General features: G+C 42.3%; 3 protein-coding genes across 5 annotated transcripts in view; all 3 read left to right on the top strand.

Annotated features, from left to right (window-relative positions):
- Positions 1-24,796: 24,796 nt before the first annotated feature.
- On the top strand, positions 24,797-61,511 carry LOC122543150 (AP-3 complex subunit mu-2). The gene is made up of 8 exons (XM_043681522.2): positions 24,797-25,125; positions 38,986-39,157; positions 41,472-41,609; positions 43,826-43,911; positions 45,885-46,018; positions 51,150-51,357; positions 56,998-57,142; positions 59,425-61,511. The coding sequence occupies exons 1-8, from the start codon at positions 24,853-24,855 to the stop codon at positions 59,523-59,525; spliced, it is 1,257 nt and encodes a 418-aa protein (XP_043537457.1). The 5' UTR covers positions 24,797-24,852; the 3' UTR covers positions 59,526-61,511.
- Positions 61,512-65,713: 4,202 nt separating this feature from the next.
- LOC122543151 (deoxycytidine kinase 2-like) lies at positions 65,714-96,287 on the top strand. Of its 3 annotated transcripts, none has more exons than XR_006309935.2 (8): positions 65,714-66,516; positions 71,604-71,638; positions 73,419-73,538; positions 79,337-79,530; positions 83,867-84,014; positions 91,096-91,211; positions 92,803-92,889; positions 93,885-93,990. XR_006309935.2 is itself a non-coding variant. In XM_043681523.2 (8 exons), exons 1-8 carry the CDS (start codon positions 66,231-66,233, stop codon positions 95,851-95,853), a joined length of 1,038 nt encoding a protein of 345 aa, XP_043537458.1. In that variant the 5' UTR covers positions 65,726-66,230; the 3' UTR covers positions 95,854-96,287. The 3 variants fall into 3 exon arrangements, 2 of the variants coding, with proteins under 2 accessions (XP_043537458.1, XP_043537462.1); XM_043681523.2 differs by lacking the exon at positions 92,803-92,889 and adding an exon at positions 95,815-96,287 and having other exon boundaries at positions 65,726-66,516; positions 93,885-93,984; XM_043681527.2 differs by lacking the exons at positions 71,604-71,638; positions 92,803-92,889 and adding an exon at positions 95,815-96,287 and having other exon boundaries at positions 65,740-66,516; positions 73,423-73,538; positions 93,885-93,984.
- Positions 96,288-140,220: 43,933 nt separating this feature from the next.
- LOC122543146 (methylcytosine dioxygenase tet3) overlaps positions 140,221-144,179 on the top strand; it is a 371,083-nt gene continuing 367,124 nt past the window's right edge. The window contains exon 1 of the mRNA XM_043681513.2: positions 140,221-140,481. The gene's annotated coding sequence lies outside the window, so the exon portion shown is untranslated. The remainder of the gene's footprint in view (positions 140,482-144,179) is intronic.

The raw sequence follows: 144,179 nt of genomic DNA, 5'->3' as shown, positions 1-144,179 counted from the left end.
CACCATGACAAAATTCACTGGCATAAATAGAACCTAAAGAAAGAAACCAGTTGCTGCCAATGGAGATCTGATTGGCTGGCAGCTCACAGACACATGATTTCCAACTGAGTGGGACAAAATTGTTTGGGAGGCCTGACCACGGCCAGTTATGTGCCTGAGTGCACTTATATAGCTTCATGCCTCCTAGTAACAGTGCTGCTGAGAAGCCAGTCAACTGATAATATATAAAACACCTTTATATAAGATATATATAAAGCCCAAATGCACTTTGGCCTGCATTTCATGAATCTCACTGGTGGTTGGGAAACCAACCTGGAATTATGTGGACCACTAATTCCTGTCCACCTCGATGAAAGACATCAGGTAACACACCCTGTGGGAAGCCAATTTGCTATTTGCAGGAACTTGTCAATTGGAAGATGGCAGATCTGGAAACAGAGGCTATGAACTGCAGGTTCGTCCTAGTAATCTATTTAAAGGCACACCTGGCAAGAAACTGTGGAAATTGCACCAGAAGTCACTTTTTAGATGTTGAAGAACGTGTGGAAGAAATTAAAATCAAGTGAATTATACCACTAATTAAGAGCTTCAGTTAAACGTGGATTGCTCATTTGCTATTCTGAAACACTCAAGATCTTTGCCAGGAATGAAAATGCTTTGGATTGCAACTGACCCGTTCCCGAGACAGATTACACGTGTTAAGGGAAATCTTCCAAATCAGTCCTTTAAATCTCTTTGATTTGCCACAGATGTGAAAGTGGAAGCAGGAACTGGGCTGGGCCCGAGACCAGGGTTTGATAATGATTCCTGCAAAGCTGTCTCTAAGTTGTAAGTGTCCTCATGCCTGTTGGTATGAAAATGTGGCCTCCCAGACTGAACCAGTAAACATTCATCTGCATTATTCTCACACAATCTGAACATTTAATGACAAGTATCCTTTTCTGTTCATGAATGCTTCAGCTGTCCAGATGGTGCTTTTATAGGTGGATGGGGCAATGACTTAATCCTTCTCTCCATGGGAATCTGGTCAATGCTGCAAAGCATCTGATTCTTTCTGCTTGACTTGCATTGTCACATGTAAAACAGGTACAATGACAGGCACACCTAAACATGGCATCCATGAATAGCTTATTGCAGTCATGTGCTGCAGACTGGATGATCGCACAAAGCCTCCATTTACATATTAAATGATTTGGAGTTGAGGAAACTCAACTTTTAAGGTCATCAGTGTCAGTTGGCCACCTGCACAATTGGAAACTAGTACACGTGTCCAAGTGATGTGACTGCCTTCCTTAATAGATACAGAATTGGAGACTTATCATTCTGGGCATCTGCAGATAACAGTCTAGCTCTGTGCTCTCATTTGGCGGGGTAGAACATCATCTAGCCCATCATTATTCAAGTGGCTTCCCAACATCGTGGCCTCCTCCTTCTCCTCTTCCACGTCTCTTCCTTACAAATTCCTTTATCATTGGTTCACAATACAAATAGTAGAGGACTCAATATTTCTGACAGCACTTCCTCTTTGCCCCCTTCCCTGGAGAGATGCCCTGATGTAGATATAGGTTGTGAAAACCAAAATTTTCAATATGAGCTAAGTCTCATAGTTTCTACAGCAGACTTTTATGTTAAAGTAATCCATAGTCCCTCTTGCAGTGTTTATCTCCACCTTTCAAACAGTGCATGAGAAAATGGACCATCCGCCAACCTTTTTTTCCCATGCATCCATTACGTTATGGCTTGGGAAATGTTATTTTCCAGTCAACTGGTTTTGAAAACAATCTTGTAAATCACATTTGTAAAATTGGAATGTGAATTGTAGAATTTATGGCCAATCCCCGGCAGATTGGCGTGATGATGTCAAGTTTGCAAATCAACGTCATGCTTCTGGATTTCAGGCAGACACAAGACGATGGCAGTACTCCTTTATAAACATGAAATTTTAACAACTAATGCAGTCCCCTCATCTGTTATCTTATCAAAACTCAATCAGTTGTTAAACAGATTTATCACAAATAAAGCAACAATGTCTTTCCTGAAAGAGTCCACAGCTTTTCAGGGACTGTCAATGTTTGTAAAATCTTTGCCACAACCAAGGTTAAACTGACTGGTTTGTGGTTGAATGATTTATTCTTACAGCTTTTATGTTTACAATTCTGTAGTCTTTTGGGATTACCCAGTGCCCATTAAAAAGCATTGGGAGATAATGGCCAGTACCTCTGCAATTTGCATCCTTGATCCTCCCAATTATGTATTTATAAGCATAAAGAAGTCTTCAGGATTTTTTTAGTTATTACACATTAATTTTTTGCCCTTAGTTCAGTTTTCACTTTGCCTCTCTACTTTCCATGTCATATGAATTAATAATCTGTCATATGCCAATTTTTCTGCTTCAGCCTACTCTCCTGTCTTTGATCATCAGCTTGTAAGTACAAATTAGTGTTGCTGTGTGGATCTCTTCTAACTTCATTGCAATGCAGGGAAGAGCAGCTTCAACGAGCTCCAGAAAGTCAACTATTATCTTCGCCATCAAATGTGCTTATTGATGGTTATCAGACAAACATCTCAATTCCAGTGTCTTTTATAATCTGTGAGCAACATACTCACCTTATTGATACAGGTACGAAAGGACATTGAAATACTTCAATCTAGATTGTAGTACAGGTACAAAATCCTTTATCCAAAATGCTCGGGACCAATTGTTTTTCGGAATTCTGAATTTTTTGGTTTTCAGAATGTGATAGTTTCATGGTGAAATTTTCAAAAAATCTTACCAGAGAAGCTGACTTCTAACTAAGAATGTGCTTGGCCAACCACCCCCCCCCCCCCAACATGTTGCATCTGAATGATACACACCGAATGGATGTTGATTTGGGGTGTTCACAGAGAAAGCCCAGGCCTGTTGGTGCTTGGCCACGCCCCCCGACATGTCACATCTGACTGACATACATGGGTCGACTTGGGTTAACTGTTTGCTCGCCAAACAACTTTGTTAATGAGAAAAAAACTTCACAAAAAAAATCCTTCCGATTTTGGAGCTTTTTGGATGTTTTTGGATGGTCGGATAAAGGATCTTGTACCTGTATAGTATGATGCTGAAACTCTGTGTGTGTGTGTGTGTGTGCGCGCATGTATATGTGTGTGTTTATGTGTGCATGCATGTATGTGTGTCTGTGCGTGTGTGTATCTGTGTCTATGTGTGCGCCTGTGTGTGTATGTCTATGTGTGTGTGCTCACGTGTGTGTGTCTGTGTATGTGTGTGTGCACACCCATGTGTGTGTGTATGTGTGTGTGTGTGTGCATGTGCATGTGTGTGTCTGTGTGCGTGTGTGCTGTCATTACCTTTCTGAAACTGACAGGAACTTTTGAATCAGCAGAAGCATGGAAATCCAGAAGCTGCAAGGCAAAAGTGAGGACTGCGGATGCTGGAAACCAGAGTTTAGATCAGAGCGATGCTGGAAAAGCACAGCAGGTCTGGCAGCATCCGAGGAGCAGGAAAATCAACGTTTCTGGCAAAAGCTATTGCCCGAAACGTCGATTTTCCTGCTCCTTGGATGCTGCCTGACCTGCTGTGCTTTTCCAGCACCACTCTGATCTAAACATCCAGAAAGCTGCAGTCAATGCTTCCCTACAGGATACATCAAAACAGACCCCCAGATGCAAATGGACATGACCAAACCATGAAATCGTGTTCCTTTTTTATCTTCACATCCAGAAGTACTCTTGTATCCAACTGAATGGCTTTTCCACGACCAAATCACTGTGAATTATTTTCTTTTCATGCCATTAGTTTTATTTTAAGAATCTGTGAAAAGGCCAGACCTGATTGCGTGAGATTAACTCGTTTTTTTGCTGGAGTTTTGGCAAAACAGCCTTATTGTCAGTAACAGACTAATTGTATCATCATGGAAAAAGTCCACACATCTTTTGGAATCTAATATTTTTTCTTTACTTTGTAATATGATATTTGGCTTGTACATGAATCCCAGTCCAAATCATTCATTTTGCTCTCATCATCAGTGAGAAGTTCAGTTTATTTTATTTCCTGTTTTCTTGTCTCTTTGAATACTTCAATCCAATGAGGTGCTTACCCAAGCTAATTTCCCCACTGTGATTGGACACCTAGAAAGCTCAATGACTTAATATTTTCCCAAATACTTATGTTTCTCAGGAATGTATGGTCTATACACAATAATTAGCCTTAATAAATGTCTGATAGATACTTCAAGACCACAATATCCATGCTCAGTTTATTTATGTTATGGGAACTAACATAATCATTGCTGCATCGAGTAAAATGCCCATTTGGAAGCATGAGTTCAACTCATCTGCAGTTACTAGTGTGGAAATATGGCTGTCCACAAGCATTGTTCCATTGGATTTGCTACTTTTCCAGCAGGAATAGGTGAAAATTTCAACACAAGCAAAAGTTAGGGTAATCTGAATTTAATTTACTCCAATTGCACTGCATCAGCAAAAATAAAAATATAAGGCGAACTTATGGCAGGAATTTGCAAATAATTGGGAGGTTTGAGGCATAGTCATACACTCCTGTCTCTGACCACTGACTGAATTTGAGGTAGTTAATCTAAGGGGTGTGACTGCCTCCTGAAACACACTGTCCAGGTACATTTCCTCCTTCCTTGATGTGTCACAGTGTTCGTAACTCAGACCACAAAGCGATGAGGGCATTACTGGCTTAGCCACCATTTATTAGCCATACCCAATTGCCTGGAGGGCAGTTAAGAGTCAACCACATTGTCAAGGGTCTTGAGTGACATGTTGTCCAGACCAGATAAGGGTGGCAATTTCCTTCCCAAAAGGACATCGATGAACCAATTGGGTTTTTCCCAATAATCGACACAAGTTTCATGGTCATGATCAGACTCCAGATTATTTTAATAGAATTTAAAGTCCACCACCTGCCATGATGGGATTCTAACTCAGATCCCCAGAATATTACCTGGGTCTCTGGATTAACAGTCCAGTGATAATACTAGGGCATCACCTCCCCAGGTGGGGGAATCATGGGTGAATTAAATCTTTGTGTTGATTGGATGTAGTGATGACAAAGAATTCATAGATTGCATTCGGGATAGTTTCTGAAGCAATATGTCATGGAGACAACTAGGGAGCAAGCAACCTTGAATCTGGTAATGGCAATAAGGCGGTTTAATGAATGACATCAGTGTAAATGATTCCCAAGGAAGTAGTGATCATAACATGATCAAATTTATTATTCAATTCAAGAATGAGAAACTTGGGTCAGAAATGACTGTGTTTAACTTTAATAAAGGGAATTACAATAATAGATTTAGCTAAAGTGAATTGGGCAGATAGATTACCAGGAATGACAGTAGTTGAAAAGTGTGGCGCTGGAAAACCACAGCAGGTCAGGCAGCATCTGAGGAGCAGGAGAGTGAATGTTTCGGGCATATGCCCTTCAGCAGGAATGTGGAGGGGGGGCGGGGGGGGGGGCGGGGAGACAAGGGGGCTGAGAGATAAATGGCGGGGAGTTGGGGGTGGAGCTGAGGGGAAGGTAGCTGGGATGGAGATAGGTAGATGCGGGTGATGGGCTGTTGCTAGTGACAGGTTGGAGGGGAGGGTGGAGTGGATGAATGGAAAGGAAGATGGACATGTAGGACAGTTCAAAAGGGTGGTGACAAGTTGGAGAGTTGGATTTAGGATGAGGTGGGGGAGGGGGAATAAGGAAACTGGTAAAGTCAATGTTGATGCCACGTGTTTGAAGTGTTCCAAGGCGGAAGATGAGGCGTTCTTCCTCCAGGCGTCGGGTGGCATGGATTTGGTGGCGGAGGAAGCCCAGGACTTGCATGTCCTTGGCAGAGTGGGAGGGGGAGTTGGAGTGGTCGGCCACAGGGTGGTGGGGTTGTTTGGTGCATGTGTCCCAGAGATGTTCCCTAAAAAGTTCTGTGAGTTGGCATTCTGTCTCCCCAATATAGAGGAAACCACAAGCAATGGACACAGCAGATGAGGTGTTTGATTGTGCTGAAAAGTCTCTGCAAGATGTGAAAAAAATTCTTTGTGGCCTTGGATGGAGGTGGAGGGGAGTTGAGGGCACAGGTTTTACACCTCTTGCATTGGCAAGGGAAGGTGCTGGGAGTGGAGGGTGGGTTGGTGGGGGAGGGGGCATGAACCTAACGAGGGACTCATGGAGGGAATGGTGTCTGTGGAACGCTGGTGGTGGCGTCTGGTTGTAGGTTGCAGAAATGGCAGAAAATAATGCGCTGTATCCAGAGATTAGTGGGATGGAAGGTGAAGACCGAAGGTGGGGGAGGGAGGGTTTGACCCCTGTTGCGGTTGGAGGGGTGGGGTTCAAATGCAGAGGTGCGGGAAGTGGAGGACATGCACTGGAGGGTATTGTTGATCATGTGGGAGACTGTAGTCCCTGAAACTCGAGACCATCTGGGATTGGAATTGGTCCTCCTGGGTGTAGATACAGCGGAGGCAGAGTAATTGAGAGTAAGGTATCGCATTTTCACGGGGGGGGGCGGGGTTGGGAGGAGCTGTAGTCCAGGTAGCTGTGGGAGTCGGTGGGTTTGGAATAGATATCTGTGTTGAGTCAGTCACCAGAGATGGAGACAGAGCGGTCCATATAAAGGAGGGAGGTATCCGAGATGATCCAGGTAAACTTAAGTTCAAGGTGGAAGGTTTTCATGAAGTTGATGAACTGTTCAGCCTTCTCATGGGAGCACGAGGTGGTGCTAATACAGTTATTGATGTAGCGAAGGAAAAGGTGGGAAAAATGGTGCCAGTGTAATGACAGGAAGCAAGCAATGGCAGGCACTGAAGGAGGTAATTCATACCTCTCAGCAAAAAAGACATCCCAATAAGGAGGAAACATTCTAAGAGAGGGCTAAACCAAACATGGCAAACCAAAGAGATTTGGAAAGTATTAAGTTGTAAGAAAAAGCATATAGGGAGGCCAATGTCAGTGATAGCTTCAAAGACGAAAATAAAATCAGAATCCATAAAAGGAAGACTAAAAAGGAAATAAAGTCAGAGAAAATAAACTACAAAGGCAAATGAAATGAGGAAGATAAAAATTGACATGTAAACATGTAAAAGGGAAGCAAGAGGTCAAAAGGACGACTGGCCCCTGAGAAAATGCATTTGGAGGGATGGTTTTGGGAACAAGAAAATGGCAGAAGAGTTAAATAGATATTTTGCGTCAGTCTTTACAGTGAAAGAAAATGGGGGATGGATTTAGTATTATTACCATCACTCAAGGATTAGAAATAGACAAACTAATGGGGCTAAAGGCTGATAAGTTCCCGGCCATACTGGCTTGCCTTCACAGATCCTAAAATAGACAGATATTGGATGTATTGGCTAGAATTTTCCAAAAATCGCTAGATTCTGGAGAAATACCAAAGGATTGGAAAACTATTAATTTGATATCACTGTTTAAAATGAGATGGAGGCAAAAAATGAGTTACTGTAGGCCAATTAGCTAAACAGCTCTTTTTGGAAAAAATATTGGAATCAACTATGGAGGAAGTGTTATGGGCTAGGCCAGACCACTCAAAACATTCTTAAGCAGGCAGCCAAGACCATAACTTTGCAATTTATTTTGGTAAGTGTACAGTGAAAATTCCCCAGAGAAAGTTAGCTGGATTGACTACCAGGTTTTAAAACAGACAAAAATGTATTCACAAAATTACATAATGAACACAAAGAACAGAATAAAGAGCCCCTACAGAACTCAGTCCATCAAAACTAGACTTAATTATACTGTTCCAAATCTACATAACAGTCCCAATAAACAAATCCCCTTAAACACAGTAAAAATGAAACCAAGTCTTACAGGTCAAAGTCAGAAGGGCAGTAGGAGAGAGAGTCTCACAGCCTGTTTCCACACAGCCCAGAGCTGAACTCCCTCACTAGTCCTAGACTGAACTGCTGAACTTAACTTCAGTTTCCAGGACTGGCCACTCGCCTTTCATTGTACAGGTCACTTCTAAACATAAAAGCTTTGGCCTAAAGTCTCATCTGTTTATGTATGAACAAAAAGGCCTTTCATCTCTGGACCAAACCCAGCTTTTTCGGAGCCTGGCCTGTTTATGACCCCTCTGAAAAAACACAAGGACACAGTATCCTTGAGAAAAGGAACAACTTTTAGAGAAAATGGACCCGCTTTGAGATAGGAAGTAATAGCAGAACATTTGGAAAATCATACTCTATTCAAACAGAGTCAGCATGGCCTCATGAGAGGGAAATGGTATTTGACTACTTTATTAGAGTTTTTCAAGGAAATCTCAACCAGAATGGAGAGAGGGGAACCAGTAGATGTGTTGTATTTGACTTTGTGAGAAGGTACCTCACAAAGGTTAAGTCAATAAGAGCTCATGGTGTTGAAGGTAATGCATTGACACAGATAGAAAATTGGCTCATGTGCAGGAAATAGCAAATGGGGATAAAGAGTTCTTTTTCAGGTTGGTGATTTGTAACCAATGGACTTCCACAGGGATCGGTGCTGGGACCGCTACTGATTATAATATATTTCAATGACTCAGAGGAAGTAAGTGAATATGCTAGAGCCAAGATAGAAAGGCAGGTTGTGAAAGGGATACAAACAATTTACAGTGTGATGTTGATAGGTGATGTGAGTTGGTAAATGGAGCAGAATGTGGAAAAATGTGGACTTGTACATTTTGTAAGGGAGAACAAGAATGGTGAAATAAAGAAAAAAACGCAGAAAGCTGCAATACAAAAAGACTTGGGGATGTTTGTGCATGAAACACAGACAGCTGGCACACAGGTGTGGGCAGGTAATCTGGACGGCTAATGGAATATTGGCCCTGATTTCAAGGGAGTTGGAGCAGAAGAGTAGGGAAGTGTAACTGCCACTGGACAATGGCTGGGTGAGAGTATATGTGTAGCACTGTAAGCAGATTTGGTCCTTTTATTTAAAGAAAGATATTTTTTCATTTGAGACAATTCAGAGAAGATTCACTCAGAATACCCCTGGTATGGAAGGACTGTCAGATGAGCAAAGGCTAAACAGGTTGGGATTCTACTCATTTGAAGCTTGAAGAATGAGTGGTGATCACATTGAAACATATAAGATTTTTCAAGTGCTGGACAGAGTAAATGCTGAGAGGATGTTTCCCCTCATGGAAGGGTCTCAGACCAGAGAACGTAGTCTCAGAATTAAGTGGCACCAATTTAAAACCGAGGCGAGGAGGAATGTCTTCTCTCTGAGGGTTGTGAGTGTAAGGAATGCTTTGCAATACAGATGTGTGTATATTTAAGGGAGTCGACATTTCAGGTTGGGACCTCTCATTCAGTCCTGATGAAAGGTTCCGACCTGAAACATCGACTCCCCCTCTCCTCTGATGTTGCTTGACTTGGTGTGCTCTCTCCAGCTCAACTCTTTATCCACTCTGACTCTCCAGCACCTGCAGTTCTCATTATCTGCAAGTGTGCGTATATTTAAGGCTAAGGTAGATATATTCTTGATAAGTAGGGAAATCAAAGGTTATGGTGAAAGCGTAGGAATGTGGACATGTACAATGTCAGATCAGCTGTGGTCCAATTGAATGGTGGAGCAGATTCAAGGAGCCAAAGGGCCTACTCTTGTTCCTACGTCTTATGGTCTTATGGAACCGATGTCTGATTATTGGCTGTCCCTCGATTTGAAGGCGAAATCTTCTCACAGTCAAGAGAGTCTGCCAATGATTGTGAGACTGAACAGGCCAATTCTCACCCCACAGATCTCTGAACACATGCGGCCGAATGTCCCATGAGGCAGAGGGTTTCAGGGTACAGGGGTTCTTCCTTTTCTTTCCTCTGCTGTGTTATGGACCAGGCCAGACCCCCTCAAAACATTTCCAGGTAGCCCAAGTCCTAACTTTTGCGAGTTGTTTTAAGCAAGTATACAGTGGATATCCCAGGAGCAATGCAGGTGCCCCAACCACTTGGTTTTAAACAAAACCGAATTTATTTACAGACTATTGAATGAAACACGAACAAAAGAGAACCGAATTTGGAATAATAACCCATCTGAAAATGCAATTGACTCTATCGCAACTTAATGATGCTGTTCCAAACACTTGCCACATCCCCAAAAACACCCCTTTGGAAAAAAAGGTATAAATTAAACCCAGCTTATTACAGGAGAGATGCCACAGAGAGAGATCTGCATGGAAGATCTGGGTTCCTAGCTAAAACTTGACCAGCAGCTGCAATCAAAGTAACTTGCTAAAACCAAACCAAACCAAACTGAACTGGGAGAACTGGCCACTTCCTTTTCATTGTACAAGTGTTTTAAAGAAACACTTAAAAGCTTTTTCAAATAGATATTTCTAGACATATCAGAACCTCTGCCTTTACAAGCCCCCTGAAAAAAAAGGACAACATTGCCTTGTTAAAGGAGTCACATTATCAGAGCAGTCACTGATCTGCCTTGACGTTCAGGCATTTGGACTCAAAAGTGCAATGTTGCTTGATGGACAGGATGTCGCTAATTTGTATAGTTACTAGCAAGTTGCTCCCTAAGCAAAAGTAGGTATCGCAACTGCTGGAGATTCGAGTCCAGATTAGAGTGGTGCTGGAAAAGCACAGCAGGTCAGGCAGCATCCGAGGAGCAGGAAAATCGACGTTTCAGGCAAAAGCCCTTCATCAGGAATGAGGCTGGGAACCTTGGGGGTGGAGACATAAATAGGAGGGGGTGGGGCTGGGGGAAAGGCAGCTGAAAGTGCAATAGGTGGATGGAGTTGGGGGTGAAAGTGATAGGTCGGAGAGGAGGGTAGAGCGGACAGGTGGGAAGGAAGATTGACAAATGGGACAGGTCATGAGGATGGTGCTGCACTGAAAGGTTGGATCTGGGGTAAGGTGGGGGGAGGGGAAATGAGGAAACTGGTGAAGTCCACATTCATGCCTTGGAGTTGAAGGGTCCCGAGGCGGAAGATGAGGCGTTCTTCCTCCAGGCATCGGATGGTAAGGGAGTGGCGATGGAGGAGTCCCAGGACCTGCATGTCCTCGGCAGAGTGGGAACAAGAGTTGAAATGTTCGGCCACAGAGCGGTGGGGTTGGTTGGTGCGAGTATCCCGGAGATGTTCTCTGTTGTTTCCTGTCATTCATGCTGTGCTTCAAGGAAAGGTTCAAAGTACCTGTGAAGGTGTTTTTGCTCCTCCTCTAGAAACACTGGCCATTTGAAAGTTAGGTTAAAGAAACTTGGTGGTGGAGACATATTCAACTACATGGACACAGAGTTCAGGTCATTGAAATTGATTTCACCAGGATTTTACCTAAATACATGCTTCAAGAAAAAGTGTTTGACAGTATTCCAACTGAATCCAAAGGATGAGGGAGAGGTATTGCGAAAGGAATTTCAGTTGCACTCTTACTTGTTGCTAATACACTGTCCAGGTCTTCCTGAAGCACAGGAGTGGAGTCATGACAATTGTGTGACTTTTATTGACTTATTGAGGTCTTTGTTATCAAACATCCTCTGCCGTAGTTGAGTCAAGGTTCAACTGGAATAGCTGACTCTTTCTTGGATCTTCTCATCAATGGAGTTGCCAAGCAATGATAAATGCTCAACATACTCTTCACCAGCTGACCCATTGTCTCAGCCTGCTCCTGTTCCACTGAACTCATCTCTGCATATCTTGACACTGTCCTGTTCCCCTTCATCGAGGAACTCCCCACCTACGTTTGGGACACCACCCACGCCCTTCACCTCCTCCAAGACTTTTGTTTCTTCGACCCCCTATGCCTTATTTGCGATATGAATATCCAGTCTCTGTACTATATCTATCTGCCATGACGAAGGCCTCCAAGCCCTCCATTTCTCCCTCTCCTGCCGTCCTAACCAGTACTCTTCCACTGACTCTCTCATCCGCCTGGTTGAACTGGTCCTCACCCTTAACCCAATCCTCCCATTTCCTCCAAACCAAATGGGTAGCCATGGGCACCCACATGGGCCCCAGCTATGCCTGCCTCTTCGTCGAATACAAGGAACAGTCCATCTTCCGCAGCTACACCTGCACCATCACCCACCTTTTTCTCTGCTACACCGATGACTGTATCGGCATCATCTCATGCTCTCACGAGGAGGTTAAACAGTTCAGCAACTTCACTAACACCTTTCACCCTGACCTCAAATTCAACTGGACCATCTCGGACACCTCCCTCCCTTCCTGGACCTCTCCATCTCCATCACTGGTGACCAATTAACCACGGACATCTACTACAAAACCACTTATTTCCACAGCTACCTGGACAACACCTTCTCCCACCCTGCCTCCAGTAAACACGTTATCCCTTATTCCCAATTCCTCAACCTCCTCCTCATCTGTACCGAGCATGACCAATTGTACCATAGAAAATCCCAGACGGCCTCCTTCTTCAAAGATCACAATTGCCCCTCCCACACAGTCAATGATGCCCTCCAGCACATCTCCTCATTTCCCGCATCTCCGCTCTAGAACCCTACCCCTCCCAACGCAACAAGGACAGAACCCTCCTGGTCCTCACCTTCCACCCCACCAACCTCCGTATATGTGGCATCATCCTCCATCACTTCTGCCACCTACAAACAGACCCCACCACCAGGGATATATTTCCCTCCACACCTCTATCAGTGTTTTGGAGAGACCATTCCCTCCGCGAGTCCCTTCTCAGATCCAAGCCTCCCCACCAGCCCTCATGCCACTCCTAGTACCTTCCCCTGCCACCGCAGAAAATGCAAAACCTGCACTCACAATCCCCCCTCACCTCCATCCAAGGCTCCAAGAATCCTTCCACATCCGACAGAAATTTACCTGTACCTCCATAAACGTTATCTTCTGCATCCATTGCACCCGATGTGGTCTCCTCTACATTGGGGAGACAGGATGCCTACTTGTGGGTCATTTCAGAGAACATCTCTGGGATACCCGCACCAACCAACCCCATCACCCCGTGGCTGATCACTTCAACTCCCCCTCCCACACCACCAAGGACATGCAGGTCCTGGGCCTCCTCCATCGCCAAACCCAAACTACCTGATGCCTGAAGGAAGAACACCTCATATTCTGCCTTGGGACCCTGCAAACACATGGTATTAGTGTGGATTTCACCAGTTTCCTCATTTCCCCTCCTCCCACCTTACCCTCGTCCCAAGCCTCCAACTTGGCACTGCCCTCTCGATCTGTCCATCATCTTTCCCATCTATCCGCTCCACCCTCCTCTCCGACAGGATGCTGTTTCACCTGCTGTGCTTTTCCAGCCCCACGCTCTTGACTCTGATCTCCAGCAGTCCTCACTTTTCTCCTTGTTGCGCTCAACATATATTCTCTCATACATAGGAAGTGGAGTATTTGGTAGAGAAGGTGTGGACTGATCTGTCACTTTTTTTGCAATACGAAGGATTGGTTCAGTCTCTAGTTCACAGAACTTCACAGAGATCAAAGTTGGTTTGCAAATCTGCTTCAGAGTGGCAACAACACAGACTATCTACGGGCTGGTAGATCATGAATAATGAGGGTTGTCACTTTAATTTTGACACAGAAGTGATTGAGGTTAACGAGATGTCCATCAAGGTGGTATTTAACATTCACACCAGCAAACAGTTGATCCTAGATGAGGTGAACATTTTGTAATCAGTATGTATATTTTGAAATGAAGCAGTGTGTTTTTAACCCTTGAGTTTGTGGACACTTTGAAACACATCAGCAAGCTTTTTGTGAGTTTGATTAAAGACGATGATTTGTTCCCATGTTTATGCTCAAATCTAGTACGTCACTCGTGCTGAAAACAAAAAGTGCTAGAAATCGGAGGAAGCATCCATGGAGAGAGAGCAAATTAACGTTCGATTCCGCATGACTCTTCATCAGAGCTGCTTTACCAGTTATACTTTGTCAATTGTGTAATTGGCTTGCTATTAAAAACACACAGTGCAGGCCTGAGATCAATGAGGGTTTCACTCCAAAACTGCCGTCTTGGTAAAACAACAGCCAAAATTATATAAAGTAGCATTATTGCAGGATTCTCTGAAAAAGGTGGGCTCTTTACTTGCCATGCAATAGTCTTCACATTGTGAGGAGGTTGTTTTTCTGTATTGCTGAATTTGAAAAGGATCAGGCTTGGAGATTGGACAAGATTGCTGTCTCCAGATCTCGCGGTATTGTGTGAGTGTGATTCTGAAAACAGTTGGCAAGTAAAGGAGTTCTTAACCGAACTCTGAGAACCTAATTTTGTTTGTATTTCACATTTAATATTGAACATATTATTTACTGTTTGAATTTTAAATTTTATGCAGGGTCATGCAAGTTCTCTCCACGGGATAGTGGCTTAAGTTAGTAAATTAAGGAAAACAGCTGAAACATGCACAGAGTCCCTCGGAAGGCAAAGGGACAGAGAGGCATAAAGAACAAAGGATGTGTAAAGATCATGTGTTGTGGAGGGAAGGGTGGGGAGCAATCGGACATGAGATGAGTGAAACACAGACAAATGGTTTGGAGACGACAGTGGGGTAAATGGCAGCACTGAGATTTCCAGGAGAGTGCTGTGGGATACAGAGGAATAGGGGGAGGAGTGCTGGGTAAGTTATTGAGGGATAGTTGGCACAGTGGGAACTCAGGGATGACAGAAAGAAAAAGAGAAACTAGAGAGAGTAGGACCCCTTCAAACTCAACAAGGTCGTCTTTGTGTGGAACGTCAGGATGTGGGAGAGATATTAAATGAATATTTCGCGTCAGTTTTTACTGTGGAGAAAGAAATGAAGGCTAGAAAACTCAGGGAAATAAATAGAGTCATAGAGTTACAGAGTTGTGCAGCATGGAAATAGATCCTTTGGTCCATGCCGACCAAATACCCTGAATTAATCTCGTTACATTTACCAGCACTTGACCCCTACCCCTCTAAACCCTTCCTATTCATATACCCATCCAGATGCCTTTTAAATGTTGTAATTGTACCAGCCTTCGTCACTTCCTCTGGCAGCTTGTCCCATACATGCACCGCCCTTTACATGAAAAAGTTGCCCTTTGCGTCCCTTTTAAATCTTTCCCATCTTAGTTCTGGACTCTACCACCCCAGGGAAAAGACTTTGTCTATTTAACCAATCCATGCCCCTCATGATTTTATAAACCTCGATAAAGTCACCCCTCAATCTCTGATTCTCCAAGGAATACAGCTCCACCGTATTCATCCTTTCCCTTTAGCTCAAACCCTCCAACTCTGGCAACATCCTTGTAAATCTTTCCTGAATCTTTTCAAATTTCATAATATCCTTCCTATAGGAGGAAGACCAGAATCGCATACAATATTCCAAAAGTAGCCTAAATAATGTCCAGTGCAGCCGCAACATGACCTCCCAACTCCTATACTCAATGCTCTGACCAATAAAGGAAAGCATCCCAGATGTCTTCTTCACTATCCTATCTACCTGCACTCCAAGGTCTCTTTGTTCAGCAACACTCCCCAGGACCTTACCATTAAGTGAATAAGTCCTGCTCTGATTTGCCTTTCCAAAATGCAGCACCTCACATTTATCTAAACTAAACTCCATCTGCCACTCCTCAGCCCATTGGCCCATCTGATCAAGATCCCATTGTACTCTGAGGTAACCTTCTTCGCTGTCCACTACACCTCCAATTTTGGTGTCATCTGCAAACTTATGAACTATATCTCCTTTGTTCAAATCCAACTCATTTACCGTATATACTTGAATAACAGTCAATCTCATGTGCAAGTTGGCCCCCTATTTTTGGCCAAATAATCTGGAGTTTTCCACATATCTTGTGTAAACGTCGACCCTCGTTCTTCACAGATAACAGATCAACATTTATGAGTCAGTGTGCCTGCCGTCACGTCCCACTCCAGCTTTCCAGTCTGCCGGTTGTTTCACTCTTGCAGTTCACTAGCTGTTGTGTTCTGATCTGGGTTTTCAGAATTACCATAATTTTTATTTTCCTTTAATCATTTAGAGATCAGTTGGGCTTCTGCTAATGATACGGTATGAATTCTGACAGGCATGAATTTCAGCCCCTCAAAAATAGTATCCATGTAATAGTTGACCCCAGAAATTTAACCTTAAAAAGTAGTCAAAAAATGCAACTATTACTCAAGTATATATGATATAGAAATGATGAAATGCAGTGGACCCAGCACCAATCCTTGTGGCACACCACTGGTCACAGGCCTCCAGTCTGAAAACCAATCCTTCACCACTACTCTCTGTCTTCCATCTTTGAGCCAGTTCAGTATCCAAATGGCTAGTTCTCCCTGTATTTCATGTGAATTAACCTTGCTAAACAGTGTCACATGAGGAATCTTGTCGAATGCCTTACTGAAGTCCATGTCGATCATGTCCACAGCTCTGCCCTCATCAATCCTCTTTGTTACTTCTTCAAAAACTCAATCAAGTTAGTGAGACATGATTTCCCACGCACAAAGCTATGTTGACTATCCCTAATCAGTTCTTGCCTTTCCAAATGCATCTAAATCCTGTCCCTTGGGATTCTCTCCAACAACTTGCCCACCACCGATGTCAGGCTCACCGGTCTATAGTTCCCTGGCTTTTCCTTACCACCTTTCTTAAATAGTGGCACCAAGTTAACCAACCTCCAGTCTTCCAGCACCTTACCCGTGACTATCGAAGATACAAATATTTCAGTGAGGGGTCCAGCAACCACTTCGCTACCTTCCCATGGAGTTCTAGAGTACACCTGATCAGGTTCTGGGGATTTATCCACTTTTATGCATTTCAAGACATCCAGCACTTCCTCCTCTGTAATATGGATATTTTTCAATATATCACCATCTATTTCCCTACAGTCTATATCTCCTGCATCCTTCTCCTCAGTAAACACTTTTGCAAAATACTCATTTAATATATCCCCCATCTCCTGCAGTTCCTCACAAAGGCTGCCTTGCTGATCTTTGAGGGGTCCTATTCTCTCCCTAGTTACCTTTTTGTCCTTAATGTATTTATAAAATCCCTTTGGATTCTCCTTAACTCTATTTGTCAAAGGTATCTCATGTCCCCTTTTTGCTCTCCCAAATTTCCTCTTAAGTATACTCCTACTGCCTTTATACTCTTCCAAGGATTTACTCAATCTATCCTGTCTATACCTGACATGTGCTTCCTTCTTTTTCTTGACCACAACCTCAATTTCTCTAGTCATTCAATGTGCCGTACACCTACTAGCCTTACCTTTCACCCTAACAGGAGCATACTGTCTCTGGATTCTCGATATCTCACTTTTGAAGGCTTCCCATTTTCCAGCCATCCCTTTACCTGTGAACATATGCACCTAATCAACTTTTGTAAGTTCTTGCCTAATACAGTCAAAGTTGGCCTTCATTCAATTTAGAACTATAACTCTTAGATCTGGTCTATCCTTTTCCATCACTATTTTAAAACTAATAGAACTATGGTCACTGGCCCCAATGTGCTCCCCCACTGACACCTCAGTCACTTGCCCTGCCTTATTTCCCAAGAGTAGGTCAAGTTTTGCACCTTCTCTATTAGGTACGTCCACATACTGAATCAGAAGATATTCATATACACACTTAGCAAATTCGTCTCCCTTAACACTATGGTAGTCCCAGTCTATGTCAGGCAAGTTAAAATCCCCTATGATAACCACCCTATTATTCTTACAGATAACTTAGATCTCCTTACAAATTTGTTTCTCAATTTCCCGCTGACAACTGCACAGTATCGTACAATCTCAACAATCCCTTTCTTATTTCTCAGTTCCACCCAAATAACTTCCCTGGACAAAATCCCAGGAATATTCTCCCTCAGTACAGCTGTAATGTTATCCTTTATCAAAAATGCCACACTCCCTGCTGTCTTGTTCCCCCTTCTATCCTTGCCGGTCGCATGTGTATCCTGGAACATTAAGTTGCCAGTCTTGTCCATCCCTGAGTCATGTTTCTGTACTTGCTATGATATCCCAGTCCCATGTTCCGAGCCATACCCTGAGTTCATCTGCCTTCCCTGTTTGGCTTCTTGCATTGAAATAAATGCAGTTTAATTGATCAATCCTACCTCGTTCTCTGCTTTGTCCCTGCCTGCCCTGACTGTTTGACTTGCTCCTTTTCCCAAATGTACCAGTCTCAGACTGATCTCTGTCCTCACTATGTCCCTGAGTCCCGTCCCCCCACCTAAACTAGTTTAAATCCTCCCGAGCAGCTCTCGGAAATCTCCCTGCCAATATATTCGGCCCTTTCCAATTCAGGTACAATCCATCTTTCTTATACAGGTCATTTTTACTCCAGAAGAGATTCCAATGATGACAAAATATGGACTCTTCTCCCCTGCATGAGCTCCTCAGCCACGTGTTCATCTGCTCTATCTTCCTATTCCTACCCTTACTACCTCGTGGCACCAGGAGTAATCAAGGAAGGACCTCATTTAAATTACTACCTAACTTCCCATATTCCCCCTTCATTATCTCATCCTTTTCCCTTCCTATGAGATTAGTTCCAATGTGTACAACGATCTCCTGCTGGTCCCACTCCCCTTTGAGAATATTCTGAACTCTCTCCAAGACATCCTTGATCCTGGCAGTAGAGAGGCAACACACAATTATGATTTCATATTGTCAGCTGCAGAAATGTCTGTGTCTCTGACTAGAAAGTCCCCTATCACAATTGATTGTCTTGAACCTGACGTTACCTGACTACATTAGAGCCAGTCTCAGAACCAGAAACTTGGCTGATCGTGCTACATTCCTGTGAGAGTCCATCACCCCTTACATTTTCCAAAACAGCATACTTGTTTGAGGTGGGGATAGCCACAGCAGACTCCTGCACTATCTATCTCCATCTCCTATCTGTCCTGGTGGTAATCCATCTACCTGACTTAATCTGCGTTTTTTCTCCCTTTGTTTTACTGCCATGCATCACACCCTCTAATTCCTGTAAATTCCTCATTTCCTCTACTTGCCGCTCCAATTAATCCATGTGATCTGATTGGATTCGCAACCAAACACTTACTGCAGACATAATCATCAGTAACGTAAAAATTCTCCGTCATCTCTCATATCTGACAGGAATAGTGCACTACTCTCTTAAAGGCCATCTTTGCACCTTAACAATCTTAAAAACAGTACAATCTTACTGCTCTAAAAAACATTGCTCCAGGCTAACTTACTACCTGTGCTTTATATTTTTAAATTTTATTGAAGAGACAGATCTCAATATAACATATAACCAAAACGAACCCACTCTACTTACTCTTAAAAAAGACAGTTATTGATGTTTTGAAAATAGTTTACATAACAGAAGAGGAATTGCTGGCAGTCTTAGAAAACATTAAGGTGGATAAATCTCTAGGACCTGACCAAGTGTATTTTAGGATGTTGTGGAAACTCAGGGCCCAGAGCAGATACATTTGTATTATCTATAACCACGGAGGAATGAAAGGTGGCTAATGTTGTGCCTTTATTGAAGCAAACTAATAAGGAGAGCTGGGAACTGTAGGCCTGTGAGTCTGACATCGCTAGTGGGTGTGTTGTTGGATGTGATCCTGAAAGATAGGATTTACATGCATTTGGAGAGGCAAAGAACGATTAGGAATAGTCAGTATTGTTTCATATGAGGGAAACCATGTCTCACAAACTTGTTTGTTTTTTTTTGAAGAATTAACCACAAAGATTGATGAGGTCAGAGCAGTAGATGCTGTTTACTTGGACTTTTGTGAAGCCTTTGGTAAGATTCCGCATGGTAGACTAATTCGTAAAATTAGATCGCATGGGATTGAGGGTGAGCTTGCCAATTACAAAATTAGTTTTACGGTCGGAGACAAAGGGTGATGGTGGAGGGGTGTTTTTTGGACTGGATGCCAGTGATCAGCGATGTTCCATATGAATCAGTAGTATGGGTCCACTTTTGTTGGTCTTTTATATAAATGATTCGGATGAGAATATGGGAACCATGATTAGTAAATTTGTGAATGACACCAAAATTGCTGGTAAAGTGGACAGCAAAGAAGGTTATCTAAGATAACAGAGATCTTGATCAATTGGGTCAAAGGGCCGAGGAGTGACAGATGGTGTTTAATTTGCATGTATGTGAAATATTGCATTTTGATAAAACAAACAAGGGCAGGACTTAAATGATTGTTGGTAGGCCCCTGGCTAGTGTTATAGAACAGAGAGACCATGGGGTTCAGATACATGATTCTTTGAAATATGCATCACAGGTAGACAGAATGGTTATGAAGTTGTTTAGTACACTGGGGACTGCACAGTGGCTCAGTGGTTAGCACCGCTGCCTCTCAGCACCAGGGTCGCAGGTTCGATTCCAGCCTCAGGCAACTGATGTGTGGAGTTTGCACATTCTCCCCGTGTCTGTGAGGGTTTCCTCCGGGTGCTCCGCTTTCTTCCCACAATCCAATCCAAAAATGTGCAGCTTAGGTGAATTGGCTGTGCTAAATTATCCATAGTGCTCAGGTATGTGTAGATTAGGTGCATTAATCAGGGGTAAATACAGGGAATGGGTCTGGGTGGGTTACTCTTCGGAGGGTCAATGTGGACCTGTTGGGGCAAAGAGCCTGTTTCCACACTGAAGGGATTCTATGGTAATGATGATTGGCCTCACTGTTCAGACCTTTGAGTATATGAGTTAGGATGTCATGCTGAGGTTATGTAGGACTTGATGAGGCCTCTGTGGAGTACTGTGTCCGTTCTGGCCGCCCTGTTTCGGGAGGGATATTACTGAACTGGAGCGGTTCAGAAAAGGTTTACCAGGATATTGCCAGGAATGGAGGGTTTGAGTTATAAAAATAGGCTGGGAATCTGTTAATTGAAGCATAGGAGGTTGAGCGATGATCTTATCGAGGTTTATAAAATCATGAGGGCATGGTAAGGTGAATAGCAAATGTCTTTTCCCTAAGGTGCAGGAGTTCAAAACTAGGGGACCACTTTTTAAGGTGAGAGGAGAAACGTTTAAAAAGGACAAGAGGGGCAACATTTTGACACAGAGTGGTGGGTGTGTGGAATGAACCTCCAGAGGATGTAGTGGATGAGCGTATCGTTACAACATTTAAAAGACATTTGGATAAGTGTATGATTAGGAAACAATTAGAGGGATATGGGCCAGGAGCAGGCAGGTGGGACTAATTTAGTTTGGAAACATGGTCAGTGTGAACTAGTTGGACCAAAGGGTCTGTTTTCATGCTTATGACTCCATGACGCAGTGAGACACCCACTAACCTGGCAGGTCTGAAGCTTGAGCAGGCTTACTTGTATAAAATTTCATAGTCAATTTGCAAGGGAGTCTGTGGAGTTTGACTATCAAATCCAAATGATACTTTATGTTTTACTGATGCCTGAACAACTGCCCAGTTCCAGCCATTACTGTACTTTGGCAGGTGTACCAGCTGGAAGGTGAGCACCAGAATCAATGTCCTGCAACCCTTACCCCCGTTAGAGATTTGCTGGATAGTTGCACCTACTATGCCCACTTCACACACCAGTGCATGAACATTCTGGGTTGGCAAGGGTCTTTGGCTGTGGCAGTGTCTGGTTGTTGCATTTCCGATGGAATGATGACTATAACAAACAATGGTGCCTCTTCCTTGATCTCAAAGGTGTACACTGCCAGAAGGCAGTAAAGCTTTCGATCAAACAGGAATTTTTAATCAATCTGTTCAGAGAAATCCCGACATTCTGTACTGCAAGACCCTCTGCCCATTTCAAATAGTTCTGGATTGAGTATATTCCTTTTAAAGAGTGAACAATTAATTTGTTTCAGCCGTACCAATCCTGAATAATGTTTCTTTTTGCCGAGCAGTCGAAATCGTTGCGGGCTGTGTGATCAACAAGAGGAAAGCCTATTTTTCCATTCTCTGGAACTTTGAGGTCAGGAAAACTGCTGGAAAGACTTGGCAGGCCAGTTGATATCTCTCCAAAGAGTTCACGTTCTATGTGAACATGACGCTCGATGAGAACTGGAGAAATCAGCTGAGAGGAAATCTCAACCTTTAAATTTGTTTCCCTTCGCAGATGCTGCCTGGATTGTTGGATCCTCCCTGCCATGTTTTGCTTACCTTTCAGATTTTCAGCATTGATTGGATTAGATTCCCTACAGTATGGAAACAGGCCCTTTGGCCCAACAGGTCCACACCAATCCTTCAAAGAAAACCCACTTGGACTCATTCCCCTACATTTACCCCTGACTAATGCACCTAACACTATGGGCAATTTAACATGGCCAATTCATCTGACCTGCACATCTTTGGACTGTGGGAGGAAACCGGAGCAAACCCATGCAGACACGGGGAGAATGTGCAAACTCCACACAGTCACCCGATGTGGGAATCAAACCCAGGTCCTGGGTGCTGTGAGGCAGCAGTACTAACCACTGAGCCACCATGCCATCCCAATTAGCTTTGGTGCTGTCAAGTTTGGAGGTTTTCTGTGACAAGACAAGTCACGACACAACTGGTCCTTTTCAGGGGGCGGAACAAGTTGACATGAGTGACAGAGGAAATTGATTTGCAAAAAAGAAAGAAATTCCAACCACTTCATTTTACAGCATTGGGGGATGTGTGTGTGGGGGGGGGTGCACGTTGGTAAGGGAAGCAAAGCACGTCCTCTTTACCTGGTTACCAAGTCACTGGAGAACGTGGAAAAAATTGTGTGTTGTGTTTATTTTCTATCTTGGTACGACCAGTCTTGGATTGTGAACGCATCTCCCATTGTTTCATTACATTGAATGAAATAGGGAAAGGTGCTAGAGTAACGGCTTCATCGTGGATGGGTGGTGGTTCTCAGGAAGGAGAAAGTGAGGACTGCAGAGATTAGAGTCGAGAGTTTGGGCACTGGAAAAGCACAGCAGGTGCAGGCAGGATCCAAGGAGCAGGAAAATTGACATTTCGGGCAAAAGCCAGTGGTTCTCAGGAAGGCTGTTCTCAGGTGGCTCAGTGGTTAGTACTGCTATCCCACAGTGCAGAGGATCTGGGTTTGATTCCTGCCTCAGGTGACTGTCTGTATGGAGTTTGCACATTCTCCCCATGTCTGCGTAGGTTTCCTCCCACAGTCCAAACATGTATAGGCCAGGTGAATTGGTCGTGCTAAATTGCCAATTTTACAATCCCACCGACTCCCACAGCTACCTAGATTACACCTCTTCCCACCCACCTCCTGCAAAAATGCCATCCCATATTCCCAATTCCTTCGCTTTCGCTGTATCTGCTCCCAGGAGGACCAGTTCCACCACAGAACACACTAGACGGCCTCCTTCTTTCGAGACTGCAACTTCCCTTCCCACGTGATTGAAGGTGCCTTCCAACACATCTCATCCACATCCCGCACCTCAAACCCCCCCCTCCAACCATAACAAGGACAGGACTCCCCCGGTCGTCACTTTCCAACCTACCAACCTTCGCATAAACTGCATCATCTGCTGACAATTCTGCCACTTCCAAACGGACCCCACCACTAGAGATGTATTTCCCTCCCCACCCCTTTCCACGTTCCACGTTCCCTCCATGACGACCTGGTCAGGTCCACGCCCCCTAACAACCTCCCATCCTGACACCCTCCTCTGCCACTGCAGGAATTGCAAAACCTGCACCATCACCTCCTCCCTCACCTCCATCCAAGGCCCCAAAGGAGCCTTCCACATGCATCAAAGTTTCACTTGCACATCCACCAATGTCATTTATTGTATCCGTTGCTCCCGATGCGGTCTCCTCTACATTGGGGAGACTGGATGCCTCCTCGCAGAGCGCTTTTGGGAACATCTCCGGGACACTCGCACCAATCAACCACATTGCCCAGCGGCCCAACATTTTAACTCCCCCTCCCACTCTGCCGAGGACATGCAGGCTCTGGGCCTCCTCCACTGCTGCTCCCTCACCACCCGCGCCTGGAGGAAGAACACCCCATTTTCCGCCTCGGAACACTTCAACCCCTTGGCATCAATGTGGACTTCACCAGTTTCCTCATTTCCCCTCCCCCCCACCTTACCTCAGTTCCAACCTTCCAGCTCAGCACCGTCCTCATGACCTGTCCTACCTGCCAATCTCCCTTCCCACCTGTCCGCTCCACCCTCTCGTCTGACCTATCACCTCCATCCCCACCCTCATTCACCTATTGTACTCTTTGCTACCTTCTCCGCAGCCCCACCCGCCCCAAATTATCTCTCCCTGCCTCTATTCCTGATGAAAGGCTTTTCCCCGAAATGTTGATTTTCCTGCTTCTTGGATGCTGCCTGATGTGCTGTGCTTTTCCAGCACCACTCTAATCTAAACCTGCTAAATTGCCCATTGTTAAAAATCACACAACACCAGGTAATAGTCCAACAGATTTAATTGAAAGAACTCGCTTTCGGAGCGCTGCTCCTTCATCAAGTAGTGTTCGGTGCATTCGTCAGGAGTAAATACAGGGGAATGGGTCTGGGTGGGTTACTCTTCGGAGGGTCAGTGTGGACTTGTTGGACCGAAGGGCCTGTTTCCATCCTGTAGGGAATCTAATCAAAACAGGATCTTGTATTCCACAGCCATCTGATAAAGGAGCAGCGCTCCGAAAAAAGCTTAGTGCTCCCAAATGAACCTGTTGGACTATAACCTGATGTTGTGTGATTTTTAACTTGGTCCACCCCAGTCCAACACCGGCTCCTCCACAGCAATCCCCTCGTGTGACCACTGACCATTGAATGGGAGCACAGAAGCTTGTCCAATCGCTGACAAGTGAGAGTGCACTCGTCATCCTCCAATCACTGGCCGTCGAGTTGAAGAAAGGGGCGGTGTTAGTGGGGGATTGGCCAATGAGACGGCAGGAGATCCCGGAAGCGATTGGAGAGGCGGAAGTTGGGGACTCAGCGGTGCAGAGCTGGCTGCAGACTGAACTGAACCACTCGCACCGGGTAACCTCGGCCGGAATTATGATCCACAGCTTGTTCCTCATCAACTCCTCTGGGGACATCTTCCTGGAGAAGCACTGGAAGAGTGTGGTGAGCCGGTCGGTTTGCGATTACTTCTTCGAGGCGCAAGAGAAGGCGAGCGAGTCGGAGAATGTGCCCCCCGTCATCCCGACTCCGCATCATTTCTTAATCAGCGTCTACCGGGATCGCATCTTCTTCGTGGCTGTGATCCAGAGTGAGGTGCCGCCGCTGTTTGTCATCGAGTTTCTCCATCGGGTGGTTGACACGTTTCAGGTCAGTGGGAAGTTATTAAACCATGTCCTTCTTTCGGGGAACACGAGCGGCATGCATGGGTTAAATAGACAAGGTCTTTTCCTTTGGGTGGGTCCAGAACTAGAGGGTATAGGTTGAGGGTGAGAGGGGAAAGATATAAAAGAGACCTAAGGGACAACTTTTTCACGCAGAGGGTGGTACGTGTATGGAATGAGCTGCCAGAGGATGTGGTGGAGGCTGGTACAATTGCAACATTTAAAAGGCATCTGGATGGGTATATGAATAGGAAGGGTTGAAGGGATATGGGCCGGGTGCTGGCAGTTGGGACTAGATTGGGTTGGGATATCTGGTCGGCAAGGACGGGTTGGACCGAAGGGTCTGTTTCCGTGTTGTACATCTGTGACTCTATGATCCTAACAACTGGGAGGTATTCAACCAAAGATCATGAGTGCATATCAAGTGTGAGGCAAATCATTCACCATAAAAATCAATTTCTAATGAGATTCTAAACGAGAAGCTGGCATTTCATTGTAAAAATCACAAAACAGCTATGTGGTGCTCCTGAACTCCTTCTTACCTTTTACTTTTCTGACTTTAGTATTGCTGGCCAAAGCTGACCAAAATCCTGTATGCAGCAACGTGAAGTTCTGGTTCATTGGTTCATTCTTACGACTCTTAACGTGGGCCTGTTCATGAGTTTCTTCAATCCCCCAGGGACGAGAGATATCAGACTAAGCCCATCATACAATTAGCTTGCATTGTGATATTAACCATAAGCTCCCAAAATAAAGCCTATTTATTCCCTTTTTCATACAATTATGAAAGGCATTGGCTTTTTGTTTTTTCGTGTTCCTGTGAATCTTATGAACATGTACAGAAGTTTCAACTTCTGATTTCAATTGGTGACCTGTCCATGAGAAAATATCCCATTCAAGCTGTGTCAAAATGATTGTTTGCTTGCAGCATTTTGATTACTGTTGCAGCTCTTTCAATCTGCTGAAGAACAACACTTAAGATTTTATTGGACCAATTTTACTGTTGAATTTGTGTATGAGTTATTCAGTGAATAAGTGCTGGGAAAAATAATTTGTCTGAGGTCCCTATACAAGATTATTTCTCCCATTTATGGCTATAAATCTTCACATATTGACTTTTCTATGAGAGGTACAATTGGATGACACTCTTGAATCAGCTGTGGTATAGAAGTCTGACCCAGAAGGTTAGCTTTGCAAACAAGGACAGAGTGTAACAGAGCAAAATTAGTGGATAATACAACAAAGAACATTACAGCACAGGAACAGTCCCTCTGGCTCCAGGTCCGTGCTGCCTTATTTTGCCCTTTCGTACGAAAACTATCTTCTCTTACAGGATCCGTATCCCTCCCTATTCACGTATTAGTCCAGGTGCTTTTAGAATACTGCTGTTGTATCTGCTTCTACCACCAACTCTGGTGTGTTTCAGGCACTCCCCACCCTTTTTGTGGAAAATGTGGTTCTCACATCTCTTTTTAAACTTCCCCTTAAATTAAGTGGGTAAGCAGACTGCGTTGAGGATAAAAAATTACAGCTGGATATTCATAGGTGAGGAGAATGGGCCAGCATCTGACAGATGGAGTTTGATGTGAATAAGGGTGAGGTTGTCAGAGTCATTGAGTCAGATAGCATGGAAACAAGCTCTTCAGTTCAACTCATCTGTGCTGACCAGGTTTCCCACACTAAACTCAACCCATTGTCTGTTTGTCTAATTTCTCTCTAAACCTTCCCTATCTGCCCAAATGTCTTTTACAGGTTGTAACTGTACCTGCATCCAGCACTTCCTCTGGCAATTCATTCCACATACAACCCACTCTGTGTGAAAATGTCCGTATTGCTCAAAAATACGAGGGTAAATTGTGATTTAAATGGGAAGCAGATTCCAAGTGCATTGGTGCAGTTCGACCTGGATAGTTTTGAGCGTGAATCACAAAGTGGCAATGCGGTTAGGACATATAACAAGAAAGACAAATGAACTCCTTGGCATTTATTGCAAAAGGACTAGATTATAAAAGTAAAGTAGTGTTGTTATAATTATGTAAGCTGTTGGTGAGACCACATCTGGAGTTTTGTGTCCATTTTGAAAGGATGTGGTTGCATGCGGGACAGTTCAGAGGAGGTTCATCTGATTAATTCCAGGGGTGAAAGGGCTATTGTAGGAGGTGCAGTTTGGCTTGGGCTTCTACTCATTGGAGTTCAGAAAGAATGAGAAGGGATCTGACCGAGGTTTGTAAAATGCTAAACAGTTTGATAAAGTGGACATTGAACAGATGTTTCCCCCTTGTGGGACAGTCTCAAACAAGAGGTCACAGATATAGAGTGAGATGAGGTAGTTTCAAAACTCAGATGAGGACAAAGTACTTTTCAAGACAATTGTCAACTGAGGGGATTGTACATTTCCTGGTTATACATTTCTTTTCTTTAGAATCTCTTCAGTAAAAAAAATCTTCTGGTTTTGAGAATGTGTATTGGGTATGAGCAGGTCGGAAAGAGTTTTGTGAAATGAGGTTCAGCTGAGCATGACTCAGAACAGATAAGAACATACAATTAACTGTGGGGTGCTGGAGGCAAGGATAATGAGTTAACAATGTGGAAAAGCAGTCATTATGTATTGCCATTTCATAATATTGGAAGCATACAGTATGTAAGGTCAGTTTAACAAGGGGAAAGGTATCATTATGTGAAGCCAGTTAACAAGGTTAAGAACATTGATTATATTACAGGAGAAGGCTTAATCTCTACTATTAACATTCGCTGATTGTAACAGTCACCCAATTAATATGTATGTTGCCTTATCTGGATGCTGTTTTCTTTGTTTTTCCTTTGTTTTTCTGCACTAGCCCAGAGTCAGTCCTCACCTAAGGAGATTCTCATCTCCTGGTTATTTTTTTTTCTCTGAGGAGATTCTAAATCTCCTGTTTTATATTTTTTTCCTCTCCTGGTTATATATCTTTTCTTTAAAAAATACAAACAAACAACACAGAAACTCCCAAAAAAACAAATATCTTCCCTAAACAAAGGGGGTGGGGGAGCAAAAAGACAAAGAGACTCTCCCCCTCTTCAACAGCAGGAACACACTGACTGTAGCACCAGCCAGCACAGAGTCAGTGCCCTAAACTGAGGAGATTCTAAACCTCCTGTCTATTTTATTATTTGTTTGGTTATTTTTTTCCCCTTTTTAAAATCTCCTGCATATTTTCTAACCCCCCTCCCCCCCATATTGTGTGTGTACAGGTGTCTCCTGGTTATACTGGTCAGCCAAGGATTTCTTGATTGGTCCAGGTTAACAGCCCCAATCAAACACTTTGCCGTTGACGAGGTCAACTTGATTCCAATCCCTTCAATTGGCAAAAGAGAACGCTGCAAACAAGTTGACAGAATGCTACAGTCACTGCAAGTTCCTGGTTTTTCTTATATCAGAAGAGGCAAAAGAAAAATCTATAGAAGCACATTATGGTCTCAAATGCTCCCCGAATGATTAAGGAGTAGAGTACAAAACCATCTGTCTTGTTAAGTTCAAGACAATGGCTGATTCTATTTCACTATAGATCTCACAGCTACGGCACAAATAGGAATCTTGACATCTTTAATTATTGTCAAGTGCATGACCCAGTCTGTGACACACAGGCCTGAGTTGCTTCAGTGGGTTAACATAAGAGTCATTGTGTCCTGCTATGATCTGGTTCATCATGTGTTGACTTCTGCAAACACGTACACGATCATGTGCTACAATTCATGCTTCCAGATGAAGTAGGGAAGCTAAATTTAGGAGTTGATTTCTCTCCTTCTTTCTCATTACCTCACATTTTAAAACAACTGTGTGAAGTATCTTACCGCACTGAAACTTTCTTAACACAGCAAATCCACAACATTGCTTGCTTATGTTCAGTGAAAGACTACTTTGTGAAAACCAAAACAGACAAATATGATCAGTCAAGCAAGAGTCCAGTCAAAAGTCTGAACTTATCCAGTAATTATAGCATACGTCAGCTGAAATAATAACAGTACTTTACTGAAGAAACTCTGTTGTTAACGAGCCGCAAATAGAATTTACGTGGACAATACCTTTTGCAGTTTGATGGCCAGGTTGAAAAACAAAGTGATGCATTGAGTGGAATGGAACAATGTTAATGGCTGGTATCGGTTTTGTACTGCTACCAGAGTTCGAAAGAAGACAGTTGTCAGAGTGCTCCAGCTCTACTGTGGCCATGTTAATGGAGTTCCCGTTGGAATTTCATCGGTTTGAAGTAGAGTCAATTATTTGAGTCTGCATTTTCACAGCTTGTGTTTTCTAACCACTGTATATGCACATGTCCATTCACCAAATCTATTTGGGGAAGAGACTGTCATCAGATCATTGCCCCATTCCTGCCCCAAGATAATTGTAAGTTATTTATCCCACCTGTTGCTATTCCCCTGACTAAATCTCAAACTCCAAATTTGAGGAATGAACAAATTTTTATGGCATGGTGAGATAGTGATAGTTCTTCTTCAAGAGATATCGAGATGGTCCTTGTTCTGCTATCTACAAAAACAGCTCAGCTCAGTCACACTCCTGCCTTTTCCACATAGCCATAAAAATTGTTTCTACTCTGGTGACTCATTGCCCTTTTCACAACCACAATTGAATATATCTCTACCATATGCTTAGGCAGTGCATTTCAAGTACTAATCAGTCACTGTCTTTTTTTAATAGGTAAGTGAAACATCTTTTCTCAGCTTGCTGTTGGTACTTTGTCAGTTAGATTGATATTTCTGTCACCAGGCAATTGATCCTTCCACTAAAAGGATCAGTTCTTCTTTGGTGGCTTCCTGTAGACCCTGTCATGATTTTGAACATCTTTCAAAATTTCCAAAGATGATAACCTCAGCTTCTCCAGTCTACCCACAAAATTCCTAATCCCTGGATCCTCTACTTTAAATCTTTTCTGCATTCTTTTTAAAATGCAGTGTTTAGAATTGGACACAATCCTTCCATTGAGGCCAAATCAGTGTTTCATAAAGGTTCATCCTAACTTCCTGACTCCTGTAGTCTGCTTCTGTACATGGGGAAACTCAGAATCCCACCTTTCGAAATTACTTTTTATATCTTTTCTGTTACCTTCACCAATTCTGTGCACCCATCACACTTGGCTTCTCTGTTCCTGAACTCTCCTAAGAATTGCAATTTTTTCATAACTACTCTCTTTGTTCTTCTGAATATATCAAGCAATTGAAATTGCATGAAGATTATAAAAGAGGGATTCCTTATTCCCTTGGCAATTGATCTTTATGAACTTTGATGGATTAGGGTAACTAACAGGAATAAAATGTTGACTATGCACATTAGCCTGATGCTGCAGATTTATGAGAATATTGTTGGAGAGCTTCACTCCTGATTTATAACCAGTCAGTTAACAAGTTCAGACACACTCATGCTCCCTTTCTCACACACTACCTGACACGCACACATGCGCGCACACACACTACCTGACACAAGCACACGTATATAAATCTATGGGGTGAATTTGCATTTGCAGATACATTCTATTTTGTTCAAAAAACACACGGTCTGTAGGCAGTCAGTCCATGTGGCTTTTCATCAATTCCTACTTTGGAAATAAAGCCAGTCTGACGCCAGGTTGAGACACAAACAGACTCAAAACAAGGATTACACCTCTTCCCACCCTACCTCTACCTGGTTTTGTGTGATTTTTGACTGTGTCCACTGCAGTGCAACACTGGCACTTCCACCTCCTCTGTTATCATGACACCTCCCAGATATAATAAACCATCACCCTTGCAAAAATGCCATCCCGTATTCTCAATTCCTCCGCCTCCGCCGTATCTGCTCCCAGGAGGAGCGGTTCCACCATAGAACACACCAGATGGCCTCCTTCTTTAGAGACCGCAATTTCCCTTCCCACGTGGTTAAAGATGCCCTCCAACGCATCTCATCCACATCCCGCACCTCCGCCCTCACACCCCACCCCTCCAACCGCAACAAGGACAGAACGCCCCTGGTGCTCACCTTCCACCCTACCAACCTTCGCATAAACCAAATCATCCGCCGACATTTCCGCCACCTCCAAACAGACCCCACCACCAGGGATATATTTCCATCCCCACCCCTCTCCGCCTTCCGCAAAGACCGTTCCCTCCGTGACTACCTGGTCAGGTCCACGCCCCCCTACGCCCCACCCTCCCATCCTGGCACTTTCCCCTGCCAACGCAGGAACTGTAAAACCTGTGCCCACACCTCCTCCCTCACCTCCATCCAAGGCCCTAAAGGAGCCTTCCACATCCATCAAAGTTTTACCTGCACATCCACTAATATCATCTATTGTATCCGTTGCTCCCGATGCGGTCTCCTCTACATTGGGGAGACTGGGCGCCTCCTAGCAGAGCGCTTTAGGGAACATCTCAGAGACACCCGCATCAATCAACCAAATCGCCCCGTGGCTCAACATTTCAACTCCCCCTCCCACTCTGCTGAGGATATGGAGGTTCTGGGCCTCCTCCACCGCCGCTCCCTCACCACCAGACGCCTGGAGGAAGAACGCCTCATCTTCCGCCTCGGAACACTTCAACCCCAGGGCATCAATGTGGATTTCAACAGTTTCCTCATTTCCCCTTCCCCCCCACCTCATCCTAGTTTCTAACCTACAGCAACTCGACTTGTCCGGACTTGTCCGACCTGCCCAGCTCCTTTTCCACCTATCCACTCCACCCTCTCTTCCCTGACCTATCACCTTCATCTCCTTCCCCACTGACCTATTGTACTCTATGCTACTCTCTCCCCACCCCCACCCTCCTCTAGCTTACCTCTCCATGCTTCAGGCTCTCTGCCTTTATTCCTGATGAAGGGCTTTTGCCCGAAACGTCGATTTTGCCTGTCCTCGGATGCTGCCTGAATTGCTGTGCTCTTCCAGCACCACTAATCCACAATCTGGTTTCCAGCATCTGCAGTCATTGTTTTTACCTCAAAACAAGGCCTCAGACCTAAAATGCATTGTTTGACCTGAGGTGTCACAGTTTATTCTGATAAAACCTGATGTTATCTTGGGGCAGTAAATTGAAAGAAATTCTGGGATTTACGTACTAATCCATCAAAACCTGCACCTCTGTTCTAACTGATTGATGGCCATATAGGTTTGTTCAATACATTTGCATCAGTTGTATGATCCTTTGATCTTTTACTATAAATTCTGCGTCTGATGTATTCTCACTCACTAGCCATCTGAGGAAGGAGGGGGACTTTGAAAGCTTGTGGTTTCAACTAATCCTGTTGGCCTATAAGGTGGTTTTGTGTGATTTTTGACTGTGTCCACTGCAGTGCAACACTGGCACTTCCACCTCCTCTGTTATCTTGACACCTCCCAGATATAATAAGCCATCACCCTTGAACTTGATTCCAACTCCCAGCTTCTTTCCATCTCCCCTCTCTCCTCTTTTCTCTAATTTTGCTCTCTCTCATTTCTTTCTTTACTTCATTTCTCTTTCTATTGCTCTTCCTTTTTGGAGGTGGGTTTGCTCGCTGAGCTGGAAGGTTCATTTCTAGACGTTTCACCACCCTACTGGGTAACATCTTCAGTGGGCCTCCAGGCGAAGCACTGTACATGATTCCTGCTTTCTATTTATAAGTTTGGGTTTCTTTGGGTTAGTGATGTCATTTCCTGTGGTGACATTATTTCCTGCTCCTTTTCTTAGGGGGTGGTGGATGGGATCGAACTTGATGTGTTTGGTGCTAGAGTTCCGGTTAGAATGCCATGCTTCTAGGAATTCCCGTGCGTGTCTCTGTTTGGCTTGTCCTAGGATAGATGTGTTGTCCCAGTCGAAGTGGTGCCCTTCTTTATCTATATGTAAGGATACTAGTGAGAGAGGGTCATGTCATTTTGTGGCTAGTTGGTGTTCATGTAACCTGGTGGCTAGTTTTCTGCCTGTTTGTCCAATGTAGTGTTTGTTACAGTCCTTGCACAGTATTTTGTAAATGACATTAGTTTTGCTTGTTGTCTAAAGGGTCTTTCAAGTTCATTAGCTGCTGTTTTAGTGTGTTGGTGGGTTTGTGGGCTACCATGATGCCAAGAGGTCTGAGTAGTCTGGCAGTCATTTCTGACATGTCTTTGTAGGGGAGAATGGCTAGGGTTTCTGGACAAGTTTTGTCTACTTGTTTGGGTTTGTTGCTGTGAAATTGGTGGACTATGTTCATTGGGTATCCATTATTTTTGAATACCCGGTATAGATGATTTTCCTCTGCTGTGCGTAGTTCCTGTGCTGCAGTGTGTGTTGGCTCGTTGAAATGATGTTCTGATGCAGCTTCGATGGTGGGTGTTGGGGATGATGGCATCTGTAGTTCAATATTTGCTCTGTATGTGTTGTTTTCCTGTAGACGCAGGTTTGAAGTTGACCATTGGCTGTTCGCTCTACTGTGATATTTGGGAATGGCAGTTAGTTGTCGTCTTCCTCCTTTTAGTGAATTTTATGCCAGTAAGGGTATTATTATTAACGGTCTTGAAGGTTTCCTCTAATTTGCTTCGTTTTGTGATGACAAAGGTGTCATCCACATGGCAGACCCAAAGCTTGAGTTGGGTGGTTGGCAGAGCGGTTTGTTCGAGTCTCTGCATTACTACCTCTGCTAAGAATCCTGATATCAGGGATCCCGTGGGTATTCCGTAGGTTTGTTGTTGAAGGTGAAGTGTGTGGTAAGGCATAGGTCCACTAGCTTGACATTACTGTCCTTGCTGATGAAGTTAGTGGTGTTTGGTGCATGTGTCTTTGGGTCTTCTAATAGTGTAGTCAGTATTTTCTTGTCCAGGCTAATGTTGATTGATGTAAACAGGGCTGTTACATCAAAGGAGACCATTATTTCATCCTCTTCTGTCTTAGTGTCTTTAGTATTCAGAAATTCTTGGGTGGAGTGGCGTGAGTCTTCTACTAAGTGTTTTAGTCTTTGGTGTAGCTCTTTGGCTAATCTGGAGGTTCCAGGTAGTGCGACTATGGGTCTGAGGGGGGCTCCTGGTTTGTGAATTTTGGGTAGTCAGTGGAAGTGTGGTGTGTTGGCTTCATCTGGTTTCATTTTTTGGAAGTTAGTCTTATTTATTTCTCCAGATTTCTGAAGTTTTTTTGAGTAAGGCTGTGATTTGGTCCTCAAGTTGTGGGTCTGAGCTATTGCCACTTGTGGGTAAGTGTTGGTATCTGTAAGTAGTGTGTTTGCTTTTTCAACGTCATCTCTTCGATTTGAATGACTGTCAGGTGTCCTTTGTGTGCAGGTAGGATAACAATGTCTTTACCTTTTTTTTTGTTTCTTCTTTCTTTCTCAGTCTTCTCTCTCTCATTCTTCTCTTTGCTCCCTCACTCGTCTTTCTCCTTCTCTCCTCCTTTCTCCCTCCCTCCCTCCACTCTTCTTTCTCCCTCCACCTCCCTTCTCTCTGAGGCTTCTTAGTATTTATCAGTTTCATCTCTGTTGCAATACCCTTTCCTGGTTCTCGAGCCATCTGAGGCTTCCTGCTTGTAAATCCTGGCTTTCTGCTCTTTTGCTTTTTCTCTTGCCCAATCGACCCAATCCCTTCCCAGTCGACCGAGGACACCACTCCCTGCACGAAGGGGCCCAAAGTACACTTTCCCTGTCCATTACCAATTCAGTTGGAGGCTCTTCACATTTATCACTTCACACTTCTCAATAGTAAATTGCACCTTCCATGTGTCTACTTCTATGCATTACCCTATCCAGGTTCTCTTTAAGAGTATCACTGTTCACCTTCTACATTTTTTGGCTTCTTCACATTCTGAAATTGTGCTCTTATAATTGAGTTGAGATCATTATTTTTAGTCAAAATAGAGTCAGCCACAAACAAATCCCTGGAAAACCTCACTTCATACCATCCTGAAAAATACAGCTCCCCCATCTCCCCTGCCCTTTCCCTGTAGCCTTGCAATTTGTTCATTCCAGTGTACAGACTACCAGTTCTACTGAGATGTATCCTACCACCTTAACTAAGACAGAATAAAACCTGATCTGGACAGTGAACGTGATCCTCCATCATTTAAATATTCATGTTAACAGATGCTGCATAGCTCATGTTGTAGGTGATCCTTGCAACAGTTTGTGTTGCTTTGCAAGAAATAATTATTATTCTGTCCAATTGCAGTTGGCTGTAATCAGTTGATTTGACCATGAAATGCTTCTTTTTTTTGTAAGAGTAGATCGTTACGAATGGATCGAGATTTGCAATGGTTGATCCCTGTTCAGAATGAATGAATGACTGACTTTGTGTAATATCTGTTGTCTGTTTTTGTTTGGACCTCGCCAACTACTGAACCATATTATTTGACAAGATTATCCAGCTCAGCAGCTAGCTGTGTTCATAAATCAATATGATGAGGCACAAAACTAACTGTGTAGTTTTCTGCACTTGTGATGAACGGTGACCATACAGAGACAGTGAACAGTTCCCAAGATAACTATTGAGCACTCCTTGTCACAAATGGACAAGAGAAAAGATCCATTGATAAACAGAGCACATGAAATCAAATTCTTAAGAAAGCACAGCAGAATCTTTGTCAGATCCCATGATCACCTGTCAAGTCATGTGGTAGGTCTGATACTGCCCTCAGGTAGCAAATTGCATAACTATCGGCTTATGCTTGTTGGTTAGCCCTACTTGTGTCATATGCTCCTTCAAAATCATCAAAGGTAAGAAAAAGTGACCTTGATACTGTGGTTGCCAGCCATCTTAAGGGATGGAAACAGAGTGCATACAAGCCCAGTAGTTTCAAAACACTTTGGAACTGAAAATATGGTCCTGGTGTTCTGCCTTTATAGACTAATGAACTTGCCTATTGATATCTAAAAAAAGGATAGAGTACTCTAGTAAGAGTGTCTGAAATGTTAAACATGTCGAATTAGTTGCGGGCAGCAAGAAGATTCTTTGAGCACCTTTTGGACTATCTTACACTCTAGACCACATGAAAAGTCTCCCAAGAATTGCAGAAAATTAAGGGGCAAACATGACAGAGGAACTTAAAATAGTCACCATCAATGGAGAAGAAGTACTGGAAGACCAGTCCCTTGGATCTGATGACTCGCATCCTTGCACTTTTTTTTTTTAAAAAAAAAGGAGGGAGTACAGACTGTGGACGGCTTGGTTGTCACCTTCTAAAGTTTTTTAAATTGTGTGTAGGTCCTTGAAGACTGAAGAAGTGCAAATGTAATGCTTTTGGATTTCCTTTAAAATATTTGATCACATGTCTTATGCTGCGCAACAGAGTTCATTGTTGGGAGAAATATATTACCATGGCAAAGGATTGTTTCAGTGGCAGAAAACAGTCAGGATAAAAAAGTCATTTCAAGATTTGGTAATCTGAAACAAATGGGGTGACCCTGGGGGTGGGCCCTGAACTATTTCTTGTCTTTTATTCATGATTTAAATGAAAAGACTAAGTGTGCTAACAAATTTGCTAACAATACAAAATGGAGCTTTGACTTTGACTTTTTAGGAGAGACTGGGAATTTTTTCACTGGTTGAGGGGTGGCTTTACAAATGTTTATAAAACCATGAGCATAGATAATGTGAATAGCAGGTGTTCTTTCCTGAGGATGGGCAGTTTTAAAACAAGGGGGCATATTTTTAAGGTAAGAGGAGAAAAACTTCAAGAAGACATGAGACTTTTTTTAATACAGGGAATGTTCATATCTGAAATGAACTTCCAGAAGAAGTGGTGGATGTGTGTACAATTACAGCGTTTAAAAGACATGTGCATGAATACATGAACAAGAAATGTTCAGAGGGATATGGGCTAAGCGCCAGCACGTAGGACTAATTTAGTTTGGGATTATGTTCAGCACGGACTGGTTGGACCGAAGGGTCTGTTTCTGTGCTGTATGACTGTAGTTAGGAATGCAAATTGCATGGAGGATGGATTGTGTCTGCAAATGAATTTAAAGAGGTTAAGTGACTCGTCAAAATTTAGCATATACAGTAAAACATAAGGGAAATGTGAAGCTGTCCACTTTGGAAGGAAGAACAAAAGAGAAAAATAATTTGCGGTACGTGGGATCTGAGTGTCCTTGTATTTGAATTAAAGTTAGCATAGAGTTCCAGCAAGTAATTAGTAAGGTAAATGTAATGTTGCATCAGCATAAAATTAGGGAAGTCTTGTATCACTATAGAGGGCATTGGTAACACCACCTGCATTAGGTTTTGCAGTCTGTCTCATGACAGTGTGCTGGCCTTGTGACACAGTGGGTTACATCCCTGTTTCCAAGCCAGAGTCTTGTCTCACCTGAGGACTTGGTGGCCACAAAGTGCATACATTATGCAGCTAAACTCGTTGAATATTAACTTGCAAATCTTTCGAGCATAAACCAATGGCAGGGCATGAAAGCAGGAGAGACTCTTGGTCAGATGGAAAGAAAATTGAATCCGTGATCATTCAAGGAAAACCTCAGAACATAGAAAGCAGGAGTAGTCTATTCAGCCCTTGCTGAACTCTACCGTGGCTGATCTTCCAACTTGGAACCTTGTTCTTGCTTTCCCTCTGTACCCTTTGATTCCTTTAGCCCTAAAAAGTATGTGTCCTTCCACCTTGAAAACATTCAATATTTTGTTCTCAATCACTTCTGCTGGAGAGAGTGCGTGTTTCACAGCGGTTTCAACTTGCTGAGTAAATTATAACAGTGGCGCCACTGTATGTGCATTGGAGGCGGTTTAGACAAGGTTGAGCAGGTTGATTCTTGGGATAGGTTTAGAATTTCGGAGTTTAGAAGAATGCAGCTGATACTTTTGGCACGAGGCTCTAAGGGGACTTGACAGTGTAGGTGCTGGGAAGATGTCTCCTTATGGCAGAGGGTGACCATTTCAATGTGAGGGGTCCCCCCATTTTAAGTAGATGAGGATTTTTGTTTCCTCTGGGTTGTTCATCTTTGGAATTCTCTATCTTGAATGTTAAGCGGGAGGGGATTTGAGGAAAGATCTTTCTTTTTTTGCTCACAGGCTGGGGAGGGTTTGGAGTACCCTTTTTGGAAAGATTGTCGAAACAGATAACCTCTCTACCTTATAGAAATTATGTAGATGAGCACTTCAAGTGTCATAACATCCAAAGCTGTGGACCTCGTCCATGGAAATGGGACTAATGCAGGTGGTTGGTTATTTTTCGCAGGATAGACTCGTTGGGCCAAAGGGTCTCTTCTGTACTATTTGATTCCATGGTTCTTGGCTGTTAGCTTGTGGACTTATGGCATGATAAGGCATTGTTTGATTAACTGTTGTGAATAATGGCATACAGATAAGGATGCAAAATTATCACTTCGAGTGCTCCCTTGCTCATTCCACACAGATGGTCCTTCCTTAATGTTTGGGAGAGGCCATTCAATATAAATGAAATATGGGATCTTAACAAATATGTTGAGACACATGATCATGGACCTATTATAAATTCCCAGAATTCTAGGGTCTTGGCTGCATTGAAGACAGTGAATCACAAAAAGATATAGAATACGCCTTAGGCGATCATATCCCACAATTCAGAAAGCCAAGTTTCACAAGGTGTATCAATCTGAGAATGCTGGAGCATTTTTTTTATTGGCTATTTCAATGTATTAAATTCAATGGTCAATGAATGGTGTCCACAGCATTATTAAACCCAATATTTGAAAAAAATAAACAATTGAAGATGAGGTAACTATTAAGTTATCTCCAATCATTAGTTTTAAAATTATTAAAACTCGGTCCATTTTCATTAATTTCCCTGCCTCTGATTTAGATCAGAGCTAAAAGTAATTCGTAATGAATTGTTGGAATATTTTATGAAATCTCACATGTCTTAACTATTGCCAATATTGATGATGTTTGTTGATCTGCTTTCTATCTAGGATTATTTTGGAACCTGTTCAGAGGTGGCAATCAAAGACAATGTTGTGGTTGTATATGAGGTGTTGGAAGAGATGTTGGACAATGGCTTCCCATTGGCAACTGAGTCTAATATTTTAAAGGAGCTGATCAGACCCCCTACCATTCTCCGTACTGTTGTGAATACCATTACTGGTATGTATTGTGGCACATAGCAAGAGAAACTACAAAAATAATAGGAATTTATCATGTTTATGAGAGAGTCTTCATGTACCCTAGGCACAACTTACAAATGAGGAGAAACCAGCCATCTAATTTCTACTCCTTTAAAGCTGATAAGGTCCATTTCTCTCAAATACGTGTCATAGAGATCTACAGTACAGAAAGAGGCCGTTCAGCCCATCATGTCTGCACTAGCATAAAACAAGAACCTATTCTAACATTTTCCAACATTTGGGCTTGACATCACAGGTGCACGTCTCAATCTTTCTGAAATGTTGTGAGGGCTTCTACTCCTACCATCCCGACAGGCAGGGAATTCCAAATTCCCAACACGCTCTGGGTGAAAAAACTTTTTCACCATCCCCTCTCAACCTTCAGGCTCTTGATCAATGATCCCTCCATCGAGGAGAAAAGTGTTTTCCTCTCCACCCTATCTATATCCCTCATAATTTTATATATCAACATTTAAAGGCATCTGGATTGGTACACGAATAGGAAGGGTTTAGAAGGCTATGGGGCAAATGCTGACCAATGAGTCTAGATTAATTTAGGAAATTTGGTCAGCATGAATGATTTGGACCGAAGGGTTTGTTTCCAAGCTGCACAGCTCTTTGACTCAATTGTGTCCCTTCTCACTCTGATCTGCTCCAAGGGGAACAAACACCCCAGTTTGTCTGATCTGTCTTCAGAACTAAAACTCACCAGCCCAGGTAACATCCTGGTTAATCTCCTCTGGACCCTCTCCAGTGCTATTCCTCCTACAGTGTGAATCGCAGAACTGCATTCACTGCTCCAGCCATGGTCTAACTAATGTTTTATGTGGTTTTAGTATAAACCCCCTGTTCTTAATCTCTAAATCTTGGCTAATAAAAGAAAGTATATCATATGCTTTTGTAGCCACTGCATCAACCTATCCTGATCCCTTCAGGGACTGGTACACTTGCATGCCAAGGTCCTTCTGATCCTTAGTGCTTCCCAGATTCCAGTCATTCATCATGTATTCCCTTGTCTTGGTTTGTCCTGCATCACCTCACATTTATTCAGATTGACTTCTGTTTGTTTCCAATCAGCACATTGAATAGCCTGACTCTAGCCTCTTGTAATCTGAGGCTATCCTGCTCACTATTTGCTTCCCACCAATTTTTGTATCATCTGCCAACTCACTGACCAACCTTCCAACATTCATTTATTTACAACTCAAATAGCAAGTGCCCCAACACCGAACCCTGCTGGACATTACTTCCATTACTCCCCTCTATCATCACCATGAGCTTCCTGCCACAAATTAGATTGTCGATCCAATAAGCCAGATTTCCTTGGATCCCATCGACTCTTGCTATAAGTCCCTTATGCAGGACCTGATCAAAAACCTTGCTGAATTCCAAATTGATGACATCAAAAGCATCACTCTCATCCACACACCTGGTCACCTCTTCAAAACATTGAATCAAAAAGTCCAATCACTTATATCGTCAGTGTTATACAGCATGGAAACAGGCCCTTCGGCCCAACACATTCATGTTGACCAGGTTTCCTTGTCCTGATTGCCTGCAGGCATGAAATGTAAGTTGGATATTGAAGATCTACTTGATATGTTATACTGCTTCAGTATCACTGCAGTGAGGCACCTTCCCTTTTATGTATAGTAGCAGTGAAATACAGAGGCATCATGGCTTATTCTTGATACTTCCACAATATTTCATTTGTCCATTTGCATGATTAAGCTGCACTACTTATTTGGCAACACATTTTAAAATATTACTGCTTCTGATTGCATGACCAATGATATTTTACATTAGCAATAGGTACAGTTGGTGCTGTTTCATGATACTCTGCAGAGTAGATGCTTTATGCTGGATTTCCAGTATTGCAGTTGTCTGCCAAGGTGCAGCTCAATCCATGTGCTATGTCTTGGCAGCAGGACATTAATCGCTTGCAAGCAAAATATTGCATTCACAGAAAGATGTAGGTTTGTAAGGAGTACTCATGAAGTATTTTGAAAGAATTCCTGAGTAAAATGTTCACAGCTGGCAGCTTTTGATCATGTAAAAATATTAAAACATGCATTGAATTTTAGGATTTGCTGAATCTTTTTTGAATGTAATTTTCTCTGGCAGTTTTTGTTGAGATACTCTTTGAATCATAACATTCAATTCAAAATGTTTAATTGAATATTTTATTGAGCAGTAGCTTTTCAATTTTTAATTTGTCTTGACTCATGAATTTTCCTGAGAGATGTAGCTTTTTCATTTTGTACTTGCATTCTTCATGTTTGTGCTATTTGTAGGTAGTACCAATGTTGGGGACCATCTCCCCACAGGACAGCTGTCTGTGGTACCCTGGCGCCGTACAGGAGTGAGATATGCTAACAATGAAGCCTACTTTGATGTGGTGGAAGAGATTGATGCTATCATTGACAAATCAGGTACACATGACGTTGTAGCATTCTTTGTTATTGATGAACATTGTTACGATATGGAACAGCTCAACCAAACCAAATTCTCTAGATCTGTCTTCATACGACATAAAACTAAACCATCAAAGATTCCCAACTGGCAATCCGATGGTTCCAAGCCAGACTTTGCGATAATAAAGTCCAGATTTTGAATAAGTAAATTTAAAACTCCCAGTTTTGGATCTTAAACAAAAGACTTTACTAAGATTATTGTGCATTTAATAAATAGTTGAGAGCAAACTTAAAAACACTAAGCTGATTATTGTCTGTACTTAAAACATGTGTTTTCGGTCCCCACTTACACCAAGGACAGGCAAACACAGTTCAGGGATAGATAAAATAAAATCACAAACTAACTATGTAAATGACTTTCATGCTGCATTGGTCACAGGCATAAATGTGGACTCCTTGACTGCTTTTCCTAACATGTGGTCCATTCACTCTGGCAAAGACAACAATACGTAACTCATCTCTCCACTCTTTTTGGGTTTCTGGAAGCTAGTGGAGAGGTGTCAAAGCTTCATGCTATCCCAGAAGCAGCCAAAAATCATCTCTGAGAAAGCATAGTTTAAAACAAACCTTTAATTCTGGTTCCGCCCTGATGGACTCTTCCCGGGCCCTTAATTACCATTCAACAGCTGCCGTCTGCTTGAACACAGGATCCCTTCCAGACTTGCTGGAACTGATTCCCAGGGTCCCTACATGCATTGGAATCTCTTTAACTAAGAATCAGACTGCAGTTAGCCACCAGGCCTGGCCTCCTGAAAAAACAACAAAATTTGTTTGGTCTTTTCTTTTTCTGTTACCACAAGCTGTCTGAAAGTGGTTCATTTCTGGCTTGCACTTCAAAATTGATACAAGAATAATAACAAAAATAATGAAAAATCAGCGAGGGTTCTCATAAGACCCATTGTGTCTTGTTGCCTGAGAACTTAACATAGTTGACATTGAATGTAAACCATAATTTTCTATCCTGGCTGACTTGTGAGCTCAGCATCTATGTTTGAAATGTCCATCCAAATGTAGTATAAATAGACACGGACCTATCCTGTTTTACCTAAAACTACCATTGCTATCACTAAAACTGCCCCCAGGAAGTATGTAATGGAGCTGTAATTCAATCTTAATGCTCATATAATACCGATGAGCTGATTAAGCTTAGGCACACCTTGATTCATTCGTAGTCCTGTTAAATGTTGCAAGCTGCCCATCATTGTTTGATATAGTTAAATGTGATTGCTTAACCTCTGTTAATGCTCCTATTTTAGTAGTTCTTGTCTTGACTGTTTGCTTTATTTGTAACCTCATCCCCATATTTGTTGGTAAATATTATTAGCCACTTGACCTGAATGTTAATGTTGACTACTTGACTGCTGTGCTAGACTGGACAGAAAGTGTATGCAGCCTCACCTCTTTCCAAACAAGTTACTGAGGCCCATTATTGCATGCAGCCTGTGAATTGTAACTATGGTGCAGACATGAGATTGACTTCAGACTCTCATCCAGTCAGCTGACTTCAAAGTAACGATCAATAGAGGATATATTGCTTCTGCTGTTACTAAGGTCAGAAGTGTAGAAACATACTATTTTCTTTCCTTGAGCTCTTGCTACATTGATAGAATCAGCACGATGCACCATCTATCCTTAGGCTGGTTCATTGAAAGAACTATTCAAGTTAACCCACTTCTCTGCTTTTGCACCAGGGCCCTGAAATATTTACTTTATAAATATTTTCCCTTTCGAAAGTTAGTTTTGAATCTAATGACATCACCCTTTCTGCTTGAGAATTAGAGTTGAATATCGCCCATTATGTATCACTATCTACAGTTAGCTGTGCAATAGTATTCAGAAAATCAGCTGTTGTGTTATGCTGTGTTTGTAAACTTTGTAGTGGTAAACCTCTGACACACTTGATACCCATTGCTCATACCCCCTCAGAAGTGCAAGGCTAATTGGAGAAGTGTTCAGATAAGGCATTTGGTCCATATGTGCTCCAGAATCAAAGGTGCGGTTTCTGACAAATCATATCTTTTTTTGATTAAAATAAAAATACCTCCATTGGATGGTTCAGATTTCTCTGAAATTATTTGAATTCTAAGCAAATATGTAATTGTTCATGCATGTAGTTCTGATTGCATTTTTTTTTGTCTGAATGGTTATTAATGCTGATGTTACACTTGCTGTAGGTTCAACAGTATTTGCTGAAATACAGGGTGTCATTGATGCTTGTGTGAAACTGACTGGAATGCCGGATCTCACCCTCTCCTTCACGGTAAGATTTGCTGCGTAGTGCTTGAGCAATTTCAAATATCACTGAGAAATCATTTTCTACAAAATGAGTATACGAGGCCATTTTTTTTAGCCTGTGGGTGAATTGGTCAGCTGAAAGCCAACATCTAAGATGATGGGGACTTCTGGAGGTGGCTAGGATTGGTGATCCTGTTAGCACTTTTGACTGAAGATGGTTGTTAAGACTTTCTTCAGACTTCTTCATTGATTCGTTTTGACTCTGCCATTATTTAGGATGTGATGTTCATAGAGTCGTTTAGTTGGCTGTCACCATTCATGACAGGAAGTGACAGGACCAAAGAGCTTTCCTCTGTTAGCATGCATGGAGTACAGTAGTGTTGCTTCATTGGCTTGCTCGTCATTTCAGGTACCCCTTATGCTAACATGCTCTTCCACATTTTTTCATGAAATCAGGGTTGGTCACTTGACTTGGTGACCATGATGGAATGGGGGTTAGGAGAACGATGTTACAAATCTTCGTGGAACACCGAGTTGCTGAAATGGTCTTTATCGCCTCATGGATGCCTAGTTTTTGAGGTGCTCGATTCGGGTTCTCCAACAATCCCATTTAGAATAGTGTTCATGCCACGCAAAACAATGAAGAACTTAACACAGTTTGTGTGAATTGTTTTCACACTTTGTAGTGGTCACTACTCTTGATATTACCACAGAACTGTGAAAGGCAGATTGGCAAAGTTGAGGCCAGGTAGGTTTTTCTGCTGTGGGTTCTTTAGTCATCTACTACAAGTCTATACTGGATTCTGCCAGCTCACTCAGTAGCAGTCCTACTGAGCTGCTATTGGGGATTGACATTGAAGTACCGACCTAAATAAAATTCTGTGTGCTGTTTAACACAATGTTCCTTTAATCATTCAGGGAATGTGGCCTGGTCACTATTTGTTGCACATCCATAATTGACCTTTCAAAGGTGATGGGGTGTTGCCATTTTGAACTATTGTGATTCATTTGGTGTAAATACTCACATAATAGGGAGGGAGTCCCCAGGATTTAAACCAATGACAGTGATGGAATACAGACATACTTTGAGGTCTTGGAGGAGGAAATTACAAATGATGGTGTTGCCATAATAGATCTGCTGTCGTCACCCTTGTAGATGGTAGTAATTATGGATTTAGAAGATGGTGTCTAAGGATCTTGGGAGAATTTGGGCTGTGCATTTTGTACGTACTGAGTGTCGATGGTGGAGGGAGTGGATGTTTGTGGAGGTGATACCAATCAAGTGGCCTGCTTCGGTGTCAAGCTCCTTGAGTGGTGTTGGAGCTTCATTCATCCGGGCATACGGGGGACATGACCTTGCACTATTCGACTTGTGCCTTGTTGATGGTGGACAGGCTTTGGGGAGGTGAGTTACTTGCTGTAGAAGTTCTCACCTTTGACTTGCTCCTGTAATCATGTTATTTAAATAGTGAGTTCAGTTCAATTTCTGGCCAATGCTCTCCCCCAACCCCTGCCATGTTGGTCATGGATGGCGCTCCCATCGAATGTCAAAAGATGATAATCATTGCTGAGCACTTGTGTGGCGCAAATGTTTACCGAAACCTGGATATTGTCCAGACTTTTCTGCTGAGTCATCAATGACTTAGGCCAGGAGAAAGCAATCAGCAAATGGTTCCTTGCCTCCATTTTATATAATGCCACGAATCCAGGTGGGTGCTCATACACAGAGAGAGTTTCTATTGTCTGGAATTCACTATTGAAATGGACAATTGAGGTAAATGATGAAGTGCTTCGAGACTAGTGTGACCATAGAAATGAGTAACTTTCAGTCAAGGTTTGCTCTGTAAACTAAGAGGAAGGGTTGTGGAATTAAACTGTTGATGAGTTTGGGCTCCTGACAAAAGAGGCGCTGTGCTCCTAACAAATTGGGGCTGATCATTGATGTAATGTTCTTAAAAGATCTGTGAGAAATCATATTATCTCTTGCAATGTTTGCAGAATCCTCGACTCTTGGATGATGTCAGCTTCCATCCTTGTGTACGTTTCAAGCGTTGGGAGTCAGAACGAATTCTTTCCTTCATACCACCTGATGGCAATTTTCGTCTCCTATCTTATCACGTCAGTTCCCAAAAGTAAGTAACACTTCTTTGGGTCAAAGAGTATTTGGAAGAATTATGAATATTTAATTCCCTTTCGAGATTTTTCTTTCATTTGGAGACCAATGTCTCAGCTGTGAATAGCCGAACAAGTCTAGTATTCACCTGTAGGTGAACGGATATTCAGACCTTAATTTTCAGATCTCTATTTCATTTTTAATTTTGCACTGAAAGATTTACATGCCAAATGGATGTGTAGTTTTGTAACTAATGCAGTTTTTATTTTGTTACTTGGATGTATTTTGCTGTAGCTGTCATTTAAATGCCTTGTAGTAGTAAAAACAATTTGCTGCTTTAATATTCTTTTTCCACTTGCAATAAAGGCCAATATTTAATTGCCTTCCAAATCACTTGCTGCACCTGCACACTTGCTGTTTGGTGAATCGTGTACCTATTGTTTCTCTGGTTAGTTGTATTCTGTTTCTCATGCTTTATTTTTCCTGCTGAATGAATTTTTGTCAGATTTTCCCACACTATATTCTACCACCATTTTTTTTCTACCTCATCCATTCACCTGTCTATACTCCTTTGCAAGCTCTTTGTATCCTCCTACAGTTTGCTTTCCTAGTTATCCAAGTATAATTTGCAAATTTTGCTACAATACAGATTTTCTCCATTTCCAATTCATTAATATGGATTATAAATAGTCGTGGCCCTAACATTGATTCCTGATCTTTTGAAGTTAAAACTTGATAGAAGTGAGAACTTGTAATCTCTTTCCCTTTGACTGTGTACTACCATACTACTATTCCACTTCATGTATCCCCTATGTATCAGTGCATGACAATTCTCTGGTGTATTGGAGATTATGTGGTCATTTGCTGATTCATTTGTTTTTCTCATCTGACCTTAAATTATTTTTAATGTTGGATTAGAGTCTACAAGTCAAATATTCATTTTCTTTCAATGTGCCAGTAATTTGAATACATTTAGGTCAAAGGATCTTGTCACAGAGTCATAGAGATGTACAACACAGAAACACACCCTTCTGTCCAACTTGTCCATGCCGACCTGACATCCTAACCCAATCTAGTCCCATTTGCCACGACCTGGCCCATATTCCTCCAAACCCTTCCTATTCATGTACCCATCCAGATGCCTTTTAAATGTTCTAATTGTACCAGCTTCCTCCACTTCCTTTGGCAGCTCATTTCATTCACGTACCATCCTTTGCATGAAAACGTTGCTCCTCAGTTCCCTTTTAAATCTTTCCCCTCTCACCCTAAACCTATACCCTCTAATTCTGGACTCCCCCACCCCAGGGAAAAGACTTTGTCTATTTACCCTATCCATGCCCCTCATGATTTTATAAACCTCGATAACGTCACCCCCTCAGTCCAATTATAAAGAGGCCATCAAAGCAATATTAAAAAGGTTTTTCTGATTAATATACAAATCAAGTAGACCATACCTTTTATCCTTCAGTTGCAAACAAAACTGTAGTGTGATAGTAAAGAAAACAAATGTATCATTAAGCCAAGGAACTACACACTCCACTTTGTACCCATGGCTAACTTCAAATTTCTGGTTGTTAAATTCAAACATGGATCCTGTTTAATCTTGTATTCTGTTTTAACTACAGATCACAACGTATTGACTACTGGATTTATTCAATAAGTGAAAACACATTCCATTTCAGTACTAGTCTTTGGTATTGTAACTCTAGGGTTGAGAATGTGGTGCTGGAAAAAGCACAGAAGGTCAGGCAGCATCCGAGGAGCAGGAGAATCAATGTTTCGGGCATAAGCCCATCATTAGATTCTCCTGCTCCTGGATGCTGCCTGACTTGTGCTTTATCCAGCACCACACTCTCAACTCTGACCTCCAGCATCTGCAGTCCTCTCTTGCTCCCACTTTAAATCCAGGGTCAAGGATATTTGATCATAATTTTTCCCTATCTGCATGCTGGTTTTCTCTTTTACGATTGTGACTAGAAGGAGTAAGAATTGAAAACTAGCATATAGGTAGTTATTTTATGATGCGACGGTTGTATTCTTGTGCAACCCTGGTATTGTAGAAAAATTGTGCTTCAGTAACCGTTCTTAAAGAAGTTGGCGATGTAATTGCATTGTAGCCAACATGTTGGAAATGTTCATGCTTTAGAAAGTGTCCCCAATTTCTCAATCGCTTTATAGTGCATTTGTGTTGACGAAACTTGTGTTATAGCAAAATGACCTGTACTAGTCAGTCTTACTCGGTTATTTGAAAATATGTACAAATGATACAAGCACATTTTTCAAGACTGAGGATGTAATTGAAGAGGTTAAGTAGCAGACCTCTTGTAAATTTTCTTCATCCTTGCACAAGGACCAGTTCTTTGATCATCTTAAATGTTTGAAATATCCAAGTAAAATTATTATTCAAAGATGACATTGATAATACAGTATGAACATCTTTCAACTGCAGATAGTCTTGCAATGGAGCAATACCTGTGTTTGCTGAATTATATTGGCAATTTAGATGGTTCGGGAGTTAGACAGTGCTGAATAAAGCTGGCAGGTCGAATTTAGCATCTTAATACTTTTTTGGATATGTTCGCAGAATTGTTGCTACTTCCTGCCATTCATGTAAGTAAGTTAGACTGTCAACATTTACTATATTTTGGGTTAATGTTTGGGGTGTTCAACATCTTTGCAGTCTGTACTGCCTAATGAAATGGGAAAGTGGAATTATTGGTTTTGTAGCACACTATTCCCTCATGCCTATCGACTTTCTTTCATTCCTGCTCATCAGAGCAGTCTGATGCCTATGAACACAACTGGAATTGTTGAAAGGAAACCTAACTGCTTGCATATTTAGGAAATGTTGTCCTGTTGATGTTCCAATGTTAAGTAACTCCAAAAGTGAAATGTGAAATTCGCACCAACTCCAAAGTTGAGTGGTTAAAGCTAGTAATATTACTTTTGATGCAGAATGTGAATTTTCAGGATAATTACATTGTATCTCCAGGGAAAGGAGAATGCACGGGCTACAATGGTTCAAAATGGCAACTCACCACTGCCTTCTCGAAGGCACCTAGGGACAGGCAATAAATGATGCCCAGCCTGCTATGTCCATGTCCAACAAATGCATAGAAAAATTAACATTTCCTTTTTAACCAATGTTTAGCCATTCCTGTCAAGTGAATTGTTCAAAACACAAAACCCAGCTGTTGTGTAGCACTTGTGAAACTAAAACCAACAGCCAGCTGAAGCAAAATATTGCAAATGTTCGAAATCTGAAACCAAAAGAGGTTGCAAATACTGAGCAGGTTAACAATACTTATGGATAATGAGAGTTCATGTTCGTGGAGTTGTTGCAAATGAATAACTCAGCCTGAACAGCAAAGAAAGCCACAAATTCATTCACCTCAGAAGAATTTACTCCTCCTCTCCATCATAAATTGGCAATCACTCCTTCTCAGATTATGCCCCCAGCCCTCGACTCTCCCACGAGGGCAAACAACCTTTCCACATCTCCCTGTCAAGCCCTGTAAAAGTCTTACATATTTTAATTAGGTAATTTATCATTCTTAGGAATTCCACTGAGTACAGGCCCAACTACTCAACTTCTCGTTATAAGACAGTTTTTCCACATGGTACAGGTAGACAACCCTTTACCCGAAATCCGAAAAGCTCCGAAGTCCATAGGCTTTCTGTGAATTTTTTTCTCATTAACAAGATTGTTTGGCGTGCAAACAGTTGACCCAAGTCCACACCCACTCGATGCGCTGTGTGGGGGTCTGGCCCAGCACTGGCAGGCCTCAATTTTGTTTCAAGACCGTTTTACTCACGTAAGTTTATTCTTTGGAAAGACTTTTTTTTAAATTTCACCATTAAATGGCCACTTAGTCTGAAATTCGAAAAAATCTGAATTCCAAATACCAGCTGGTCCCAAGCATTTCAGATAAAGGATTGTGCACCTGTGTCAGTCTAGTGAACCTTCTCTGGACTGCCTCAAATGCAAACATATCTATCTTTAGATTTGTGATCCAGAACTGTTCCCAGAATTCCAGCTGTGGTTTGAATAGTGCCTTGTACACTTTAAGCAAGACTATTCCATTTTTACTTTATTCCCTTTGACGTAAACTCTGGCATTCCATGTCCCTTCTGTATTACCTGCAGAATTTGGAGGCTAGCCTTTTCAGATTTGAGGATTGCCAAACTCCTTTGTGCTGTAGCTTTCTGCTGACTTTGTCCATTTCAATAATCTTCAGCTCCTCTGTTCTTCCTTCTCTTGTTAGAGAAAAGATGTTACAATAGCAGTTTTCTAATCCTCTGGGACCTCTCTAGAATCTAAGAATTCTTGGAAGATGATGACCTGTAGACCATAAGAAAAGAACATATGGTGTCTCTGTTGCGACTTCCTCTCATATTTTAGAATGCAGGTCTCTGGTTTCCCTTGCACCTTTCCTGAAGTGATGTTCTTTGTATTTATTTCCTCTCTTCTCTTTGTCCCTTCATGGTTTTATAATTGCTATTGGTTGATGCCAAGACTGGGAGACAGTGAGGTCTGCAGATGCTAGAGATCAGAGTTGAGTGTGTATTGCTGGAAAATCACAGTAGGTCAGGCAGCATCCGAGGAGCAAACAATCGACGTTTCGGGCTGGAGCCCTTCATCAGGAATCCAAGACTGTTCAACTCTTCTGCCATTTTCTGGTTCCCCATTCCCAGCCTCATTCTCTCCAGGGGTCTATGCTTACTTTGGCCCCTCTTGTTTTTTTTATGTATTTAAAGAATAGATCTGAAATGTTAAATGTGTTTTGCTTTGCATGTAATGCTCATGACCTGAATATTCAAGAACCTTTTTGCTTGGATCTGAGTAACAGCTGACTTTCTAACATAATTGGATTTGGCTGTGATGCTGTCTCTGGTCAGATGTCCTTCTAGCTGCATGGCATCCAAATTTGGGGCCTTTCCATTCAAGATCTGAAGCTCATGCTAAAATAATCGCCACTAGGTAAAGCATTCATCTGCCATTTCATTGCAGGTTTCTTCAAGGATGGGGGAGTGGAAGAAATAACAAAAATGAAATGCTGACAATACTAATGGCTTTTCCCTCTTGCATTATATCTAGCCAATCTGAATAGATACAAACACTTTGCCTGTCTGTATTTATTGCCTTACAGTTTGGTTGCCATTCCTGTCTACGTAAAGCACAACATCACCTTCCGGGATGGCAGCTCCATGGGACGGTTTGAAATTACCGTTGGCCCCAAACAAACAATGGGAAAGATGGTCGAAGGTACAGTAGTGACCAGCCAGCTGCCAAAGGTGGTTCTGAACATGAATCTCGCCTCCACTCAAGGGAACTACACCTTTGACCCAGTCACCAAGGTAATTGGAAATGATGGCTGATGGCACATCAATGAGCACGTAACGATTCAAAAATAAACTCCAGATTACAAAATTATTCATGTACAAATATATTGTTTCTCACCAAGCATATGAAACCCGAGATTTCTAACTTAATCTAAACACAAGAAAAAAAATTGTTGTACACACTCTCAGATAAACATGTCTTCAGCATCAGAGTTCACTTTCCTCATCTATTGAATGTTTTTGTTTCAAAATACATTTTGGTTTTTGTCATAGTCTCATAGAATAGAAAGAGGCCTTTTAGCCCACCGTGTCTATATGGACCAACAAACACCACTAATCCCATTTATATACACTTGGTCCATAGCTTGCTACTCCCTGAATTCTGATGAAAATGTTTTGAAGCTGTTAATTACCAGTCCAAATTCTCAATGACCAAGTACATTCAAGATTAATGTGATAGCGCAGTGACTTTGTGCAGCTGTGGGAAGGTTGAAAGCTAGTTGTTTTTGTTTTTGCAAGGCTAATCATAAAACAATGGCAAATCACATACCTTGAAAGGTCGCTTCCTTCCACGTTTACCAGTCTTATGATACATGCAAAATGGATCCAAGCTAGATGATTAAGTCTGGAACAAAACACAATTCCTTTTCATTAAAAGTAGGTTTAATCACAGGATGCAACCTTGCATGCTGACAACTATCCCGGTACCCCTGATGACTCTCTGTCGTGATTGTAACGAGGTCAGCCAAGAGGACTTCCTAGAATATGAGTTCCCTGATTGGGATTAATCTGATCTAATCGAGGAATCCTGGCTGACAAATATAAACAGCAATGTTGGTGGTTCTGTTCACTGAGTTGGCTCTGAGGAAGCTGAATCAGTGTCAAGGACTCTGTGTGTGAATGAAGGGTGACTTGGTGACTGGATACTGGCTTCAATAGAGTTATTTCACTCTATTTTGCAGCTGACTCCCTTCATCAATGATCCCAGTACCACCTCAAACAATGCCCATCGGTCGTGTATAATTTAATGTTTTTAAAATTATTTTATTAAAATGCATTCCAAATTCTTTTGACCAGTTGTATGAAAAATATTACTTCCTCATCTTGTCCTTTTATAAATTCTGGACTGATATTTAATTTTCGTTCCTTCATTATTGATTATCAAACTGGTAGAAATTAATTTTCTCAATTTCTCCAAGCTTTGAAACTTTCTATTCAAAGCTCTCCTTGTGCCACCCCAAGTTTTTATCCAATAAACCTGTGAGGACAGGTTTATTTTCTCCAGGTTTTCATAGTAATTGGATCCTCTCAGTCTTGTATTTGCTGAATAATACAATACAACAGTTTGTTTTTCTCTCCAAAAACAACACATACTGCTCTAAATGAGGCCTAACTAACCTTGTAAACACTGATCGTCACCTCTTAATTTGTTGTTAATCCAATTAAACTCACAAATGTGAATGGAGTTCAACAGATTTTGAAAATGTTTCATCTGGATGTGTAATAATTGAATAGAGAGTGGGATGAGTATTGAAAAGCAGCTAAGTGGGAAATGTTATGTGGTTGAAATTGTATTCTCTTGTTAAATATTATGCTTTCATCCAGAACAATATTTTAGGTCATACTGTCCTATATTCATCCAAACAATGGGAAACAACAAGTAGTTTGGATTTTAAGAAATCTGCAAAATGGGTAGAATTGACGATCATCACACCTTAAAAGTGTGGCCAGTAATAATTTCATTCCTTAGAATGGTTTTCAGTAGCTTGAGGTAATTGGCCTAAGTATTGAGAATCAATACTGTTTTAACTATTTGAGGATACTGGACACCATGACATGGAAACATTCAATGAAATAATGGAATTGGATGGAGCTGTACCATTGAACAAGTTATGCATGGGAAATAGCAAGTTAAAGCATTTATAAGAACCAACAATTAATGGTTGTGAATTGGTTATTTAGCGTTTGGAGCCAATAAGTGGTAGCAGTGAAGTATACTTACAGGCTTGATGTCATGAATTGGCCATTGCTATTCCTACAAATTACCACAAGAAATGATGTGGAAAATATCAGTTTTGAAGTTGAAACCTTGATACAACATAAAAAGTAAATCAGGATTAGGTCTCATTTGTGATATTTGGAATGGATAAAAGAATGATGTAGCACTGGAGGCCATTGTCATCATCATCGTGCGAGCTTTTGGCAGAGTGGTTAATTAATCCCATTCCTTTCTCTTATTCTGTACCTCTGTTTCTTTTCCTCTGCATTATTTGTCCAAGTTACTTTTTTATGTTACTCAGGAATCTGCATCCACCACCTTTTTTAGACAAGTCTATTTCCAACCATAGCTTGCTGCATAAAAATATTCTCCTTATGATCATCCTCTGGTTCTTGCTCAATCAGAGATATTGTGCTTCTTAACCCTTGACACTTCTGATGTGGAACTGAGTTTTTTTTCTCATTTTAATCTGTCAAAATAATTTGTGGTTTTGAGGATTTCTGTCAAACTGTTTGTTCTTTGGAGAACAACCCCCACCGCTTTCCACTGTTTTCATCCAGTTGAAGTTTTTTCACCATGATACCGTTCCAGTCTATCTTCTCTGTACCCTCTTCAAGACCATGATATTCTTGCTAATGTATCGATCCCAGAAAGGAACACAAGACCTTTTCAAAATACTTTTTGGGAATTCTTTGTTCCTCCTCCTAAACAAACAAAAGACTCTGCGGTGTGTTGATTAAGGCAAAGTTTTTCTTTTTCTTTTTTATAGCGTGCTGGTAAGTACTGTGATTGCAAAAAAAAATTTAATTCCATTTATCTATTATTTGATATTATAGTTGAATTAAGTTCAGCTAAAGATTAAAAATGGCAGGAGATCTCAGACCTGCGTTATGCTCCTCTTGCTCCGTGTGGGAGTGCAGAGATATGGCTGATGTCCCTGACTACTTCACATGCAGGAAGTGTGTCCCGTGCAGCTCTTGTTATACCACATAACGGCCCTGGAGCTGCGGATGGATTCACTTTGGAGCATCCGTGATGCTGAGGATGTCGTGATTTAGCACGTTTAGCGAATTGGTCACACCGCAGATTAGAATTGCTGAGGGAGGAAGGGCATGGGTGACCAAAAAGCAGAGAACGAGCAGGAAGGCAGTGCAGGTGTCCCCTGTGGTCATCTCCCTCCAGTAAATGGAAAAGCCCTAGGGAAAATTGATGTAAAGAGGTCTGGGTGGTCAGGTCCATTGTACCCTGAAGGTGGCAATGCAGGTCGATAAGAGTGGTCAAGAAGGCATATGGAATACTTGCCTTCATTGAGTATTGAGTACAAGAGATGGCGGGACATGTGACAGTTGTGTAGGACTTTGGTTCTGTACCTGTGCTGTAATTTTCTTTGTGAGCATTAGACCAGATTAGCATTTATTGTGCCTCCCGAATTCACCAAGAAAAGGTGATGATGCACTGCTTTCTTGAATTACTCCAATCCATTTGATGTATGTGCATCTCTAAAGGATTAGGCAGGGAGTTTCAGGGTTTTGACTCCGTGACAGTGAAGGAACGGGTATATATTTCCTACTCAAGACAGTGAGTGACTTTCAAGTAAAATATTGCAGATGCTGGAAACCTGAAACATAGAGAGAATCTTAGAATCCCTACAGTGTTGAAACAGGCCATTTGGCCCAACAAGTCCACACCGACCCTCAGAGTAACCCACCTAGACCCATTCCCCTACCCTATTACTCTACATTTCTCCTGACTAATGCATCTAGCCTTTACATCCCTCAACACAGTGGGCAATTTAGCATGGTCAATTCACCTCAGCTGCACATCATCAGACTGTGGGAGGAAACCCACACAGACATAAGGAGAATGTGCAAAGTCCACACAGACGGTCGCCCAAGGCTGGAATCAAATCTGGGTCCTGGTGCAATGAGGCAGCAGCACTAACCACTGAGCCGCCGTGCCACCTCAAGAGTACTGGAGAAACTCAGCAGGTCTGTCAACATCTGTGAAGAAAGAAATAGAGTTAAATGTTTCAAGTCTGGTATGACTACTTTCAAACCCCATCAGGATCTTTGGCAGGATATTGTGTTGCTTGGAAAGAAATTGGCAACCAGTGGTGTTCCCATGGATCACCTTCCACATGGCATTAGTTTGGGGTTTGGAAAGTGCTGTTGATGGAGCCTCTGTGAATTAATGCAGTGCATCTTGTAGGTGGTATATATTGCTGCCATTGTGCATTTGGTGGTGAAGGAGGTGAATGTTGGAGTTCCCAATGATGTTGGCTGCATTGCCAAGTGGTGTCAAGCTTCTTGAGTGTTCTTCGAGCTGCACCCATCCAGGCAAGTGGACAGTGTGACGATGCTGCTCGTTGAACAAGGTGAAGTTGTCCTTGTGAAGTTTTCAAAAAAAACTTTTACAATGAAAGGGGAGTGGCCAATTCTCCCAGCTCAGCTTTTCTCTGGTTTGGTTTGGTTTGGTTTTGGTTTTTAGCAGCCTGGCTGTTCAGAGTTACTGGTCAGTTGTGAGTTGGGAATCTAAAAGAAACCATTACATGGAAGGAGTTCCATGTTGAATCTGTCTGCCATCTCTCTCTCTCTCTCTCTCTCTCTCTCTCCTGTAAGTCCCTGTGTTTGATTGTACCCTTTGTGCCATGGGGTCTGTACGGGGATTGTTGCAAGTATTTGCAACAGCATCGTGAAGTTGGGATAATCTGTTGGGTTTCGAGACAGGTTAAGTTATTCTGTATTCTGTTAACTTCTGTTTTGTTTTATTCAGTAGTCTGTACATAAATTCTGTTTCGATTAAAACCCAGGGGTTTTGACCAGCTGCATCACTCCTGGAATATGCACTGTACACCTGCTCAAAACAGCTAGAAAAGTTCAGGTCTGGGCTACCTTGAAATATTTTGAGGGTCTGGCCTGCTCCATAACATCAGTATTCCATTACAATCCTGGTTTATGCCTTGTAGATGGTGCACCGGCTTTGGGAGGCAGGAAGTCAATTAATCACCAATGAAATCCTAGCCTGTGATGTGCTATGGTAGTCACAATATTTCTGTGGCTAATTCAGTAGTTTCTGGGCAGTGGTGACCCCCAGCATGTTGTGATGGTGGATTCAGGAATGGGAATGACTGAAAATCAAGGGTTAGATTATCTCATTGGAGATGGATGTTGCCTGGCACTTATGTGGTGCGAATATTACTTGGCACTTACTTGTCCAAGCCTTACTCTGAATGGATACAGAACGCTTTATAATGGGAAGAATCGCAAATGGTGAACCCCAGACGAGTTTGAATCAGCTTTACCAAAGTTTTGCAGAGCTTCCTTATTTTGGTATTTTATGCCAGTATTTTCAAGATGACCTTGCGACTTGAAAGTTTTGTCTACACCCAGGTTATCTCTGTTCCTGCACCTGCTTTAAAATTGTACTCACCTTGCCTTTCCTCATTAACCTTTCCAAATATGTAACCATTCTGTTTCCTTCTGTGCAGACCAACTATGCTTGGCTTTTTGGGGAACTTGGAACATTTTCGGAAATATTTACAGATTTGGTTTCTGCATTAATGCAGTGAATGTTTTGTTTTCAATATGACAAATTTTGTGATTTGAGTACTTTTAAAGCTGTAATAATACAATAATTTGTTGTCAACGTTTTTGCAGATACTGTCATGGGATATCGGGAAGATTAACCCACAGAAGCTGCCCAGCTTGAAAGGTTCCATGAGTCTCCAGGCAGGTACACCCAAGCCTGATGAGAACCCCAATATTAACATCCAGTTCAAAATCCAGCAACTTGCAATTTCAGGTAAGAAAGGCAAAAAAAATTACCTTGATTTTTAGCTTGCTTTTGGGGTGGTTACTTATGGACTCTGGAAGTAAAGGGTGCCCTTGTGCACCTGCATATTTTCGTAAGCTTGGAGGTTTTCCTGCTGTTTACAGAGCAGGACTGTCTGATTCCATGTGTGCTTTATTTTGATGACTGTGGTTACCATGTTTTGCTTTCTCATTTTCATTATTTCTGAATTTTTGCCCTGCTTATTGTAAATGAAGTCATTGTATGTGGAAATGGGCAGGCATTTCACTGAGGTAACAGAGGCATAACTGGGGAGAAATAACACTCCCATACACTGCTTCAACCTGCACATTTGTCTCTATTGTTCTGATATTTTGAATTCCAAAGAGGACAATTCTGCTTCTTAAAAGTAAAGCCCAGAACATTGTACCCACTTCTTCCTGACCTTTAAGCACATTTAAATTTTTTGAGTGAAATAGGTACAAGTGTAGAACTAGAATACCAAAGAAAGTCATGCAAAGAATCAGCTGTTCAAAATTTGCAAGAAAAATATTGTTTTTAGCTTTGTTGAATTTTGCTGCTTACAGTACTGTGAAATATTTTATTATTATGCTCTTTTTCTTCACATGAGTGAATTGAATTGATTGTCATGTGTCCTGAGGCACAGTGAAAAGCTTTGTCTTGCGAACAATATGGGCAGATCAGAGTTAAGTAGCATAGATAAGTAATAGGTAAACAGCGGCAAAAACAAAAAAACACAGGTACAGGTGAATGTTAAGAGTTTGTGTCCATTCAATATTCTAACAATAGCAGGGTAGTAACTGTTACAAAACTGGCTGGTGTGTGTGTTCAGGCTTCTGTACCTTCTCCCCGATGGTAGAGGTTGTAGAAAAACATTGCCAAGGTGGGATGGATCTTTGAGAATGCTGGCGGCCTTTCCTTGACATCAGGCCTAGTAGATGGATTCTATAGATGGGAGGTTGGCCTTTTGTGATTGTCTGGGCCAAGTTCACCACTCTCTGTAACTGTCTCCGATCTTGAATGGGTACAGTTGCCATACCAGATAGTGATATATCCAAGTAGACCTCATGAAATGGGTTGTACGTACTGATGAGGAGAAAGTGAGGTCTGCAGATGCTGGAGATCAGGGCTGGAAATGTGTTGCTGGAAAAGCGCAGCAGGTCAGGCAGCATCCAGGGAACAGGAGAATCGACGTTTCGGGCATAAGCCCTCCTTCAGGGCTTATGCCCGAAACGTCGATTCTCCTGTTCCCTGGATGCTGCCTGACCTGCTGCGCTTTTCCAGCAACACATTTCCAGTGTATGTACTGATGATAAAATTGAGTGCAATGGAGTGTGGAAAGAGCCAAAAACACCTTTAATGGATCTTGACAAGAACTTTAAATGGACTGAAAAGAATTATTTGATTGCGTTTAGTCTCTGTTAGGTATTATAGAAATAAATAAGAAATACTTGGACTTGTGCAGTATCTTTAGGCAGCTAATGTTTTGTCTTGAAGCAAATCAAGGATACAAAATGGGAGTTGACTATTTTTAGGCATCATGTAGTGAGTTTCAGCATTAATCATTCTGTTTAAAAGTTGAAATTCACACATCAGGTTTCACACATGAGCTTTCAGAGTGCTCCACCTTCAGGTAGCTGTGAAGCAGGATCATAAGGCACAGCTGTCCAGAACTGCTCTACAGTTCACTGGTAAAGGAGCAATGCTTTGAAAGCTAGTGCTTTCAAATAAATCTGTTGGACTATAACCTGGTGTTGTGATTTTTTAACTTTGTCCACCCCAGTCCAACACTAGCTCCTCCACATCATTCTGTTTTAAGTTTGAGGGGTTAGAAAAACGAAGTGCACTTTGATTATAATTAGGTTTATTGTCACATGTATTCACACAAGTGCATTGCAAGTTTACCAAGTCACCAATTGCAGTGCCACCTTAAGTACAAAGGTACCTAGGTACAGTGTGATGCTGTACCAATCTCAGAACAGCATTTCATTTGACAGCTGTGTGACATTTTGATTTTTGATCCGTTATCAATATGACTACAATGCAACTGCAAATATGTTTTCTGCTGGAATATGGAACTAGATACAGATGATCATCTTGACTTTACAACTGCCAGAGTCTTTGGATTGTCCCTTCATTTCTTGCAACCCTTTTCATTTTTGCGTACTGTGATCCACAAAATGCAATTTTAGTTCTATGGACTATACCTTATTGGCATTGACTTCTGAATGGAATAAACCCTCTAACTGATATTGTGTTCCATCTTGTCTCAGGTTTGAAGGTAAATCGACTGGACATGTATGGTGAGAAATATAAACCATTTAAAGGCATCAAGTACATGACAAAAGCTGGAAAATTTCAAGTTCGAACATAACTCTTCTGAAGGCAACTGCTGCAGCAGCAAGACTCTTTGCCTCCCCGTTTGCTTACCAATTGAATCTTCCCTTTTCCCTGTGTGTTATGTTGTTATTAGTACAACCAAATGACATCGTTAACCGTACTTGAGGGGCTTTTGAGTTGAACTCCAAGTTAACTTGCAGTGTTCTTGACGTGAGCCAAAGGTTTATACTTGATGTGCCCTGCTGTGAAATTTATTTACGCCTTCCTGACTTTTAAGAAATGCTGTTTATTATCATCAACTACCTTATTCTCAAAGAAAATGATTTAAATCTATTAAATTCTAACTGGAAACATAGTTTCTGGGGCAAGATAAAAGCTGAAAAATTGCAAAGTGGTGTTAATTTTGCATTGCAGGGTTGGCATACGGAATAGAAAACGCAGTGTTATGGAGTGCAGTGATACTGTGTAGCACCTTCAACCAAACTCTCAAAAAACCATTGTCCTTTTTTTTAATGTTGTCATTATGTCAGTAACTTAGGATTCTGATTTCCGAAGGTGAGGATTTAATTTTATGTTACTCCCCATCATGAGGATATGTGGTTTTCACGTGATCTTGTTGTTCTCCCTAAAGGAAAACTGATATTCCAATCTTGAGGCAGCATAGTTAGTGGTGCACAAATGCCATAAAGGCTACATTTCTGAACCATGTTGGCTGGTGTCCTTGCATAACAACAATTATGTGCAGTACAGAATTCTCTCTTGACATTTTCTTTGAAAGATGCGTTGTATTTTCTGCAGTGCAGTGGACTGCTGCAAGGCTATTTTTTTGGACCAGATCTTTCAATCTGTTATCTTGGTTTATTTTCCAGACCATACCCGTACGTTATAGTTTTAAAAAGTGAATTGTCAACTATTGTGTGTCCCTAATGTCGATGTGGGAATGATTTGTGAAGTCACTGAAATTATTCAACGATTTATATATTCTGTGACTGGAGCATTTGAGTATCGGAATGGGTATCCTATTAGAAAGGACCATACAAAATAATCTTAGAAATGAAGCAAGATATGGTGAATGTTTGTAACAAAAACTTAACTTGAAAGTATATGTTTAGACATCTGTTTGACATCCTTTCGTCTTTCCTGATTTTCAGATCAGATGTGGAAGAATGTCTCAGAGAGAAATATGCATTTTCCTGATTTTCATGTTGGTTGGCCCTCTTAATTTGAGGGGCAGTGAATTAAGCAGGAAACATCTTCATTTCGAAGTATTATTTGTCAACAATCTTCAACTACGATGACATTACAATTTTGGTGAATAAGATGATGTACTAATAGTCAGCTTTGTGAATTCACAGCACAAATTGTCATCTTCACCTGCTCTCTTGCCCTGGATTATTTTTCCCCACCCAATTCTTTGTGGAATTATTAAACTTCAAAAGCTGTTGCTAAAGTAAATAGATCTTGCAGTTCTCCCAATAACTTTTTTATTCTTGTTTACTTTATTTTTGTTCCACCACCATTTTGACGTGCAAAACTGGAGATAGTAAACCTTTTGTTGATGAAAATAATTGAATTCAACACTGAACACTATTAACTGAATTTGATAAGAAAGTGAGAGAGTATATACAGAAAACAAAACAAAGCAAAATAGACATGTACTTTTTTTGTCATCTCATGAAGACTGAACTTCCTGTATTTGGTTCATTTAACCATGTTGACACCCAAATAAAATCAAGTCGATCCAGTCATTTAAAGATGTGACACAGGTTCGTGTGTAACAAACACCAAGATTACCTGAAACTGTTACCTCATTACATCCTTTTGGCAGATTTGGGTCATGTCTTGTATATGTTTTAATTTATTTTCTTTTAAGTATTTGGAAATATTTAACGGAATGAGTATTGGTGCAATTTCCTGTTGGTTAATGTTATTCCTGAGTATGATTCTGTAAGAATCTGATCATTTTGCTTGAGGTGTGTATTCTTTAGCATTAAATAAAGTAAAACATTATTGTAACCGATATCTGCATAATGTGTTGTCACTTGAAGTCCTTTTCTTTAAGCTCATAGAATGTTGTGGTTCTGTTTGCCGAGCTGAGAATTTGTGTTGCAGACGTTTCGTCCACTGTCTAGGTGACATCCTCAGTGCTTGGGAGCCTCCTGTGAAGCGCTTCTGTGATCTTTCCTCCGGCATTTGTAGTGGTTTGAATCTGCCACTTCCGGTTGTCAGTTACAGCTGTCCGTTGCAGTGGTCGGTATATTGGGTCCAGGTCGATGTGCTTATTGATTGAATCTGTGGATGAGTGCCATGCCTCTCGGAATTCCCTGGCTGTTCTCTGTTTGGCTTGTCCTATAATAGTAGTGTTGTCCCAGTCGAATTCATGTTGCTTGTCAAATTCGACTGGGACAACACTACTATTATAGGACAAGCCAAACAGAGAACAGCCAGAGAATTCCTAGAGACATGGCATTCATCCACAGATTCTATCAATAAGCACATGGACCTGGACCCAATATACCGACCACTGCAACGGACAGCTGGAACTGACCACCGGAAGCGGCAGATTCAAACCACTATAAATGGTGGAGGAAAGATCACAGAAGCGCTTCACAGGAGGCTCCCAAGCACTGAGGATGTCACCTAGACAGGGGACAAAACGTCTGCAACACAAATTCCCAGCTCGGCGAACAGAACCACAACAATGAGTACCCGAGCTACAAATCTTCTCAAACTTTGCGCAGTGTTTTTAGACAAACAGTGGATGAGCCCAAAATGTACTAGATGAATCACAACTGGATTGTTGAAAGACAGCACTTAATTTTACACCACATTCTTTTATTGGCCTAAAATTGAGATTTTTTTTCACTGAAATGCTAACATATCATGTCCCACCATTGGCCTTGAATGTACTCTTCTCCATCTGCAACCTGTTTCATATACTTCTAAGTGCAATGGTTATTTGATAGGTAAGAGAAGTGCAATACTCGTGTCGACCTTTTGAGTATAATTTCAGTGGTTGTACATCAGTTGCTACTCATTGTATTCTTTTCATATATTCAGCACTGTCATTACCCAGTACACTTCAAAAATGCCCATTCTGTGGTTCCATGTTCAATACCATTACAAATATGGCAGTTAGACACACATCTCACTCTAAATTCAATTTTCTCATTCTACAGTAATATACCTTGTTCACGTACCATGATGAAACATCCTTCCACATCTTCTGTCCTCTTGCAGTGACATACAATTTCCTTGGCAAATAAACTATTGTCTATTTTTTCTGTTCTCTTATTTCAATACTAACTTTTTTTGTGTTGTCCTTGCATGGACATAACACTTTGAAAGATCAATATTATCGTCCTGTTAGGGAAGAAATCAGCCAAAACAACTGTCTCACGATGTCACTTTGCTAACATGAGTAACTGTTTCATTATTGATACCATAACTTAGACACGTGTCCTAGATTTAATTCTACTTGCTAGTTCCTTTACACATTTCTTTCTCTTACAAAACCTTAAAGGCATATTCACTTTGCCTCTGGAAACTTGCACATTCCAAATTATAACTAACATCAGAAACCAAATGCTCTTGGTCTTCCTTCTGCTTCTTTTGTTTTTTTACATCACCACAAATTGGTGAAGGGCAAATAAGATCAGAGAGTTAAATGTATCATTCAGAGATTGGTGTGGGAGAAATCTTTCAGTTTATGGGATACTACTACCATACTTGCAGAAAGTGGCAGCAGTACCTATGGTTTGGTCTTCACTTGAATTTCACTGGCACAAGTGTTGCGCTGAATTGTATAATTTGGGCAGTGGAGAGGCTTTGAAGTTTAGCAGTTTGGTGTCATGTGAGGGGAGAAGTGATAAATTTAAATGGAAAGGACAAGGCAGTAGTAGAGGGTTACAACATGGTTAATCAACAGAGTGCAGCAAAAGGGACTGAACATTCAAACTTAAGGGTCTGTCAGTCAGCAAGCAAGATCAGAAATTACAAGCTGAGTAAAAATCAGAACTAAAGGCTCTGTACCGAAACATAGTATTGTGACAAAATGGACAGATTGTCTAATCAATGAGCTATAAATATATAATCTGACAGAATTGAATGCAAAGTATCAAAGCTAGGACGTGAATATACAAAGATACTTGATTTCAGCACAGAATGAAGCATGGAAAAAGTGGTGAGGATTGTGAATTAAGAGTAGAATAGGTTTGAGGAGCACTTTTTAATAAGTGTGCATAAAATGTGATTTGTAGGGTTGTTTACAGGTCTGCGAGAAGTGATTAAATCAGAGAAAAAGGCCTATCAGTCTCCAAAACAATCAAGTCAGCAAAAGTTTCATGGTTTAGGAGATTAAAGCTCCAGAAACAAAGACTTTTAAAGTGTCTGAGAGTAAGACATCATGCAAGACTGTTAAATGCATTTATAGAATACATGTTATGGAGTAAGTGATCTGTATTATCAGTTTAAGGGTCTTAGGGACAGTGATTGGAATGATGTCAGCCAGGTGGACATCATAGAATTGGAGTTCCTGATTGGGTCTGTCTGACTGGCAGAAACAGGAGTGTCAGAGGTGCTGTTTAGTCTGAGAGCTGTCTCTGAGGGAGCTGGCTCATTGTCAGGGACTTTCCAGGTGTAAATGAAGGGTGACTTGGCAATGGGTTTCTGGTCTCTGCAGAATTATTTCAATGACATCAAGGCATGCAGAAGTTGCCAAAAGAAAACCAAGTACAGCTTTGTGAACTGAACAAAAAACTATGGAAATAGGGTGACCCTTCATTGAAGTTTGAGTATTTATAAGACTGTGCTGACTTTATTTATGATATTTGTCATAAAACCCTTTCAAACAGTTCTTACAATTTGTAACATTTTTGTTTTTCCCCTTGAATGCTCAAAATGTTTGATTTTATTTTGTTAAATGTACATTGCAACCTGTTTTGAACATATTCCGTGACTGACCACCCCAATAAATCAATTACAAAAATAAAATTTATGCTGCTGCGATTCAGAGGTCACTCTGGGATCTGACTTGTCCAGTATTACTGTTACAGCTTAGTCCAAATCAGAGCTGTGAGATAAGTAATGCAATGTGGGTGTTCCTTCATCACACAGAATCCAGCAGTTCAAGAGCACCACTTTTCTCCTGGCAATCCGGAATAGGTCAGAAATGTTCATATTCAATGAATAAACAAACAATGCTGCACCCTCTCTCCCCACCCCACCCTGTTACTGCATTGCTCGTTATTTAAATACAACATGCCTAAGAAATTGAAGTGGAAATGTCACTTTTTTAAAAAAATAATAGATTCTAACCCCACATCTTTAATGCATTTTCTGAGCTGAGATATTACTTTTTTTTAAAAAAAATCTTGATATCTCAGAACTGTGGCTTGAAAGAACTTCTGAAATTTACATATTATCAATCAAAACCTGCATCCCCATTCTAAGCGATTAAAGACTTAACAGCAATCAATACATTGCATCAGATGTATGAAACTATGACCTTTTAGTATAAATTCTGTGTCTTATGATCCTGCCCCACTAGCTACCTGATGAAGGAGCAACGCTCCCAAAGCTTGTACCTCCAAATAAACCTGTTAGACTATAACCTGGTGTGGTGTGATTTTTAACTAAGAAATCAAAGATCCATGCAGTTAACCAGGAAAGAAGGCCTCTTGCACAATATGAAACTCAGACTTTCAGTTAACACACTTTCTGGCCAGGACAGCAAGTCGAGGACTATGCTCAGTGCTTCTCTTCCCTGTGAATTATCTTATACTTTAATTTGTATAAGGATTGGGAACCCAGGAGCAATCTTCTGATGTCACAGAGTTGCATCTCAATAAGTTTTAAGATCACAGAGCGATTGGATCAGAAGAACATTATTTCAGGTAATAGTCGAACACTGGAGAAAAACATTATTTCAGGTAATAGTCGAACTCTGCGTACTGGGAGTCGAACTGAGAGCATATTAAGTTAGATCAGTTCTTACTGATTGTTATGGTAAGTCAGAGCCTGACAGACCAGTGATGATCACCGGCAGCAGTGTTTAGTATTAATATTTAATAAACAATGTTACTTTGAAAGCTAAACCTGAAAACGACTTTAATTTCTTCACCAGTCTGAAAAGAACCCAAACTCGGTGTGGCGTCCAACCACACAAGGCAAGATACTTTTCATATTCTTACGTTCAATGATTAAGTGCACAAAACTGACCCGCTTTAGTCTATGTCAAGACACTGAATTAGCCGACGTTCCTTGAACATAACCTGATGCAAGCTGTCAGGCCATTTTAGCAGTAGGGATTGAAAAGCAAGAGACGGTGGCTAAGGCGAAGGGTAGGACAGGAAACCGCTTGGGGATGACACAGAGGGGTTGTACCAAATGCTCAAAGATGGTGCAGAAGAAGATGGATGCGAAGCGATAAATTGAAACATAAATTGTGCATCAAATTCGATTTTGTTTTGTTTTCGCGTAGATCATCCGCAGCCGGATATCTGGAATCCTCTTGAGATGCAAATCACCCAACCTCCTTCTTGATGGAAAAGGGCTGCTGGAAAACAACGTTGTTCAATTGCATTAACCCGGAACTGTTTCACCAAAATGTGAGGAGGTTGGTTTCAACAGAGAGGAAGCGAGGTGATGGAACGAGAGACAGGAGAGGCTGAGGAGCTGAGACAGGAAACGTGAGCTGCAGCATGATGTGTGCGGGGGTTCTGAGCACAGAGCTAATGAAATGGCTTTGTCCTTCAGAGCTCTCCTGATAAGGACAAGCGTGAAATTCACGCAGAGCCGGATGCTACACAGAGTGGCGTGTTTATTCCCCGACCCACAGTACGCTTTGCGAACCCGAGGACGGAGCTTGCTGTCCACCGTGAGCTCCCACTGGAAACCGGGCGATCGGGTTGAGCTGATGATGGGAACTGAAGCTGCTCGGAAACGCGTTTGCTCCAGAACGGAGCCTGTTGAGATTCACAGTAAAAGTCAGGCAGTTACCAGGATTTCAGTCGAGGGCAATATCGGTAGGGGCTCCGCAAAGAAAATTGAAAAATATAAAATTATTTGCAGGAGACTTAACCATCGCGTGAATTGTTGGTTAAAGAAAATAGTGCACAAGTGTTTTTGCTTGGAAAGGAACTGCAGCTGTCATACAAAACGTGTCTGTTTTGAATAGTGGCAAAATTAAGCGGATAAATGTGAAAATCTTGGATTGTGCGAGTTTTAATTTTCAAGTGCGCTGTCCGCTGGTTTCCTCGTGGCCATCGGGTTAAAACTAACATTCATTGCATTGTTTTCAATCCCAACTTCCTTCAGGCCAAATTTACATATCAATTTGAAATTATTAAACTTCCCAGGCACTTCTCAATTTTGAGAAGTAAATTATATCGCGCAATCCTTCCTGCAACGTGTTGCTTTCTTTTGTTCCTTGTTGCTGTTTTAATTCTTTCCAGTTCACTTTAGTTTCTCAGTTTAAAACTGTAATACAAATGTTGCAATTCTGAGATTGAAAATAAACTTTAAAACTAAACTGTACAACGAATTGAATTGAATTTATTGTCAGGTGTACTGATGCACAATGAAAAGCTTTGCGAGCAATACAGGCAGATCACAGAGTTAAGTAGCATAGATAAGTAAATAATAGATAAACAGCGACAAAAACAAAAACACAGGATAGCTATGACTGCGTTGCCAAATACCAGACTAATGCCATTTACAAGTTCACTGATGACACCACCACAGTCGGTTGAATCTCAGATGGCGACGAAACAGACTACAGATGGGAGGTGGAAGACATGGAAAAATGGTACACTGAGAACAACCCAGCTCTCAATGCCGGCAAAACCAAGGAACTCATTATTGACTTTCGGCAGGATGTTACTCATGTCCCCCTACACATTAACAGCACAGAGGAGGAATGAGTGGAGAGTGTCAAGCTCCTGGGAGTGGTCATCCACAACAAGCTTTCTTCGACTCTTCATGTGGACACACTGGTTACAAAGGCCCAACAATGTCTCTTCCTCCTCAGGAAGCTGAGAAAATTTGGCATGACGTCGAATACCCTTGCCAATTTTTATAGGTGTGCCATCGAGAGCATTCTGTCTGGATGTATCACTACCTGGTATGGCAACTGTACCATTCAATATCTGAGACGGTTACAGAGAGTGGTGAACTCGGCCTGGACAATCACAAAGGCCAACTTCCCATCTATAGAATCCATCTACCAGGCCCACTGTCAAAGAAAAGCCACTAGCATTCTCAAAGATCCATCCCACCCTGGCAATGTTTTTCTACAACCCCTACCATCGGGGAGAAGGTACAGAAGCCTGAACACATGCACCAGCCGGTTTCATAACATTTCTACCCTACTGTTGTTAGAATACTGAATGGACTTACAAACTCTTAACATTCGCCTGTACCTGTGTTTTTGTTTTTGCTGCTGTTTACCTATTATTTACTATCTGTGCCACTTAACTCTGTGATCGGTCTGTATTGCTTGCAAGACAACAATTTTTCCTGTGCCTAAGTGCACGTGACAATAAATTCAATTCATGTTGAGAGTTTGTGAATCCATTCAGTATTATAACAACAGTAGAGTAGAAATGTTTTGAAACTGGCTGGTGCGTGTGTTCAGGATTCTGTGATTATAATATTTTTAAAGGTTTAGTCCTGTTTATAGGTGTCATTGTCACGAAGTTTAAATAGTTTAACCACTCAGTAGATGCCTGCTCTCAACTTTATCCTGAAATACAAACATATAATAAAACACACAGTATCCTGGTGTTTATTAATAGGGGCACAAAGTGCAAGCTGAAGGTTTGTACTGAATTTTATAAGACGTTATTCAAACCTCAGCTGGAGTGTTGTGTACAGTTCTTGGCGCCATGTTTTTAGAATAATGTGAACACTAGCAAGTTGACAAGAATGGTTCCAGGATTGACAGACTTGTGCTATGAAAAGAGAGTGGTGAAATTGGGACTGTTTTCCTTTCAAAGGAGAAGTGTATGGGAAGATGTGACAGAGGTTCTTGATATCGTGAGCAACCTGGATAGTGTTGGGAGAGAAAGCCTTCCATTGGTCATAATCATAGAGTAATAGAGATGTACAGCACGGAAACAGACCATTCGGTCCAACTCGTCCATGCCACCAGATATCCCGAACCAATCTAGTCCCATCTGCCAGCACCTAGTCCATTTCCCTCTTAAACACTTCCTATTCATATATGTATCCAAATGCCTTTGAAATATTGCAATCATACTAGCCTCCACCACTCCCTCTGGCAGCTCATTCTACAAACATAACATGCTCTGTGTGAAAAGATTGCCCTTTAGGTCCCTTTTATTTCTTTCCTCTCTCACCCTAAACCTATGCTCTAAATCTGGACTTCCCCACCCCAGGGACAACACTTTGTCTATTTATCCTATCCATGCCCCTCATGATGTTGTAAACCTCTACAAGGTCACCTCTCAGCCTCCGACGCTCCAGGGAAAACAGCCCCAGCCTATTCAACCTCTCCCTATAGCTCAAATCCTCCAACCCTGGCAAAATTCTTGGAAATCTTTTCTGAACCCTTTCAAGTTTCACAATATCCTTCCATTAGGAAGGAGACCAGAATTGCATGCAATACTCCAAAAGTGGCCTAGCCAATGCTCTGAACAGCCACAACATGACCTCCCAACTCCTGTACTCAATACTCTGACCAATAAAGGAAAGCATACCAAATGCCGCCTTCACTATCCTATCTACCTGAGACTACACTTTCAGGGAGTTATGAACCTGCAAAATCTCTTTGTTCAGCAACAGTCCCTAGGACTTTACCGTTAAGTGTATAAGTCCTGCTAAGCTTTGCTTTCCAAAAATGCAGCACATCGCATTTATCTAAATTAAACTCCATCTGCTTCTTCTCAGCCCATTAGCCCATCTGATCAAGATCCCGTTGCAATCTGAAGTAACCTTCTTTGCTTTCCACTACACCTCCAATTTTGGTGTCATCTGCAAACTTACTAACTGTACCTCTTATGCTCACATCCAAATCATTTATATAAATGACGAAAAGTAGTGGACCCAGCACTGATCCTTGTGGCACTCCACTGGTCACAGGCCTCCAGTCTGAAAAACAACCCTCCACCACCACCCTCTGTCTTCTAGCTTTGAGCCAGTTCTGATTCCAAAAGGCTAGTTCTTCCTGTATTCCATGAGGTCTAACCTTGCTTACCAGTCTCCCATGGGGAACCTTGTCGAACGCCTTACTGAAGTCCATATAGCTCACATCCACCACTCTGCCCTCATCAATCCTCTTTGTTACTTCTTCAAAAAACTCAATCAAGTTTGTGAGACATGATTTCCTGTGCACAAAGCCATGTTGACCAACCCTAATCAATCCTTGCCTTTCCAAATACATGTACATCCTGTCCTTCAGGATTCCCCCCAACAACTTGCCCACCACCGATGTCAGGCTCACTGGTTTGTAGTTTCCTGGCTTGTCCTTACCACCTTTCTTAAATAGTGGCACCACATTAGCCAACCTCCAGTTTTCTGGCACCTCACCTGTGACAATCGATGATACAAATATCTCAGCAAGGGACTTCTGTAGCTTCCCATAGAGTTCGAAAGTACACCTGATCAAGTCTTGGGAATTTATCCACTTTTAAGCGTTTCAAGACACCGAGCACTTCCTCCTCTGAAATATGGACAGTATTCAAGATATTGCTATCTATTTCCCTACATTCTATATTTTCCATATCCTTTTCCGCAGTAAATATGGATGCAAAATGCTTGTTTAGTATCTCCCCATTTCCTGCAGTTCCACACAAAGGCCGCCTTGCTGATCTTTGAGGGGCTCTATTCTCTCCCTCGTTACCCTTTGTCCTTAATGTACTTGTAAAAACCCTTTTGGTTCTCTTTAACTCTGTTTGGCAAAGCTATCTCATGTTTCCTTTTCACCCTCCTGATTTCCCTCTTATATATACTCCTCCTGCCTTTATACTCTTCTAAGGATTCATTTGATCTATCTTGTCTATACTTGACATTTGCTTCCTTTTTCTTAACCAAACCCTCAATTTCTTCTGTCATTCCTTACACCTACCAGCCTTTCCTTTCACAGGAATACACCTAACCGGAATATACTGTCTCTTGACTGTCGTTCTCTCATTTCTGAAGGCTTCCCATTTTCCAACCGTCCCTTTAACTGCGAACATCTGCCCCAAATCAGCTTTTGAAAGTTCTTGCCTAATACCGTCAAAATTAGCCTTCCTCCGATTTAGAACTTCAACTTTTAGATCTTGTCTATCCGTTTCCATCACTATTTTAAAACTAATAGAATTATGGTCACTGGCCCCAAAGTGCTTCCCCACTGACACCTCAGTCACCTGCCCTACCTTATTTCCCAAGAGTAGGTCAGGTTTTGCAGATTCTCTAGTAGGTACATCCACATACTGAATCAGAAAATATTCTTGTACACACTTAACAAATTATTATCCATCTTAATCCTTAACACTATGATAGTCCCAGTCTATGTTTGGAAAGTTAAAATCCTCTACCATAACCACCCTATTATTCTTACAGATAACCAAGATCTCCTTACAAATCTGTTTCTCAATTTCTGCTGACTGTTAGAGGGTCTATAATACAATCCCAATCAGGTGATAATCCTTTTCTTATTTCTCAGTTCTACCCAAATAACTTCCCTGGATGTATTTCCAGGAATACCCTCCCTCAGTACAGCTGTAATGCTATCCCTTATCAAAAACGCTCCCCTCCTCTCTTGCCTCCCTTTCTACCCTACCTGTGGCATTTGTATCCCGGAACATTAAGCTGCCACATCCCTGTCCATCCCTGAGCCACATTTCTGTAATTGCTATGATATCCCAGACCCATGTAAAAAGACCGAGAATAAGAGGATAAAGGAATTTTCAAAAGAAACCGCTGCAATTTGCAACCTGAGAAGAGATATTTTCACACAGTGAGTAGGTTGGGTTCAGAATGCACTGCCTGGAAGTGTGGCGGAGGCAGGTTCAAACAAAATATTCAAGAGGGAGGAGAATGTTACTTGTATTACATTATGGTGAGAAAGCAACAGCACAACAGTAACCCATTATATCTATTTGGACAGGCGCTGCTGACAGTCTCCTGAAGTTTCATCCCGAGATAAGTACAATGTCATCTCTGTATTAACTGAAAAGCACAAGAGTGGCCATGTGTCTTCTGGAATGTACTTTGTAAGATTCTATGGAAAAATAGAAATTGCTGGAAAAGCTCAGCAAGTCTGGCAGCATCTGTGAACAGAAATCAAAGTTAAAGTTTTGGGTTTGGTGACCCTTCCTCAGATTCATTTGAGATTCTGTGTCCATTTTGGAGAGAGATTTGCTTTCTTTCCAAAATGGATAATATTATAATTACATGGGTTGGACAGGTCGAGATGTATATGAATAAGTAAATTGTGAGTGTTCTGTGAAAAGCATGCTCCGTGTAATAATAGCTTGTGTTCTTGAAGAACAGATGTTCAGAAATGTCAGGGTATTTTTCAAATGGGAGAGGTGAGTGTGGTTGGCTGTGCTAGCATTTGTTTGGAGAACTTGTGTTCCTGTGCATGTGCTGCACTTGTCTGAGGCTATAGAGGCACAAGTGCTGTCAAACCATCATCGATGAGTTGCTGTAGTGCACCTGATGCATACTGTCGACACTGTACGCTGAGTGGAGGGTGTGAATGTTTGTGGTGGTGAACCAAATGCCAACTGACCTATTCTTGTAACCACACTACGCAGCTGATCCAATTATGTTTTTGGTCCATTGGTAACTTCTATGATGTTATCTGTGGGATTCTGCTGTGGTAATGCCATTCAGTGTCAAGGTTAGATTGTGTTCTGCTGGAGGTGATCCTTGTCTGGTAACTGTGTGACACAAATGTTACAAGCCACTTATTATCTCAATCTTGAATGTTGTCTTGGTCTTGCTGCATATGGCTGTGAACTAGTTCAACATCTGAGGAGTTATAATGGTATTGAACATTGCACAGTTGTCAGTGATTCTGTCCTTGTGATGGGATGAAGGTCATTTATAAAGCAGCTGAAGATGATTGGACCGACTGAAGAACTTCTGCAATAACGACCTGGGTTGGGACAATGAGCCTCCAGTGATCACAACCACCACAATCTGTGTTAGTCTGACTCCAGACAAGATAGAATTTTCCACCTGATTACTATTCAGTTTGAATATCTTGGTGATTTCAAAACAGATCTTTGGAAACTCTTTCGTGTTTTTCAAAGCACTGGATAGTATAGGAAGAAACACAAAGAACAGCCATACTCTAATCTATTTGTTCCAGTTACATATCAAAACTCTTTAGTAAATCACTATCCATTTAAGAATGAGCAATTCCTTTTGGAAAGTATACTTGTGATCACATAAAGTGCTGACACAATATGAGAATGTAACACAAGAAATAGGAACAGTAAGAGGCCATTTGATTCATCCCCAGCTTACCCTGCCGTTACATGAGATTTTGACTGACCTGGTTGTGGCCTTAACTCCATTTTCCTTTCCTTAACCTCTGACGCCCTTGTCAATCAAAAATCTGTCTAACTCAGCCTTGACTATATTCAGTGACGTAGCTTCAACTGCTCAGTAAGGAAGAGGAATTTGAGATACAAACAAGCCTCTGAGAGATAAAAAAAATCCTCCTCCTCTCCACCTTGAATACAAAAGCAGAAAATGCTGGAAATACCTGACAGGTCCAGCAATGTCAGTGGAGCAACAAGTAAACTGAACATTTCAAGTCTGAAAGCTTTGGTTTTGGTGGTCAAAATAGCCAGGAGGAACTGGTATGAGTATCTTACAGGGTAATCAAAATGCAAACAAAAGCTATTAAACACTTCATGATCATGCTATTGTATTTTGTGAAGATTGACCAATTTCTTTCTGCTTTTACTTAGCTGTTGGTAAATCCACATTTGCTGAACTCTTGGAGCAGGTAGCTAGTAAGCAGTGGGAAATTATTCGGGAGCCTATAGCCAAATGGTGCAACATTCCAACTTCCAGCGACAGTGAAGTAAGTATCATATCCTTACAATGTGATCAAAACTGACCAAATTAGACCTGGAGGGGTGCTGTTTCTCTAATTAGAACAATGATCATCTTATTTAACAGTGGCATTAAAATATTTGTGATCAAATCTTGCATTCACTGAATCCAGGAGACAGTTTTATTTCTTTTAGGGCTCTCCCAAAGGGCTACCTTTTAGAAATTGGGACTTTTTAATTCTGACCAACTTATTTACTGAAAGATACATTCGGAGAAAGTGAGGACTGCGAATGCTGGAGATCAAAGTTGAAAGTGTGTTACTGGGAAAGCATAGCAGGTCAGGCAGCATCCGAGGAGCAGGCGAATCGACGTTTTGGACACAAGCCCTTCATGAAGAATAAGGCTTGTGGGTCGGGACTGAGAGATAAATGGGAGGGCGTTTGGGGTTGTGGGGAGGTAGCTGGGACAATAATAGGTGGATGAAGGTGAGGGAGAAGGTGATAGGTCAGAGGGGGGCAATGATTGACGGGTCCGGAGGACGGGTCCAAGTTGGAGGCTTGGTTCTGGGATAATATGGGGGCAGGGGAAATGAGGAAACTGTTGAAAGCCACATTTGTCCCGTGTGGTTGCAGGGTCCTAAGGTGGAAGATGAGGCGTTCCTCCTCCAGGCGTCGGGTGGTTACGGTTTGGCAGTGGTGGAGGCCCAGGACCTGCATGTCCTTGACGGAGTGGGAGGGGGAGTTGAAGTTGAAGTGGATGATACATTCGTATGGTAATGGTAATTTCTGTTGACACCTGGACACGTGTTTCTATTTGGACACAGCGAAGTAGAAATAAAAAAACTTTTATCAGTATTGTCAATAACTCTAAGAGAGGTGCAAGGCAGAAAATATAATTGAGAATCAACAGGAATACTGATGGTGTATGGGGAGGTGAAACAGCAAATCAGAGAAGCAAAGAAAAACCATGAGAAAAGACTATCAGCTAATATAAAAGGAAATCCCAAAAGCTTCTAGAGGCAAATAAGTCGTAAGAAGGTCGTTAAAGCCGGAGCAGGGCTTATGCGAGGCCAAAGGGAAGATTTGCATTGGAGGCAGGGGCATATCTCAGGTTTTAAGTGAACACGTTGCATTTGTCCTTGCAGAAGACGAGGATGCTGCCCAGGATAGTGGCAACAGAGGAGGAAATGTTCAAAATGAATAAGGCAGAAGTATTGAAGAGATTGTTAGGACATCATGTCAACAAGGCATTGGGGCTCGAGGAAATGCATTCAAGGATTTTGAAGGAAATGAGGGTGGAAATCTTGGGAGAAACCTTTCAGTCTTCTTGGACTTAAGGGTCGTGCCAGAAGACTGGAGAATTGCAAACATGGCCTTGTTCAAGAAAGATTATGAAGGTAATTACAGACCAGTTACTTGAACTTCGGTGATGAGGGAAAGTTGAGAAACAACTAATTAGGAGGAAATTAGTCGTCATGTAGAAAAAGGCGGGTTGATGAGGAAGTATCAGCATGCATTTCTGAAGGGAAAATCATGTTTAACTAATGTATCAGAGTTTTTGGAAGAGGTAACATAAAGGGGACAAGGCTCCATATGCATTATTGATATTGTATACATAGATTCCAGAAGGTTGGATAATGGACAGAGATCCGTAAGGATCTGAGTAGTGGGGGAGGCGTGGGGGTCACCTCTCCTTGAAGAAGGAGGTGAAAGCTGCAGCCCTTTTTATTTGAAACTGGTACAAACTCATATGCATTTAAAATGACTTTTTTCTCCTCCTCATACTCCCCAGATACCTCCTCTGATCGTGATGAAAAGATTTCACTATCCCTACCTACAAGTTTTGTTTGGATGGCCATTTGTTTAGCCATCTTTTCAAATGAGATGAAAAAGGCTTCCACGGTCCTTCTCATTAAATTTAGGCAATGTTTGGACATCTTTCAACAGTTTCTCACTAGGCTTCTGACTACCATGAGCTTGCTTATCCTCACTCTCTTCGTCACTGAGCGTACCTTCAGCCTTATCTCCATCCTTTTAAGCTGACTTTCCTATTTAAGTGTCAGTTTCTGATGTTCAAACGCGCTCTCTTTTTCTTTCTCTTCTGCTCAAGCCCTTCGTTCTTTTTCTTTCTCTCCTGTTTTTAACCGTAGCTCAAACTGTTTTCTGCTGCCCTTTCCTTATCTCTCGTCTCGAACTCAAGTTGCTTCATTTGCAGTTGAAGTTTTGCCATCACTACAGATTCTCCAGCATGTTTAAATGCTGAGCTACTGCTGTAATTATTTTTCCTTTCCTCACAGAAGCAAGCAGTTCCAACCCCAGCTTCTCTGCTAATTCCTGCAACTTGGTTTTATTCACCTTTTGCAAAACTTCCAAAGTCACTGCATCCACTTCCAGAAATCTTTTGGTGACTGAAAGAACCATTACTATCCCAAAACTTGTCTCCCGAACCAAACCAACCCCCCGACATAAAGACACTAGCACCTACCACTCACGGTTTAAAATCTCACAAATAGCCCGCCATCTGTTATGGACTAGGCCTGACCACTCAAGACATTCTGAAGCAGGCCGTCCAGACCATAACTTTGCAATTTGTTTTGGTAAGTGCACAGTGAAAATTACCCGGATAGAGTTAGCTAGGTTGACTACCAGGTTTTAAAACAGACAAAAATTTACTCTCAGAATTACACAATGAAACACAAAGAACAGAATGAAGAACCCCTACAGAATTCAGTCTATCCAAAACAGACTTAATTATGCTATTCCGAATATATACAACAATGCCAACAAACAAACTGCCTTAAACACAGTAAAAATGAAACAAAGACTGACAGGTTGAGGTTAGAAGGGCAGTAGGAGAGAGAGTCTAGCAGCCTGTTTCCACACAGCCCACAGCTGAACTCCCTCATTAGTTCTGGACTGAACTGCTAAGCTCGAGAGTTGGTCATGCTCCCTTGACTGATACAAGTTACTTCTAAAAACATAAAAGCTTCGGCCTGAAGTCTCACCTGTTTACGTATAAACAAAAAGCCTCTCTATACCTTTTAATCTCTGAACCAAACCAGACATTTCGGAGTCTGGAATGTTTTATGACCCCTCTGAAAAAAAAGGATCCTTGAGAAAAGGAAAAGCTTTTAAAAAAAGGACCAGTTTTGTGGAACTCCAGAAGGACTTTGATAAGTAGTGGAATGGGCGGATAAGTGGCAAATGACATTCAATGTCGAGAAGTGTGAGGTGATGCATTTTGCTCAGAAGAGCATTGAGAGACAATATAAAATAGTGGGTACAATTCAAAAGGAGGTGCAGGACCAAAGACCTGGAGGTGTACATACACAGACAGTGGCAGAACAAGTGGAGGGAGCAGTAAATAAAGTGAACATTGTTCTCAGCTTTATTATTAGAGTGAAGGACATTTAACTTATACCAGACACTTGCTAGAACTCAGCTGGAGTATTGTGTGCTATGTGTTGTGAGTGCCACATCACAGGAAAGATGTGAATCAATTGGAGATAAGTTTCCAATAATATTTCCAGTGATGAAAATTTTCAGTTATAATGGTAGATTGAAGAACTTGAGCCTGTTCTTGGAGAGAAGACGGTCAAAAGAAGATTTAATAGAGATATTCAAAATCAGGAGCAGGCTGGATAAAGTAGATTCAGAGAAGTTGTTCCCACTCACAAAAGAACGAGAGGGCCTAGATTAGCAGTGATGCGCAAGTGAGGCAAGGTGATGTGAGCAATAACTTTATCACATTGTGAGTAGTTCGGGTGGGAATGCATTGTCTGAGGGAGGCTCAAGAGTGAGACCAGGGCAGCCTGGCATTATAGAAACATTTCCTCAAACATTTCCGCCCTTTTACTGACAGGGAACCATCTCTGTGCTTGGTTGCTCCTAAGATTGAATTTTCATGTGAATTTTGGGAGGGTTTTGGGGTAGATTTTCTGGTCACTCTGCATGCTGTGAGTACAGATTGAGTCGTAAGTCTGGTGATTCTTCTTCTTAAACAATTTGCCAGAATAAACCAAAGTATTAAACTTGAACCTCAAATGAAATTGTAACATTTTGCAATATCACACTGTTGCCTGCTTCTTGAACCAAAATACTTACATACACACTTAATAATAAAACTTGTGAAATGAACAAGAGATTTTATTTGGGACTTGTTAATTTGGCTTTATTGCAGCTATGATTTGAAATTTTGGCGAGACTTCCTCTGAGAAAATGAAAGGACAAGCATGCGTTATAGACATTACATCTTGGCAGGATTGCAAATTTGAAAAGAAAATGCACCTTACTAAAATACAGTAATACCTTGCATTCTGTAGACCTAGGTGCTATTCATTGTTTTTTTCCTGAGGTTGCAAGGAGTTGATGAGCTATAGCATCACTGAATTATCTCTAATCAAGGTATGATTGATTTTTTTTTAATAAACTGGGTCAGAACACTACTTTGAGATCATTGATTGCAGGTCCAAAAAAATTCCAGAAGTTGCTACTTTCTGCAATTATGTGGCTAGGCGGTGGTACTGCTGTGTCTGAGTCAGAAAACTGTGTTCTCCTGCCACTGTGTCAAGCGCAAAGAAGTTATTAACATGACAGGACACTCTTGAGATCTAATGTTTCATGGGAAAAGTTAATACTTTTGTGTGCGAGTGTAGTTGTGACAAAAGCAAGGAACCCCGTTGTTAAACCCGAGATGAATTTATAAAAATCCTTGTTATCTCTCTCTGTCTCAAAGTGCTTCACATGAAGAATCAACCAAACAGTTTGAGTTAATTTCTTGGAAACAATTGAAAATTCGATTCAGGGGAGGTTCATATGTTGCATTGTATCCAACAGTGAACCTTTCATGTTCCCAGATACTACAGCCATTTTAACTTTGCGATTACGGAGGTTACTGAAGTGAACGCAGTACATTCACTGCCCAAATTTTCACCAGCAATGTTGAGCCACCAAATTGCATGAAATCACATCTGTGTTCACATGCGTGAGCCTGTAACTTATTTGAAGAATTGACTCCTCCGTTAAACTTATAACTTTCAATTTGTTGCAATGACTCTACTTCTACTTTAGAAGATGAATAACAATAAGCAAAACATTTCTGAAATTTCTTAGCAGTGAAACATGAAAAGGTAAATATTGTGTCTCTTTGTTAATATGAACAAGAAGATTGAAAGCATGAGACAATATAATATTCATATCAAAGATATGTCTATGTTTGCACAGAGGTAAATATTCAATTCATGTAAGGTTTCTGAAATTGTAAAATAGGAGAGTTAATGGGGGAAATCAGAAACCTGAATTCAAGGAGGAGGCAAGAGTGCAGAACTCAGGAGAGGTTACTAAAATCTCCAGCACAGACATAAATAGGAGAGCAAATGGAAAGGGTTAGCCATCAAACTTCAAGCACACTGCACATTGAGAAGAGGGGCGGTGAATACAGGACTGATGGGGTTATATCTGAATGCACGCAGTGTAAAGAATAAGGTAAATGAGCTTGTGGCACAGATCGAAATTGGCTGGTATGACATGGTGGACATCACAGTGACGTTACTGCAAGGGGATCAGGACTGGGAGCTGAATATTCAAGGATATACATCCTATCGAAAAGATAGGCAGGTTGGGGCAGAGGGGGTGGAGTTGTCTTATTATTGAGAGTGGACTGGGAAAATCTGGTTGGTAGTGAATTGCAAGAAAAGGGATTTGTGGAATGTCTACGAGATAGCTTTTGGAAGTGCTGACTCAGCAGATGCAAATGTGCAATATTTTCCATTGTATTTCAGTATTCAGCTATCACAGTTTTTATTAACAAATGTTTGTTGTTCCCCAGGAGCTGTCTTCCACACAAAAGACTGCTGGTAACCTACTTCAGATGTTGTATCAGGATCCCCACCGTTGGTCCTATACCTTTCAGTCATACTCCTGTATGAGCCGAATCAAGGTCCATTTGGCACCAGTATCTCCCAGACTACTAAGTGCAGAACAACCAGTGCAGATATTTGAAAGATCAGTCTACAGTGACAGGTAACTACATGGCTACAGTGTTGACTCTTAATGCTTTCGACTTGGTGTGTCCACCAAAATGGAGTGAGAAGTGCAAAACTTCAGTCACCATCTATTTCAGTGGAATACCTCAGTGCCTCATTGGTGACTTCTCTGTTTTATTGAATGTATCCAGGAAAGACATAGTTAATCTTTTCGATCTTAAAGACATCAAGGAGTGGGAGGACAAAGTGGGAATGTGACATTGAGGTAGAGGATCAGCTATGATAATATTGAATAACAGAGCAGGCTCAAAGTGCCAAATAGCCTATTCCTGCTCCTAGTTTATTTGTTTCATTATGAGTTAACTACACTGAGACCGGTATCCTGTCACCAAGTTACCCTTTATTTACACATGAATGGTCCTTGACCCTCATATTACCTCTTCAGCTCACAGAATGTCAGCATCTCTAATGCTCCCTTTTCTAGCTTATCAGCCAGGGCTGCCTGATTGGACCACATTAACAGCTTCAGTTAGGGACCTCAGATTCTATGAGGTCCACTGACTGATCTCATTACAATCACGACACATTCCACTTATTGTCGTGAAGTGGGTAATTATGGATTTTTTTTGAGTTATCATTTGCATCTGTGAAATCCACAAGTAGCATAGTGGCAGTTTCCCTGGATCATTGATCCTAAGACCCAGGATAATAGTCTGGGAAGATGGGTTCCAAACTAAGGCAGCTGGTGGAATTCAGTTACTTAATCAAGCTGGATGGTTTGATGGGAAGATTATTGGGAAACAAAACCTGCCCTGAAAAGCTAGTGTCATGAACACTGACCAAGAAACTATCAGATGATCATTTAAAAATGTCACTGGTTCACTAATATCCTTCAGGGAAGGAAATCCTCTGTTTTAAACTTGGTCTGGTCTACAGAGCAACACTGCTTGGGGTCTGACCTCGTCCATAACATGTCCCACAGGTCAATTGAGTAATATCCTGGAAATATCATACTCTCTGCACCCGATGTTCAACAGACAATGGATCATATATATTCTTCACCATCCCTGTCTGAGCCACTTTTCCATGGACAGAGCAGATCCACCATAGAGAGTGGCAGCATTGATGACTGTTGGAAAGGAGTTACCATCTGAATACTTGACGTTGACTTTGAACCTCATGATTTGGGAAGGGAAATCTGTTGATTACCATCCATCCTGCCTCTGTTGAGGAACTAACATTATCCCATGTTGAACACAACTTTGAAAGTCATTGAGGGTGGCAAGGACAGAGAATGTCCTCTTGGCAGGGACAGTCATGTCCATCTCAAGAGTGGCTCAGTAGCATTACTAAAAACTGAACTGACCGAGTCCTGAAGACTCTTCTGGTCGTTGGTCACTCAGCTTATCCATCAAAATAACAGCACCATCCTTGTAGAGATGAAATCCCGCATTCACGTTAACAGTACCATCCGTCATGTTATCTAGCACAACAGTACCATACTAAATGGGATACACTGAGAGCACTTAAACTGCTCAGACCTCTGCAATACTGGGTACTTGATCTTCAGGGAAATGATAGTGAAAGTTTCTTTCAACACATAAGAAACAAATGAGAGGCAAAAGTAGAAATTAGGCTGCTCCAAATTGATGCTGGAAGGCTTGTGATGGGAGATAAGGAAATAGCTGAATAACTTAATGAATACTTTGTGTCAGTCTTCACCATGGAAGACGTGAGAAATATGCCAACATTTAAGGAGAGTCAAGGACCAGAGTTGAGTATGGTCGCCATTACAAAAGAGAAAGTGCTAGAAAAGCTAAAAGGTCTAAAAACTGATAAATCTCCTGGCCCCGATGGGCTACATCCTCAAGTTCTGAGGGAGGTGGCTGAGGAAATAGCAGAGGCGTTGATTGTGATCTTTCAAAAATCACTGGACTCAGGGAAAGTCCCAGATGATTGGAAAATGGTTATTGTAACCCCCTTATTCAAGAAAGGATCAAGACAAAAGATGGAAAATTATAGGCCAATTAGCCTAACCTCAGTTGTAGGTAAAATTCTAGACTCTATCGTTAAGAATGAGATTTCTAAATTCTTGGAAGTGCAGGGTCGGATTAGAACAAGTCAGCATGGATTTAGTAAGGGGAGGTCGTGCCTGACAAACCTGTTAGAATTCTTTGAAGAGATAACAAGTAGGTTAAACCAGGAAAACCCAGTGGATGTTATCTACCTAGATTTCCAAAAGGCTTTTGATAAGGTGCCTCATGGGAGGCTGCTGAGTAAGGTGAGGGCCCGTGGTGTTCGAAGTGTGCTATTGGCATGGATTGAGAATTGGCTGTCTGACAGAAGGCAGAGAGTTGGGATACAAGGTTCTTTTTCGGAATGTGACAAGTGGTGTCCCACAAGGTTCAGTGTTGGGGCTGCAGCTGTTCACTTTATATATTAATGATCTGGATGAAGGGACTGGGGCCATTCTAGTGAAGTTTGGCGATGATACGAAATTAGACGGATAGGTAGGTGGTTCTGAGGAGGTGGGGAGGCTGCGGAAAGACTTAGACAGCCTAGGAGAGTGAAGATTAAAGTGCTGGAAAAGCGCAGCAGGTCAGGCAGCATCTGAGGAGCAGAACAATTGACGTTTTGCCCAAAACGTCGATTTTCCTGTTCCTTGGATGCTGTCTGGCCGGCTGTGCTTTTCCAGCACCACTGTAATCTTGACTGTAATCTCCAGCATCTACAGTACCCATTTCTGCCTAGTTTAGGAGAGTGATCCAAGACATGGCTGATGAAATTCAATGAGAGCAAATGCAAGGTCTTGCACTTTGGAAGTAAGAATGCAGGCATGGATTATTTTCTAAACAGTGAGAAAATTCATGAAGCCAAAGTACAAAGGTACCTAGGAGTGCTCGTCCAGGATTCTCTAAAGGTTGACTTACAGATTGAGTCTGTGGTTAAGAAAGCAAATGTAATGTTGTCACTTACCTCAAGAAGGTTCGAATGTAAAACCAGCGATGTGCTACTGAGACTTTATAAAGCTCTAGTTAGGCCCCATTTAGAATGCTGCAACCAATTCTGGTCCCCACACCTCAGGAAGGATATACTGGCACTGGAGCGTGTCCAGCAGAGATTCACACGGATGATCCCTGGAATGGTAATGAACGGCTGAGGATCCTGGGATTGTGTTCATTAGAGTTTAGAAGGTTGAGGGGAGATCTAATAGAGACTTACAAAATAAAGTGTGGCTTAGAAAGGATGGATGCTGGGAGTTTGTTTCCATTAGGCGGGGATACTAGGACCTGTGGGCACAGCCTTAGAATTAGAGGGAGTCAGTTTAGAATGGAAAAGAGGAGACATTCAGCAAGAGAGTGGTGGGTCTGTGGAATTCATTGTCACGGAGTGCAGTGGAGGCCGGGACATTATTTGTCTTCAAGGCAGAGATTGATAAATTCTTGATCTTGCAAGGAATTAAGGGCTATGGGGAGTGTGCGGGTAAGTGGCGTTGAAATGCTCATCAGCCATGATTGATTGGCGGAGTGGATGCATTGGGCCAACTGGCCTTACTTCCACTCCTGTGTCTTATGGTCTTATGGATACGTGCAAGCATTGTAACGAGTTGTCCTCTGTGAAAAACAGAGCCAACCTCTACTTGCTTCCTCTGGACTGTCAAAATTAGAACCTTGCAGCCACTGCCAACAGCATACTCTTAATATTGATACTTTTCTGAACATCACCATGAGCAACGAGTTGTACATAGCTCCTGATAAGTAAGATTACTGTGAAGTTTAAGGGCTGTTTCCCGAGCTGTCTTTTCTCTTTCTTTAACTTCTTGAATGAAACATGGCTCCATTATAGAATTGTCCAACAGAACCAAACTCACTTTTTGTAATCTCTGAGGCTCAACACTTATTTGGAACAATGTTTAATCAAGGAAGCCAAAACTGACCCCCCACCACCCTCCTTCAGCATCCAGTATCTGCATTTTCTATTGTATATTGAAGAGGAAATAGAATTGTAGTTGACTTTTTTCCTGTCCTCCCCTGAGCCATGGTGTAATTGATGTTGTTTTGAGTAACCTTACTGCTGCCATAGCATAAAATAACTATTGTACAGAGGGGATTGAATTTGACCCTTGACCTGCTGTATTACTCAGCTGCTTTATGAATCAAGACACTGAACAATAGAGAATCCCTTCAAGGCTTCAATTGACTTTCCAACTTAAAATTAATTATTTCATCGACAGCTCGGATCTGCTGGAATAACCACCTGACTGGAAATTTGCAAGATGCTTGCAGAAGTTCCAGAGTCGAACTATACATTTCTCTGGTTGTTTTAAGGATTAAGAAACCTGAATTGAGTCATGTTTATGGTTCTCTATGCAGATATGTATTTGCATCCAATCTATATGAAATTGGTTGGTTGAATGAGATTGAATGGACCGTCTACCAGGACTGGCACACGTACCTTCTCAACCAATTTGGGAGTCGAGTGGCTTTGGAAGGAATTATCTACCTTCAGGCATCTCCTGAAGTAAGTTACGTGCTGAAGTCGAACAACACTGACTAATCATTTTTGATTTTGATGTTTTAACGTGCATAATTAATCAAATGGTATTGTGAAATCTGAGAGGGTATGTTTAAGCTTACAATGTGACCTATTTGGCACTTCCCACACTTCTGTGAAGGAAATTTGATGCGGGCAAATGCAACCAAATTAAATCTTTAAGTGAAAGGAACAAGAAAACGAGTGGTGGTGACTGTATGCAGAGTTCCACTCTATCATGCTAATACTGGGAAGGCAAACACAGGGAATTAGAAATGCAAGACATAAAGGTACAGCTGCAATTATGGGTGACGTTAATCTGCATATAAATGGACAAAATTAAATTCCGTAACAATACCATTTGAGGAGCAATTCCCAGAGTGTGTACAGGGAATGTTTTCTGGATCAGTGCATTCAGGAATGAATTAGAGAACAGGCCATCCTAGACTGGGCATTGTGCAATGGGAAAGGACTAATTGACATTCTAGCTGTGTGAGGACTCTTGGGGAAGAGTGACTATAATATGACAGAATTCCTCATTAATATGGAGAGTGATGTAGATGACTCCGAGACCAGGGTCTTGGACCAATACAAAGGAAAGTTTTCATGGTATGAGGCACGAGCTGGCCCTCATAAATTGGGGAATGTTATTGAAAGAGATGATGGTGGATAGTCAACGGTAGAAAATAAAAAGAGCATTTGGATGACCTGGAACAGTTGTTCATTCCTGTCTGGCATAAAAGGAAAAGGGGAAAGGTAGTCTGACCATGGTCAACAAGTGAAATTAGGTTCGTATTAGATCAAAGAAGGTGTATACAAATTGACTACAAAAAGCAGCAGATCTGAGGATTGGGTGCAATTTAGATTGCAGCAAAGGAGGACAAAAAGATAAATTAAGAGGGAGAAAATAGAATAAGTTTGGGGAGAGCATGAACACTGATTGTAAAAGCTTCCATAGATATGTGAAGAGGAAAAAGGAAGTGAAAACAAATATAAGTCCTTTATACTGGATTGGAATGGTGCTGGAAAAGCACAGCAGTTCAGGCAGCATCTGAGGAGCAGGAAAATAGACGTTTCGGGCAAAAGCCCTTCATCAGGAATAGAGGCAGAGTGGCTGAAGGGTGGAGAGATAAATGAGAGGAGGGTGGGGAGAAAGTAGCATAGAGTACAATAGGTGAGTGGGGGTGGGGATGAAGGTGATAGGTCAGGGAGGAGGGTGGAGTGGATAGGTGGAAAGGAAGATAGGTCGGACAAGTCATGGGGACAGTGCTGAGCTGGAAATTTGGAACTGGGGTGATGTGGGGGAAGGGGAAATGAGGAAACTAGTGAAGTCCACATTGATGCCCTAGGTATGAAGTGTTCTGAGGTGGAAGATGAGGCGTTCTTCCTCCAGGTGTCAGGTGGTGAGGGAGTGGCAGTGAAGGAGGCCCAGGACCTCCATGTCCTCGGCTGAATGGGAGGGGGAGTTGAAATGTTGGGCCACAGGGCGGTGTGGTTGATTGGTGCGGGTGTCCCGGAGATGTTCCCTAAAGTGCTTTGCTAGGAGGTGTCCAGTCTCCCCAATGTAGAGGAGACCGCATCGGGAGCAACAGATACAATAAATGATATTGATGCATGTGCAGGTAAAACTTTGATGGATGTGGAAGGCTCCTTTGGGGCCTTGGTTGGAGGTGAGGGAGGAGGTGTGGGCACAGGTTTTGCAATTCCTGCGGTGGCAGGGGAGGTGCCAGGATGGGACGGTGGGTTGTTGGGGGGCGTGGACCTGACCAGGTAGTCACAGAGGGAACGGTCTTTGCAGAAGGCGGAAAGGGGCGAGGAGGGAAATATATCCCTGGTGGTGGGGTCCGTTTGGAGGTGGCGGAAATGTCGTCGGATGATTTGGTTTATGTGAAGGTTGGTAGGGTGGAAGGTGAGCACCAGGGGGTTCTGTCCTTGTTATGATTGGAGGGATGGGATCTGAGGGCAGAGGTGCGGGATGTGGACGAGATGCGTTGGAGGGCATCTTTAACCACGTGGGAAGAGGTGTAATCCAGGTAGCTGTGGGAGTCGGTGGGTTTGTAAAAAATGTCGGTGTCAAGTCGGTCGTCATTAATGGAGATGGAGAGGTCCAGGAAGGGGAGGGAGGTATCAGAGATGGTCCAGGTAAATTTAAGGTCAGGGTGGAATGTGTTGTTAAAGTTGATGAATTGCTCAACCTCCTCGCGGGAGCACGAGGTGGTGCCAATGCAGTCATCAATGTAGCGGAGGAAGAGGTGGGGAGTGGTGCCGGTGTAACTACACAAGATGGACTGTTCTACGTAGCCAACAAAGAGACAGGCATAGCTGGGGCCCATACGGGTGCCCATGGCTACCCGTTTGGTCTGGAGGAAGTGGGAGGATTCGAAGGAGAACTTGTTAAGAGTGAGGACCAGTTTGGCCCAACGAATGAGAGTGTCGGTGGAAGGGTACTGTTGGGAACGTCGGGAGGGGAAGAAATGGAGGGCTGGGAGGCCCTGGAAATGGCTGATAGAGGTGTAGAGGGATTGGATATCCATGGTGAAGATGAGACGTTGGGGGCTGGGGAAACGGAAGTCTTGGAGGAGGTGGAGAGCATGGGTGGCGTCTCGAACGTAAGTCCCTTCTAGTGAGACACAGGCAAAGTTATAATGAGGAACAAAGAGCTGGCAGACAAAGTAAATAAATGCTTTGGTTCTGTCTTCACAATGGAAGATACAAATAACACCCCAAATATGTTGGGGAACATAGGTTTTCATGAGAGGGAGGAAATGAAGGGAATAATATTCGTTGAGAAATTGTATTGGGAAATTTGAAGTGATCCAATGCTGATAAATCCTGAGGGTCTGATAATCTACATTGAGTGAACATAAGGAAGTGGCTGCAGAAATAATTATTTCTGGTCATCTTTCAGGTATTTTGTCATGACTGGGACAGTTTCTCTGGATTTGGAGCATAACCAATGTAACTCCACTGTTGAAAGGAGGAGGTAGAGAGAAAATGGAAACATTAACTGGCTTGCATGGCATTGGTCCTTAGACTCAAAGAATGCCTACAGTGCAGAAAGAAGCCATTCTGCTTCTTGAGTCTTGACCAACCCTCGCACCCATACCCAATTCTACTGTATCCCCAAAACCCTGCATTTACTAAGGCTAATCCACTTAGCCTGTACATCCCGGGACACTATGGACAATTTAGCATGGCCAATCCACTTAGTTGGACTGTAGGAGGAAATCAGAGCACCGGGGGGAAACACATGCAGACATGGGAAGAATGTGCAAATTCCACACAAGACAGTCATTCAAGGCTGGAATCAAATCCAGGTCCCTGGTGCTGTGAGGCAGCAGTGCTACCTAATGAGTCACCATAATGCCCTTTTTTTCGCTGTCGCCCCGGATGACCTGTTAGCCTCCTCCTATTTCAGTTCAGCTCCTTTATATAACTGTTGATATCCCCAATTTACACCCTTTAATGTCCCCATTGCTGGAATCTAGTATGAAAGATATACTAGCAGACCACTTGGAAAACACTGGTAGGATTGAACGTAGCCAACATAGATTTATGTAAGGGAAACTGGTTGACAAATCAATTGGAATTTTTTGAGGATTTCTTGTCGAATTGAGCGTGGGACAGGTGGATTTGGTTCACTTGGACTTCCAATAAGGTCCACAACAATTTAGTATCTAAATATATAATACATGGGCCTGGGGGTTGTGTAGAGAACCAGAAAAAGAACTGGTTGGCAGGCAGAAATCAAAGAATAGGAATAACAGATCTTTGCCTGAGTGGCACGCAGTGACTAATGGGATACTGGACTGATCAAAGCTTGGACTCTGCTCTTTACAATATAATTATTTAGATGAGGGAACTAGATGTAATATTTCCAAGTGTATAGACTACATGACGCTGGGTAGAAGGGTGAGCTATGAGGAAGATATAAAGATGCTTTAATGTCATTTGGACAAGTTCAGTAAGTGGGGAAATGCTTGCTAGATGAAATGTAACAGGGAAACATATGAGGTTATCCAGTTTAGGAGCATGAACAAGAAGGCAGATTATGACCTAAATTGTGATAAATTGAAAAGGGGAAGGTGCAGCGAACACTGGGTGTCATTTTTCATCAGTTACTGAAAGTAAGCATGCAGATGCAGCAGATGCTGAAAAGGTCAAGTGGTATGTTGACCTTGATAGTGAAAGGATTCAAGTACAGGATCAGGGAGGTCTTGGGGCAATTGTACAGGGCCTTGGTGAGACTACACCTGGTGTTATAGGTGCAATTTTTGTCGTCTTATCTGAGGTAGGGTGTTCCTGCTGTGGAGGGAGTGCAGCAAAGGTTTCCCAGACTGATCCTTGGGATGGCAGGACTGACATATAAAGAAAGACTAGATTGGTTAGGATTATATTAATTGCGATTTAGAAGAGTAAGGGCGGATCTCCCAGAAACCTGTAAAATTTGAACGGGGCGAGACAGAGTAAATGCAAGAATGATATTCCTGATGACCATGGAATCCAGAACCAAGGGTCACAGTTTAAGCATATGGGGAAGGCCATTTAGGACTGAGATGAGGAGAGTGGACACTTTGAGAGTGGACAGTGGATGAGGTCAAAACATTGAATGCTTTGAAGAAGGAATTAGATTCATCGGCTAAATCAAAGGCTAGTGGAAGAAAATGAGAACAGGATACTGTTTTGATCATATTAAATTGTGAAGCAAGTTCAAATCACTGAATGGTCTACTCCTGCTCCTAGTTTCAATACATTCCCTCACAAACATCTGTTTTCAACACCAGGACAACTTTCCTGATCATGTATTTCACCTTGACATTTTTTGTCCCTTATAGAGTCATAGAGTTGGACTGCATGGAAACAGACCCGTCCATGCTAACCAGATATCCCAACCTAATCTAGTCCCATTCACCAGCACTTGGCCCATTTCCCTCTAAACCCTTCCTATTCATATACCCATTCAGATGCCTTTTAAATGCTGCAATTGTACCAGCCTCCACCACTTCCTCTGGCAGCTTATTCCATACACGCACCACCCTCTGTATGAAAACATTTCCCCTTAGGTCCCTTTTAAATTTCTCTCATAAAAACAGCCTCAAATCCCTTAGTCTGTCCTCGTAAGATCTTCCCTCCATACCAGGCAACATCCTCGTAAATTAGATTAGATTAGATTAGATTAGATTACAGTGTGGAAACAGGCCCTTCGGCCCAACAAGTCCACACCGACCCGCCGAAGTAAAACCCACCCATACCCCTACATTTACCCCTTACCTAGCACTACGGGCAATTTAGTATGGCCAATTCACCTGACCCTGCACATCTTTGTGATGTGGGAGGAAACCGGAGCACCCGGAGGAAACCCACGCAGACACGGGGAGAACGTGCAAACTCCACACAGTCAGTCGCCTGAGGCGGGAATTGAACCCGGGTCTCTGGCGCTGAACCCTTTCCAAATCTTCCATATCCTTCCTATAATGTGACCAGACCTGCACGCAATACTCCAAGTGCAGTTTTGTTCGTAGTCTATTTATAAAATCCTTTTGGATTTTCCTTAACCCTATTTGCTAAAGCAACCTCGTGTCCCCTTTTTGCCCTCCTGATTTCCCTCTTCAGTATACTCCTACTGCCTTTATACTCTTCTAAGGATTGACTCGATCGTTGCTTTCTGTACCACCCATGCTGAACATAATCCCAAGCTAAACTAGTCCCATCTGCCTTTTCCTGGCCCACATCCCTCCAAGTCTTTCCTATTTGTGTACCTCTCCAAATATCTTTTAAACACTGTAATTGTGCCTACATCCACCACTTCCTCAGGAAGTTCATTCCACATGTGAACCACCCTCTGGAAAAAATTTGCCCCTTTTTCAATCTCTCTCCTTTCACTTTAAAAATGTGGTGCCGGTCTTGAAATCCCCGATCCTAGGGAAAAGACCTACTGTTAACCCTACATTTACCTGGTATGATTTTACAAACTTCTATAAGGTCACCTGTCAACCTCCTGTGCTCGAGTGAAACAAGTCCCAGCTTTGCAGGTTTCCTTTATAACTCAAACTTTCTGTATCCATCCTGGTAAATCTCTTCTGACCCTCTCCAGCTTAATAATATCCTTCCTACAACTGGGCGACCTATCTTTTGTGAACTTTTTGTGAACTTTAATATTAGGTACCTAGTCCTTTCCACAATTGCCACTATATAATACTCCCACATCGCCATTTACATGTAGGTCACAAACTTTGTTCACCAGACAAACGTGAATCTGTTGTCACAATCTTTGTACAGGGTGTAAATGAGAAACATTAAGAGTACTGTGCACTTGTCTGGACTCCATGTTTCAGTAGAGATGGAGTGAGAGAACAGAAGATCAAACAAGATGGGCAAAATTGCTACCAGACGTAAAAGGTGATATCTATCTGGAAAGACTGAAAAGCCTGGAGCTCTTTTCTGTGGAAAATAAAAGGCTGAGAAGTTACCAGGAGGTCTTTAAAACTATGTAAGAGTTTAGGTGGGTAAATGTAAAGAAAATGTCAACAACCTGGAGTCATAAGAATAAAATATAAATATTGACTAAAAAGGAAGCAATGTTGGAAGTGTTTTCTTGCATTTGAAGAAACTGTTGAGTGGTGTTTTTAATGGGATCAGTGCATGGTGAACTTATCTCTCACGTCTTATTTACATAAATGGGCTGGACTCTGAAATCACCTGCACAGTTGTTGCATTTATGAATGATACTAAAGTAAGCAATACATTGAAAATGAGACTGCAGTGGGATATTTTCAAAGATACCTGTTTAATTGGTGAAAATCACAAATAAAAATGAAGCTTATGACTCAACGCTGCGAAGTTTGCTCAACAGGAGGAGGAAAAGTTTCTGATCACACTTACCTACGTTTACAATGAGAGACTTTTCCCATATGATAGTGTTAAGTCTTGTTCCCCAAAGTGACATGAATTTTGACCAAAGAAAATTGGTACATTTAACTGGTAATTAGAAATATGGAGTTACATGCATTATTTGAACTGTTTTCTGTCTCTGAAAGATTTTGAGAGAACCGTCATTTCTTTTCCATAGAAGTGTTTGGAAAGATTACACCGAAGAGGTAGAGATGAAGAAAAGGAAATTCAGCTGGAGTACCTGAAACAGCTCCATTCACAACATGAAAACTGGCTTGTGAAACGCTGCACAGAGTAAGTGGTTTTGATTCTAATTCTTCTGTTCTTTTGTGTTTAATTTCATGGCAAATTACAAATTCTAATGACTGCTGATGAAAATGAACTCAACATTGAGTTCTTCAATTTCAAGTAACCTCCCTTGCCTTCCCCCGACTCTCTTCTCAACCCCTCCTTCTTCCTTCCACTCCTCTTGGCCACCTACCGGATTCATTCCTCCCATTGACCAACCAGGTCATACCCTTTACCTGCTTTCACCACCCTGCCTGCGTCACCTCCTTTATCTGCAGCTCTTCCTACACTCACTCCCAGTCCTGAAGAAGGTTTACACCCAAAACGTTGACTTCTGCACCTCCTGACGCTGCCTGGCTTGCTGTGTTCTCCCAGCCTCCTCCTTGTCTGCCACTGATCAAAATGGGATGATTTCTTTGTTCCCTGAACCTTAACTTATTGGTTCTTCCTGCCATTTTGCTATTCTTTTTCTGCTTTGCTTTTCAAAAACGCACAATTCAACAACTGAGTCTGCAAAAATGCAGCTTAATGCCCAGAATTCTGTAAAAGTTAAATCATTGAATGATACGTCAGACTAGAGTTGTCCAGTGAGTCCCACTCTGCTGCAGCTTCCTTCTTTCCCTGGAAAATTTTCCTTTGCAATATTTAGCCAATCCTCTTTCAAAAATTATTATTGAATCTGCAAATGCCACACTTTTAGAGAATGCATTCCAGATCAATTTGCTGTGATACCCTTGGTGCCACTGACATTTCATTGTGTCTTCTCTCTGTTCTGTCACTAGAACTATCACTATTTCCTGCATTTGTGATTTTGTATCTCTGTGTCAAATCACCTCTTGGTATACGGTGCTCCAAGGAGAACAAGTTTTCTGGGCTACCTCCAGGGCAACTTTTCCACAAAATTAAATGGAACAATCAGATGTTGTGTATTTAGTCAGTTTAGCATAATTTCCCTATTTTTGAACTCTCCTTCTAAAATCATAAGAAATAGGAGCAGGTGATGCCATTATCCGACTTGAACCTGCTGCACCTTTCAATGTGCTCATAGCTGATGCGGCCTTAACTTGGCTTCCTTGAATGGTTTGTGTCCTGACTCTCTGGACTCCTTTGTCACTCAAACACTCTCCAATTCAGTCTTGAGGGTATTGAATGTCCTAGCCTGCACTGCTTTCTGGGGAAAACAATTCCACACAGTACCAACCCTCCCTTATTTATAAACTCTCCCCCTCTACTTCAGATTCCAAATGAGGGAAACATCCTGTCAACATCTACCTTGCCGAGTCCCCTCAGAACCTTGAATATGTTCTATACTATAACGGGTACAGACCCAACTCTCTCAAGCTGTTCTTGCAAGATAGCCCCTTCATTTTAAGAATCAGCCTCGTGAAGTTTTTTTGTGAATGCAAGTCTATCCCTTCTCGTGTAAAGAGATCAAAACTGTCAAGGAGATAAAAGGAAATTGAAATAACTGCACAGAGGCCAGTATCCTGTCACCAAGTCACCCATTATTTACTTGTGCACAGTATTCTGGCTGTGGCCCAGCCAGTACCTGAACTGAGGAGCTTCTAATCTCCTGTTTATATTTTTTCTGTCACAGAAAGCAAACATCTCCCTAGCCAAGGGAACACTCTTCCTCCTCACAGTACACTGGCTGTGAGGCCAGCCAGCTGAGGACTGAACTGAGGTGATTTTCATCTCCTGGTTATGTTTCTTCTGTTTATATATATTTTTTCAGCCCCCTAAACTGAGGAGACTCTAAATCTCCTGTTTTTTTTTAATCTATTCCTCTATACCGCCTAACAGCTATAGTGCTTATAGTGTGTGTGCGCGAAAGTGTGAGACACAGTGAAAGACAGCAGGTGTACAAATCTTTGTTCATTTTCCACTCACCAAGAAGAAAAGAAACACGAGATCGGCCAGTGACCACCAATTCCCTTCTCGTCAAAGGGCAATGCTGTGTGATCAAAAAAGTGAAGGGGACGACAGGGCTCTCTTGATTGGCCAGGTTGACAACCCCACTCAATGACCTCATCGTCTCTGAGGTCAACCTGCTTCCAATCACAATAGGAAGGGGGTCAAGAAGTGCTGGACTGCATGTGCAAGGCGACACCAGTAAAAATGAATCTTCCTCAATTTCTTACAGGCAGTATAGTACTTCCAGAAACTTTTGTGTTTTTTAAATCCTCTATATAAAGATTGAAACTTTGTAGCTAAATATTATTTTCAGTAAAAATGATCTGTAGCTGGATATTTACACAGGAGTAGTGGCCCCCCCACTTACCCTCGCTAAAAATTCAAGGCTGTCCCCTCTCGGCAGTGATTTAGCATCACTTGGGCTAAAGGCATGATTTCTGCCCTATCTGAGGTGAAGTCTCATGTCTCAGAGCTGCTAACCAATCAGATGGCCAATAGATTTAAAACACAGCACTGCTTTGGGAATGCAGCCAGTCCCCATCAATGGTGATAGAATTCAGCTAAATATCATCCTGGATCTATTTTATTAAGAACAGCACAGATCAGACATCACCCAGAAGGAGAGAACAAGTAATGATCATCCAGTCAGAACAGGGATGAAACGTTTTTAGTCAGTTTGCTAGCTGCAACCTGGAGAGAAATTATGATGTGTGGAAGAGTTTTTTTTCCATGAGGAATTATATCTACTCTTTTCATTTTCAACAGACTGCACTTTGAACATCTGAAGAACATTCCAGTCTTGGTGTTGGATGTCAATGAAGAGTTTGAAGATGATAAAACAAGACGAGAAAAGCTGTTTGAAGATGTAAAGTGCTGTTCTTTCTTGTGATTTATTTTGTTCGGTTTTCCTCAGTTTGTTCATTCATTGAATATAAACTGAGAATTTGTTGTCCATCTCTAATTACCTTTGGATAGATACTGGTAAACTGCCTGTCGATCCATTGTAGTCCTCATGGTGAAGAGATTTCAGTAGTGCTGGTTGACAGTACGCTCCAGGATTTTGACCTAAAGATTCCGAAGGATTTCTGAAATATTCCTAAGTCAGCATGGAGCGGCACGGTGGCTCAGTGGTTAGCACTGCTGCCTCACAACGCCAGGGACTCTGGTTCAATTCCAGCCTTGGGCAACTATCTGTATTCTCCCTGTGTCTGCGTGGGTTTCCTCCGGGTGCTCCTGTTTCCTCCCACAGTCTGGGGATGTGCAGATCAGGCGAATTGGCCATGCTAAATTGCCCATAGTGTGGGGTGCATTAGTCAGAGGGAAATGGGTCTGGCTGGGTTACTCTTCGAAGGGTCAGTGTGGACTTGTTGGGCCGAAGGGCCTGTTTCCACGCTGTAGGGGAATCTAGTAACATAGATAGAAATCAATCGATATTGGCATTCCCATACACTTGTGACCCTTGTCCTTCTTGGAGGTAGAGGTCACAAATTTGGGAAGCATTTAGTTGAAGTCTTTTCACATGAAGTGAGTTTAGCATTGTTGCTGAGGCCACCATTTGTTGCCTGTCCCTCATTGCTCAAGAACTAGTGGTGAACTGCCTTCTTGAACCACTCCTGTCCTTATGATGGAGGTGCATCCCCAATTCTGTAATAAAGGGTGTTCCAGCTGTTGAAGAAACCGAGGTTGTTTGTTGCAACACATCTTGTAGTTGATATTCATACTGCAGCCACTTTTGTTGGTGGAGGAGTCAGTGTTTCGGGTGGTGGATAGGTGCCAAATCAGTGAGCTATTTGTCTAGATGGTGTCAAGTTTCCTGAGTATTATTGGCTTGGCCCTGCTCCAGGCAGATGCTGAGTATTCCATCATACCCCTGACTTGTACCTTGCAGTCACTCACCACAGAATATAATTGAAGGAGGATTCCCATATCCTCAAATGTTACTCCTTCCAAAGAATATATTGACATCCCGGTCCCAGGAGAACTTTAGTTTTGGGCTGAGTATTGAAATTCACAAAAGAGGCTACAGCATGGCATTCTGCAGCCACGAGCATCTGTTCACATTGTACTGTCTGTGGCTACGCAAGTGTACAACCACACCCACTTTCTCGCATGGGAACTTCAAGCAGAAACACCCATGCTGATCTCTTTAATATCAACAAGGCTGCAGTATGAAATTGTGACCAGGAGGTTACTTCTGTATTTTATGTGCGAACTGGAGCATCAAGAAAACTTTTACAGGGATGCGGTCTTTCCATTGAGTTACATTACAATCAGCCGTACCTGTGGTGCTTTGAGAACTTCTCCAATCATCATGATCAATTGAAACTTCTTCCAAATCCTACATATTCTGTGTGACTAACATAAAAATTACTGCACATGTGCTGATTGTTGTCATAATGCATGAATCTTTCAATATTTATCTGTCCTCAACATCTTCAAGCAAAACAATCAAGGCCTATACTGTGCCCCCATGATTCTTAATCCCGCAGCATGACCTCGGCAGTTACAAAGGTGTTACATCAAGGCATAAAGTAATAATTGGGGTAATTGTTGGCAACAGTTGTGCAGAACATTGGAGATTGCTGCACACATTTCATTTTTGGTCCTGGTCCATGAAAGTTCCGGGTTTTGTTCATAAAATAGGTTTTGATGTTGTACTACAGTGTTTTATTTTTGGTTCTGCTTCCTCTTTCAGGTGAAGAACTTTGTGAACAGTCTGAAGTTGGAAAAATGAAACACCCTTGTCATTTTGAGAACCTGTTTTGAATAGGAATAATGTAGAGTGAGAGAAGACTCGGTGACTGAGATATTCGTCCAGGTTTTAGTGCTTCGTTCATGTCAAGCTCTAGCCTTTATTTAAATAGGACTTGGGTTCAGTTGTGCAGATATTAACTCTTACTGTGTTAATGGATTTTCTGCAGAACATTGGGTGGTATTCTCATGGCGACACAGAAACGATTGGAAATGACAATTAATCTGGTCTCTTTCAATGGAATATTTAACACTCCATACTTTCATCCTATCCAATTTTGTTTTTTTTTTAAACTATAAACCATCACATGTAACACAAGATCAAAACTGATTTTTAACTTTTCTGCTGATTCTTGGTTTTGAACTGAGGATTGTTGGTAATTTATAATTTACTCAATAAAATTGCATGGTGGATCATTTAGAAGTAACTTTACTAGTGCCATATACTCAAGTAATAATCAATCTCATGTGAAAATTTGATCCCTAATATTTGGCCAAATACTTCTTCATTTTTCACACATTTCTTAACAAGTCTACTGTCACTTTTTTCAAGACCCTGTGCTTTGAGTCTGCTTATTTTCCCACGGTGCACAAAGAAGAATAGAATAGAGATGGGTGTATGAAGCAACAGGCAAAAGTGAGGACTGCAGATGCTAGAGGTTAGAGTCGAGAGAGTGGTGCTGGAAAAGCATAACAGGTCATGCAGCATCCGAACAGTAGGAAAATCAATGTTTCAGGCAAAAACCCTTCATCAGGAATGAGGCTGGGAGCCTCAGTGGTGGAGAGATAAATGGGAGGGGAGTGGGGCTAGGGGGAAGGTAGCTGAGAGTGCATTAGGTGGATGGAGGTGGGGGTAATGGTGATCGGTCAGAGGGGAGGGTGGAGCGGAGAGGTGGGAAGGAAGATGGACAGGTAGGCCAGGTCATGTGCTGGAAGGTTGGAACTCGGATAAGGTGGGGGAGGGTAAATGAGGAATGGTGAAATCCACATTGATCTACCTGATTCAGTGCTTGATCATTGAGCGCAGTTTCTCCACTGAGGTACTGTGCAAATTTTAATTTAATTTCTCTTGGAAAAAGACTGAAAAAAACTGTAGAATCAGTGTAAATAGCACCTGTGAGTTGTCAGCAAATTATTTAAATTCCTCAGAAACTCATCTAAGCTCACTCAATTGTCATAAACAGCCAAGTGGCTGTCTGGAAAAAGAAGAGGTTATTGACAGCTTATTGAAAGAACTTTCTGAAGAATTGACAAAAGTGGACAGAGATAAGTCAATGGATGTTGTTATATGAACTTCCAAAAGGCTTTTGATAAAGTCCCACGCAAGAGATCATCAACCAAGGTGAAAGCCCACAGAATTGAGGGCTGATATGGATAGGAAATTAGTCAAGTGTCAGGAAACAGGGTTGAAATCATGCTTAAGTGCTCAAATTGGGGGTTGGTGCAGAGATCTATGTTGGTGTCTCAGTTATTCATAGTATCAATTAACAATTTTGATAATCGCATGAAAAGTCAAATATCCGACAGCATAAACTTACAATAGGATATTGATAGATGAGGTGAATGGGCAAGGTTGTGGCAGACAGAAAAGGATAGATTGGGTTATTTTTAGAAAGCACCAAGTTAAATACATACTGTCCGACAAGATTTAGGTGTTCAGGTGCTTAGCTCTTTAAAATGCCTGAACAAGTGCAGAAAATAGTCAGAAAGGCTAATGGAATGCTGGCTTTCATATCAAAAGAGGTGGAATATCGGGATGCAGATATTATGCTGCAGTTACGCAAAACCCAAGTTTCACCTTACATCGAGTACTGTGAGCAGATCTGGGCACCCCCTCACCACCCACCCTTTAGGAAGGATGGTTTGGGTCTGTATGAAGATCAACATAGTTTACAAGGATGCTATCTGGACTTCAGGGGTTATCAGGAGGAGTGATTTGATGGATTTAGCCTTTATACTGTGGAACACAGAAGGTTAGGGGTGATCTGATTGAGGTTATTAACAGGAAAAGACAAGGCAGATAAAGATGAACTATTTCCACTGGTTGAAGATTCTCGAACCAGAGGCATCATCTCAGAATCTGGGCATGCCATTCAGGGGAAATGTTAGAAAATACTCAACTCACAGACGAGTGGAGATTTGAAACACTGTTCCTCAAGCAGTGGTTGAAGCTAGTTCAGTTGTGATATTTAAATCTGAGATAGATAGATTTTCATTCAGCAAGGGTATGAAGGGATATGGGCCAAAGACAGGCATGTGGAGTTAGGCCACAGATCAACCATGATCTTATCGAGTGGCAGAATAAGATCGAGGGGCTGAATGGACTGCCTTTGTTCCCATGTTCCAGTCCACTTAGTTGTGAACTATGTATGTCTGAGACTGAGATGTTAAAGATCTCGCATGGTTTTCTGTTTCTGTATCAGCCCTGAGCTTCAGTGTAACCCCCTTGACAATATTATCTATATAAGATTAGTGGAGTAGCAGAAAGCAGAGGAGACTGTCAAAGAATACAGGAGAATATAGATAGACTGGAGAATTGGCAGATGGAGTTCAATCCAGGTAAGTATGAGGTGATGCATTTTGGTAAGTCTAATTCTAGAGTGAACTACATTGTAAACAGAAGAGCCTTAGGAAAAGTTAATGAGCAGAGAGATCTGGGAGTTCAGGACCATTGTACCCTGAAAGTGGCTGCGCAGGTGGATAGAGTGGTCAAGAAGGCATATGGTATGCTTGCCTTCATTGGGCGGGATATTGAGTATAAGAGCTGGCAGGTCATGTTAAAATTGTACAGGACTTTGGTTCAGCTACATTTAGAATACTGTGCACAGTTCTGGTCGCCACATTACCAAAAGAATGTGAATGCTTTGGAGAGGGTGCAGAGAAGGTTTACGAGGATGTCGCCTGGTATGGAAGGTGTTACCTATGAAGAGAGGTTGAGTAGTTTAGGATTGTACTCATTAGAAAAAAGGAGATTGAGGGGGGACTTGATTGAGGTCTAGAAAATCATGAAGGGTATAGACAGGGTGGATAGAGTTGAGCTTTTTCCCAGAGTGAGGGACTCAATAACAAGAGGTCACGCATTCAAGGTGAGAGGTGAAAAGTTTCAGGGGGATACACATGCAAAGTACACAGAGGGTGGTAGGTGCCTGGAATGCGTTGCCAGCAGAGGTAGTAGAGGCAGGCACGGTAGATTCATTTAAGGTGCGTCTGGACAGATGCTTGAGTAGGTGGGGAGCAGAGGGATACAGATCCTTAGAAATTGGGCAATAGGTTTCAATAGTGGATTTGGATCGGCACAGGCTTGGAAGGTCGAAGGGCCTGTTCCTGGGCTGTAAATTTTCTTTGTTCTTCTTCTTTGTTCTTTGTATAATAGTTGACCCCTTAACTTGGTGAAAAAGGTGTCTCATATTTCACTGTGAGACAAGTATACACAGCATATATTTTGACAATATTTTCTGCTGGTTTTCAGTTTTGACTGGTTCAGGTTAAGGTCATGTATGAACTTTCTCATCAGTTCAGTGTTGGTATTTCTGCTGGTGGAGGAGTCACTGTTTCCTGCGCCTATTTCTTCCAGCCTTATTATAGTCTTATGTTCATAAGTGTAGCTGAAAAGAGAGTAGCTTTGGAGATTTAAAATAATGTCAATAAATGTTAAAAACTTCCTGTTTAATTTATCGCTCCTGACAGTCACTCAGTGGTTATCCTGTTGTGCAGAATCACAATTCTCAGCTATTAGCTGTACAGATAAAACCTAGGAGTGACTTCACTGACAGAATACTTTCAAAGCATATATAAAGGAGCAGAAAAATCAAATTACTTGGAAGATTGCAATATTAATTACCGTGTTAAACTTCCACACTGTTACATAGCTAAAATTATACAGTGAAATAGAACTTTTGGGATGGCATTAAAATTGGACAGCATGTGATGGAAAAATGGGTCAGTGGGCACAGTTTCCTCGTGCACAAGATTCTGGGCCCAGTATGCAACTGTGATTAGAGGTAAGTAGTAGTATACTTGCCTAAAGTTCACTGGCATGCCATTTCCTTGCCACAGTCCTCACTCTTGGCCATTCTGTTGGAGCTCAGCTTGGTCATAAGCAGCAGTTAGCTTTTTAAAATAATTTAGACTAATTAAGGCCTTGAACAGGGGTTGACTGGTTTCGTCCCCATCCTGCTATTGTTCATTCACCTTCAAGCCTCACCTCCTCTGCCTGACCACTGCCAATATTGTGCACTCACACAACTTCAAAAAAATGTTGATCAGATCTCTGACTGCCACCTACCTTCCTCACCCACATTACCTTCTCATGCTCTGACCAGGATAGTTACTTGCCACCCCTTCTAAGACTATCACATCTAAACTTTGTTGGGGAAACCGAACTGGGTCTGTCTTATTTTCCTATAGCCTGGCCTAGATGCTGTCACACATGGAATATCTTGAGGAAGTCGCCAATTTTTATAGGTGCGCCATCAAGAGCATTCTGTCTGCATGTATCACTACCTGGAATGGCAAATGTACCATGCAAGATTGGAGACGGTTACAGAGAGTGGTGAACTCGGCCCAGACAATCACAAAGGCCAACCTCCCATCTATAGAATCCATCTACCAGGTCCACTGTCAAGGAAAGGCCGCAAGCATTCTCAAAGATCTTTCCCACCCTGGCAATGTTTTTCTACAACCTCTACCATCGGGGAGAAGGTACAGAAGCCTGAACACACGCATCAGCCAGTTTCTACCCTACTGTTTTTAGAATATTGAATGGACTCACAAACTCTTAATATTCACCTGTACCTGTGTTTTTATTTTTGCTGCTGTTTACCTATTATTTACTTATCTGTGCTACTTAACTCTGTGATCTGCCTGTATTGCTCGCAAGACAAAGCTTTTCACTGTGCCTCGGTACACGTGACAATAAGTTCAATTCAATTCGTCAGGAGAAGTCCTGATACTGGTCAGAGGTCTGTTAGTACAGACTTGCTCTGCCTCCATTTTGATCTAATGGTCAGTTGTTGAGTTCAGAAGCAGCATTTTGCAGCCTTGCAGCTGCCTCCCTTCTAGTGAAAGATATTATTGGGAGTCCACCACACATGCCAGGTTAATAGATCAGAGTTCTCATGGGGAAGAAATTTTGATCTCATGCTATTTTGCTTCTGCTGAAAAATGCAGTTGATGATTTTCAGATGTTACGTCTGTCTTCAATTGTGAAACCAAACATAAGCGGTAAATATCAACTGTTATTTGTCAAGATTTGGGGATGCATTATCATTCAATAAACATGCACCGATTTTGTTCCTTGCCTGTTGATGAAACTGTTATATCTCATGATGCACAATGCTTAACTATTCATAACGTCTTCATGCTTGTCTCCTGAATTGACGTTTGCCGCGAGCAATTCCAACACTTGCAATTTATCAAAGCCTCCCCCTCTGTACAAATGAAAATAAGGAGCCAACCACTTTAGGGAACATGCAAATGAATGTGCATACAAGCAGCTCCCAAAAATAGTGTGTCATACTGATCAGAATTTGTTTTTCTTTCTGTGTTTGAGGGATAAATATTGGACAGAGTCCTAGGAATATCTCTTGTACTATTCTTTGCATATTGTAAATACTTTGCAGAACAGCTGATACCTTGGCTTCCTGTCTCATTTGGAAGATGGCACTCCCTCAGTGCTGCACAAAAGTGACAACCTGAATTTCTGTCCTGAAGTTTTGAGAGTGGGACTTAAATTAATAAGTGTCCATCTCAGAAGTTGCAGTACTACCCGCTGAGCCTCAAATGACATGAATGAGCTGGTTAAACCTATTCAACCGATTACTGGATTTGCAGAGTTTTGGTCAAACAGTGGAAATTAAGAACCTATTGCCTTGGGTGCTCTTCAGAAGCTCTGGCCGGAATCTTCGAGGGGTCTGAGCAATGTGGCAAGATTTGTGGAAGTAATGGACAAGAAGTCAAATGAGGCCAATCTTGATGTTAAGAGCAAGCCCGCTCCATCTTTCATGTTTTTCACAAGCAGCACAGCGAATTGCTGGTTTGTCAGTTGCAAGTTGCCAATTAAAGGGGATTATTGCTTAAACTCCCCTTGACTCAACTCCCCTTATTAATATTCAACTTCCTGTCTTACTGAACTTGCCAAATAAGCTTGACATTGTGAAAATTCAACAAGGAAACTAGGGCACACTGAATCTGAGCAACTTCTGGTGTATTAGGTTAAAGTGTAGATCAGGGTACATTCCACAGGCACCAGCTGCATGCATGCCTTGTCCATGTATGTTGTCATCTAGCATCTGCCAACCCTTCACGACCAGCATGGCACCTCTCCGATACACTGGCAGAGTGGTCTGGAAGCACAGATGTATATTGCAATACATAATGGCAACTAGCATTGGCAGGCTGCTGAGCAACAGTTTGCATGCATGGACATGAATCCAACTGAGGAGTTGGACCGGGTTGCAACTCCGGGTTTTCTCTTTTTGTCCGTGCTAATTTAGCACTTACCTACATAGAGTCATAGAGATGTACAGCATGGAAACAGACTCTTCCGTCCAACCCGTCCACGCCGACCAGATATCCCAACCCAATCTAGTCCCATCTGCCAGCACCCGGCCCATATCCCTCCAAACCCTACCTATTCATATGCACGTCCAGATGCCTTTTAAGTGTTGTAATTGTACCAGCCTCCACCACTTCCTCTGGCAGCTCATTCCATACATGTACCACCCTCTGTGTGAAAAAGTTGTCCCTTAGGTCTTTTATATCTTTCCCCTTTTACCCTAAACCTATGCCCTCTAGTTTTGGACTTCCCCACTCCAGGGTTGGCAGTCTCCATGCCTTGACCTACTGTACCAACTGGTGCAGTTACACAAGGGAATGGATGTCTTGCTGCACAGTTGTGTGCTGCAACAAGGATAGAACCCCTCCGGTCCTCATCTTCCGCCCCACCAATCTCCGGATACAACACATCATCCTTCGCCATTTCTGCCACCTACAGTCAGACCCCACCACCAGAGATATATTTCCCTCAACACCCCTATCAGCATTCCACAGAGACCACTCACTCTGCAACTCCCTCATTAGGTCCATGTCCCCCCTCCCACCAACCCACCATCCACTTCTGGCACCTTCCCTTGCCACCTTAAGAGGTGTAAAACCTGAGCCCACACCTCGCCCCTTAACTCCATCCAAGGCTCCAAAGGATCCTTTCACATCCGGCAGAGATTTTCCTGCGTATCCAAACACCTCATCTACTGTGTCTGCTGCTCCCGATGCGGTCTCCTCTACAGTGGGGAGACAGGACGCCCACTTCGGAACATTTCAGGGAACATCTCCGGGACACGCACACACAACAACCCCGCTGCCCCGTGGCTGACCACTTCAACTCCCCCTCTCACTCTGCCAGTGACATGCAAGTCCTGCGCCTCCTTCATTACTAAATCTAAGCCACCCGACGCCTGGAGGAGGAATGTCTGGTCTACCTTGGGACGCTCCAACCACTCGACATCAATGTCAATTTCACCAGTTTCCTCATCTCCCCTAACCCCATCCTATCCCAGGTCCAACCCTCCTACTCGGCACCGCCCTCTTGATCTGTTCTACGTGTCCATCGTCCTTCCCACCTATCTGCTCCAATCTCTGCTCCTACCTATCACCATTAACCCCCCCCCCCACCTTCATCCACCTAACACCTTCCAAGCTACCTTCCCTCCAGCATGCCCTCCCATTTATATCTCAGCCCTCTTGCCTCCACCCCACATTTCTGAGGAAGGGCTTGTGCCCAAAACATCGACTCCACTGCTGCGTGCATGCTCTCTGTCTGGTGTGCTTTTCCAGTTCCACGCTTTTTGACTCTGATCATGAAAAAGACCCTTTATCCTGACTCTTTGTTTTCCGCGAGTCAACCAATCCTCTGTCCATGCTAATAACCTGCCCCTTACGCTATGTGTTCCAAATTTAGTTCACAACCTCCTGTGAGGCACCTTGTCAAAGGTTAAATGGTGGGTTTAGAATTTCTTTTCGAATGTACTATCACTGAGGTCCCCACATTGGAAATATAATGACTGAAATCACTCAAAAGTCTCATGTTAAACCAAAATGGCATGAATTTGATTCTTGGATTTCTTTAGAAATAGACGATTTTGGATGCTCATGCCCTCTGAATTGGACTGGGACTGGTGAAAATCACGACCACTGAACTATTACCGATAGCTCCTGGCCCACCTTAAATGACCAACAAGCAGCATTAGATTTTGCCTGCGTGCTCAGTTCAGTGGCTCCCAATAAATGTACACACAATTTGCATTTCTTCTGTCATGCAATTTTGGAACCAGACAAATAAAACAGTGCATTATGTACAACTGGAAAAATCACAACCATCATGCATGGTTCCAAAAATACAGATTTTAAAATGTAATGCCATTCCTCCATTCAGAGCAAATTTCTTTAAAGTTGCATTTTCTTGTCTGAGTGTTGCAATTAACAGAGTGACACAATAACGTTCTTTGTTCGGTACTTAAACACACCATATCCTCTCCTAGCACACGCCTAATTTATTGCTTTCACTGATCAAGAACCTGTGGTACATTCTCTTGATAATAGACTTTCATTATGCCTCTGAAAGATAACATTTCAATGGGTGTTCCACAATGCCTGAGGTACTGCATGTCTCACAAACATACACACACATGCCCAAAAGAGTGAATGATTCAACTGTGAGAGCACACAATGTTTTATGTTACCAACAGGATACTTAAAACAGTATTTATAGCTCATGGATTGCTCTTAACTGTTAAAACATTAGTCACACGATGGGTTTTGCCAAATGAACTGTTCTCCAATTCTTTTCACAAACTGGAAATTGTACCAGGTTATAAATTCATAGAAGCATACAATATAGAAGCAGACCAATCAACCCATTGTGCCCATGCTAGCTCTAAAAACAGCATTCATAATTTCCTCAACTTCAAATTAAAAATTATTTATTCAAAATCGTAAAGTATTTGAGATCCTGACAACTTGAAGTTGAAAAAAAATTCTCAGATCTCCCCTCTAAATCTTTGTCAACCATTTTAAACAATAACCTCTGATTATTGATTCACTCACCAGCAGAAATGATTTTGCACTATCGACTCTTGTTTTCCTATTCGCACATGGGACATGGTTGTCGCTGGCATTTACTGCTTGTCCCCAGTTGCCCTTGAGAAGCTGGTGGTAAGCTACCTTCTTGAAGCCCTACAGTTCACATTCTGTGGGTTGACTCACAATGCCGAGGATTTTGACCCAGCAACACTGAAGAAACGTTGAAGTATTTCCAAGTCAGGATGGTGAGTGGCTTGGAGGGGAACTTACAGGTGGTCATGTTCCCTTGTGTCAGCTGCCCTTAACTTTCTAGATGATACTGTACACACTGCTCTGACTGAGGGTCAGTGATAGAGAGAGTGGATGTTTGTGGATGTGATGCCAATCAAGTGGGCTGCTTTATCCTGGATGGTGTCCAAGCTTCTTGAGTGTTGTTGGAGCTGCACCCATCCAGGCAAGTGGGGAGTATTCCATCACAATCCTGATTTGTGCCTTGTAGGTGCTTGACAGGCTTTGTGGAGTGAGGATGTGAGTTACTCATTGCAGTTTTCCTAGTCTATGACCTGCTCTTGTAGTCACTGTGTTTTTGTGGTGAGTCCAGTTGAGCTTCCGATCAACAGTAACTCCCAGGATCTTGATAGCAGGGAATTCAGTGATGGTAACTGAAGGGGCATTGGTTAGATTGTCTCTTCTTGGCAATGGTCATTGCCTGACCATCCCCATTTGTGTAGCACAAAATTGATCTGCCACTTTTTATCCTAAGACCGGATACTGTCCAGGTCTTTTTACCTTGCAAAGTGCACTTCTTCAGTAATTGAGGAGTCTGGACGGTGATGAATATCTACAATTCTGACCTTATGATGGAAGGAAGGCCATTGATGAAGCAGCTGAAGACAGTTGGGCTGAGGACACTACCCTGAGAAACTCCTGCAAAGATGTCCTGGAGCCGACGTGACTGACCTCCAACAACCACATCCATCTTCCTCTGTGGAGGAGAAAGTGAGGACTGCAGATGCTGGAGATCAGAGCTGAAAATGTGTTGCTGGAAAAGCGCAGCAGGTCAGGCAGCATCCAAGGAACAGGAGAATCGACATTTCGGGCATAAGCCCTTCTTCAGGAAGCCCATCTTCCTCTGTGCCAGGTATGACTCCAATCAATGAAGTGTTTACCTCGATACTGATGAATTCCAGTTTTGGTAGGACTCCTTGAAGCCAAACTCAGTCAAATGCAGCCTTGCAGTGTTGTTACTCTTCCTGCACTTCTGGAATTCAGCTGTTTTGCCCATGTTTGAAGCAAAGATTGAATGAGGTTAAGAACTGAGTGGTCCTGGCGGAACCCTGACTGGGAATCAGTGTACATGTTATTGATAGTGCTGCCTGATAACACTGCTGACACCACCTTCCATCACTTTAGTGATGAGCAAAGGGGCAGTCATTGGTCAGGTCTTGCTTTTTGTGCACAGAACATACCTGGGCAACTTCCTACATTGCTGGCAAATGCCAGTGTTGTAACTGTACTGAAAGAGCTTGGCTAAGGGAGTGGCAAGTTCTGGAGCATAAGTCTTCAGTAATATTGCTGGAATGTTGTGAGGGCTCATATCACATATAGTGAATCGAATTGGCTGAAGACTGGCGTCCATGATGCTGGGACCACTGGAGAAGGCAGAGATGGATCATCTGCTCAGCATTTCTGGCTGCAGATTTCTGTGAATGCTTCAGCCTTTTGCACTGGTGTGCTGGCTGTTCCATCATTGAGGATGGGGATATATGTGGAGCCTCCTCCTGAAGTGAGTTGCTGAATTGTTCACCACCAGTCTCGACTGGATGTGGAAGGACCGCAAAGCACAGATCTGATTCATTGGTTCTCGGATCGCTTACCTCTCTCACTTGCTGCTTATGCTGTTTGGCACCTAAGTCATCCCGTTTGATAGCTCCATCAGATTGACGCCTCATTTTTTTTAGGTATGCCCAGTGGCCCTCCTGCACTCTCCATTGAATCAGGGTTAATCTCCTGACTTGTTGGAATTGTTGAATGTGGATGTGCCGGGCCATGAAGGTGCAAATTGTGTCTGAATAATTCTGCTGCTGTTGGCCCACTGTGCCTTATGGTTAGCCAGTCTTCAGTTGCTAGATCTGCATGAATTTACCTATTTAGCACGTTGATAGTATCATACAGCATGATAGAAGCTATTCTCAATGTGAAGGGATATTATCTCCACAAGGACAGATGTAGCTGCAGCCAACAGATTGGTGAGGATGATGTCAAGTTCATTTTTCCTTTCATATCACATTATAGAATCCCTACGGTATGGAAACAGGCCCTTTTGCCTGACAAGTCCACATTGACCCTCCAAAGAGTAACCTACCCAGACCCATTCCCCTACCCTATTACTCCACATTTACCCCTAACTAATGCACCTAACCTACACATCCCTGAACACTTAGCACGGCCACTTCACCTAACCTGCACATCCTTGAATTGTGGGAGGAAACTGGAGCACCCGGAGGAAACCCATGAAGACACATGGAGAATGTGCAAACTCCACACCGACAGTCGCCCGAGACTGGACTCGAACCTGGGTCTGTAGTGATGTCAGGCAGCAGTGCTAACCACTGAGCCACTGTGCTGCCTTCTTGTTGGTTCCCTTACCACTTACTACACACTCAGTCTAGCAGCTATGTCCTTTTGGACCTGACCAGCTCAATCAGTTGTGGTGCTACTGAGCCACTCTTGGTGGTGGACAGAGAAATCCCCCACGCAGGGTGCATTTAGCACCATTGTCATCCTCAGTGCTTGCTCGAAATGTTTTTCAACATGGAGGATTAATCATTTTTATCACTTCCTAACCTTCCCTGTTCGAAGGAGAACAGTCATACCTTTTCCAGTCTCTCCCTCTGGCTGTAGTCCCTCACCCCTCAGATCATTGTAATAATCCTCTGCTGTACTCCTTCTGAACCCTATGCCACTTACTTCTAGTGTACTGACTATAGCTGTCCACAGTATGAAACAGTGATCAATAAAGAGCTAAATCTTAAGAAGATTGCTTAACACATGAATGCTTGTCAAACTTCACACATTCATTCAATTCCTCACCTTTGCCTGAGACTTGTATCACGAAGCAGTCAGCGGAAAATTGTTTCAACGCATTGTGTAATGATTCCACATCAAAGTCCATGTGTCATGTGAACCCATATTCCCACAGAGGATAGAAAGGAAGAGAGGGAGGGAGGTTACTGAAGACCCAGCCATCAATGTTGAAGAGTTTAGACTTGGTAGAGAACTGAAGTGTAGGGCTGTTGTTTTCCTGAAAAAGGTTTGCATGAAAGTATGCACGTTTTAAAATCAAAGCAGGAAAGATGGACTTGAGAAATTCTGCAAATTCAGATATCAGCAGCAGGCTTTTGAACAACCTCAAGAATAAAATGTGGGAGGCAAGCCAGGTTAAAATAATTAATTTACAAGATATGAATGAGGAGTTCAGCAGCATATGAGTTGAGACAGGGAAACAACATTCCCAATATCACAGAGGTGAAAATAAAAACTTGTAGAAAGGTGACAGAGAACTCAAATTTAGTGGAAACATAAATATAACAGAGCAGAAGTGGGTACTGTAGATATTGGAGATTAGAGTCAAGATTAGAATGGTGCTGGAAAAGCACAGCAGGTCAGGCAGCATCTGAGGAGCAGGAGAATCGATGTTTCAGGCAAAAGCCCTTCATCATAAATATAACAGCCAAGATTGTGCACAGTCTTGTTCAACCTTATTGGGACTGGTGGTGAGGAAAAATAAGGCTAAATCTTACTTTTTTGGCTAAGTCTGAACTGCATCAAGGTTTTTGGAGAGATTTCCACCACAAGGGCCTCGTATGTTTTCTCATTGTATCTTATTAAACTTACTTGACATTAACTATGTGCCTCGCCCCGACTGCAAACACCATGACCAGTTCTGGGCCCACCTTACCAGACACCGTTCCCAGAACAACTTGCCGATCAGAGGATAGCCACCAAAAGACCAGCACCCCCTAACGCTGTGCAATTTTTAAAACCAAACAATGTGTACCTGGAGGAACGTTGTCATATCAAAGCTGTCTTGCTCATGAAGGGGACAGATTGTAAACATTTCAGGAAGGGGAAGATGGCACTATGATTCCCTCTCACTTTTTCAAACTACCACCCACATTACTGACAATGCATGGCCTCCGCACTGCCTCCTCAGCACGCCTCACCACCATTCAAGCAGCACCATCCATGCCACCCACTTTCACCTCACTCATTAAAGATGAAGGCGCCCAATAACAGTACAGAGCAAGCCTTCTTGGGTGGATGGGTGCCTGAAATTCAGCTGATCACCTCCTATGAGAAATAATCCTGGCCCCGGCAGGAGAAAACCAGGACCGCCACTTCTGCATTCGCATCCTGTTAAGTGAGTGAGTAACAAACTTCGTTCCACTGCGACTCTCACCTGAAACCCACTGCCATTGTCGTTCGTTGCATATTACTTCAAAACCACTGGTTACAATGTCTTGTCTTTCATGTTGCAGGTCCAACCAGTATCTTAGCCACAGCTGCTGCCCCAGATGCCGTCTACACAATCTCGGAGAACAAGAGTACCATCAACAATACTGCCTCCGGCAGTCTTCCCCATCAGCCCAGATACTGACACCTCGTTTGGAACGTTACGCCTAGAGAGTGTTTGAGCACAATCTGTTAAGCTCTTGACTGCAACAGTTCCACAGCTGGCTGAGGAAACAATGCCCCAGACCACTGGCACTCAGAGGACTGTCGGAGAACTGGCACTTACTCAGCCACAGCTATGTGACGGTGGCAGTCAGGGACTTCATCGGCATGCACAGGAACAGGAGCAGCAGACAGTTATGTGGGTGCAATGAAGCTGCAGCGGTGCTATGAATTATGCAACTGTCTATTTGCCTCCAAAGACAGGTTGGCACAAGCCATGGAGAGCCAAGTCCAGCATCTTCAGGGTTTGCTGCTCTCTACTATCTTCACAATCAAAGTCATGGGACGGGAACCTTGATGTGCACGCATGGGGTGGTCCATGAAGAACTAAGCTGAAGGGGGAAATGACATGCAGTCCCCTCAGAAGACTCCTCTTTGGACATGCCAGAGGTAGACAAGCCCTTCACCTCCATTCAGCCTATCCAACTCTGACAGCTCGAAGTTCATGCTGGGGATGGTCAACCTGCCTCTGACAAGATTTGCGGCATGTGTGACTATCCAGACATAAACACTCTAGGGCCGCGAACAAAACCTCCAGGGCCAACAGATTCTACTGCTGAGTCTGCTCCCTCCACATTTGCGATGGAACCAGGGATCACACTAAGATATCATGGGAGGGAGATGAAACAGAAAACCTACTGAGGCCACTTTCAGTGGCATATGTAAAAATGCACTGTCACTGATTGTGGACTTGTGTCAAAATGCCACTGATTTCACCTTACATTGGATTGCTTGCCTCTCTCTGTAGGCCCAAATGGCTTTGCAACAGCATCAGGCATCATTTCATGGCCACACGGACAATGTTTCATTGATGGAGGTCTGTGCAGAGAGCCTGCTGTATCATCTTAAAGCAAGAAGAACAAGGCATACACATGCCAAGTGTTCTCAAGCACACCCATGGTACTCCTGACCATAGATGAACACCCTTCTCCTGGCTGACCTGCTTTTCCTTATTCATCCATGCAAATATTGTTACCCCCTCTACAACTGCCATCCTCTCTTCCCCAATCCCCAGTGCCAAAAACTAACTTTATCGAGTCTTATTCTGCTGGGAACGGCTGCCACTGCACCCACCCCCAACTTCCCCAATGCCTTCTTTTTGCAGATACTCTCATCTAGAAGGGCCAGGGTAGCAGATATGTAGGAACACCACCATCTTCAATATCCCCTCCAAGCCACTCACCACCCTGACTTGGAAATATATCACCATTCCTTTACTGTCGCTGGGTCAAAATCTTGGAATTCCCTTCCTCATGGCATTGTGAATCAACCCACTGCAGGTGGCCTGCCACAGTTCAAGAAGGCAGCTCACGACTGCCTTCCCAACGGCAACTAGTGATGGGCCATAAATGCTGGCCAGCCACTGATGTCCATGTCCCACAAATGAATTTTATAAAATCTAGAGCCCTCCTCCCAGGATGGCTCAGTGGTTAGCACTGTTGCCTCACAGTGCCAGGGACCTGGGTTCAATTCCCACCTTGGGTGACTGTCTGTGTGGAGTTTGCACATTCTCCCCGTGTCTGTGTGGGTTTCCTCCAGGTGCTCCAGTTTCCTCCCAGCGTCCAACGATGTGCAGGTCAGGTTAATTGGCCATGCTAAATTGCCCATAATGTTAGGTTCATTAGTCAGGGGTAAATGTAGGGGAATGGGTCTGGGTGGGATACTCATTGGAGGGTCAGTGTGGATTTGTTGGGCCAAATGGCCTGCTTCCATACTGTAGGGAATCTAATCCCTCCTGAGACTGTCACATGTGGTTATTTGTTTGCTGCACATGCAGTATGGTTTCTGCGAACACTGCTGGCACATGGTTAAGGTGCGAGATTAGTGGGGTAGGTCCTTGATTAGTCAGAGGATCAAGGGTTCTGAGAAAGCAGGAGGATGCAGTTGATAAAGATATCAGCCATCGAGCAGACTCAATGAGGCGTGTGGCCCAGTTCTACTTTTATATCTTATGGGGTGTTTTGGTCTTTGGTCTTAACCATATATACATCAACAGGAACAGATAGGGATGAAATTATAACCTTCTGTTTGAAAAGGATAACTTTGCATCGATATTGGCTTCTATTATAAATGGTGTTAAAGTAGAACATTTTGACCTTCACTTTGGAAAAAGCAATATTGAAAGTTAAGCTGAAACTCTATGCTCGTTGTGTAATGATGAGCATCATCTGTAACTGCTACATGTTATAAACATACATGTTGACATACATGCTTGATTGTGAATAATCTTAACTAAAGTACACTCCCATTTTATGATCAAAAGGTGAATGCATTTTGTTCCTTTGATAAATCTCTTATGTCAGTGTAATATCCTGACTATATACGCACTTAATTTTAAACTACCTATAGTTTAAGGCAAGGTTTCATATTTTGTTACATATTTATGTTGTTGCCTTGTTTGAGAATGAGACCATTTGGCTTTCTGATATTGCCAAAATCCAGTTACATAGGACAGCTGAGCCAACAGGGGGTGCCAATTGGCCTCATGTTGACAACAGCTCGACACCTGAACTTGCAGGAAGTGAGCAATCAATTCTGTTCACATTTCTTTACAATTAACTTGATGAAAGAGGATTTTTTTTATTGTAATGACAGAAGGAAGAGTTCCTAGTCTTTTAAAATCTCTTAGCCTACACTTCTAAATTTTTCACAAATATACTTTGCAACTGAGAATCTGAAACGTGGTCTTTTTATTTAGTTCTATGAATGTTGCAGCAAGAGGTGACTGTCTGTGTGAAGTTTGCACGTTCTCCCCGTGTCTGCGTGAGTTTCCTCCGGGTGCTCTGGTTTCCTCCTACAGTTCAAAGATGTGCAGGTTAGGTGAATTGGCCATGCTAAATTGCCCATGATGTTACGTGCATTAGTCAGAGGGAAATGGGTCTGTGTGGGTTACTCTTTGGAGGGTCGGTGTGGCATTGTTGGGCCGAAGGGCCTATTTCCACACTGCAGGGAATCTAATCTAATCATCCAATCTAACCATGTGGTCCTTATGCACTGCACCAAATTTATTACGAAAGATGACTTTGCATAATTTCTTGATATTAACTCCTACATAAAAATTTGTTCATATTCCCTGAGTACATTGAACCCAACACAATCTTAGGTTGGGCCAAATATCTGATCAGTTTGAAATTCTTAAAAGTTGCTTTTAAAAGAGAATTGTGTTTATTTAGATGTAGCACAGACATTGCTGGAGGTACCTAAAAAAAGAAACCAAATCACTTCAAATCATTAGTTTTCCATTCAGGAAGTAGGCAGGAACCACATCAAGGATACTGCTGCTGAGATTCTAATCCTCGACTTGGTTTTGCTCATGAATTAATATACTGCCATCTCTCTGGCGTTGTTTCAAAATGATGGGGAATCCCTTTGTGTGAATGACAATGCAGAGCTTTAGCCAACCAACTGTCTGCTTCTATCACAATCACTAGACATCTTAACTTATCACGAGAAATCTTAACAGAATGCCAAGCAGCAGGGGAATGGCAAGCAAAGGGGCAGAAGACTAAATGATATTTCAGAGAACTGGAATGTCTAACCAATCTACCCTGCGCTTGACTAATGACGTTCCAAAAAATATACAAGGTGGCACCTACAGCATTAGGTACCAGCGTACTTAAGAATTCTTTGGGGTCTGAGCATCAAGAGCATTCAGTGTCCTGTCACACAACCACCCTCTTCCAATTGACTAAAATGTAGTAGGGTGGAAATGGAAACAAGCCCATATTTGGGCACACAAGAGGAAAAGGATCTATACCCTCTTTCTAAATACTGAGGCCTGAGCTGGCCCAATTTTACACTTTGGCATACTTCAAATTCATTTCATGTAATACAGTCAGTCAACCGGTGAAGAGGAGGATTTGTTGGAACTGATTGTAAATGAGTCTTGCTTGACTCCAGTGACAGGAATCAGCTGTTTGATGAATCTCTGATGGACAAGCAGAGTCCCCTCTGTGGGGGACTCAGGAATGACAGGAGTGAAATTAAAATGAGCAGTGAGTACAGAAGGTTGTGGAAGGTGAGACCAGTTGTAGAGATACTCTAATAAAAGTGAAATATGTCGTCACTGGAGAGCAGGTATTGTATTGGTGGCTATTACCCTAGTGCCTCTTGCGATTCAATATTTATTTTAAATTAAGACATTTTAAATTTATTTTAAATTTGTGGGCGGCCCGGTGGCACAGTGGTTAGCACTGCTGCCTCACAGCGCCAGAGATCTGGGTTCAATTCTCGCCTCAGGCGACTGACTGTGTGGAGTTTGCACATTCTCCCTGTGTCTGCATGGGTTTCCTCCGGGTGCTCCGGTTTCCTCCCACAGTCCAAAAATGTGCAGGTCAGGTGAATTAGTGTTAGGTGAAGGGGTAAATGTAGGGGAATGTGTCTGGGTGGGTTGTGGGTCGGTGTGGACTTGTTGGCCCAAAGGGCCTGTTTCCTCACTGTGAGTAATCTAATCAAAGACAGTTTAAAAGCATGACATATATTATTAACATATTAGAGCTTCAAAATTCAACATCTTTTTGATAGATTAGAGTGGTGCTGAAAAAGGACAGCAGGCCAGGCAAAAGCCTTTCATCAAGAAGCCTCAGGAGGCTAGGGGAATGGGTCTGGCTGGGTTACTCTTCGGAGGATTGGTGTGGACTTGTTGGGCCGTAGGGCCTGTTTCCATACTGTAGGGAATCTAATCTAATCTAATCTAATCTAATCAATAAGCCTAAGATTTCTTTTGTATTACTTAAGTAGGAATAAGTAAAATTAAAGCAAGGGTCCATATTCTGGGGAACTCAGACTCATTATTTGCACACACTGTACTCTGTGGGAGATTCATAAATAGCGCATTTCAGGATATGGTCACCCCACAGCATAACGATAAGCAGGCAGAGAGGAGGTGACTATCAAACAGAAGAAGGGGACCAGTTAGATCGTGAGTGCACCTTGCTCACAACCATTTCTCAGCTTTGGAAAGCAGTGAGTGTGACGATTCCTTTGTGGAGGCCGGCCAGTACCAAAGCCATGGCACTGTGTGTGGCCCAGCAACTCCGGTGGGGGTACAAATGTAAAAGAGCAATGGTATTTGTGTTCGGGAATATGTCAGTGAAGGGAGTAGACAGGTGCTTTTGCGGCCATCGATGTGACTTCAGGATGGTCTGTCAGCTTTCAGGTGCCATGGTCAAGGACGTCACAGAATGGCTGCAAGGCATTCTGAGGGATAAGTTGAATAGCCAGAGGTTGTGATCTATGTTGGGATCAAAGTTTGTGCGAAGATTTGTTGGGATCAACAACATCAGAAGAAAGTGAAATGAAGCTTGGAAGCAGACTGAATGAAGTTGTGTTGTAAATTGAAAAGCAAACTTCCAAAGTAGCAGTGTCCAGATTACCCAATTGTGCTATGCAGCAGTAAATATAGGACTGGAAGAATAGAGCAGATGAATGATGGCTGAAGAGATGGTGCAGGAGGGAGGGCTTTAGATTTCTCAGGCTTTGGGAATGTTTCAGGGAGAGACGGTTCTCCACATGTTGGACAGGCTACACCTGATTAGGAATGGAACCGACATCCTCACTGGGAATTTTTCTAATGCTGTTGGGGCAGATTTAATCGAAATTGGCAAGGGGATGTCATCCTTACCAGTAGTTTAGAAGGGAGAAAACCTGAAATTGGAATTAAGATGTTCAAACATGTGTGAGTGAGTTTGTATGAAAGAGGACACATACAAGATAAGAAAGAAATGAGTTTAGCAAGGCTAAAAGGAATATATTTTAATGCAAGGAGCCTTAGGAATAAAACAGATAAACATGAGGGCACAGATATGCATGCCATAGAGTCACAGAGATGTACAGCACAGAACCAAACCCTTCTGTCCAAATCGTCCATGCGACCAGATATCCTAACCGAATCTAGTCCCATTTGCCAGCACCTTACCCATCCAGGTGCCTTTTGAATGTTGTAATTGTACCAGCCTCCACCACTTCCTCTGGCAGTTCATTCCATACACGCACTACTCTCTGCATTAAAAAGTTTCCCCTCAGGTCTCTTTTACATCTTTCCCCTCTCACCTTAAAGCTATGCCCTCTAAGTTTTGGACTCCCCCCATGCAGGGAAAAAACCTTGTCTATTTATCCTATCCATGCCCCTCATGATTTTATAAACCTCTATAAGGTCACCCCTCAGGCTCCAATGCTCCAGGGAAAACAGCCCCAGTCTATTTAGCCTCTCCCTATAGCTCAAACCCTTCAAACCTGGCAAGATCATTGTAAATCTTTTCTGAACCCTATAGGAGGGAGACCAGAAATGCACATAACATTCCAAAAGTGGACAAACCAGTGGCCTGCATTGCCACAACATGACCTCCCAACTCCTTTACTCAGTGTTCTGACCAGTAAAGGAAAGCATATCAAATGCCTTCTTCATTATCCTACCTACCTGCGATTTCACTTGCAAGGAACTATGAACCTGGGTTCCAATGTCTCTTTGTTCAACAACACTCCCCAGGACTTGACCATAAAGTGAAAAGTGCTGCCCTGATTTGACTTTCCAAAATGCAACACCTCATAATACACATTGGAACCAATGACATAGGAAGAGAAAGGGATGAGATTCTGAAGGGAGAATATAAAAAGTTATGCATGCATTTAAAAAGGTCCTCGAGAGTAGTAATATCTGGATTAATCCCGGTGCTATGAGCTAGTGAGGGCAGGAATAGGAGGATAGAGCAGATGAATGTGTGGCTGAGGAGCTGGTGTATGGGAGAAGGATTCACATTTTTGGATCATCGGAATCGCTTTTGGGGTAGAAGTGATCTGTACAAGAAGGACGGATTGCACCTGAGTTGGAAGGGGGCTAATATACTGGCAGGAAGATTTGCGAGAGCTACTCGGGAGGATTTAAACTAGTAAGGTGGGGAGATAGTGAGAAAAGAGATCAATCTGAGACAGGTACAGTTGAGAAAAGAAGCGAGTCAAACAGTCAGGGCAGGCAGAAACAAAGCAGAGAACAAGGGAGGACTGATTAATTAAACTGCATTTATTTCAATGCAAGAGGCCTAATAGGGAAGGCAGATGAACTCAGGGTATGGCTCGGAACATGGGACTGGGCTATCATAGCAATCACAGAAATGTGGCTCAGCGATGGCAAGGACTGGCAGCTTAATATTCCCAGATACAAATGGTACAGGAAGGATAGAAGGCAGAGTGGTATTTTTAATAAAGGATAGCATTACAGTTGTAATTTGTAGATGCTGGTGTTGGACTGGGGTGTACAAAGTTAAAAATCACACAACACCAGGTTATAGTCCAACAGGTTTAATTTGAAGCACTAGCTTTCGGAGCGCCGCTCCTTCATCAGGTGGTCCTTCATCAGCTGTACTGAGGGAGGATATTCCTGGGAACTATCCAGGGAAGTTATTTGGGTGGAATTAAGAAATAAGAAAGGGATGATCACCTTATTGTGATTGTATTACAGACCCCCTAATAGCAGAAAATTGAGAAGCAAATTTGTAAGGAGATTTCAGTTATCTGAAAGAATAATAGGGTGGTTATGGAAGGGGATTTTTAACTTTCCAAACATAGACTGGGACTGCCATAGTGTTAAAGGTTTAGATGCAGAGTAATTTGTTAAGTGTGTACAAGAACATTTTCTGATTCAGTATGTGGATGTACCTACTAGAGAATGTGCAAAACTTGACTTGCTCTTGGGAAATAAGGCAGGGCAGCTGACTGAGGTGTCAGTGGGGGAGCACTTTGGGGCTAGCAACCACAATTCTATTTGTTTTAAAATAGTGATGGAAAAGGATAGACCAATCTAAAAGTTTAAGTTCTAAATTTGCGGAAGGCTAATTTTGACGGCATTAGGCAAGAACTTTCGAAAGCTGATTGGGCGCAGATGTTCGCAGGTAAAGGGACGGTTGGAAAATGGGAAGCCTTCAGAAATGAGATAACGAGAGTCCAGAGACAGTAGATTCCTGTCAGGATGAAAGGGAAGGCTGGTAGGTATAGGGAGTGCTGGATGACTAGATAAATTGAGGGTTTGGTTAAGAAAAAGAATTAAGTGTTTGTCAGGTATAGACAGGATAAATCAAGTGAATCCTTAGACGAGTATAAAGGCAGTAAGAGTATACTTAAAAGGGAAATCAGGAGGGCAAAAAGGGGACATGAGATAGCTTTGGCAAATATGGTTAAGGAAAATCCAAAGGGTTTTTACAAATACATTAAGGACAAAAGGGTAACTAGGGAGAGAATAGGGCCCTTCAAAGATCAGCAAGGCAGCCTTTGTGTGGAGCCCGCAGGAGATGGGGGAGATATTAAATGAGTATTTGGCATCAATGTTTACTGTGGGAAAGGAAATTGAAGACATAGAATGTAGGGAAATAGATGGTAACATCTTGAAAAATGTCCATATTACACAGGAGAAAGTGCTGGATGTCTTGAAATGCATAAAGGTGGATAAATCCCCAGTACCCTAGAACTCTGTGGAAAGCTAGGGAAGTGATTGCTGGGCCCCTTGCTGAGATATTTCCATCATCGATAGTTACAGGTGAGGTGCTGGAAGATTCGAGGTTGGCTAACATGCTACCACTATTTAAGAAAGGTGGTAAGGACAAGCCAGGGAATTATAGACCGGTGAGCCTGATGTTAGTGGTGGGCAAGTTGTTGGAGGGAATCCTGAGGGACATGATTTACATGTATTTGGAAAAGCAAGGACTGATTAGGGGTAGTTAACATGGTCTCCTTCCTATCAGAAGGATGTTGTGAAACTTGAAAGGGCTCAGAAAAGATTTACAAGATCGTTGCCAGGGTTGGAGGATTTGAGCTGTAGGGAGAAGTTGAACAGCTGAAACAGGCTGTTTTCCCTGGAGCGTTGGAGTCTGAATGGTGATCTTATAGAGCTTTAAAAAATGAGGGGGCATGGATAAGATAAACAGACAAAGTCTTTTCCCTGGGGTGGGGGAGTCCAGAATTAGAGGACATAGGTTTGGGATAAGGGGAAAAGATATAAAAGAGACCTAAGGGGCAATTGTTTCACGCAGCAGGTGGTACGTGTATGGAATGAGCTGCCAGAGGAACTGGTGGAGGCTGGTACAATTGCAACATTTAAAAGGCATCTGGATGGGTATATGAGTAGGAAGAGTTTGGAGAGATATGGGCCATGTGCTGGCAAATGGATCTAGATTAGGTTGGGATATCTAGTCAGCATGGATGAGTTTGACCAAAGGGTCTGTTTCCATGCTGTACATCTCTATGACTCTATGACCTCACATTTATCTAAATTAAACTCCATCTGCCACTCCTCAGCCCATTGGCCCATCTGATAAAGGTCCTGTTGTACTTTGAGGTAACCTTCTTTGCTGTCCACTACACCTCCAATTTTGGTGTCATCTGCAAACTTATTAACTATATCTCCTATGTTCACATTTAAGTCATTTGTACTTTTATTCTTATATAAGAAGCAAGCGGGTAACCAGAGAAAGGATTGGTCCACTAAAGGATAATGAAGAAAGGCTGTGTGTCGAACCTGAGAGAATGGATGAGATTCTGAATGGTTACTTTGCATCAATATTCACTGAGGAGAGGAACATGATGAATGTTGAGATTAGAGATAGAAGTTTGATTAGTCTGGATTACGTTGACATAAGTAGGGAAGATGTGTGGGTAGGCTAGAGGTTACTAAGGTGGACAAATCTCCAGGACTGGATAGGATCTAACCCAGGTTGCTGAGGAAGGCAAGAGAGGAAATAGTTGGAGCCCTGACAGATATCTTTGTAGCATCCTTAAACACAGGTGAGGTGCCGGAGGACTGGAGGATTGCTCATGTTGTCCCCCTATACAAGAAGGTAGCAGGGATATTCTGGGTAACCACAGAGCAGTGAGCCTGACATCAGTGGTGGGAAAGTTGCTGGAGAAGGTACTGAGGGATAGGATCTATTTATATTTAGAAAACAATGGGCTTATCAGTGATAAGCAACATGGTTTTGTGCAGGGGAGATTGTGCCTTACCAACTTAATAGAGCTCTTTGAGGAGGTGACCAAGTTGATAGATGAAGGAAGGGCTGTAGATGTCATATACATGGACTTTAGTAAGGCGTTTGAGAAGGTTCCCCATGGTAAGTTAACAGAGAAAGTGAAGTCACATGGTGTGCAGAGTGTTCCAGCTAGGTGGATAAAGAACTGGTTAAGCAACAAGAGTCAGACAGTAAGAGTTGAAGGTAGTTTCTTGAAATGGAGAAAGATGACCAGTGGTGTTCCACAGGGATCAGTGCTGGTGCCAGTGTTGTTTGTGATATACATAAATGATCTGGAAGAGGGCACTGTTGTTATGATCAGCAAGTTTGTAGATGACACGAAGATTGGTGGAGTAGCAGAAAGCATAAGGGACTGTCAAAGAATACAGGAGAATATAGATAGATTGGAGAGTTGGGCAGAGAAGTGACAGATGGAGTTCAATCCAGGCAAATGTGAGGTGATGCATTTTGAGAAGTCTAATTCTAGAGCAAATTATACAGTAAATGGAAGAGCCTTGGGAAAAGTTGATGAGCAGAGAAATCTGGGAGTTCAGGTTCATTGTACCCTGAAGGTTGCCACACAGATGGATAGAGTGGTCAAGAAGGCATATGGTATGCATGTCTTCATCAGACGGGGTATTGAGTATAAACACTGGTAGGTCATGTTAAAATTGTGCATGACTTTGGTTCAGCTGTATTTCGAGTACTGTGTATAGTTCTGGTCACCACATTACCAAAAAGGTGTGGACACTTTGGAGAGGGTGCAGAGAAGGTTTACGAGGCTGTTGCCTGGTATGGAAGGTGCTAGCTATGAAGAATGGTTGAGTCGGTTAGGATTGTTTTCATTAGAAAAAAGGAGATTGAGGGGGGACCTGATTGAGGTCAACAAAATCATGAAGGGTATAGACAGGGTGGATAGAGATAAACATTTTCCCAGTTTGAAGGGTTCAATAACGAGAGGTTACACTTTCAAGGTGAGAGGTGAAAAGTTTAAGGGGGATACACGTGACAAGTACTTTACACAGAGGGTGGTAGGCGCCTGGAACGCGTTGCCAGCACAGGTGGTAAAGGCAGGCACGGTAGATTCATTTAAGGTGCATCTTGACAGATGCATGAGTCGGTGGGGAGCAGAGGGATACAGATGCTTAGGAATTGGGCGACAGGTTTAAACAGTAGATTTGGATCAGCTCAGACTTGGAGGGCGGTAAATTTTCCTGAGCTGTAAATTTTCTTTGTTCTTTGTTCTCTGATGAAAAGCAGTGAACCCAGCACCGATCCTTGTGGCATATCACTGGCCACAGGCCTCCAGTCTGAAAGGCAACCCTTCACCACCACCCTCTTTCTTCTTCCTTCAAGCCAGTTCTGAATCCAAATGGCTAGTTCTCTCTGTATTTCATGCAATGTAATCTTGCTAACCAGTCTACCATGAGAAACTTTGTCGAACGTTGTACCGATGTGGGAGTATTATACCATAACTATGACTAAGACTTGGCTGAAAGATGGGAAAGATTGTCAGAGCAATATTTCTGGTTATACCAGAGTCAGGTGAAGTGCAGAGGGGGTGCCGGGGGTTGCAATATTGATTGAGTTATTCATTACATCAATGATGGAGGATGATTTCATGGAAGGATCACCATATGAGGCCACATGGCGAGAAGTAAAAATCACAAAAGGAGAAAAAACACTATTCATTGGGTACTCTCGGTCCCCAACAGTCAGAGAGAACCAGAGAGTCAAATTTCATCAACGTTCAGGAGGGAAACATCTTGGACATAATGACTGTAATTCAGTTGGATTAATGATAGTTGTAGAAAAGAAGAAAGATTGTCCCAGAATAAAGGTTCGAAACTAGGGAGAGGCTAATTTTACTAAGATAAGATTTTGCTCAGATGGCTGGAGAACAGCTACTTCCAGATCAAACTTACTAAGAGCAGTGGGAGGCATTCAGGAAGGAAATAGCAAAAGTATAAGGCAACTATGTTCCTGGGAAGACAAAGGATTGGATCAAGGCCGAAGAACTCTGAAGGTCAAGGTCTGAAGGATGAAGATAAAAGGAGAAGCTTCTGGGCTCAATACAACAGAGTTCCTACATGGTATAAAAATCACAGGGAAGAACTTAGCAAGGAAATTAAGAAATTCAAGAGAATGCATGAGAAAGCCCTGGCTGGTCAAATAAAAGAAAAGCCAAATGGTTTTGCCATGATGCTGCTCCTTTAACAAGGTAATGGGTTTTTCTTCAGAGAGGTCGTAAAAGCAGCAATTCTGAAAAGTCTGGTTTAGATGGGTTTTAGGGCCAATTTGATTATAGCTAACAGATACTGCCTCAGGAAAAAGGCTTTCAATGTAAAATAAAACACTTGTACAATGAAAAGGGAGTGGTCAGTTCTCCCAACTCAGCTTTACTGTGGTTTGGTTTGGTTTTTAGCTGTCTGGCTGCTCAGTGAAAGCAGTCAGGCAGTTTTGAGGCTGTTGATCAAAGAAACAGATACATGGAAGAGGGTGTTTCATATTGCTACCTCTCTCTCTCTCTCTCCTGAAAGACCCTATCTTATCTTTGGTGCTAAGGGGTGTTTATGGGGATTGTTGTGGGTACAGCATCATTAAATTGGGATAATCTGTTGGATTTTCAGATAGGTTAAGTTATTCTGTATTCTCTTCTCTTGTTTGTTTTTCATTCGGTAATCTTGTAAATAAATTCTGTTTTGTTTAAAACCAAGTGATTTGACCATTTGCATTCCTCCTGGAATATCTGTGTTATACTTGCTGAAAGGAACTAGCAAAGTTATGGTCTGGGCTACTTTCTTGAAATGCTCTGAGGGGGTCTGGCCTGGTCCATAACAGATTGGGGGCTCATCTGGGATTTGTTCTATCGTTACAAATTGGGATTAGGATTACTGGGCTCAAAGGCTGCGAATGGTTGGTGTTAGTGTCTTTTGTTGATTTTGGGTTGCTTTAAACTGTGCTTGGGATTACAATGGCTCTGTTAGTCACAAAGGGTTTTCTGGGGGTGGAAGAAGTGACTTCAGGGATTTTGTAAAAGGTGATTAGGGGCATGCTGCTGGAATTAGCAGACAAACTAGAGTTGCAGCTGCCTCCTTCCATGAAGAAAGGAAAGATAATTACAGCATTTAAATTTGATGGAAATGCACCAGAATCTTTCGAGATGGCGAAAATTGAGTTGAAAATGAAGCAGCTTGAGTTCGAGGCAAAAGACAAGGAAAGGGCAACAAAAATGAAACAGTTTGAATTGCAATTAAAAGCAGAGGCAAGAGAAGAAGAACAAATAACTTTAGCAAAACAAAAAGAAAAAGACAGAAAGGACAGAGAGAGAGGAAAGGAAGAAAAAGAGGGAGTTTGAATTTCATCAATTGGCACTTAGACAGGAAAGGCAAAAGTGAGGACGGCAGATGCTGGAGATTAACGTCGAGAATGTGGTGCTGGAAAAGCACAGCAGGTCAGGCAGCATCCGAGGAGCAGGAGAATCGACATTTTGGGCAAAAGCCCTTAATGAGGAATGAGGCTGTGAACTGAGGGGGTGGTAAGATAAATGGGAAGTGGGTATTGGGCTGGGGGGAAAGTGGCTGAAAGTGCGATAGGTAGATGGAGGTGAGGTGAAGGTGATAGGTCAAAGGGCAGGGTGGAGCAGATAGGTGGAAAGGAAAATGGACAGGTATGACAGGTTATGAGGGTGCTGTCAAGTTGGAAGATTCGATCTAGGATAAGGTGGGGGGAGGGGAAATGAGGAAACTGGTGAAATCCACATTGATGCCGTGGGGTTGGAGGGTCCCGAAGCCGAAGATGAGGGGTTCTTCCTCCAGACATCAGGTGGTTAGGGAGTGGCGATGGAGGAGGCCCAGGACCTGCATCTTCTTGGTGGAGTGGGAGGGGGAGTTGAAGTGTTCAGCCTTTATGGGGTTGGTTGGTGTGGGTGTCCCAGAAATGTTCTCTGAAGCGCTCTGCGAATAGCCAGGAAAGTCAGCAAAAAAGGATGGAGATGAAGACTGAAGGCAAACCTAGTGAAGAAGGAAGCGAGGATGAGCAAACATATCGATGTCATGGGCCGAGTGAGAATCTGTTTAAATATCTTCAAACATTGCCTAAATTTGAGGAGAAGGATGTAAAAACCTTTTTCATCTCATTTGAAAAGGTGGCTAAACAAATGCGGTGGTCAGTGACCATGTGGGTTTTGATGATCCAAACAAAACATTTAGGTAGGGCTAGTGAGGTATTTGCATCACTATCAGAGGAGGTATCTGGAGCATCTTAATGTCATCTTAATGCATATGAGCTTATGCCAGAAGCCTACAGACAACGTTTTAAGAATCTAAGAAGGGACCCTAGTCAAACCTACATTGAGTTTGAAATACTCAAACAAAGTAATTTTGAGAGGTGGGTCAAAAACAGAGCAAACCTATGACGCTCTTCGAGAGACAATTATTTTGGAGGAGTTCAATAATTCACTTCCTGAAGTAGTGAGAACTCATGTGGAAGAGCAGAGAGTTTGAACAGCAGATTAGGAGCTGAAATGGCTGCTGATTATGAGTTGGTCCATCAATGAAAGTTTGGCTTCCCAAATAAATTTCAATCCATGAGAGGTGTAAATTGAGGAAAAGAGAAATCCTCACAGTCAAAGGAAAAGGTAGATCTCAGTGAGGGTCATAAGAAAAAGAAAACCCTTGAAGGTGAACCAGAAGTTAAAAAAGTTCCAATGTTTTCACTGCAATAAAATAGGCCACAGTGTTGATGAATTAGGAAAAGCATTGGGAAGCCAGATGTAGGAAAACAAGATAAGCCAGTGAATTTTGTTGGAGTGGTAATGGAAGGGACAGTGGAGGCTAGAAAGCTGCACCAGAATGTACAAGCTGGTCAGAGGATGGTTAAGGAGGAAATGCCAGATCTTCTTAAACCATGTACCTGCGAAGGTGAAGTTTCCTTGCTTAGGCCAGGATCAGCAAGTAAAGAGGTTACAATATTAAGAGATACAGGATCGTCTCAATCTGTGGTGTTGGAAGATGAGGAGATATGTACCTCTGAAGGACTATTGCCAGAAAAGGTGCTAGTCATGGGAATTCATGGTGAGACAAGGAGCACTCCATTATGTAGAGTGAGCTTAAAGTGTCCATTGAAGAGTAGGGAAGTCATGGTAGGAGTACTGGACAAACTCTCAGCTCTGGGAATACAATTTGTCCTTGCCAATGATATAGCTGGTTCACAGGTAAGAGTGCTGGCTACTGTGGTTTAAAAGCCAATGGAAACTCAAGCAACTCAACTATTGTAGGACACATATCCTCAGATTTTTCCTGACTTTGTTTTAATGAGGTCACAAAGTCACCAGTTGAAACAGGAGAGATCAAACAATATAGATAAGAAAGTTGAAGTGGAATTAGCAAAGACCCTGTTTGATCAGATGGTTGAGACAAGCCAGGAGCAAATACATGACAAAGCAGACATCATTAGCTCAGATAAATTAACTGAGTTACAGCAGAAAGATAAATATTTAAAGCAATTGTCTCAAAAGGCACACCCAGAAAAAGAATCTGAATGTATCTCTGAATGTTATTATCTTAAAAATGATGTCTTAATGAGGAAATGGAGACCATCACATATTTAGGCAGATGAAAAATGGGCAGGAGTTCATCAAGTCGTATTGCCAGTGGGTTATAGAACGGATATGTTGTGAGTGGCGCATGACTTACCAGTAAGGGATCATTTAAGAGTGGGAAAAACTCAAGCTAAAATACATAAGCATTTATCTTGGTCACCACACAATAGAAAGACTGTGATTGCAGTGGAGAGGGTGCAGATGAGATAACCTGAGTGGTGCATTGGCTAGAGGGTCAATCTGAGATATGAGGAAAGATTGGGTCGGCTCAGGTTGTTTTGCCTTGGAGCAGCAAAAGTTGAAAAGGGACCTTTTCGAGATGTATAAGATTATGAGGGGCATAGACAGAGTGATTAGGAATTCCCATTAATCACCAGGGGGCATAGGTTTAATAAGGCTCAGAGAAGAGCTGAGGAGAAGCTTTTTTCATTCAGTGAGTTGTGGGAATCAAGAACTCACTACCTGGATGAGTGATTGAGTCAGAAACTCTTGTAACAGTTCAGCCGTATTTCAATCTTCACTTATGTTTCGATCGTCTCCAGGGCTACATGAGCCAAGGGCTAGAAAATGAGATTAATGTCGCCGGATCTTTGTCAGCTGAAATGATGGATTTTATGGCCTCCTTCTGTGCTGTGTGTGAGGCTTCGAGAACAATTTTGGACTGGTGTTAGCATTCTAATTGCAAATCAACCAGAGAATCATCAGGATTGGAGGTTGAAGGAGAGGATCATATGGGATGGGGTAGCATATAGGGAGTCTGGGTGGAAGGCAAGAGATAAGGAGAAGAATCAGAGACCATGAGGTCAGTTGGGGTTGTGAACACTATGAGCTTACTTTCAATGTTAATTCCTAATGAGCACACCAGACTCAGGTCGGGTAATTTGAAAAAGCTAACATTAGGTGACAGTATGAAAGTCTTATTGACTGAGTGCAGTTTCAATTTCCTCTAGGTCTCAGATATATCCATTTAACAGGCTTTGGAAAGTCCAAATGATGGATTAATAGTGCAAAATAGAACAATATGCATGAAGAAACAGGTTCTAAAATATTGATACATTGAATCCGTAATGAAATAAATCATATCGCATTATGTTGCGCTGAAATGAGGCACTTTTGCACAGATTTCTGGGTATGTGCTTTAGCCCACCCCATTCAAATCTGGAACTAAGGATTTCATGGCTCTTTCCTCACCAAGAATACAGTGGTATTAAACTGATTTGATTCCGAGAGGTACACGTTGCTACTGCACATGCTGTCTCCCACTGAGGGAGATAGTGGATTTAGCTTGAAAGGAGAGGACAACGTTTATTTCTGGTATTCTACTCTGATATTTTGTTCATTGTCAGAATTTCAGACCATCGGTGCACCATCGAGAGCATTCTGTCTGGATGTATCTTTACGTGATATGGCAACTGGACCAGTCAGGTTCGGAGACAATTACAGAGAGTGGGAACTCGGCCCGGACAATCACAAAGGCCAATCTCCCATCTATAGAATCCATCTACCAGGCTTTTTTCCAAGGAAAGGCCGCCAGCATTCTCAAAGATCTATCCCACCTTGGCAACATTTCTATACAACCTCTACCATCGGGGAGAAGGTACAGAAGCCTGAACACATGCACCAGCCGGTTTTGTAACAGTTTCTACCCTACTGTTGTTAGAATACTGAATGGACTCATAAACTCTTAACATTCGCCTGTATCTGTTTTTGTTTTTGCCGCTGTTTACCTATTATTTACTATCTATGCTCCTTAACTCTGTGGTCTGCCTGTATTGTTCGCAAGACAAAGCTTTTCACTGTGCCTCGGTACATGTGACAATAAATTCAATTCAATCCAATTCAATACACAGGCATAACCTCCTCACTCATTTATTATTTTTCTTGCTCCGACATTCACTGAAATCTAACAGGTAATGTTGAGAAAGTGGAGTGGCTGCAGGACTTGGACAAGGGTAGGACAAGGAAGTGGTAGATGGAATACAATGTGAGCAAGTGTGAGATTATGGACTTTGGTAGGAAGAATATTTTCTTTGGTAGGAAGAAAAATAAACTATTTTCTACATAGGGAAAGGCTTTGGAAATCAGAAGCACAAAGGGAATTAGGAGTCTTTGTTCTGGATTCTTTTAAAGTTAACATGCAAGTTCAGTTGGCAGTTCGGAAGGCAAATGCCGTGTTAGCATTCATCTCAAGAGGGCTACAATACAAGAGCAAAGATGTACAGCTGAGGCTGAATAAGGCTCTGGCCAGACCACATTTGGAATATGCTGAGAAGTTTTGGGCCTCGTATCTAAGGAAAGGTATGCTGGTGTTGGACAGGGTTTACAAGAAAGAGTCAAGATTAGTGTAGTGCTGGAAAAGTACAGCAGGTCAGGCATTTTCCGAGGAGCAGGAAAATCGATGTTTCAGGCTTTTTCCCGAAACATCAATTTTCCTGCTCCTCGGATGTTACCTGACCTGTTGTGCTTTTCCAGCACCACTCTAATCTTGACTCTGAACTCCAGCATCTGCAGTCCTCATTTTTGCCAGTTTACACGAAAGACCCCAGGAATGAAAGACTTGTCACATGAGAAACGGTTGAGGACTCTGTGTCTAGACACTGTGGAGCTTTTAAGAATTGTGTGGGAAATCTCATTGAACCTTACAGAATACCATAAAACCTGGATAGACTGGACGTGGAGAAGATATTTCCACTGGTAGGAGAGACTAGGACCTGAGGGCACCGCCACAGAGTGAAGGCATGACCTTTGAGATGAGGTGGAATATCTTGATTCAGGGGGTGGCAAATCTGTGGAACTCAGTGCCGCAGTCAGCTATGGAGGCCAAGTGAATGGGTGTATTTAAGGCAGAGATATAGAGGTCCTTGATTAGTAAAGAGATCCAAGAAGGTAGGAGAATGGGGTTGAGAAATAGATCGGTCATGACTGAATAGCAGACCAGACTCCATGCCTAATTGTACTTCCCTGTTGATGATCTTACAGAATATGTGACTGACCTATCCACTATCTTCATTGTCTGCTGTATCTTTGAAAAGAAATCCCTTACCTGTATAGTTTCAGCTCATTTGCTTTCATGTGATTTGGAACTTTCTGCCCTTTATGAAGATATTGCATGAAATACATAATAATCTTCTGCTCCTAAAAGAGTGCTGAGTCCAAAGTGACTGTCTCCAAACAAAATACCTTTCATGCTTCAACCTTGATTCATTTATCAGCCAGTTGATGTCAGCACATACAATCTATTGATCCAACAATTATGCTACTTGGGTTATCATCTGACGTGTGTTTTAAATATTTTGGAAATCAGTTAAAATTTAGTTAAAAATACAAACTGCTGACTAAAGACTGACAAGAAGTTCAAAAAGAACAAAATCACCAATTTCTCTCTTTAAGCTTGTGAGAAGAACATGGGAAGAGTGTAAAATTGTAGGGATTCTTCTTCTTAAATAAAGGGTACTATGCCAAGGGTGATTAGGAGCAGAGAAACCTTGATGTATAGTGTATATCAGTCATCAAAAGTGGCAGGACAGGCACAGAAAACAATCAATATGGCATGCAGTATCCTAGGCTTCATTCATGACAGTATAGAGTACAAAAGCAAGGATGTTATGCTGAATTTGTATGAGATATTATTGAAACCTCAGCTGGATTATTGATCCAGTGTGAGGACACACTGAGGAAGGATATGAATGCATGAGGGAGAGTCCAGAAGTGATTTACAAAAATGGGTCCAGTGATGAGAACCTTCAGCTACAAAGATAAATCGGTGAAGTTAGGACTATTCCTCTTAGAGAGGAGATGGCTAAGAGGAGAGCTGATTGAAGTTTTTGAAGTCATGAAGGGTCTGGACAGAGGAGGGAGAAACTATTCCTCATTGTACATGGATCAAGAAAGAAAAGCCACAAATTTAAAGCAATTTGCAAAAGAAGCAAATGAAAAACGAGATCTTTTTTCACACAGCAGGTATTTAAGGGGTTAGAATGCATTGCTTGGAAGTGTGGAAGTAGAAATTTCAATCAAGGCTTTCAAACGGACATTAGATGATGATGGTAAAAAAAAATGACTGGCAATTTTATTTGGTTAGCTGGTGCACATACTGTTGTGAAGTTGTAGATGTGTACTGTACCTTTTAAGGGAGCTGAAATTTCTGGCTGGTGCACAGTGTGCTAAAAGATTTAAAGGTGTAACATTTGATTGACACAAATAGCTGGAGCAACATTGCCATGGTACAAAAACAAATTCAAATTCAGCAGTTTAAATTATGCCCCAGCCACCAAAATCCAATCAAATTTGAATTTTACTGTTTTGAATGACATCAAACTAATGAAATGATCTGATGTTTTGGGGTATAACATAGGACTTATGAACAGTTAGAGGGAGAACCAACATAACAGCCAGCAGAATAGCTCTCTGAAAGGTACCTGTCCATAAGAAATTTGTGCAGCAGAACATCAAAGCCGACCAAGAGAAATCTGCAGAGAAAGTTCGACATCTGAAGACAATAACTGGGTTTGAAATTGATTTTGCCATAAATTTAAGAGGACATGTATCGGACCAGTATTGTAGAGTGGGTGGGGGGTATAAATAGGCTTAAAAGAAAGGAGTTAAAAATATTTGTTGTTTATTGTTCTCATTTGGACTTAAAGAATAAAACTGTTACATTTTTTTCTTTAAATAATGGTATTTGGGATAGTTCTTTGCCACTTGAAATTTTACAGATTAAGGCACGAGGTGAGCATTTCGGTATGGCTGCTTTAAATTAGCAGAGGGGTTTACCCCATGTTGTAACAATACGATAGGCCAAATGGCCTCTTTCTGCAATACAACAGTTCTGTGACTCAGTGGTATTTTTGGGAGGTTGCTGTGCACAAATTGGCTGCCACAATTTATGACAGTACCGACAGTTCAAAATTTACATCAATGCAGGTGAAGCACTTGGGGAAATCCTTAGGTTGTGAAAATTAATTCCAAATATTTTATTTTTCTCTATCAAAGGTATGTTTTGCAGTTTCAGGCAACCGTGCAGTAACTCTCATTCATGCTTGTGATGGTGATTAAATTAAGCCAGTGGAGGCAAATCAATGGGAACTTTCTATTGTGTATATGCTTGACATAGATACCAAGAGATAAACTTCTTGTTTGGACTAAAAATGCTTAAGTAGAATGGGGGAAGTAAATACGTACTGTTAAAGATGACCTTCATTCTTGTGATTCACAATATCTGCAAAGGATACAATATGGAAACAAATTAGAATCATGGGTCATTTCAATGGTTCTAATCATGACATTTTAACTAAATTTCAATTCAACACACCTACATTTTGCAACAAAATGTAACCATATGTAGTTAAAATTTTTAAAATTGTATGCTGAAACTTTGAAATAAAGACAGAAAACACTAGCACTTGGAAATAAAGACAGAAAACACTAGAATCACAAACAGATCAGGTATTATCTGTGGGCAAAGCAGTAGTGGGTTAATATTTCAGGTCATTAGCTGTTCTTTTCTGTTCTTATTACCATATATTATAAAATTAAGCTACACTTGTACATTTAGACCATGCTTGTCCATGAGACGTGGCCATTGCAGGAGCCTGAAAGGCTCCCCAAGGTGATGGACAAAGTACAGACAAGTGTAAATGGATATTTTTGCATGAAGCTGTACTTCTGGTCAGAGGTTATTTCTTAGCCACATTTGTTGCTGAGGAGTTCAGGAGAATGAACGGAAACTATCAGAAGAAAATGCTGGAGAGAAACAGTTTGTGATTGGAAGATCAAAGAATAGTGCAACACAAGCGATTTCACTCAGCTCAAATCCAGGAGCCGCATCAATGAGTCTGCAGCAGAAGGACTGAAAGGACTCAGGAAGACAATGGCTTGGAGTGGATACCAATGAATGTTGGGCCAGTGACAGTGTTGGCATGAGAACTGAGTAGGCTGTGAGAAGTAGGGGAGAGGAGTTTGGCAAGCTATGATGGATCTGAAAGGTGTAGGTTTGAGGGACTGGGAGGGATGGGTGAGGGTTGAGTTTGTGGCAAGTCAGTGGGACTGAGCTGGATTCAAATCCACCCTTCTGGCTTTTTCCCTCCTCTTAACCTCTACCATCAACTAACCATCCATTGACTCCCTTCTGATGCAAAAACCTGTCCACAAAATAGGTTGAGAGAGGAGGAATACTTGGGTTAAAAGATAAGCTAGTCATGACCCTCAGTTTGAGGTGAATTCTACAGAAATCAGCTTGGACCATGCCTCCCACCAGAGGTAAACAAATTTTGCATAGCCATGTGTTACGGACTAGGCCAAACCACTCAAAACATTCTTAAGCAGGCAGCCCAGACCATTACTTTGCAATTTGTTTCAGTAAGTGTACAGTGAAAAGTTAGCTAGGTTGACTACCAGGTTTTGAAACAGGTAAAATATTTATTCACAAAATTACACAATGAAACACAAAAAACAGAATAAAGAACTCCTACAGAACTTAGAGGAGAAAGTGAGGTCTGCAGATGCTGGAGATCAGCGATGGAAATGTGTTGCTGGAAAAGCGCAGCAGGTCAGGCAGCATCTAGGGAACAGGAGAATCGACGTTTCGGGCATTAGCCCTTCTTCAGGAATGAGGAAAGTTGGTCCAGCAGGCTAAGATAAAAGATAGGGAGGAGGGACTTGGGGGAGGGGCGTCGGAAATGTGATAGGTGGAAAGAGGTCAAGGTGAGGGTGATAGGTCAGACTGGGGTGGGGGCGGAGAGGTCGGGAAGAAGATTGCAGGTTAGGAAGGCGGTGCTGAATTTGATGGATTTGACTGAGGCAGGCTGGGGGGAGGGGAAATGAGGAAACTGGTGAAATCCGAGTTCATCCCTTGTGGTTAGAGGGTTCCTAGCCGGAAGATGAGGCGTTCTTCCTCCAACCGTCGTTTCGCTGTGGTCTGACGATGGAGGAGTCCAAAGACCTGCATATCCTTGGTGGAGTGGGAGGGGGAATTGAAATGTTGAGCTACAGGGTGGTTGGGTTGGTTGGTCCGGGTGTCCCAGAGGTACAGAACTTAGTCTATCCAAATGAGACTATATTTGCTATTCCAAATATACATACCTGTCTCAATAAGTAAACTCTCTTAAAAAACAGTATAAATAGAACAAATGCTTACAGGTTGAAGTTAGAAGAACAGAAGGAGAGAGAGAGAGAGTAATAGAAAGAGAGAGGGAGAGTTTCCACACAGCTCACTGTTGAATTCCTAACTAGTTCTGGACTGAACTGCTCAGCTAGAGAGCTGACCCTTCCCCTTTCATTTTACAGATCACTTCTAAAACATGACCACTTTGGCCTGAAGAAGGGCTTATGCCCGAAACGTCGATTCTCCTGCTCCTCAGATGCTGACTGGCCTGCTGTGTTTTTCCAGCACCACATTTTTTGACTCTGGTACTCCAGCATCTGCAGTCCTCACTTTTTTTCACTTTGGCCTGAAGTCTCATCTGTTTATATATAAACAAAAAGGCCTCTCAATACCTTTTAATCTCTGTACCAAACCAGTCTAATCAGCACCGGGAGTTGTTTACGACCCCTCTGAGAAAAACTAAGGACATAGTATCCTTGAGAAAAGGATAAAGAGGAACCAGCTTTGTTACACCTCCCCCTTAAAAAATGAACCATCAATACCAAAAGATGGCTTCATTTTTTAAAAACTTTCAAAACAAACTGGTAAGTAGTCTAAAACACACACATATACTATACTAACTATACACATGCAAACATGCACAACCACATGCAAACTCAGGCTGTGGCACACCCACCACTGAACACCATCCTATCTCATTCAAGTCTCGATAACACATCAGCAGTCATGTTTTCACGACCTGCCACATGCACAATTGTCACATTGAATAGCTGCAACAACAAGCTCCATCTAAACAGTCTGGTCTTCCTTATTATTAGCACATCATCAAGATCAACAGTGACCTGGAGTAGACCTTGTAAAATGTACCAACTCTTATGGTTATGATTTGCAGCATATTTTTAGGAATCCTCATCTAACTGCAATTGCAAGTACGCATGTCTCATGTCCAGCTTTGTGAAGGGCACACCCTCTGCTACCTTTGTGTATAACTCCTCCACATGAGTGATTGGGTACTTATTGAGCTGTGGAAAGCAGTTTACCATTTGTTTAAAATCTCCACAAATGGAACTTCATAATCAGTACAACTGGTACTGTAAATTCCACAAACTGGACAGGTTTCATGATTCCTTTGCTTTCCAGCCTTCTTAAAAACCTCTGGATATTTAATTAGGATTTCACTTAGGCATCCATTTTTGAACTTAAAAATGGTGAATTAATCAAGGTGAATCTTCCCCAACCAATGTTGCCGCATCAAGCTGGGGAGCCTTTTACCTCAATCAGTGGGAACTGAGCCAGCAGCTTCTCATAAGAGACCGGAACCGAAGTTGTCCTCTTGATCTGTAAAGGTTTCCCAGTGTAGGTTCTCAGACTAGCAAGGGCCTTGCATAAAGTTAAAGGTTGGCATCCAGAGTGAATTTTGTTAAAACTGGTTTTGCGATCACTAAAAACAACTATTTTAATTCACCTCCATTAGAACCGGATGACCACTTAACCAGACGTTTATTTTGATTGGTTCTGATTTGGAAGCTACTAAGTGTTCCAAACCAGTTATTAGTGGACTTTCCAGGCTGTGCAATTGCCTGCTGGCCTAAGAGTTCTCTTAGTCTATTTGGGTCTGGTGTGGCTCTCTCTATCTCAAATCCACATACCAGCAGCAACTGCAATGGCTTGCCATCTTGGATCCTGAAGAAACTTTTATCTGTTCGGCCGAGGCTTGGCTTTGTTTTGAGATTTTGCTGTGGGCAAACCGAGAGTCCATTTGGTCTGGATAAGTCCTGGATGAGGCTCTGCAATTATCTTCACTCAAGTGGTGTTCCCCATGCTCAGTCAGTCAGGAGAGGGTGCTACTTTCATCAGAATACCCTGCAACTCATATACTCCACTTGCCACATTTTCCAATGATAACCCCACTTGTAGTTTGAAGTCCAGCTGGATTTCAGCTTGTATGTGTTTTTGTATGGTTAAATCATTAATCCCGCATTGCAAATGGTCTCTCAGCATCTCATTAAGGGTTAAATCAAAGTCACTGGTCTCAGCGAGTCATCTCAACCTAATCAAAAATCTTAATGCACCTCAGGGAGTGGAGTGCTTTTTCCCCCTCCAACTCTATTTTCATTTAATCCCTGTCCACCTCTTCACTTTTTTGATCACCCAGTGTTGCCCTTTGATGAGGAGCGCACTGCTTGTCATTGGCCACTCAGGTGTTTCCTTTCTTCCGGGTAGTGGAATACAAATAAAGAATTAAACACCTGTTGTTCTTCACTGTGTCCTACACCTACACACACATGAAATGGGTGCTGGCACTACTGCAGTTTGGTGGTAGTCTGGGGATAAGGAAAGAAAAATCAGAAATCCTGATATGGATTCCCCTGCTTCATGAGTTGCCAAGTAAAAACAATGACGACTCAATCAGAGGAGGCTTGGGATCATAACATACCTTAACTAAATCCATTAAGTTTTGAAAGGTTTTAGTATCTAGTGGAGAAAGTGAGGTCTGCAGATGCTGGAGATCAAAGTTGAAACTTTATTGCTGGAACAGCACAGCAGGTCAGGCAGCATCCAGGGAACAGGAGATTCGACGTTTCGGGCACAGGCCCTTCTTCAGGAATGAGCAGAGAGTGTTCAGCAGGAGAAGATAAAAGGTAGGGAGAAGGGACTTGGAGGAGGGGCGTTGGAAATGTGATAGGTGGAAAGAGGTCAAGGTGAGGGTGATAGGTCGGAGTAGGATGGAGGCGGAGAGGTCAAGAAGAAGACTGCAGGTCAGGAAGGCGGTGCCGGGCTGGAGGGATCCGGCTGAGACAAGGTGGGGGGAGGGGGGATGAAGAAACTGGTCCCCGGTCCCCAACGCCTCATCTTCACCATGGACATCCAGTCCCTGTACACCTCCATCCCCCATCACGAAGGACTCAAAGCCCTCCGCTTCTTCCTTTCCCGCCGTACCACCCAGTACCCTTCCACCGACACCCTCCTTCGACTGACCGAACTGGTCCTCACCCTGAACAACTTTTCTTTCCAATCCTCCCACTTTCTCCAAACAAAAGGAGTAGCCATGGGCACCCGCATGGGCCCCAGCTATGCCTGCCTCTTCGTAGGGTATGTGGAACAATCCATCTTCCGCAACTACACTGGCCCCACCCCCCATCTTTTCCTTCGCTACATTGATGACTGTATCGACGCTACCTCGTGCTCCCACGAGGAGGTTGAACAGTTCATCCACTACACTAACACCTTCCACCCCGACCTCAAATTCACCTGGACAGTCTCGGACTCCTCCCTCCCCTTCCTAGACCTTTCTGTTTCTATCTCAGGCGACCGAATCAACACGGACATCTACTACAAACCAACCGACTCCCACAGCTACCTGGACTACACCTCCTCCCATCCTGCCCCCTGTAAAAACGCCATCCCATTCTCCCAATTCCTTCGTCTCCGCCGCATCTGCTCCCAGGAGGACCAGTTCAAAATACGTACAACACAGATGGCCTCCTTCTTCAAGGACCGCAATTTCCCCCCCGACGTGGTCGACGGTGCCCTCCACCGCATCTCCTCCACTTCCCGCTCCTCCGCCCTTGAGCCCCGCCCCTCCAACCGCCACCAGGACAGAACCCCACTGGTCCTCACCTACCACCCCACCAATCTCCATGTACAGCGCATCATCCGCCGTCACTTCCGCCACCTCCAAACAGACCCCAGCACCAAGGATATATTTCCCTCCCCTCCCCTATCAGCTTTCCGTAGAGACCACTCCCTCCGCGACTCCCTTGTCAGATCCACACCCCCCACCGACCCAACCTCCACTCCCGGCACCTTCCCTTGCAACCGCAGGAGGTGCAACACTTGCGCCCACACCTCCCCCCTCACTTCTCTCCAAGGCCCCAAAGGAAACTTCCATATCCGCCACAGATTCACTTGCACCTCCACCCACATCATCTACTGCATCCGCTGCAGCCGGTGTGGCCTCCTCTATATTGGGGAGACAGGCCGCCTACTTGCGGAGCAATTCAGAGAGCACCTCTGGGCCACCCGGACGAACCAACCCAACCACCCTGTAGCACAGCATTTCAACTCCCCCTCCCACTCCACCGAGGATATGCAGGTCATTGGACTCATCCACCGCCAAACCACAACAACCCGACGGTCGGAGGAGGAGCGTCTTATCTTCCGACTGGGAACCCTCCAACCGCAGGGGATGAACTTGGACTTCACCAGTTTCTTCATCCCCCCTCCCCCCACCTTGTCTCAGCTGGATCCCTCCAGCCCGGCACCGCCTTCCTGACCTGCAGTCTTCTTCTTGACCTCTCCTCCTCCATCCTACTCCGACCTATCACCCTCACCTTGACCTCTTTCCACCTATCACATTTCCAACGCCCCTCCTCCAAGTCCCTCCTCCCTACCTTTTATCTTCTCCTGCTGAACACTCTCTGCTCATTCCTGAAGAAGGGCCTGTGCCCGAAACGTCGAATCTCCTGTTCCCTGGATGCTGCCTGACCTGCTGTGCTGTTCCATCAATAAAGTTTCAACTTTAGTATCTAGTGGCTCAGGGAAACCTAAACTCCCAATAACTGAAAAGGCTGCGGGTCCGTAAGCTGTCAGGAGAATTGTTGCTTTTCATCTGCCCCAATGTCTTTTGCCTGTAAAAAAAAATGCGCAGAAGGATCAAATGAGTCAAGCTTACTGAGGAAAAGCATGATGCCAAAAATGCTTACCCCAACTTAAAGGCAGCTATCGAGAGTGAATTTCTTCAGGGGTGTGGTTTGCTGAAATCACTACTGAAAAAAACTCCACATAGTCCAATACCCTGTCACCAAGTCACCCTTAATTTACACATGGAAAGTCCTTGACACTGATCCAGCTCTCTCAGCCAGGCAGGATGTCCGACATTGTTTTTACCTGTCAGCCTGGGCTCCCTAATTGAACCTGATTAACAGCCCCATTCTGGGAATTGATGTTCAATGCAGTATACCTGGCTGACCTTGTAACCATGGGAAATATCAGAATATTATTGGATTTCTTTCTTTCATTTTTGTTAAGATAAAATCTGAGATGAAATCCTTCTGATCTACTGTGATGGATTGAAAGTCAACTTTAGGGAGTTTTGCAACATATTTTGCAGTGACGGTCAGTTATGTCTCCATTACTCAATGCAAAATTGTTTCTTCCTCTACTTTATTGATACCTATATTTGGTATGCTGTTGTAATCCTTCATGATTTCACTGACAAATCGTCTTCCCAAACTTTACTTCAGAATTAAACTTCACATTAAAGCTTCAGGCACTCATTTCAGCGAATCACATGTAAATTTAGACAAATTTAATTGAAAATGCGGTATCAGTGAATTGTATGCGTTCCATCACGTTACTGACTCCAACATGCAGGGCTTTAACTTTTATGAATATAAGAATAACAGCAGGAATGTACTATTGAATTCTTTTGACCTGCTCAATCAGTCAATATGATCATGACTGAGCTTCGATTTCACCTCCACGACCCTGTCCATTCCCCATATCTCTCGATTACTTGAGAGATCTAACATTTTGCTAATGCCAATGTTGACTTTACTCAATGATAGAACCCTCTGATGAAGTATTCCAAAGAAGTAATTGCTGCTTACCTTCGTCCTAAATGGATAACCCTTTACCCTGAAACTGCGCTTCTTGAAACCCTTGCCAGGAGAAACAACCTTTCAATATCGGCCCTGTCACGCCCCTTCAGGATCTTGTATGTTTCAATTAGATCAATTTTCATTCCTCTAAATGTTGGAAACCACAAGTCCAATTTACTCAGGTTTTTAGTGTCGACTGCATTAGCATTCCAGGAGCCACTCTTGTAAATTTTTGATGGATCAGTTCCGATAGCCTTAATAAACAGGTCAAAACTGTGTACAGGTATTGTCTGTCAAAGTCTTACACAATTGTACCGAGAATTCCTTATTTTTGTATTCCAGTCCCATTGCATTTGAGTTCAACATGGCAATTTTCTTCCTAATTACTTACCATACGTGCATCTGACATTTTTGTATTTATTGTACAAGTAAACCCAAATTTCTTAGAACATCAATATTTAAAAGTTTCACATTAAAAAAAGTTTGTTTCTCCTATTTCCAAAGTGAAGAACCTCAAACTTCTGAATCCACGACCATGTCACACAGTGTACCTATATCATCTTCATTTCATTCAGACGTTTTGTGTGCTCCTCGAAGTTTACATTTCCCAACATTGGTTATTCGCTAACTTAGATATATCATTCATTATCTTTGTATAAGTCATGGATATAGATTGTATACAATTACAAATTATTTTTCTTAATTTTTGGACAAAAAAAGGATTAGATTTTTAATCCTAAAGGAAAGTGTTTCATTTTAATTGCTATTCTTTACATAATATTAAAATTACACATTGTATTAACATTAATGCATGTGTGTAAATGCACATTGTTTTTTGATCAGAAGTCCAAAGGGGCTTCCTCCCATTCATCTTCCCTTCTTCTTCCCCTTCTCCCCACACTTCTCCCTCCTCCTCATCTTTCCGTGCCACTTGACACAGACACACAATAAACACGAATGTCCTTGGCCAATCTCTTCTTATATAGCCTTTGCTTCCTGAACTTGAAATGAACGGTGAGTGGAAGTCAGCCGGCAGTTGAAAGTACCATATGTTTAACATAAAAATCCAAATCCTCCTCTTGAAACAAAATTTATTGATGTTTAATTAAAAACCAACATGCAAAATAATAGACCGACAATCGCAACATTGTGTAGATTGTGTGATTATTAGTTTATAATTGATAAGGCACCCGAATAGCATGTTTGCTGTGAATGGGAGTTGGGTGGATAATTATTGTAATTTAGTCTGATCAATGGCACGACAAACATACATGTGCAACTCTCTTGAGATCCTGCAAAAAGTATTCCATATAATGCCTCATTTCGGATTTTAGACACAGTTGCACATTGAACAAAATTACAGAACGATACTTTACATTAATTTGGTGGTAGATTGTTGCATTCGCCAATACTTCACTAATACGTCTTTTAATCCCCATATTTTGAAAGGTTTAAATACGTTCAAAAATAAGTTTTCAACAAATAATTGTCGCAGGTGAGCATTTAATAGATTGGATTTTCATTCAGTATTATTTTCAATCAAGGAAGTAAAGGTTGAAAAATTAATTAGATTCAATTATAAAATGTGCATGATTTAGATGTTGCAAATAGACTAGAATTTAGCTTGTGAATTCTTGGAGTACTAACTTTAAAAATATGAACTTCTGTGTTTCTGCATTTGATTATGGGGAAAACGGCAACTGTCAATTTTTGAAGTAATTTCAGTAATCTGGGAGCTAAATCAGAAAAAAGAATGTTTCCTGTAACAACTGATATACGTAAATCCTTACCTCCATTATCATCGGTTATAAACTGAAGGTTAAACTGAGATAAATAGTCTTTCAAATTAGCTTGTGCTTCGATCACGTTTTTATTAAATGACTGACTTGAAAGAATATTCACCATGCAAAAATTTGGCAAAACCCGGAAAGTCCAGCTGTTGAGTCGCAATGCTTTTTTACAGGAGTTCAGTTAAGGACATCACATTTCCAGAGTACAAAGTACCAACCACGAATCGATTTAAGCGACTTAGACTGAAATCAGTCGAGACAAGGGAAATCTTGGGAAATATTTGCGACATTTATAAAGGTTTACTGCGGTGTTGATTTATGTCAGACAGCTGTTCCTGGATTTGGCAAGAAAAGTCTTCCTTTTGCTCGTCAGGAAGACCGACGTTGATGATGCCTCCCACCGCCTCTCCCCCCAACCCCCAACCGCCCCGTCAGTTTCACAGTTTCTAAGCGACGGTTCTTACACATTAACCTCATTTTGCCGCTAAGGGGACGGGGGCCCGGGAGTGTTCTGCTAAACTGCTTCCCTTTTATCACTTGCAACACACGTTGCTTCTGGGCTTTACGCTTGCAACGTGCGGTGCCTTTCTGGGGACTCTTTCATCTTTCTGCAGACTTTTCAAACGATCACTTGCACTTTCACTGTCGTGAACAATGTGACTTCATTCTTCCAAAGACAACATTAGTTCAGGCGTTCCTTTCGCCCGGTAAGTCACGCTTTGTTCAGAGAACTATCTTCATTTGATATGTATGGATTCACTTACATTATAGTCACTATTTTTTTTTAAAAAAGGAACAAGCAACTCCAGGTTCTTTTCTTTAAAGTAACATCGAATACCATAACAAAGCAACTCGGAAATTCAATGAGACAGACGGACGCGACGAGATCGAATTTGTCAAAAGAAACAATTGTATCCAAAAAAAAAGTCATTTTAGTTGTTCAGTCCTTGTGTACCGTGCACTATGTTACGATACATAGTCATATGCACGGCGGGCCTGTACATTTGCAATTTCATTCTATTGTTTGAGCCCGCCTGTGCTATTCCAAGCCAAGCGCGGCTGGGTCGGAGGTCTGGGATGTACACTATTGCAAACGGCTTGTGAATCCATTCTGTTCCCCGACCACGCACTTTGAAGATATTCAACGCTGTTTTAAAGTATGGCACTTTAAAGTTCCCCTTTTTTCTCAGCCACGTGCTGAGGGCTGGGGCTTTAAGGAAGTCTTGGAACTTTTTTTCCCCCGGCAACAGTCCGACCAGACTGATTGAAATGAGTTAGGGACTCATTTAAATGAAGAGAAGCGTGTTGTTTGAACGTCAGGATAAACCAATCCCTGTGCAACTCGATCCCAATAGCGGCGAAATCGTATTTTCACTCGGTTCCGGCCAAATATGTTGGTGAGCAGATCAGGCTTTGTCACACATCCATTGTTGGCAGAGGAAGTCATATCGCTTTCACTGTTCGGAATACTTCCCAACCTGCATGAAAAGTTATTACAGTGTTTGCCAGCGTCAATTATTGAATTAATTCACATCAGAGAAATTCGTAAAGCTTAAGACGAAATAGAGGCCTGTGCTGGCTTTGTGATCTGTCAGTTAATGACTAGATCCCGGTGATGGGAACAAAGACCTTCAAACTCAATTGCAAACACACAGCACTCCTCCCAATGTTTTTAATCTGGAATTGTAAACGCGCAAAGCTGATCGTTCGGGCATATTAACGATTAGAATTTTCCAGCAAAATTATTTTGAAATGAACAATTATCAAAAATAATTTCAAAGTATTCAAGTGGTAACGTTGAACAGTTGCAAAGAAAAAGGGGGGACATTTTCCAAGTTTGTCTTGTGGGTTCCTTTAGGCAAATGGATCAGTATATGTTAAATACTTTATCAAAACAGAGAAGTCTAGGGAATCGATTACTTCTTAGAAATTCAAGGAAAAGAACAATGGACCTATCAGATGAATACCTAAACTTTCCAACTCGAGAACCTAATTTTCCACTCCACTCACCTTTAATTTTACTCAGGGATCCTGAATGTTTGAAATTGTGGTCTCCTGTGGATTGTGGAAGCTAAGGCTGACAAACAGGTCCTTGAACTAAAGGGCAGTGGAAAGTCATGGCGAACGAGCTGAAATGTGAAATTGAGGCCATGTCTGAATCGTCTTTTTGAAAAGCAGAGCAAGCACAGAGGCTGTGTGCCCAACTCATTGAGTCATAGTCATAGAGTCATAGAGATGTACAGCATGGAAACAGACCCTTCGGCCCAACTCATCCATGCTGACCAGATATCCTAAATTAATCTAGTCTCACTTGCCAGCACTTGGCACATATCCCTCTAAACCCTTCCTATTCATGTACCCATCCAGGTGTCTTTTAAATGCTGTCATTGTAACCAGCCTCCACCACTTCCTCTGGCAGCTCATTCCACCTCTGTGGGAAAAAGTTACCCTTTAGGTCCCTTTTAAACCTTTCTCCTCTCAATTTAAACCTATACCCTATAATTTTGGACTCCCCCCAACACAGGGAAAAGATCTTCCTATTTATTCTATCCATGCCACTCAAGATTTTATAAACTTCTATAAGGTCACCACTCAGCCTCCGATGCTCCATGGAAAACAGCCCCAGCCTATTCAACCTCTCCCTATAGCTCAAACCCTCCAGCCCTGGCAACATCTTTGTGAATCTTTTCTGAATCCTTTCAAGCTTCACAACATCTTTCCTAAAGGAGGGACATCAGAATTGCACACAATATACCAAAAGTGGCCTAACCAATGTCCTGTACAACATGAACTCCCAACTCATATACTCAGTGCTCTGACTAATAAAGGAAAGCATATTAAATGTCTTTTTCACTGGCCTACCTACCTGAGACTCCACTTTCAAGACTCCTGCCATATTTCTATTTTTTTTGTTCTCTGCACATGTTCATTGGACATATTACTCTGAAACATTTATCAATTTGTAAGCATTTGCTTATTCTTACTTTTAATGAGTTACTTTTTTTTCATGGTTTACTTTCCTATTTTCTTTAGAAGTAGCAGGTGATTGGTCATAAGAAACACTTACAATTCAATTTTTACTAATTCTCTAAACTCATTCTTGTGTGTGACAATAATATTTCCCTTTCTGAACAATTAAGATTGAATGGGTTCCAAAAATAAATTCCACAATGGGGACTATTGCACAATTTTGAAAGATAACTATCCCAGATGTTAATGTATCTTCCTTTTTTCAACTGTGAATCTATTTGAAGTTTGAACATTGTTTTGACCCCTGGTGAAAACTGAGAGGCAGTGGGAAGGGAGTGTGGTGCAATTGGGGACCTGTGACAGTCATCAACAGGGAAGAGAAAACCTATGAGATTCAGGGTCGGGTGAAGCAAAGCAGCAGCAATTGCCATCTCAAAGGTCATGACACCAGAATTTCTGCTAGGAGACCCACCTAAAGTTTGAACTGCCACTGTGAGAAGGTCTAGTTAAAGTCAAAGAGAGGAATTGACCCAAATCAAGCCATGCCGGATAAAGGTAAAGTCACTATTGTCCCACTCTTTCAGAGACAAGTAACTATTGGTGATTTAACCTAAGAGTCATCATACATTAAGCAAAGTTGAGACCTTCATGCTGGTAAACCCAAGGAACTCATTAATGACTGTCGGTGAGATGTTACTCATGCCCTCCTACACATTAACAGCAAAGAGGTGGAATTAGTGGAGAGTGTCAAGCTCCTGGGAGTGGTCATCTACAACAAGCTTTCTTGGACTCTTCATGTGGATGCACTGGTTACAAAGGCCCAACAATGTCTCTTCCTCCTCAGGCAGCTGAGGAAATTTGGCATGACGGCGAATATCCTTGCCAACTTTTATAGGTGCGCCATTGAGAGCATTCTGTCTGGATGTATCACTACCTGGTATGGCAACTGTACCATTCAATGTTGGAGACGGTTACAGAGAGTGGTAAACTCAACCCGGACAATCACAAAGGCCAATCTCCCATCTGTAGAGTCCACCTACCAGGCCCGCTGTCAAGAAAAGGCTGCCAGCATTTTCAAAGATGCATCCCACCCTGGCAATGTTTTTCTACAACCTCTACCATCGGGGTGAAGGTATACATACCTGAACACACGCACCAGCTGATTTCGAAACAATTTCTACCCTACTGTTAGAATACTGAATGGACACAAACTCTTAACATTTGTCTGTCCCTGTGTTTTTGTTTTTGCTGCTGTTTACCTCCTATTTACTTATCTGTGTTACTTTGTAATCTGCCTGTATCGCTCGCAAGACAAAGCTTTGCACTGTGCTTCGGTCTGCGTGACAATATATTCAATTCAATTCAAAGTAACTTAAACCAGTGAAGGAGTTAAAATCACAATGTTTGTCTCATTCTGCATTGCAAACCAGTCATC

The sequence above is a fragment of the Chiloscyllium plagiosum genome, unplaced genomic scaffold, assembly GCF_037043375.1.
Source record: "Chiloscyllium plagiosum isolate Xiang-an unplaced genomic scaffold, Cpla_swu_hap1 HiC_scaffold_48, whole genome shotgun sequence".
In the NCBI taxonomy this organism is placed as follows: domain Eukaryota; kingdom Metazoa; phylum Chordata; class Chondrichthyes; order Orectolobiformes; family Hemiscylliidae; genus Chiloscyllium; species Chiloscyllium plagiosum.
This window is presented reverse-complemented; position numbering and strand designations above follow the sequence as displayed.

Bases quoted from the DNA above. Each gene is read 5' to 3' on its own strand.
- LOC122543150 (XM_043681522.2), top strand. From the start codon at position 24,853: ATGATCCACAGCTTGTTCCTCATCAACTCCTCTGGGGACATCTTCCTG. The intron at 43,912-45,884 runs GTAAGATTTGCT...CAATGTTTGCAG, and splicing joins ATCTCACCCTCTCCTTCACG to AATCCTCGACTCTTGGATGA. The intron at 46,019-51,149 runs GTAAGTAACACT...ATTGCCTTACAG, and splicing joins TATCACGTCAGTTCCCAAAA to TTTGGTTGCCATTCCTGTCT.
- LOC122543151 (XM_043681523.2), top strand. From the start codon at position 66,231: ATGGCTTTGTCCTTCAGAGCTCTCCTGATAAGGACAAGCGTGAAATTC. The intron at 71,639-73,418 runs ATAAGTACAATG...TTCTGCTTTTAC, and splicing joins TCCTGAAGTTTCATCCCGAG to TTAGCTGTTGGTAAATCCAC. The intron at 93,985-95,814 runs GTAAAGTGCTGT...TTCCTCTTTCAG, and splicing joins GAGAAAAGCTGTTTGAAGAT to GTGAAGAACTTTGTGAACAG.